Source organism: Notamacropus eugenii, chromosome 3, assembly GCF_028372415.1.
Source record: "Notamacropus eugenii isolate mMacEug1 chromosome 3, mMacEug1.pri_v2, whole genome shotgun sequence".
Taxonomy (NCBI): domain Eukaryota; kingdom Metazoa; phylum Chordata; class Mammalia; order Diprotodontia; family Macropodidae; genus Notamacropus; species Notamacropus eugenii.
The window spans coordinates 158,148,061-158,292,239 of record NC_092874.1 but is presented as its reverse complement, the minus strand read 5'-3'; the positions used below and the strand labels follow the sequence as shown (position 1 = coordinate 158,292,239).

General features: G+C 36.3%; 1 long non-coding RNA gene across 1 annotated transcript; it reads left to right on the top strand.

Moving 5' to 3' along the window:
- Nucleotides 1-79,672: 79,672 nt before the first annotated feature.
- LOC140531289 (uncharacterized) lies at nt 79,673-143,587 on the top strand. The gene is made up of 3 exons (XR_011976315.1): nt 79,673-79,818; nt 139,201-139,255; nt 143,521-143,587. It is a non-coding gene; the product is annotated as an uncharacterized lncRNA (long non-coding RNA).
- Nucleotides 143,588-144,179: the final 592 nt, after the last annotated feature.

The following is a 144,179-nucleotide window of genomic DNA, read 5'->3' as shown; positions in this document are numbered from 1 at the left end:
TATGCAGTCAAAAAGGTCCAGGTGAAGTGAGAGGGATTAAATTCATTGTGGACCAATTCAGATCAATTGTTCAAATTCTTTTAGCAGTGATTAGGAACTTAGGGCAGCTAGATGACACAGTGGATAGAGCACCTGATCTGGAGTCAGGAAGACAGTCTTCCTGAGTTCACATCTGGCCTTAGATACTTAGTAGCTGTGTGACCCTGGAAAAGTAATTGAACCCTGTTTGTCTCAGTTTGCCCATCAATAATAAAATGATCTGGAGAGGGAAATGGGAAATCACTCCAGTATTTTTGCCAAGAAAGTCCCAAATGTGGTTGCAAAGAGTCAGATACAACTGAAGTGACTGAATGACAATAATAGGGAACTGAACTTTGAAGCAGAATCAGAAAAGCTGGAAGGTAGGGCCTAGATTGGAACTTAGCCCAGGCTGAAAAAAAGAATCAAAAGATTTAAGTAACAAGGTAAGAACTATACTGATATGGTTGGATGTTGATTTAAAATTAGGTAAAGAATGAATTGAAATTACTATAACGTTGTACTGAGCAAAAACTAACAACAAAACAGACCTAGGAACTGAAGATCATAACACAGGGCTATTGACAGGTTCTGGAGGCCTAAACATACATCCCCTTCTCTCTAATGGTGCAATAACTCTAATGTAGACCCCCATCATCTCACAACTGGACTGTCACAAAAGCCAACGGGTTGGTCTCTCTGCCTAAAATCTCACCACATGCCAATCAGTTCTCCACTTAACTGTCAAACTGATCTTGAAGTGCAAGTCTGACCATATCACTCCTCTATATTACTTACCTCAGTGGTTCCCAATTCTTTGCAAGATCAAATATAAACCTTCAGTTCATCTTTTAAAGGCCTTCATAATCTGGGTCTTTCTTGTCTTTCCATTCTTCTCTTGTCCCGATGTATTCTGACTCAATGACACTAGCCTCTTTGCCGTTCTTTTCATATGGCATTCCATTTCCTAACAGTGTTTTCACCAGCAATTCCCTATGCCTGGAACTCTTAGCTTCCCTGATTTCCTTCAAGTATCACTGAAAGTTCCACGTTCTGCAGGAAGACCTTCTTAACCATAATGTCTGCCTCCCAAGACTAATTCCTTTTTGCCTTGTGCATGTCTTTTTATTGTTAGACTGTTAGCTCCTTTGGACTATTTTTGTCTTTTTTTTTCATCCCCAGTGCTTAGCACAATTCCCAGCAACATAGAGTAGATACTAAATATGTTAGTTAACTCAGTAAGAAGTGAAGTTAGTAGAATAAGAAATTGTGCCTACAGTCATGTGATAAGAGAATAACTTTCTGCCATTTACTTAAGGTGAGCAGATCACATAACTTGCTAGAGTCTGAAAAATAAAGCTGAGACATTAATTATGGCCCCTGTGTTAACTGACTACTTCCTGCTCTCTGTCTTCAGATTTACAGCTTGGGATATCAGCAATAGCTGAAGTGTTTACCTGCTAGTATCCTGTTTTACCTGATACAGATCTTCCCCCTCTGCCATCTGTTCTTTGGCCTGTAAATCATCTCCTTCCGTTATGTACTCTTTTAAATTCCATTGTATCTAACCTACTTATGGAACCCAAACCTATATAAGGTTGTTGAAACTGTTGTGTAGGACTCATTAGTCTTTTATATAATAAGTCTATATTCTGAGCATAATATACATACACGTATATATATTTTATATATTTCTGCATTGTTGATTATATAATTAGTAGCAGTATCTATCAACAAATCCTCAATTTTTGTCACAGTTAAGATCTTGGAAGAATATTTACAATTCTTGTTGAAAGTTATTCATGTTGAATTCAGGATGGATAGAACTAGCAATATGAAAACCAATAGGTTTTTTTATTTTCCTAAGAGGACTAGTGGATATAATTTTGTGATGGAGAAATTTAGTGAACAGTTTGTTTCGTACCCTTCCCTGATATTATAAATTATCATATCCCCTAAATTTCTGCTCTTATTCTGGAATCCTTGCTAGTAAGTCTTCTTTTACCTAGGAAAAGACTCTTCTTTATTTACAAACTCTCTGAAAATAAAAGCAAATGATTAGACTAATTTTTTCCCAAAAGACTTCTTTAGACAAAACTGAGGTAGTGAAAAGAGATACTATCCTTGAAAAAGGAGACGTCTGTTCTTTCCATCTTTTAGTTTTCATTCCCCCAAATCATGCAAGACATATGTTAATTCATTCAAAATATACTTATTGAGTCCTTACTATGTATCTATGACTATGGGTTGTAAGCTATTACCTGAGACATTAACATCCAGCCCCTTCATTCAGTGACTTGGAGGTTAGGGAAGGAAACTGTGGAGGCAAAAGTTGAGGGAGCAAGTATGATGATTAGGAATAAGTACACATGCCAAGTGAAAGGCATTAAAGAAGAGATGAAGGAAGAAAGAAGATGAGGAAATAGTGGAGAACCAAGAGACAGTCAGTTATATGTAGAAGGCTGTCAGTTACCATGAAGACAAGTTGTTGAGTGATCACATGACTCTATGAGTGGTTCCTTTTGATGGTTGCTCACCATACCAATTTTCAGATGTTATAGGAGATACCCTGTTAGAATTCAGGAACTCAACACTGTTCTTTAATATCAAATTTTGAGGATAAACCAAGACCATTTGAATTAACTTGTCTTTTTTAGTGTAGCTTTTTATCACCATAGTAAATCATCATATTATATTACATTACCTCATAGGACACATTCATAGAAAAAGTAGAAAAAACTCAGATGTTGCTTATGAATGTAAAAATAAAATTCTTAGGATTCCTATGATTTCTGAGTCTTTTACTAGAAGGAGAAAAAAACTTTAGATAGTTTCTCTTTCTCCAGAATTATCATGTTATCTGATATCAGCCTAATTTAGTATATTTTTTATCAATAAATTTTAAACCTCTGTATATAAAAATGAACATTTTAATCAGAATTGAGTTAGGAATTAAATTTTCTAAACTTAAATTCATTAATACACCAAATTTCCATAGCCAAAAGTGCCATCATTTTCAAGTTACTTCACTTACACAAAGTTTAAATAAACAGCTTGACAATTCCAAAGAGAGTTCCACAATTTCCCCTTGCATTATCAATCTGTTTGGAAGGATCTGGATTTTAAAATGTGTATATTTTTTTACAGTCATTCTCCAAATTCATCTTGACTCTCATGAATTTCTCCTAGAGAAACTATGATTTCATTTCTAATCTCAAAGAGGTATGATATCATTGTAAGATAATCTAAGATGGAAATAGGTCTTTAAAAGATTGTGTCCTTTATTATTTGCAATTCATTATATTGTCTGTCTTGCACATCTGGCCTTATATTTTTAAGTCTAGAAATTTGCTTTTTTTTTATTGCAACCCCACCCTATAATGCAAGATATCAAGCTGTGGTCTCTAAAGTACAATGAAATCTTCAGAATAGTATTTCTGGCTTTCATAGAATTGTTATGTGAAATAGTTTGCTACATTAAGAATTTTATTTATTTTTAAGGTAATGAGGCCAAATGATCTAGGCACAAAATAAACACAGGATTGAAGTCATGTTGTTTCATGTTTACTTGATTATGTTACTAAATACACAGATGTGATCTTATCTGTGATTTCTGTCAAGATTTCAAATTCCCATTGCGGTGTGTAAAACTGAAGTCCTTTGGCAAGAAAAATGGAGCATATCCTTTTTTATTAAAGCAATGTGCTTGGATGCAAATTTAGTTGACTTCCATATAAACACTTTGCTCTTCTTTTCACTGAAAAACAAAGGAAAATTCACAGTATTTCTCATCTAGGTCTTTTTATCTTTTCATTTTTTTGTCATATTTATTTTGACTTTAATGTTTTTGTCAATTTATTATATATTTCCTTTAACTATTGATGACCCTAGAGATGGTGTGCTGTAGTGTTAGCCAGCCTACAGTGAAAAAGATGGAGGTTAAAGTCCAACCTTGATACACACAATTCTGTAGTTTGTTCACCATGTACACGTCAGCTAACTTCTTAGCATTATACCTTTCCCTCCCAAATTCATTAATATAGGAAGTTACAATGAGTTGCCAATACGCATTAGATGAAGGTATTTATGCACTGGGAAGGGGTAAAGGAATAAACATTTAAGTGCTTACTTTTGTGCCAAGTACTGTGCTATGAGCTTTACAAATATTATCTCACTTGATAATAGTTATAACTAGGAATTAGTTATCTCAGAGTAATCAGTCGGTCAATCAACTAGCATTTATTATATGTCAGGCGTTGTGCTAAGCACTGGGGATACAAAAACAGGCCAAAGAACAAACACTCTCTGCTGTTAAGGAGCTCACAGTCTAATGAGGGAGACACAGTCAAACATCTACATATAAACAAGATGAATATGAGATAAATAAAAGATAGTGTCAGAGAAGGTACTAAGATTAAGGAGGAGTAAGAAAGGCTTCCTACAGAAGGTGAGAGCTTAGGTGACATTTGAAGGAAGTCAGAGAATCCAGGAGGCAGAGATGAAGAGGGTGAAAGTACCCAGAGAGGGGGTAGTATGTGAAATGCCTCACTTGATTATCTCACTTAGGCCTGTCCTCATTCAGCATCTCTTTTTCCGCTTATATATTCTTTCCTATACTTTCATTGTTTATTGAGGTATATTACATTTCCCTTATAAACCTTAGAGTGTTCTATACATTAGCTAGTAGCTAAGCTGGTATCAGTTCATCCTACAATGTCAATATATGCTGATTAACATTTGTCAGTATTACTAGTATACCTTACTATTTGCTGAGTTATTAGTATTTTTAAGAAGAGACCATAAAACCTTCAATCAAAGGAAAAATTCTATTTTCACTGGATGAGGCAGTAGGGGACAATGGCTAGCAGGTCTTTCATCAAAATCTGCGCACATGCTTCTATAACTCTTGCACCAAGGTCCATCTCTTTCCTTATTGGTGGAGACAATTGCCTTCATTTGAATAAGGGGCAGAGTGGAGTGTGTGAGAGGCAAAAGCATGCCAAACTTCACCACTCCTGTTTAGTATTCTCCAAGAAAGAGTTCCCTTTTGAGTCTCTTTTGGGACACTCCCAAAGCCAGTCTGCCTTGGGGACTCTTCAAGCAAGAATATCCATTCAGGATATTCAAGCTTTGAGTCTTCAAGCATAGAGTTGTCTTTTGATGTCATCTTTGAGAAAGAAGATAGAAGAGGCCAAGCCCATTTCAGGTTGCTGAAGAGAAAGTTTTGGGGAAGGTATGAGAGGATCTGGCAGTCTGCATCCTTTCCCAGATTGATGCTCTAGAGACCTCAAAGAGTTTTCCCTTGTATAAGATCAAGGACGCTGTCTCTTAGCTGAGCTCTCTCTCTCCCAATGGGAGAATTCCTTTACTCTGTATGGTCCGGTGTGTTTGCATGTTTGTGTGTGTTTGTGTGTGTGTATTCTATCTATCTATTTATAGAGAGATATAATACATGCAACTTTATGATTTTTGTTTTGCTATGATTTGAATAAGTAGATTTTTGTTTTTGTTTTGTTTTTTCTATTCTTTATTTGTATTCATTGTGAAATTGGTATTAGGTGGGGAAGGAATCATCTTGAATATAGAGCTTGGGGTCTCCTTTCCCTGACAAAGCAATCAGAAGTTAGATGAATTTATCATATTCCTTAGATAAATAAAATTTAAAGGAATAAATTGAAATACTTCCTTTTAAAATAATATTTTATTTTTCCTCAATCATATGTAAAAACAACTTTAATATTCATTAAAAAAACTTTTGAATTCCAAATTCTATCCTTTCCTCCCCTCCTTCCCCTCTCTCTGAGATGCTAAGCAATCTGATACATGTTATACATGTGAAATCATGTAAAATATTTCCATATTAGATATTTTGTGTAAAAAAAGTGCAACAAGAAAAAAGAAACAAAGTATTATGTTTGGGTCTATGTTCAGATGCCACCCATTCTTTCTCATTTTTCATCATGAGTCCTTTGGGATCGTCTTGAGTTATTGTATTGCTGAGACTAGTTAAGTCATTCACAGTAACTCATCATACAATATTGCTGTTACTGTGTACAATGTTCTCCTGGTTTTGCTCACTTCTCTCTGAATCAGTTCATGTCAGTCTTTCCAGGTTTTTCTGAAATCATCTTGCTCATCATTTCTTACAGCACAATAATATTCCATTACAGTAATATGCCACAACATAATCAGCCATTCCCCAATTGATGAGCATCCTCTTAATTTCCAATTCTTAGCCACCATAAAAAGAGATGCTATAAATATTTTTTTGTACAAATAGATCTTTTCCCTTAAAAAATCCCTTTGGGATTATTTCAAAGATAACACAAGGAGGCACAGGAGTTTTTTGGACTCCAGCCTCTAACAGGTTCACTCTTGATCTGGTCAGACAGGAAGAACAGGAAGACCACTCCGGAGGGGTTAATAATCTTACTTCATTCTAATCTAGTCTTCTCAAAGAGTTGCTAATAATGGGAACACCAACTTCTACAGCATTCCCTAATCATCCTTCTTGTAGGGGCCAACAAGAAGGGAGGGGACAACTACCTCTACACCTCAGTGGGGTCAATTGAGATAAGCACAACTTATACATTCCCCTAAACCCCCTCAAACCTTGATGGGGGCCAGTCAAGGCACCTAAAGATTCCATTATGGGTTCCTCATGAATTCCCCACTCACTGGTCAGGGCCCACTTGCTTTATCAGGCAACTGACAAAGAAGGCATCTTGCCAACATTAAGCTCACAGGTTAACTTTAGCAATATCATCATTCTATGCAAGCGTAATAAGTATCACATTATGTCACCCCTTATCTCACAGCACAGCCTCAGTAGGACTATCTATCACTATGATTCTAGGAATTACTATCTAGGATCCTTGGGCTATTCTGGGAGTTATTATCTAATACCTAGAAACTAGACATTACTATTGCCGTAGTATTGTCATAGATCCTGAGAAACTAAACTAAAAAGAACAGAATCCTCCTTACATATGGGGATACAGACCTATTAGTGGTCTTGTTGAATCCAAGTGTATAGTTGGGCATAGTTCCAAATTGCTCTCCTGAGTGTTTAGCAGATAGACATACTTCTAGCCCAGTACCACCACCCCATTTCTCATAGAGAACAGAGAGATGGCCTCCAGTCTCGATCTCCTGATTCCCTCCTGACAGGAATGGAAGTTTCCCTTGTTGAAGTGGGAGGAGGAAGAAGAGACTGGAGATGTCTATTCTGCATGTCATTCTGCTATACATGTGGGATATACTCATTCCTTATGCTTGAAACACACACACACACACACACACACACACACACATACACACACAAGAGCAATTATGCTTTCTTCTAATAAAACATAGAGAATATCTGTTTCTGAAAATCTGTGAAAGATTCTCTAGACCAATGGGCCAATATCTCACAGGATTTCAGCTCTGTTAGGCTTTTTTTATACTTCTGACCATAGAGTACTTCATACTTAAGGGCTTAGGTATGAATCTCTTACTAAGTTCTGTCACTTACTAGCTGCAGGATGTTAAATAAGTCATTTAATCTCTATGAGCCTCAGTTTCCTCAGCTATAAAATAAAGAAAACAACATTTGTACCAATGACCCCTGGTAGTTTTGAGGTCCAAATGAGCTAATGCATGTGAAACCCTTCATAAACTGTATTAGCTGACATTTCTGGAGCTTTTTATTATTGTCATGAAAAAAATTAATCTTCTTTTTTAAAATAAAATTACTAGATTGGTAGTCTGATAAATTATATAGAAAGTGACTCTATCTCATTAAAGCAGTTGAGATGTTCTTTCATGATATCCTTGTGAACAATGTAGAAAAAATGTAGACTGGGTTATATTTCAGTTAGACTAATTTAGAACTTTGATTAACGAGACCAGAATCAATCTTCTATCTCTACCAATGTGCAGCAAGGTGAGGTTTTTGTTCACATTTGGAGAAGCACTTGGCTTTATGATTTCACTGACAATACAGGTGGCAGACATAAAATTCTATGCATGGTACAAACTGGTATATTGTGGAAAGAAAAGGATTCTGAAAGTCTATCAAAATCATTAGCCCAAGCTAGCACTGTGAAATAAAAAGGGGATAAATGCAAAACTTTGCCTGCATTTACCTTGAGAAGTATATTTTATAGAGTGCTAGCTTAAAAGTATTTTTTTCAAGGTTAGGGAAACAGATAGGGATTTTGGTTTGACTATATACTCAATATGAGCCCAAAGTGTGGTATGACTGCTTTAAAAACTCATGGTGCATTTCAGGAAATAAAGTATTCAGGATAGCCCAACTATATCACACCGATCAGACTACATCTGGAGCAATTTTCTTTTTAGTTCTGATTGCCACCATTGAAGAGGAACATTGACAAATTGCAATGCATGTCCCCAGAACAATCTATAAGAAAACGTTTAAGAGGCACTGAGGCAATAAGAGATATTTAGCTAGAAAAAGGGAATCAGAGGAACACAATGGAAAGAGATGTGGAGGTGGAGTCAGGGGACTTCAGTTCTAATCCTGACCTGACTATTTACTAATTGTGAAACCCTAATTATGAAACTAATTGTGAAACTTATTCTCTGAGTCTCAGTTTCTTCATCCACAAAATGGGACCTTTAGATGAGATGATTTCTATGGTTCTATATGGTTCTATGAATTCAAATAATCTAACAATTGTGACAACAGTTATCTTGGTATTTGAAGCATAAAAACATAGAAGAGGGGTTAGATTTTTTGGTGAGGCTGCAAATCACATAATTAGTAGCAATTAATTGAATTTACCAAGAAGTAATATAATGCAATATAATAATATAGCTATATTACGATATAATAATACACTATATAATATAGTAAACTACTATATAGTAGTATAGTAATGTGATATAGTTCTATATGTTTAACAACTTGGTATAGTGAAAAAGGACTGGCCCAAATCCCACTCTTCCCCTCTACTAAGTGAGTGATCTTAGGTAAATTACTTAACCCATTTGGACTCATTTAAAAAAAAAGAAAGGTCTGGATTAGAAGACCTCTAAGGTGTTTTATTACTTTAAATCAATAGTTTCCTTCGAAGCTCGGTTGAAAAACTATCTTTTACATTTAGTCTTTCCTGATCTACCTAGGGACTAGCAAACCCTCCCTGTTGGGATTGGAAGCTCAATTCCGTGTGGACGGTCTCGGGCAGGTAAAAGTGGGACTTCTAAATCTTAGAGTCTTACGAGGCCCTCCATGAACAGCGGGGGTTCGAGAAGGTCAGACTGAGCTAGCTCGGCTAGCTCGGGTATTTCCGCCTCTCCCCGGAGATACGTGATGGGTGGAGTCTCCCTGCCCTCGAGGTCGTCCCGGATCTGGGCACACTATTGTTATCTAACAGCACGGTATTGAGATGCAAACTGTGTGGCTGAAGGTTAAGTAGGATTGAGGAAGCCTGAAAGCTCGCTCTTAGCACGTGTGGAGCCAAAGAGGACAGTAGGGCTCCGCTTCTTTTCTTTCCTCTCTCCCCTCCCCCTCTATCCCCGCTTGTACTTCTACTTCCAATCCCTTAAGATCCTAGCCTCCTTAAGAAATCTCCCCCTCTTCCTCCTAAGGAAGACTTCCCTGCACTTGTAACCTGGACCCTGAAATAAAGCTCAACCCCTGTTCGACTCTGGAACGTCCTTTCTCTCATACGTGCATCCGGCGTGGCCAGCCGAAGACCTCGGAGGTGAGGTAGGAAAGACTCGGGTAGCCCAATACAGGCCTCTAGGCTTGGCAGTTGGCGCCCGAACAGGGACTGGGAGCGTAGATAATCCTGGGTGCTTTTGGGGTATACCCGGAAGGGGCTGTGAAAGAAGCGAGTCCCGAATCCTAGATTCGGAAGGAGAGAAAGTGGAGAGAAGCTTCCCAAACCCCTGGGAAAAGGGCAGGGATGAGGAATCAATTGCCAGTAATAAAGCCAGAGGAACAGGAGGTCTGGGCTGAGACACTTCACAGGGAAGGCAGGGAGGCGGGGGTCACAATAGAGTTAAACGACCTCCGAGAATTTTGTAAGGAAGGGCCGGAGAGGCCAGGGCAGGATTGGAATAAGAGTGGAAGCGGAGAGAGGGGAGGGGAGGACCCAGGCAAGCAGAAAGTTAAGTGGAAAGTTAAGGAGCGTAAAGAAAAAATAGACTCGGAGCTCCATCTAGCGGATGGAAAAGGCGAGGCAGGGGAGAATACGCTGTGCCTTCCCTCCGCGCCTCCTTATAACCTGTTCCATTGGTCAGACAATTCAGGGCCACAGTCCAGTTTGGAAAAAGGAATAAGAAAGGCTATAGAGAATGGAGAAGATGTAGGGACATTTCCTGTGCTAGAAATAGCGGACCCCAGTGTCCCCGGTGGCGTTCGAAGGAGCCACATACCCATAGAGTGGAAGAGAGTGGCGACTCTTAAAGAGGCTTGTACCAAGCACGGCCCTAATTCACCCTTTGTCATAGCCATGCTTGAGACTCTCAGTGGTCAGTTCGTTCTGACTCCTAATGACTGGAAGAGCTTAGCTAGAGCCTGCCTTACCCCTGGGCAGAATGTGATTTGGATATCAGAATTTTCTCAGAGGGTAAAGAGCACTACCGGTGGGCTAGGGGCTCAGGCCCCCCAGGCTTATCAGCGATTTACAGGAACAGGGCAGTTTGAAGCTACAGGAAACCAATTACAGTACTCAGCCTCCGATTATGTCTTGATTGCCAGAATGGCTATTAGCTGCCTCGGGATGAGGCTATCAAATTTTTAGTAAGGGCCATTGCTGTTGTACTGGAGTCCCCACCCTTGAATTGGAAGTCAGACACCCCGATTTGGGTGGAGCAATGGCCCCTGACTCCAGAAAAACTCCAGGCACTACAAATACTGGTTAAGGAGCAATCAGCACCCTGGAATGCTCCTGTGTTTGTTATAAAGAAAAAATCTGGGAAATTCAGGCTCCTTACAGATGTTAATCAAGCATTTGTGAGCACCTGGCAGCAGCTATACCAAAATAAACAGCCACTATGCATTCTTATCAATTTTACCTTAAAGGCGATCCTCGCTAAACAAAGAAGGGGAGATAGAGATCGCCTAATACAATCAGAGCCAAGATTAAGAGGCCTAATACAATCAGAGCTTGATACAGCTGTCTCAAAAGGCTCACATACTACTCCAGCTATGAGACATTTTAAGATACTAATAGGGGGTCGAGGGTATGTTTGTGTCTCCATAGGAAAAGGTCATGCGTGGATTCCCATTAGAAGGATCCGTAAGTGGGAACCGAGGTCGGAGACGGCGGAGACCCCGGAGAGCCCGGAGACCCTGGAGAAGGATCATACACCACCTGAGCCTACTGCTGACAGCTTTAACCTTGCTGCCCAGAGAGGAAGCAGCACTCATCCCAACATTGCTGCCCATTCCATCTAGGCATCTTTTCCAGCGGCTGAAGGAGGACTTTGATATCACAAACCCAGGACATTGGAGGGGGAAGGGGTGACCAACTTTTCACCTGAATACCACAGACTTGGCCATTCAGGCTTGGCCGTTGAGATCCATTTGCATGACTGAGGGAGTGGTGATGTAAGGTGCCTACACCAGCTGCTCCTCTTAAAATATGCTTTGGGATTAGTTGATTGCACTTCCCCTGTTGTAACTCAGCCATTTAGTTTCATCTTTGTTTTATTTGATGCCTCCCTTTGTCAGTTGTGCTAGCTGCAGATTTCTGTGTGAATGAAGTCTTGTTGTAAGGTACTCATATGCTAAAGGCCTTCCTAATCCACTCAGCCTCCAGCCACTGTTTGCTCTAGAGCCAGGTGCGCTCCGCGCATAACAAAGAAGGGGACCTCCCCTTCCAAAATTATTTTGTATTTTTAAAAATAAATTTAAATGTATATGTATTTATAACAAATTAATTTCTAATTTAAATGGTAAATACATAAATTAACTACAAAGAACATATGAAGGAAGATAGGAACTGATAAATTGCAGAATGTATAGAATGATTTTACATATACACACACACATATTTGTGTCTAATGGTAGCCATTTCTAGGGTGGGGGGAAGAAAAAAAGGGAAAAATTACATGATGATTTTATTATATATTTAAAAAGCATAGGAAGTTGTGCATAATAGATTTGCAGTTTGATAGGCAACTATCTTTTTTTAAAGTACTATGTTAGGGAAATGCTTGTTTTATTTCATAAATTAAAAATAAAATAGATTTAAAAAATAGATTTTGATAGAATTCCATTTGTCACGTTTCCTTTCATATAATGCCAGCTCTTTGAGGAGAGGAAGAGTTTCATTTTTGTCTTTGGGTCCCCCCACACACCCCATGCAGTACAGTGCCTGCCATATTCGCAGTTCATCTCACTTAGCAGAAATAGTCACCACTCCTATGACAATCGCTGTAATTCTGAGCCTGGCTTGGTCCAATTCCTTTTCTCCTGTGACTTGAAGGCAAGCTCAGTCAGTCCAGTGTAGCCTCACTGGTGATGCTAACGAGTGAGAAGTCAGTGTATAGATGGGAAAACCTCACAGAAAGGAACATGTTCTTCTGATAGAAGGGAATTTTGACCCTCATCTCCACTCTGTGGACCTAAGAAATCTTTGCCTTTGATTACCACCCTCTGGTCCTTCAGCTGTCTCCTGCCATCCCTGCCTTAGAAGTTGTCCTTTCATTCTTTTCTGTGACTACATTACTGATGTTGAGTTTCTTGAAGCCCTGCTGGATGTAACAAGCTTTTACTGAAATGTGGAGAGATGAGAATGACATATTGCCACAGGACCAACGCCTGTTGCTCTATAATGTTACATGCTCACATCAAGAACTTCCAGATTGCCCCATACCCTCCTCTTGGGTCTATAGCATCTGGGATGTGTACGGAATATGGTGGCCATCATTGCCTCTTGTTCAGCAAGAGGGACAACAGCTACATCTATTTCTTTATCCTCTCTCCTTCCTCCCTATACATGTCTTCACATTCAACAAAGTTTATGTGGTATTAATAATGTTAACTCAACCATTTGTCCCTGCCCAAAGATAGTCTCACCGTTCTCCGTCCCCTGAATTGCAAGGCCCATAGCAGAAACAATTTGAGTCATGGCTCTGCCTCTAGAGAGGAATGGGTGGGGGTAGAGCTATGACTGGCAGAGTATTAGTGCCAATGGTGCCATGCCAAGTCATATTTGTAAGGTGGGATCTTTTCATCTGAACTCATATGTATTAATGTAGTTTCCTTTTTAACTTTTTCTCCCCATTTTCAAACCTTCTAACTTCCCTATTTTTCAGTTAGATAGAGGTTAATAGGAACAGTTAATGAGTTAACAATTTGCAATTTTCATAGCGCTTCACTGAAAAAATGTGTGATGCCAATAACCTCAGCCTTCTTGTTCTCTCTCCCCTCTTCTCTCTCTCTCTCTCTCTCTCTCTCTCTCTCTCTCTCTCCCTCCCTCCCTCTCCCTCTCCCTCTCTCTCTTTCTCTCCTTCTTTCTCCCTGTCTCTCTGTCTCTGCTTCTGTCTCTGTCTCCCCCCCTTCACTGTTTGTCACTTGATCTTTTGGGCTTATTTTCCTTTTGCTCTCCCTCTCTCTGTTTCTTGCTCTCTCTTAATATTTATTTTTTCCTCTTCTCCCCTTCCCCTTGTCTAATACCGCTTTCTCGTTCTTGTTCCATTTAGGAGTAGTAACAAGAACTAAAAAATCTGTACTTCAGTGCTTCCTTTTCTGCAAGAGATCTGAGAATTCTTGATAAATGCTGTACTTGCCCACCAAGTCCAGCCCAAGAGGCTTTGGGTGCACGAATGAATAAAACAATAATAGTGTTGCACTCACATGATCTGGGTTTCCAATCCATCACAGGAAAAGTTTTGCCACAGCCCTCCGCTGAATTTCAGAGTTTATGTTTTTCCTTCCTTATCCAAACCAGAGTCCTATTAAAATGACTAAGAAAGAAAGGGTCAATTGAAGCTTTTTAATCTGTTTGAAGGTAATTAACTGTGTTGATGCAAAACAAAACACAACAACATCAACAACAACCAAAAAAAGCCCCTTTATTCCTTGATTTGTAGAGTAAATTTATTTCTCTCAGAAGACTGAGCTCTGGGTTGGGTAGGGTAAAAGGCTTAGTTAAGTACTTAATAAATGTTTTTTGATGGAGGAGTCAGAAATAGAACAAGCTGGTCAATTTTTGTCTTTGTTCATTTGGTAATGATCTCATAGAGTTTGGTAATATACATGCATGTTCTTGACGCTCTGGTTTTGGGTCCATTCGCTTTGCCCTCCCTACAATCTTTTCCATGTGGAAATTACTAGGGACTAAGAACTATGCCAGGTAAATGACCAATATCTTCCACTCCCATTTTCATCATTACTCCCACCAGTGCTACCTATTATTCACTGAACATGGCATTAGAAGCCAATATGCAAACACTCTCAAGAGTTAGGAACAATCTGTAAGGGTGGTGAACCTGTGGCCTCAAGGCCACATGTGGCCCTCTAGGTCCTCAAGTGGAGTCCTTTGACTGAATCCAAACTTCACAGAACTAATCTCTTTAATAAAAGGATTTGTTCTGTAAACTCGGACTCAGTCAAAAGACCCCACCCATGGACCTAGAAGACCACATGTGGCCTCAAAGCCACAGATTCCCCACCCCTGGATCTTCCTTCATAAACTGCCTTAGGACTTACTCTTCCCATTTTTCATATATGGAACATCACTAAAAAAGACAAACTAAATCATCAGAGGAACCATAACAATGTCAAAAGACATCCTTCCAATAGCCCTGGAATCTACTGGAATAGAAGCTCATATCAATTAATATTCTCATTACTTGTATATACTAATCATACTTTTCTACCTGTACTGTTGTTATTTACAAGAGCAAACATTTATATATTAATTTAAAATTTACAAAGCACTTTACACATAGGATCTCCTCTATAACTATTCTCTGCATGCAAGCAATAACTCCTCTACATACTGGCCCAAATTCTCAAGGACTGCTTTACTAGCTAACTTTTCCCCCTAGGATCAAGGAACTAGAGCTGGAACACACCTAGGAAGCCATATAAGCTAGTTCTCTCATTTTTCAGATGATTGAACTGAGGGATAAGGAAACTAAATTATTTGCATAAATTCAAATCTTTAATAAGCATCAGAGCCAATATTTGAACCTCAGTTTCTCTGACTCAAGAATCAGCACTCTTTCCATTATTCCATACTGGCTTCTTAATCATCAGTTTACTCCTTACTAGATTTTGATAGCATCTCTTATGTGACAGAGTCCCTATCCTGGTTGAAGCTATCTTCTGTCAGCTTTATCACTCCTTCCTATTGAGTTAAGTTCTTTCCTCTCTTCCTTGGCTGCTATTTTTAACATGAGAATTCAGCTTCAAGTCTTTTGTCCTTGTTTCTTCAAGTTGTCTTGGTTTGAGTATGGTTGACAAAACAGCAACCCAGCACTGTTTCCATGACTTCTTTCAGCCTTGTTTTTTCCTTGGTATGCATCTTATCCACTGTCCAATATCCTGCTCAAGGCTAGGCTGTAGTCTCTTCCCTCTCACTATATCGTTTGGTCATTTTTCAGTTATGTCTGTCTCTTTGTGGCCCCATTTGGAGTTTTCTTGGCAAAGACAGTGGAGTGGTTTGCCATTTCCTTCTCAGTTCATTTTACAAATGAGGAAAATGAGGCAACCAGGGTTCCATGACTTGCCTAGGGTCACACAGCTAGGAAGTGTGTGCCAGATTTGAACTCAGGGAGATAAGTCTTCTAACTCCAAGTCCAACACTACATCTACTGTGCCACTTAGCTCCCCTAACATTTGTATTTATTATTCTGTTTCAGTGGTGTCTGATTCAGCGTTTTGTTTTGTTTTGCAGCAAACATACTGGAGAGTTTTGTCATTTCCTTCTCCAGCTCATTTTACAGAAGAGGAAACTGAGGCAAAGAGGGTGAAGTGACTTGCCCAGGGTATAGCTAGCAAACGTCTGAGGCTGGATTTGAACTCGTTAAGATGAGTCTTCCTGATTCTAAGCCTGTGCTCTACCCTTTACACCACCTAACTGCTCATCCCTCTCACTATACAGTGTTCCTTATTGTCTCCCACTCCTTGCCCTCTTTTCCTACTTTCTCTCTTTCTCCTTTCTCTAGTCTTATCTCTCTTTTCCTCCCCTTTTCCTTCTCCCCTTCTCTTCCCATTCTTCCTCTAATTCTCCCCACTTCTATCACTCCTTTCCTTCTCCTAGTCTCCCTTACCTTTTCTGCTCCCTCTCTCTTACTGTTTATTTTCCTTCCCTCTTTTCCCTCTTACCTCTGAGTTTTACTCTTTCTCTTAACTCTTTAAGTACAAGGGAATTGTGAAGGATATTTGGACACAAATCATCAGAGCCTTATCTAAGGGGGAGTGAAAATACATAGGTCTTCCTGGGAGACTAGGGTTGAGCTATCAGACCTAAGCAAAAACTGATGACCTGGCTAGCACCCAATTACTGAGCCCAAGGGATTAGGGACACTAACATCAATCCATCTTGGCCATCACCACTTCTGCCTCAAGCATAGAGGTCAGTCCCCAAAGACCTATGATGCTAGATACCAGTAAGAGTGACCATGGATTCCAGACAAGCAAAATGCCCACATACCTTGCCAGTTCAGCTTCTCTTAGATCTATGTTCCCTCCTCACAGCTGTTCTCTTTTCAGATCCTATCAGCTGTTAGAGTCAAACCAGTGACTGGATAGGACAAACATATGTGTGTGGATATACATGGACTGTGCATGGATGCTTGTAATCTGTCTAAGATTTTCAGTCTTCTACAGTTACTTTTAAGTTGGGCCCGCTGGAGAATAGGTTGGGAAATGTATCCTCACTTGTCCTGAGGGTAGATTTTAAAAATTTGTCCGGTGTTAGTTGTTCCTATGAATCATCATCCTACATCCTCTTTTCTCACTCTTATATTTCTGTGATCATGTCATATTACTCATCCCTTCATGTTTTAAAGAAATTATTATTTTTGTAATGCAGTCCTTTGCTTGTCTCTCCTTTCAAATTCTAAGTGAAAAATAAGATGGTGTCAATGATAAAGAGAATTTGGATTAGCCACCACAACAACCCCACTCCCCAACAAAAATAGCTTTCTTCATATAATTGAAGGCAACTGAGTGGCTCAGAGGGTAGGGTGCTGAATCTGGATTTCAAATAAGGCCATATATGTTTACTAGCAGTGAGACCCTGGACAAGTCACTTAATTTTTCTTTTTCCTTAGTTTCACTGTCTGTTAAAACAGGAATAACGAATACTCAGTTTTGCTATATTGTGTTTCAAAAACACAGTTTTCTTCCAATGCAATTAACATATATCAGGAAATATTTTGATTATAATACAAATTTCTAGTTAATATTTTGCACTATTTCTTCCCCCAGAAACAGCAAGAGAACTAAGAAAATCATATTGGCCTCACAATAACTCACAAGCTGCATCTCTTTTCAGAGTAAACATCCACAAGCAAGCTTCAAGTCATCATCAAGGTAAAGTGCCAAATTTACTGTTCATCTTCTGCTGCAGTAGAAGTTGTGGACGGAGAAGGCCTAGGCTACCCCCCTCCTCCCTCTTCCCCAGTGTCTTCCTGGCCAGAGGCCTGGAGAGTGCAACTTGTTCTTGCAGCCAGGGACACTATTGTATTTATTGTCGTTTGTTTTGTATTTCTTAACCGTCTAACATACAAGATTTTTTTACAAATTAGGTTCCATTTTTTTTATTTGTGACTCAGGAAGTTTTTAGCATTATCCTCCTAATCAATTTTCCCCATAAGTTCTGTGGTTTTTATGATGTAATTTTGCATTCTTAGTGCTTCTGGGGGATGCCTACGCTGAATTATGGCAGAACCGTCTGTACCTACCTCCTAATTTGATTGTGAAGATAAAAAGTGATGATATTTTTTAAATGGTAAATCAGTGCTAGTTATTTGTCTAGGTTTTAAATTATATTAATATAATTATATACAAAATTAAATTTATGGAGCAGATGGATTATATACAAGAGAATTATCTTCATGTAATAAATAAAGGCAGAACAATCCATGGGAAAGAGTTTTGAGATTTATTTGAGAAATTTAGGACATGGATATTTTCTCAATCCTATATCTCACTTGGCAGTCAGAAATATGGCTTTATATATTCTCTTCTCAATACCAAATAATGAAAACAACTCAGTGAAAATAAATCCAAACTGATTGACCTGGTAAATTACATTATTTTTCACTGAAACAGCTAAATGATTCAATCAAAATAATGAGTTTGAAAATTCATATAATCTAATTTTGCTAAGGGAGAAAAATGTCATGGCCCATTAGGTACTAGCCATCATCCAAAGGACAAGGCTAATGGATCATGTGGGGGCTAACTATTTTAGCAAATTTTAGCTGCATAATTAAAAAATGTAAGCTTTTCATTTTGAAATAAGTTGGAAATTTACCTTTACCACCGCTTTCCAAAGCATGGTTATACCTTTGAAAGCACATTAAATAAAATTATGATAATAGCAGTCATTATTACTATAGTAATAATCTCTAGAACATGAAATACATTAAACATAATATTATAATAGCAGAGGAATATTTGTCACCAGACCATTTCTATCTGAACTCCATTGATCAAGATGAGAACAGACAATAAAAACAACTTTGAATCAGGAAATTTTAAACTACCAGCCTGGTTTGAACTGCTGACTTTATTTTATTTTTACTTTTTTGCAAGACATTAAATTAAATGCAGATTTTTAGACTTTTAGGTTCAGACTTCTTATAGTTAAGATTCCCTCTCTGGCTGGGATGAGGAGAATTATTGGGTCATGATTTGTATCTCCCTTGAGTTTGTTAGTTCATTGTCTCACTACGTGAATGTGCTATCCATAAGCATTATTGAGAGCACCTGCTGTCTTCTATGGAACTGAGGGATGAAATGAAAACATTTGAATATACTGTACATTGTTTTCTGCTGAGTTCACAGAAAGCTGTGCTGGAGACTGCCAGACATACTTTGTTATGAGCACTGCTGCCAAGCAACAACCCCACCTTCTCTCCTGGGGGTCAAATCCTGAGATGTTAACTTGAGTTTTAACTATTCCTTAATCCAGGTCTATAATATGACTGAAGATAGAAAATGGTCACAAATATTGTCACCATTATGAATATGTCATTTCTTCCTTTCTATGCTCATATTATAGGCCTGTAAGAAAACTCAAGATCACTTAGCTCAACAGTGAGAAGCAATTAAACTAAACCAATGTCCTTCACATTTTAAAAGTTAATGTGTAACTCGGAAGTTTTTGAATATTATACTTCCACTTTTATTTTTTTATTACTGATGCCCTCTGTGGTTTCACATCCCAGACATTTCCCAACATCTATCTCCTCTCCATGGAACCGCACCTTGTCACAAAGCAAAACAATTATACAAAACTAACACTAATTAAGCCAAACAACAGAAGCAGATTTCCTAAGATGATATACATTATCAAGAGACCACAGTGCCCTACCTTTCTAAAAAGAGATTAGGTTCCATGGTTTAATTCCAATTGGAAATGACTATTTTAATATCCTTTCAATGTCCACCCCACAGTCAACACCACAAGGTTGTGAGATTTACATTACAGATGATATGTACTAAGTAGCATTCACTCCATTGAATGTACCATTGTGCCTGTTAAACAAAATTAAAGATCTCTTCCTTTACAAGTTTTTATCTCTATTAGAACTACAGGGATAGGGACTGAATCTGTGATTATACACAAACACACACTCACACACATGTATGTATGTATGTACATGGTTGTGTATATAATCTAGTATCTTTCCTTTCCTTGGTTACCTCCAGACTTACACTTTTTATTGCCCACTTTCTTGTGCCCTCAGCACTGCCTTTCCCTTTATCATTGTAGTAATTCAGCTCAGGTTTGGTTTCTTCCCTAACTTTCTTTTATGGAAATATATATATCCATTGCATAATTTATTTTTCTCTCACTCAGAATGGTACTACATTAATTTCTTATAATAAATTTTAACACTACTATTGTAGGTTAATATCTTGTCTAAATAGTTTTCTTTTTGCAAGATCTTTAGGAACTAGACTGGGCTGGCCATGAAAGGTCAGGATCAGCAGTCCAGCTAAGCAGGAAGGATCTGGGAAAATTACAGTTCTAAGCAGGCCAAGGTCAGGAAGATCAGCTAGGGAAGGGAGGACCCAGCAGATGGGATGGATTTAGCCTGGGAGGTCTGGAAGGCAATGGGGATAGCAGTAAGTGAATGAATTTAATAACTCAAATCTTAGGCTCTCTGCCCTATATATGTACTCTCCACTGGGTGTGTGTAGCCTGGGATCACAGGTGCTGATCCAAGCCAGAAGAATAGGTCAGAAGCCTACAGTGGCTTGGAGGAGAGGAGAAAGCACTAACTAGACAAAACAGTTTTAAGATATACTTTCTTCTTGATAGGATGCCAGGTCTCTCTCAGAGCTATTTTTGCACCTAGAATAAAAGTAAAGATTGGGGAAGAGGCTGTTGGGAAGGAAGAAAGGAAGGAAGGAAGGAAGGAAGGAAGGAAGGAAGGAAGGAAGGAAGGAAGGAAGGAAGGAAGGAAGGAAGAAAGAAAGAAAGAAAGAAAGAAAGAAAGAAAGAAAGAAAGAAAGAAAGAAAGAAAGAAAGAAAGAAAGAAAGAAAGGAAGAAAGAAAGAAAGAAAAAGAAACAAGGAAGAGAATTTTGATTTCATCAGGATGGGTCAGAAAACTCAACACTTGAAGTCTAATCACCATGAATATCAACTTATCTATGATATTCACCACTTTCTCAGCAACCTCAGTTGCTTCAAATCTCTGATTGGAAGGCTTGAGTGAGGAGCAGAAAACTGATCCCAAAGGCTTCCTTTACAGAGGGTTCAGAATACTTCAACTCAGTCTTCATTTTCCAATAGCTGCTCTGCTTAGTTTTTACTTCATCTACCTTTGGTGTATAACTCCTCTAGTAACTTCTGCCCATTTACCCCTTTCCCTTTAGCTTCCTTTTCTAGATTTTCTTTCCCAAATAGACTGTAAGCTCCCTGAGGGTGGAGATGGTTTTTCTATTTCTTCTTTATATTATTTGATACAGTTCCTGGCATGTAGTAGGTACTGAATAAATGTTTATTGATCAAAAGGTTATATAGCTAGGAATGATCACAGTCATGTAGCTAGGAATTATCAGTGATGGAATTTTAAAGCCATGGAAACTTTTTGAACAGAAGAATGATTTGGCATTTTTTTAAAGTCTATTAAGGAAAAGAAAGCAAGCAACACCAAAAATAAATACTAACCTTTTGCAATTTTGCCTAAAATTGTCCCTGACAATAAGAAGCTTTGATTCTAATATTTTCAAAAGAGGTATTGTTAAAATTCATCTATTTTTTCCATATTTCATATTTTTCTAAGTGAGTTATCAGAATATAATAATACCATGGTTCCCACAGTGGAGATGAGGAAAACAACTGTTGTGTTCATTTCTGTGAGTCCTGAGATAAACTTCATCTGGAGTAAAGTGTTGTCAAGTTTTTGACTGCCAAACAAGCTCCATATAATGAGAGCATCTTGTATACATTTCACCATAAGCAGAGGATCAAGGATAAAAGACCAACAGCAGGTTTACTGAAATAATGTATCATCCTTGAGGGTATGGATTGTTTCATTCATTTTTTACATAACACCTGGAATATAGATACTTAATATATGTTTCTTCATTGACTGATTAAAGATATTTTTCTCAATTCTCCCAGTTGTTAGTCCTCATCACTCCTAGCCAACACCACCGTCCTCACCTTATTTTGCATACAATATGTCTCTAAAGTCTTAGTGCACTTAAAAAAAAAATTGAAAGAATTGACTTAAATGTGTTCATGTTGTTTCAGGTTAGTCTAGTGTAAATTCCTTGGGAGAAGGGACTGTCTCCAATTTGTCTTTGAGTCTCCAGCAACTAGCACAGTGCCTGGCATACAACAGTGCTTAATAGATGCTTGTTTACAGAATGATCATCACTACTAATAATATGGTAAGAAGACAGATGAGTTTTGAACATGCAGCATTTGCACTGGATTTTTATCTAATTAGAGGCTCTCAGATATGTCTCATAAGGGGATATAGAAGAGATAAGAGAGTAAACAAATAATGATCATGATGACTTCAGTATGTAGCAAGAAATCTAAATTATTTAAATTGCATGTTTGTTATGTTGCATAGAAAACAATTGATATTGTCTGTAATTATTTTATAGTAGCTTTGCAGCTGCTTAAGTATATAATTTCTCATACAAAAGTAGACTTGGAAAGATATAAGATGATGAATTTACTTAGAGTCCAATAAGAGGAATTTGTATATTGTTTTCTATGTTTTTCTATGTTAACTTTTAAAACTATTCAGAGATGGAGAGCAGCATTTGCTCTTTCTCATTGGTGTAGCTAAGGCATAGAAACTTGCAAACTCTATCTTCACACATCTTGTTTCATACCTAAACGATTTCTTTTTAGATTATATTTCCCAGGCCAAGAAACTCCCTTTTTTTCTTAAAATACTCCCTTTTTCATGTCTAGTTAGGAAGAAGTATTTCATAAAAAGCGTTTTGGAACTCAGAATGGTGAGTTGGTTATATGCTATTTGGAAGAAATATGTAAAGAAAGTCACAGAAGTGTGAAACTTAGAGCTGAATAAGATTTATTCCTTCCAAATTCCCCACATTTATAATATAAAGCATCTCAGACTCAAAAGTAAGATTCTGCTAGGTAGTTTATATATTGACTTCTCTAGATGATGAGGAGGATGAGAACGAAGATGAGGATGAGGATGATAATAGTGTATTTATATAGCATTCTAGGTTTGCAAAATCTTTGTAAATATTAATTCAATTTTACCTTCAAAATACTGAGAAGATGGTTTTATTACAATCCATGTATTATAGTTAAGGAAACTGAGAATAAAGCAGAATCCCTCTAAGGCACTTATGTTCCAGTTGATGGGATACGACAAATATAAAAATAATTATGTTATAAATTGCAATATCATTAGTTAAGGGTCATAGAATGATAGAACTGGAAGGAATATGAAGAGTCTCCTATTTTAACCCTCCCATTATAAAGCCAGAAAAGAGACATTATTTGCTTGTTCAAGGAAAGTGGCAAATTCAGCATTCAAACTCAGGTCTTCTAACTCATCATCCAACGTTCCTTCTCATACACCACAGTTGCTAACATGAAATAAATGCCAATCTATAGATAAGACGATCAAGAAAGGCTTGGTGGAGGAGATAATACTTACACTAGGCCTTAAAGGAAAGAACACTTTTTTTAATCTTTTTGAAATAGTTTATTATTTTTAAACAAAATCATAACATCTCTTTAAACAATTTCTTTTTATTCACTTCATCCTGCATCAGATCTTCAAGGTCTCCCTATTTTTCTCTGAAATTGTCCATTTCACCATTTCTTATGACACAATAATATTCCATTACATCTACATGTGTCACAATTCCTTTAGACATTCCCAATAAGAGAATACCTTTTAGCTTCCAATTTTTAACTATAAAGTTTTGGGTGTATGAAAAGACATAAATATAATTCTCTCTCTCTCTCTCTCTCTCTCTCTCTCTCTCTCTCTCTCTCTCTCTCTGTCTTTTTCTCTCTCTTTTTTCTCTAATTTCTTTGGGCTATAAGGCTAACAGTTATAAGACTAGGTCAAAAGGTATATAGAATTTGGTTGCTTTCTGGCAGTAGTTCCAAAACACTTTCCAGAAACCACTGAATAAGTTGGAGAAGACTGTGTAAGGAAAGTGCATAAAGGAATGGTAACAGGACAAGATTAGATAATAGTAAATAATTGGATTTGACCATAAGAAGATAGAGATATGTAGGAACCAGATTGTGGAGAGCCTTAAAGCTCTAGGTGTGCAAGTAAGGAGTTACTGAAGGTTTTTGACCAGAAAAGGGATCTGTGCATTAAGAGACAAGTTTAGGGCTTAGAACAGATGATAGACTGAGGGAGAGACTAGAACCAGATAAATAAGTTTGGAGGCTATGAAAATCACTAAAGTAAGAAGTAAATAAAACTAAAATTGGTGATAGCAGTGAGAGTAGAATGGGAGGTAATTGATAGGAGAAATATTATCACTGATGTTTCTAATCGACTCTTCTACTATGATGACCTGCTTAATGTTGATTGTTATATCTCCCAAGCTGGGGATGTAAAAGCACTTGGCTTTGTCTTCCTCTTCCCTTTCCTCTCCACTGTAAATATGGGAAGAATGTCCTGAGCAACAACAGAGAACATAAGAAGGATGCTTAGCTCCAAAAGTTACTTAATGTCTTCTTCAGCAGCTCATTAGAAACTGGGAGGACAATGATGACAGCTCCCACCTGTAGCCTAGTCATCCCGAAATAGAGCAAAGTCCTGAAATGCCACTGAATGATTACAGTCTTGGCTCTAGAATCTGCTCCTTGAAGACATGAAGAGCTTTGCATCTTGTCTACTGACTCAGAAAGTCAATTTTCTGTCAGCGTACCCAGAAGTATTTAGGCTCTGGGAAGTGATTGCTACTAACCAAATGTACAAGAGACTTGATTAATAAACCTGAATGGCAGTCTATTAATTTACAATGAGTCATATAACTCCAAAGGAAAATCTAATCAAAAAGACCAATTAATAATCAAAGGTTGTTTGATATCAGTGGAGTACATATAACATTCTCTCTCTGTATGGTAATGGAGAAATATTGAAAAGTTCTCAATGTTTCTCTCTCTCTGTCTCTGTCTTTTTATGTCTCTTTCCAATTGTATTTATATATTTGGGCAAATTGTTTATTATTTTTTGTCCACTGTACATAGAAGCAACAAAAATGTTTTCTATTGTTCTTACCCTTATACATAATTGAGTCTTCTCCAACTTAGTCTCTTTGCACATTGATTTGTACAAAACCATCTCAGGATCAAAGAAATGTTTCCAGTCTTCTCATCATGTGTAAGAAAGAGAATCAATGGAGGTTTTTCTACTTTTATTCCCTTATCTTTCATACCTGATGTTCTCCATAGAATCTAGTTTTACAGTTTTATCTGACCATTTTAATACTTATTTTTATACTATATAGTTCTCTTGATCAGATTTACAAGTCTCAGAACAAATTCTTCCTACAGCTTGGGAAATAGAACATATTCCTAGGCAGAAGCCAAACAGTCTAATATCTTAGTCCTTGGTGGAGAGTCAAATCCTTCTCTACATAGCCAGTTGTTCATTTTCCACATCCTCATTTATCTGCCAAAATGACAGTCTTCAATTACATGAAGATCTAACAATATTACCTCTGTTCCTAAGTCCTTCCAGCAAGTCCCTATCCAGGACTTCAAAGTCACTTAAAATACTTTCCAAGTTTTTTCTACATATTTCATTCATTCTCACATGAATCAAAATGAGTATGTTTTATTGACCTGGATACTCCTCAACGAGCCTAGTCTTGTATGTATCTGATGCTATTGCTGAATTATCGATCGATTAATAAGTTAATTAAATGTATGTCATAGTAATTCCCCTCCTCATAATACCTGCAATAAAAATCTGCTCCAAATTTCAGGAGCAATCCAAGAAACAAGAAATTAACAAGCAACAAATGAATCTATTAAAAAAAACTACATGGAGATTATTTGGACAGGATGTCTTTTAACATGAAACTTTGTTGTGGGCTTTTCCCCAAGTACATTGAGGAAGAGGAAAATCTACTTTTTCAATTTCATATTTTTTCCCTAAAAGGTCAGTTATTATGTAAATATCAGAAAGCTATGTTTTCCTTATTCAAAATTTATGACCAAAATTAGCTTGCTTGATTCAATACACGAAGTTTATTGAAAATGAACATTTTTCATGGGAGAACAGACTCTCTTTTGGTCTTAATGATAATTTCAGAGTTTTTGCATCCTTTCTTTTTTCCCTATAACAAATTTATGAAAAGAATTCTTTCTTATCTTCTTTCATTGCTCTTATCAGTCTAAAAGAGGGTCATTCAAGAATACCAAAACCTCCAAGAAATAGTGAAAAGTTTAGGAAGAGTAGAATGAAGTAGATGCTGTTCAACATTGAAATTTGTTTGATTCTATTACTTTCCATATTCTTGATTATGAAAATTGGGGTAGTTTTCTCCTAGAGGTAAAGACAATGGCCTAGCAATCTTATTTCCTAATGTTCATATTTTATCATGTGCATATCACAGTAGAGATCAAATCATTGTAAAATATACAGAGAAGCTACTATTACAGAATATAACCCTTTGCATCTTTATGTGTGGAAGTGTTTTTTTAGGATTTCTTCCCTCAAATCTAAACCTAAATTGTGGCCAGACTCACTTGCAGAGATGTCTCACTGCCAGAATTTATTTTATCTGCATTAGCAAGATGAAATTTTCCACTACACAATAATAATTTATTGCTTAGTTCACTTCCCACCGGATTATTAGAGCATAAGAATATAAACATTTAACAATTATGCTAATTATATTTTGTTAGTCTTGTATTTCCAGGATGCCCATGCCCCTAATTCTTCTATAAATGAACGGATAGACTCAACTATTATGCTTTTGATATTTCCGTGCAGAGGGAGAACCAACGGCTACTGATCATTTTTTTTAATGCATTAGCTGAATTTGTTTTATTGTATTATCCCTGAATCACTGCATTAATGTTATACTGGCATAGAATCTGCAAGGGAAGTCTGTCTTTTAATAAAATACTGAACAACTAAACACATATAGGGAACTCTTACCGCATTTTAAAAACTAACTTATAAATTGGTTGCTTAGAACTTGAAAGGATCTTCCCATGAAATAATATTTTACACAAAAAGCCAGCCCACAGGAGCCTACTTAACCTGTGATGTATCTGAACTACACAACCATTATCCATAGTATAAAACCCAACCACTCTGAAAGTATACTCAGAATTCCAACTTAGAACAAGAGTAATACATCTTCCACCCTTTTTTCATCCTCCAATGTAGCCATAAGCTTACTAACTAGGTGAAATTGGGTAAATCATTTAACTTCCATTTGTCTCAGTTTCCTCAACTTTAAAATGGGGAAACTAACACCACCTGCCTCCCAGAACTGTTATTGTGAGTCAGATGAGATGATGTCTGTAAAATGCTTAGCATAATGCCTTATATATAGTAGGCACTATATACATGTTACCTATCTTCATTATCATCATCATCATCAGTGAAGTCAGAGATTTCCCCTTTTGCGTATAATCTATCTTCCAGACAATGGGAGCCAGAATACTCCCATCTCCAAACTAAATCTCCTAGCTTCTATACTAGGGGTGGGCATGGAAGAAGACTCCAGAGAGCAAGGTAGCTTGTTAGATTAAATTTCCCATGCATACTTACTGTATGTCTTTCCATCCAAGGGACTGAGTTTAGCATTATGGGTTCATGTCTCTACTTTGTCATTTACTAGCTGTTAGACCTGGAATAAATCCTTTCTGTCCCTAAGTGTTTCTTCATCTGAAAAACAAAGATAATCCTTGAGTTATGGGGGGAAACACTTTATAATCTTTCTAAAGCCTTATAAATGCTTTCCCCCCCCCCCCACAATTCTTTTTTTTTTTAACTCCAGACATGATTTCATAGGTATAGGGAGCTCCCAGTGAGGAATTTCCCAATGCAGTTAATCACCTTCTCTGAAACTTGTAGTCTTAGATAGTTGCCTGGGGTACTGAAATGTTAAGTGACTTGCCTAGGCACACAGCCAATTTATGTCATAGGTGCAACATGAACTCCTGTATTCCACATTCCCAGGCTAACTCTTTATCCATTATGCCATGCCATCTCTCATTATTTGTTTCAATGTCATGAACATTTCTATAATCACTAACTGTTCTCTGATTTTCTGACACTCATCTACTTTGACCACCACTTACTATTCGCTTATATCCTCCTCTTCAAGGATTAGAGAGGAGGCATAATGTTATAGATGAGTATTTCATTTGAGGTCAGTAAAAATGGAATTTGAATCCTACCTCAGGCACTTCACAGCATGAATAGTGGGCAAAGTACTTATCCTCTTTGAAACTTGGTCTTCTTTTCTATAAAATAGGGATAATAGAGCACCAGGTTAACAGAGATGCTGTGAACCTCAAATGAAATAATGAAAAAAGTTTGCAAACTGTAAAGGATTATAGAAATGTCAACTCTTGACAGTGGTAATAGGTGGATTGTGATCTGCATCACTGAGCAGCAAATCAGTGAGTTCCATCCTTTGCCATTTTGTTCTGATAGGTATGTATTTTGGAACTGGTATCACCACAAAAAGTGTTAAGAATCCAGTGGAGAGCTAGTCTAGTCCAGAAGACCAGTTGTGAACAGAAATGATCCTGCAGTAGCTTGCTCCATGGTTGTGATGGTATTTCATAACCAGAAAGCAAAAAGGAAAAGGAAGCAGGTTTCCTGTACTAGAAGACAGTTAGACAATGTAGTCAATAGAGTGCTGACCTTGAACTTAAGAAATCCTAAATTCAAATCCTGCCTCAAACATTTACTAACTGCGTGACCAGAGGCATGTCATTTAATCTCTCTTGGTACCATTTTTCTCATCTAGAATGTGAGGATAATATTAGCACCTTCCTCCTGTTGTGAGGTTAAAATTTATATACATACACATGCACATATATTTATATATATACATATGTACATATATGTGTACACATATATATGTATATACATGCAGGCATATTTTCACATAAGTACATTAACATATATACATATACCTCATGTATACACATATGTATATATACATACTTGTTCACATCTATTGTTGTTATTTGTTCTTTTTCAAAGAGGACCAGTGACATCACAGGGTGTTGCCTTGACTTGCCTATGAATTGGATTTAAGTGAGGCAGAGTTGCACAGTCACCAGCCTCACTCTCTCTTCCAGAGCTATCAAAGTTCGATGGCAAGACAAAAGTCAAGTTGACTGGTGATAGCCCAAATACTGTCAATGACCTTAGTATCTTCTATGTCTGACTAAGCTCTAAGTTCTCCACAGAACCTGCTTCAGTCACCTTCATGGCCATTGGACCAAATCGTTCTCATCTGCCCATTCGCTTGGCATGAATGTATGTGCACGTATATATATGTTCTCTGGTCCAATGACCTTTAGTCCAAAAATGACATGATCCTCAGACCAAAAACCCTAAATGGGTTTTAGACTCATTTACCCATTTCTGGTCAATAAGTGATGGCTTATTCATTGACTTCATTTCACAGGATCAAAAAAAAAGTTTTTTTTTTCTTTAGAAATAATAAAATGACAGAAGATGAAAGAACATAATGACTATTTCATGTCCAGAATGAAAATCATATACAAAGATGCCTAAAGTTAACCTTGAAAATGTCCCTGCGTGTGAGAAAGGCAAGTGCTTTCTGTAAGATTTTTGAGAACCATTAAATGGAATGTCTTAACTTGCCCAGGTACCAGCCCCAAAGAGAGTGAAAAAAACAATCTTGTCCATACAGCTGTCAGGAAAAGGAGTAGCCCTCAGAGTCAAAATATATACACTTTGGGAGATGTTTCATCTAATAACCACAGCTCACAATTACATAGTACTTCCCCCACTTCAACTATGCAAGATAGGTAATATAAATCTTGGTATAAATCTTAATCACACTTTACAGATGAAGAAGCTGACTCTAAAACATTAAACCATGTCCAAGATTATATTGTCATTAAGTGGTAGAGAAGAGACACAAACAACAGCTCCAGAAAGAAATTTCATTTCACTACTGGTATGCCAGTTAACCCCAGTGTTCCACAGTCTCTGTCTAATAAGTCTGAACAGTATTTGTTAATTAGACAACTGGCACAGTGAGTGGAGCACTGCATCTGGTGTCAGACCACTTATAAGCTGTGTGACTCTAGGCAAGTTATTTAACCCTGCTTGCCTCAGCTTCCTCATCTGTAAGATGATTTGGAGAAGAAAATGGAAAGCCACTCCAGTATGCTTGCAAAGAAAACCCCAAATGGTGTCACAAAGAGCCAGAAATGACTGAAACGACTCAACAATTCATTGATTATATTGGGAAAAGTTTCCTTCTCACCTCTGGCATTGAAGAACCTAAATAATACCAATGAAAAGGGCTGATCAAATTTAGCTTTGTAATCACTCATCTGGAGCTATAAGAAACCATGGAGTCTAATCCCCTTGTTTTACAGACAAAAAAGTTGAGGGTTAGTGAGAATAAGTGGCTTGCCCGATGTCACATAGGTAATGAGTGTCAAATTCAGGATACAGATCTTCTGACTCATGAATCAGTGCTCTGTCCACCACAATCCAAAAGAATCTGTTTTTTAACAATGCTGCTTTGTTTCTCCATGCACCGCCCTTTCCTTCTTTCCTTTCTTTCTCTCTCTCTCTCTCTCTCTCTCTCTCTCTCTCTCTCTCTCTCTCTCTCTCTCTCTCTCTCTCTCTCTCAAACACACACACATACCCCAAGACCTAAAAATAGACCTGTTTCCAGTCTATCTCACCTCAAATCCATCCTTTATAACTTCATATAGCTGACAAATTTATCCTCTAAAGATTCAAGTGTGCTCAAATTGTTTCCTACTCAAAATCTATCAGTGGTTTTCTAATGCCTCCTGAATTAAGTTCAATTATTTTAGCCCACCTATTAAGACCACCTACAATCAGGGTACAATTTTCCTTTCTAGCTTTATTTCACATTATTTCTCTTCACACACTTGATAAGTACAACTTTTCATTTCCCAGACAACTAGAACTATCAGCCTTTCCAAAGTCCCATCCTTTGGTTCCCACTGTGATGAACTGCCCTCCCTCATATCCCTGTATGCATATACATATCTATATATGTATCTATAGCATGTCCCTTCCTTACTTCTACCTTCTATCATCCTTCACTTTCTTTAAGATTCAGTTTAAGCACTACCTTCTCCCAGAAACTTTTCTTCATCCTCTCCTCTCCCTCAGCTTAAAATGTTCTCTTTCTCCCCTTCTTCTCCCTTCTCCCTATTTTTCTCAAAATTTCTTTGTCTGAATCTTTCCTTTTATCATATTACATTCTACCTTCTGTTGTACATATTTGTGTATACGTATTTTATCTTCCCAGTAGATTATAAGCTCTTTGAAGATGGAAACTGTCATTGTTCATTTTATTCCAGGCACTTAGCAGGATGCCATTTAAAGATATTTGTGGGATACCTGCTGGCTTCTTTGCATGTTTTTGTTTTTAGACTACAATCTCCTTGAGGTAAAGATCAACATTGATTTTTACATGTCATGTGTAACAACCCCTGGCAAAGAGTTAGTCAGGCTGCAGTATTCCCTGGGATTTGTAGTTCACAATTTGGGAAGAGAAGAAACTAATGTGAAGGCAGCCTGAAGGTGAGAAGTGAATGAAAAGAGAAGGGAGACTCTTTTTCATCCCCAGGCAGAAGTCCTTAAGCCTTCAGCATCTCTGATTCCCTTTCTGAAGTCCATGAAAGATGCCTTTATTGAAATGGACAAGATGGGAGGTGCTTGTGTTATATCTTGGGCTCTGTCCTGAAAGAAATAAGCCAGAGGAAAGGGTAGACCCGACACTGCCCAGCTTTGATTCTATTTGTATTTTTCTTAAACCTATTCTGCCAAAAATGCATAAGCAAGATTTAATATGATTTTTTACGAACATCTGTAGTCAAATCTGTCCTTTTATTCCAGGTGCCCCATGTTTGTGGCATGATGGTGCAATGGGAGCCAGAAAGGATGGAGGGATCTTTCCCTGGGAAAAACTGGGAGCTCAAATCCCAACCCATTGTTAGACAGCTGTGCTGTCTAACTGGGGACATTTCATATAAATGAGGGCCCATTTTATAAATCCATTTCATATCATGAGTTAACATGACATGTCAATTAGAGGTAATTTGAAATAGTGGATAAAGAGCTCCCCTCCAAGCAGGAAGTCATGGGTTCCAATCCCACTTCTGACACTGACTAGTTGTGCAATCTTGGGCAAATCACATAACCGCCCAAAACTGTATCTGGACAACTCTCTAAAACCCTAGGGTAGAGAATAGGTTTTCTGCCTTAGAACAGAGAGTTTTGTCACCCAAGTCTTCACAATAATAATGAAATCACAGCTCCATTTCTATCCCTAACTATTACATGGACAGTACCTCAGCTATGACAGGGATATTACCTGACGTATAGTGGAAGAAACACTGAATTTAAGGTTTGAAACCTTCAGGTTAATTCCTAGATCTTTCACTTCTAAGTCATGTGATTGTTGGTAGATCATGTAACTTCTCTGAAACTGCATTTTTGCATCCATAAAATGGGGTTGACCCTTCTGCTACCTAGCTCACAACTTTTTAGCACTTTGTCGCCATCAAAGTATTATATACATTCGAGCTACGAATGACATTGTACACGTAGACACTTAACTTGATGCTAAAGATGAATTGTTCTTTGTTGGATTGAAAAGTCAGTCACTAATCGGGAATCTGATCAGCTTGGAGGTCAATCTCATTTAAACATTCAATAGTGTGTGGAAAGACCTCATTTGAAGTCATTTAAGAAAGTTTTGTATTGAATATTTTTGCATTAAAGGTATTAATTATGAAATCTAAGGAGAATGCATAATACATAAGACAAAAGAGGGCATCAGTACAATAAATCTCACCTTCCTCACCCTCCCTGCTCCCACAACCCAATTTTCTCCTGTAAGATCATCTATGAACAAAACAGACGATACTGCTCCCTAGACTTCTTTCAGATTGTTGGAGAGCCCCACCTCTTTAAATGCCTCAATTATCTCTATTGTTAGTACAACATTGTCTTTAAAGAGATAATTTCAGCATCAAACACATCCTTGGAAGACCAATGTGCCCTGAAGATTTAATTCATTTTGGTGAATGTAGCAATTAAAAGCAAGACAGATCTTCTAGCCTTCATTTAGCTTTCATTTAAAAAAAGAATATGAAAAAAATAACAAATCTTGGACCTGAATCTTTATATCTTTCTGAATACGGTTACGGCTCTATGAAATTGGTGTTGTCAAATACTTCTTAAATGAGACACTTTTGCATGCCATAACAAAGGAGGTGGTACAATTAATTTTAATTGTATTTTCTGGAACTGGGATATGAGGTGTGGTTGCTTAGAACTCAGGGGCTGTGTTTTATAGAATCATTTAAAATATAAAGATTTAATTTTAGATAAATATAGTGTAACTGTTCTCTTTAAGTATTACCTTTCCTACTATCCAATGTCACGATGGAGGAAAAACTCAAGCATGTGATTAGGCCTGATATTTTAAACTGTTGTGTAGAGTTCATTTGTGTGTTCATTTAATTTCACATGTTCATTTCACATAGCTGTGAAATATGTGCATATGCATGTGTGTATAGCATGAAATTGCATATATACATATGTATGTTCACATTATACACACATGCACATACATCTTTGTGGGAACTCTTTTCATTTTTTTTCACTTCCTTGGCCCAGATTGTAGTGTAGCATTGGAATTCCTTAAAGGCTTTTGATGCAAACTCATATTACCAGTGCTGTTTTTTATTGCTTTATTCAGCTGGCCTCTTTGAGGAGTAGGGTGACTGACAACTGTGAACACAATGTTTAGCAGGAGGAGGGGTCACCTATGAGAAGATGCAAGGGGTGTTCATTTAAGATTTCTCTTCTCTCTTAAGCCATCCTGAAAAACCTGGATATTTTATTGACTCTCTGAACACATATTACTCATCATCCCAGGCCGGTCACATATTGTTCTCTTTTACCTTTGTTTCATTTTGAAGGTTATCTTCGTATACTGCAAAAGATGGACCTCATTTCTAAATGAAGCAATGTGGATCAGATCCAAACGACCTTGGCTGTACAAATTGACTATGGAAGTTCTCTCCTTGGATCTTACAAAAGTTCTGTATTTGTGACTTCAATGTAATTCATGGGGTTTTAATTCTTGGATGTTAAAAGCATTCCCACTTAAAACAAGGGGAAAACTTTAAATTGAATTGAGCCCAATGTTGGGTAAAATTTTCTGTATGACTTGGGAAATGTACTGTCAGATTTTTTAGTATAGTTTTAATTTTGTTGGTGACTTCTTTATTCTCTTAGAGTCTTTGGCCTCGAGGCAAAATGTGACTTTTATGGTTCTTGGGTGCAGCCTTTTGACTGAGTTTTACAAAATTAATCCTTTTATTAAGGAAATTTGTTCTGTGAAGTTTGGATTCAGTCAAAGGGCTGCACTCGAGCACCTAGAGGACCACATGTGGCCTCAAGGCTGCAGGTTACCCATCCCTGTCTTAGACCAAAGCAAAAGGAATAATTTTATCTTTCTAAATGGACTAATTAATTTGGGGGGGAAAAGCTATGGTGATAACCATGTTCCTTATGTTATAGACCTTATGGCATCTCCTTTGTTCAAAGATCAATGAGGCATTGTGGTATCAGAGAAAGAGGAGTCAGACGACCTGGATACAAATCTTGGCGCTATATCTTACTATATGTGGGACTTTGATCAAATTTTTTGGCCTTTCTGGCCTCAGACTCCTCATTTGTACAATAAAGAGTCTGGATTAGTTGGCCTATAAAGACTCTTTGAATTGTAAATCTGTGGACATGCCACTGGTTCCAAGCAGAACTAGTACGTCCATTAAGACAGTTTATTGAAAGGTGCCATTAGAAATAGTCTCTGTGAGTCTCTGTGTGTGTTTGTGTGTGCATGTATGTGCATATCAGAGAAGTTTCCATCCAAAGCCACATATAGAGAAATTCCTGGTTTACTTTTTATAGACAAAAAACCACTTACTTCTTGCAGTTAATACTTTATCTTCCTAAGTAAAGGTGTCAAAGGGAACTAAGAATTTCAGTCTGGGATGCTGATCTGAAAAGGACTAGAATGAAGAATATGGATGTTCAATCTAGAGAAAGTTTAATTAACAGGTTTAAAAGCATGTCTCCATTTTACTGTAGGTACGGATGGAGGGACATAGACTGCGCCTATAGTAACATTGTTATAGGTATGATAAGAGAATTTCTGGCTTAACTTCCTTACCACTATTTAAGTTGAACAGGTCATGTAATTAGCAAGAGCCTTCAAAATACATCGGAGACCCCAACTTTAGCTCCAGTGTTAATGGTTAGTTTGAAAATTCCAGTTATATCTCCAATGTTTACTGACTAATATCCTGTTTTACCTGATACAGATCTTCCTCTCCTTCCATCTGTCCTTTGATGTGTCAATCATTACCTTCCCCTTCTGCTTTCTATAAAGTTCCCTTGTGCCCATCCTGCCCATGTAACTAAAGCCTACCTATGCTTGCTGAAACTGGTACTCAGGGCTCACTGATTTTTTGTGTACAATGAATCTACATTCTGAGCACATATTAACCATTTTTTTCTGTATCTCTGGATTACAAATGTTAACGATTGGCCATTATACCTATCAATGGATCTTTGGAAAATCTCTGTCATATATAGAATTCCCGTTTGGGAAAATTCCTTTTTACTAAAGTGTATTGACAACCTCTCTGCAAGTTATAATCTAAGGCAATTGCCTATAGCAGTGAAAGATACAATGACTTGCCCAGAGTCATACACTCAAGCTGAAGCCAGTTTGAACTTTTTCTTAAGAGCTGGTTGTTAAATTTTAAGTTTGGGCATTTATACCTTGGATATTGGCAAATACTATTAATCAGGGCTTAATTTGTTGTTTTGTTAATTGTCTAGTCTTAAGAAAGTAATGGGGAGAATATTAATAATGCAAATTAAACTTAAAATGTATCATGAGTACATTTTCCTTCCAGGGAGCCTATTGTTCAATATTTACCAGTACACCACTGTGTCTTTGGATCCATTCATTCAATCTGAGGCAACAAAGTGGTGCAGTGGATAAAGTGCTAGGTCTGGAATACAGAAGACCTGAATTCAAGTCCTGACTCAAGATACGTACTAGCTATGTGACCACAGATCTGTTAGCTTCAGTTTCTTTACTCATAAAATGTAGATAATAACACATATCTCAAAAAGTTGTTGTGATGCTCAAATAAGTTATTACTTGTATAGTGCTTAGCACAAGATCTGGCACTAGTATGTGCTATATGTATATTTATTGTTCTTATTATCTGTTAATGACTACTCTTGAGGTCTAGTCATTCAGTCTGAGGTAGCTGAGTGGGCCTGGAATATGGAAGCCCTGAGGTCAAATCCTAAGCTCCATGACCCTGAGCAAATCTACTACTTTTATTTGTCTCAATTTCTTCAACAGTAAAGTAGGGATACTGATATCACCAACCTCCTGGGTTGTTAAGAAGATTAAATGAGTTAAAGCTTTAAGTTGATAGAAGGAAATGCCATTTGAATCCAAGTTAAATATATAATAGGAATAAAAATGTATAAAAGTATCCATGAGGTTGTTTTATACAGTCCAACAAAGAGACTTTTCCTTTCTGAATCTAAAACAAAGACATATCATTTTTGAAAGAAGTCTTAATGGAGATCTGAGTCACATTGTCTGAATGTACAAAAATTATTATAGGATGAATTCTATTGCCTTTTGAAAGCTATAATGCAGACAAGACAAATAGCCAGGAATCCATCCCAGACTTAAGCTTCTGTTTGCTCCTTCAAATGGCTCAAACAGTGTCTTTATGTTTTTAAAAATCTAAAGTCTTTCAATGGTAATATGCATCATTTTTTGTTGTTAACAGGAACTTGGAAACATGCTACCTAGAAAATTGACATAAATATTACAGTTAAAAATTGAAATTTTGGGAAGTAAAATTGACATAAAAAGAGAGTAGTTTAGTTATTAAATATGTCAATTGAAGAAACAAGATTTAAAAATATAAGATATTTTACAAGTGCAGTCATTAACATGTTGTTTCTATCCTGGGGGAACCTTTTTAAAAATGAATTTAATACCATGGGCCTACATCATAATATAAGTTTAAGGAGCCCTTTTGAAGAATTTCAGCTTTTCTTGGCACATTTTCAATTTGAGAAAATTGAACATTATAATTTTGTGTGATTTTTTTTTTAATGGACCATCAAGAAACACAATAGGTTGCTGCCCAAGAAACTCCTCAACTAAACTTAGCCACTATAAACTTAGCCAACAGTAGGAGCTTCTATTCAATCATCACATCCACTTGGTATTTATTGCCACATGATAAGTGAAATTCCATCAACTATCATTTTTCTTCTGATAAACGATTATAGAAATATTCTGCCAGTTAGAATTGCTATACTCTAAAAGCCAAAGAATCCATTAACAGACAAATTGGGTGTACTGAATTCCTATGTGCTTATCTTTTTGAAGTGTTTCCAAAGCTGGTAAATGAGTCAATATTATACGATTCTACTTCAAATTCTCCATACATAATTTAGTAAAGGTAAATTTCATCGTATCTGTCGTTCAAAACCCAAACAAAAGTCAATCCGGCTGAATTTGGTGTTGCTCTAAAAGGTCATAAGCAAAACTGAGTTCAGATTGAAAACCTAGAGGAAGATTTCTGCCAAGAAACATAAGATCTGGAAGAGAATTCAGCATTCCTCAATTTGTTATGATGGGGAGAATATTAGCACAGGGAGTTCAAGAAAAAGGAAAGGGCCTATGGCAATGAAACAGGTTATGGAAAATACCACCCAATTAGTGGAAGAAAAGCAGCGTCATACTGGCTACCTCCTAAGTACAGTTTCTATCTTCCACCAAGAAATTCAGGCAATAGTAACTGTGTTGGATTGTACTGATTTCAATTTATTTTGAATGGATAATATCCAGAATGCTGGTTGAAGTAGATAATTCCTTTTTACTGTCACCACCCATTTCATATTAAAAGAACGTTAAAATTTCAAGGGATATTGGGTCCAATTATCTGTCATAAGAACCAATCACAAAACATAAATGAAAGAAAAATTAAAAACCTTTCTTAGAATATGTCATATAGGAAATGGTATTAGACATATGGTCATTTGTTTTATATGTCTATACATCTGTCACTAGGGTGGCTTCTAATGGAAGACTGAATTAGTGAATAGTGATAAAGATGAAAAAAGTATAAATAACAGAACTGATGGCAATTTTGACACTATTTTATTAAATTTGTATGCACTTAAAAGTATATATCACAGAAGTTTATGGATTGTTTTATAATCTTTTTATTCTCCTTGTGTATTGATATACTTGTTATTTTGTGTTTGTTGAATTAATAATGATTTTTTAAGAAGAAAAAATGGGCATTGCTCCAGGAATCAGAAGTTTTAAGTTCTTATCTCCATTTCAAGATTTACTTCTTTTTTCATAACCACAATTGGGTGCTCTCAAAAATTGTGTCTTTAATCCTTTTGACTTCTTTCTATGCCCTTCACACTAAGAAAATTTATTGATTTTCAAAGAAAGAAATGGAATGGAATTCAAGTTTAATTCTTGGGGAAATATTGAATCTTTTATTAAAGAGCTGAATGTCTAGAATGTAGAATGCATTTAGAAAAAGGAAATGGTAATCAAGAAGAGCTTGCATTGCATCAGGAAGAAAAGGTCATGCTGATTATGTACTTTTTTGGACATATATTAAACTAGTAGATTAATGGGATAGAGGTGAAATAGATATTAGCAAAGTATTTGATGAAACTGCTCATTCTTTGCTTATTTGGGGCAAATGGGAATATGTGAGCTAGATAAACAGGATTTGAAGAATTTATACCCAGGGAAATAAGAGAAATTCAAACAATTACTAAGAATTGACTATGCACATTGTATGTGCCATTCACTGTGGATACAATTATGCAGGACACAATCTATAGCCAATCTAATACGGAAGACAATAAGAATGGAAATAATTATATGTTGTATAAATATAAAGAGAATAAATAGAAATAAATACAAGAAAGTTTAGGAGGGAGGACATGCTGTCAAAGGGATCAGGATGGGGAAGGTGGCAATTGAGAAGTATCTGGCAGGAATTTATAAGCCCTGTGTGGTGGAGGTGATAAGGGAATACATTCTAGGAATGAGGGAAAACTAGTGTAAAGTCTTGGAGATGCTCCATGAAATGCTATGCATGAGGAACAAGGAAAAACCAATTTTGGCTGTGTTATGGGTCATAATGTACAATGAGGATGAAAGATAGATTGGGGCCAAGTTGGTGAGCATTTTCATAGCTGAACAGAAGAATTTTTATTTTATTTGAGAAGAAAGAGGAAGTCACTGGAATTTATGAACTAAGGGAATTACATGGTCATATTCCCACTTATGGAAAGTGACTTTGGTAGCCCTACAGAAGATGAACTGGAGAAATTTGAGGCAAGGAGACCAATTAGGGGACAGTTACTATAATCTAAACATGAGATGATGAGAGCATAAAGTGGTAACTGTATGAATAAAAGCAAGGGGTTGAATTCAAGAAATGTCATGTACATAGAAATATTAGGGTTTTGGCAACTGCTTGGATATGTAAGGTGAGGGAAAATGAGGAGTTAGGGATAATATTATAAACCTAGGAAACTAGAAGAATGGCTTTGCCTTCCATGTAAATGTGGAAGTTTGGAAGAGGGGTGGGTTGGAGGGACAGATGCATTTTCTTTGGAATATGTATAGCTTGAAGTGTCTTTAAGACATCCTGTTTGTCATACTCAATAAACGGGTGATAAATGTATAGTCTTATGCTTTGTTTCAGAAAATCAACTTCACGAGTCCAAAATGGGGAGGCATGTTAGATAGCAGATTGTCTGACAAAGACCCAGATATGTCAGTGAGCTTCAAATTCAAAGTCAACAATGCAATATGGCAACCTAAACAACTCATGCCATCTTGAGTTGCATTGGCAGGCATTACTTTCTTTAATAAGGTCATTGTCCTGCTCTCCAATGCCCTGGTCACAACATATCTCTCATATTAGGATTAGTTCTGGTCATTGCATTTGAGGAAGGGCACCACAGTTTAGGGAAAGACCTTAATAATTTGGACAATATTCAAAAGGGGTAGCCAGGATGATGAGGTGTCTAAATTAGAATGAATACAAAGATTGTGGAACACCCTAGAGAAAAAAAAAAAGACTCGAGGGAACTAGATAACTGTTTTCAAGCTTTGGGTGGGTTGTCAGAGGGAAGAGAATGCAAACTTACTCCTTCTAGTTCCAAATGATAAAAATGGGAGCAATGGGTCAAAAATTACAAAGAAGCAAATTTAGACTTGTAAGCAAAAAAATAGCCTAATAGTTACAGCTATTCAAAGTTGTGTTTGTCTGTCTGTCTTGGGAAGTAATGGGTTCACCCTTCTTCAAGATCTTCAGGAAGTGACTGGATGGTAATTTTTAAAGTATATTATATTGGAGGTTCTTTTTCTGTCATGGTTGGATTGAATGACCATTGGAAAACCACTCTTCCAATCCCCGATTCTGAAATTCTGTGGCTTTGTGAGCTAGTGCAAGAAACATTGAATATTAAGGAGAAAGAAAGGATAATTAATGGGGCTAGATCCCAGAAGAAGATGAAGGAAGTGAGGTGAAAAGTTAGCTTTGGAAGATAATTCTTTTTCCAAGACAGCAAGAAAGAAAGTGAGTAAAGAAGCAGAGAGAATTTCATGTGGAAAGGTAGGGAGTTAAGAAAACTGCTCTCATATGTCCTCAGTTTGAATAAAGCAGGAGTTGAGGTCATTTTATGAGCTTGAGTGGTTGTGAGCTTGAAGAGAATGGAAAAGGTTTGGAATAGCTATTGTGGGAAATCTGATAGGAGGGGAAAAGGAATCAAGGTTTCTGAGACATTATTGACTCCTAGCAGCAGAGTACAAAGAGTTCAGAGAATTAGACTGATGGTAAAATAATTCATTATTCCTACAGACCTAGTTATAATAAAATGCAATTACACTACTTTCCAAGGAAAAAATGCCTGTGTTTAGTCATTAACATTTTATACAGCAACAGTTACAGACTTAGAAGAACTATTTTTAACATTTGTGGATCCAGTACAGCTGTCATGAGGCTTTTGGTTTTTTAGAAGTGAACGTCCAAAGTACATTTGCCAGATTGGATGCTTTTTTACCTCTAGAAAAGAGTGGGAGGGGGATATTTCTCCCCATATTTGTGATTTTATCAGTGTAGGAAACTCCTAGATTACCATTTCAGGTCAGCACCTTATGTATAACTTAAAAAGACTCAGAGAGCTCCCTCAGTCATCTTGAGATTAAGTGATCTGCCCCTCAGTCATACAACTAGTGTGTGGTCAAGGCTGGTCTCTTCCTCAATTCTTTTTGATTCAAGGGCCTCCACTTCATTCACATGTATAAATTCAAATGGACACAGAAGTGACTTAAGAAAGGAAAGCTCTTCCATTTCGAAATCACTTCATGACCTTAGAACGGTTATCAAACAGTGGAGTTACCCTTCCCTAAACAGCTTAATATGTTTGTAGCTCATGGAGGACCTCTTTAAAGTCTAATAGAAATAAGCCTAGATTTCCTGTTTCCGTCACAAGGTTGGGCCTTACAATGACAGATCAAAGCTCTTAGTCCTTCCTGGAGATCAGCAAAAAATGGGAAGTCACTCATCATCATCCTTACAGCAGCTGTCATTAGGTTCATGCTGCAGATTGAAAGGCAACAGCAGCTGGGGATGGAGAAAAGCAGAAACAAATACAAAAACCATGTGATCAGAAGTGTTTTTTTCCTCATCTTCTTTGGCTGTCATGGAGCTATTGCTGTCCATGTACATGTACAGATTTCTGCACCACAAATTGGCCAAAAATTTTCCTGATTTCAATGATCACTGAATAATTGGTATTTGATAGAACATGAACTTATAGTAAGGAAGTGAACCCTTCTCTGATGTGGGAGAAGGATGTTAATGATTACTCATGGTGATCTAAAACTCTAAATTTTACAAAGGATTTTGCAAGACAAAAGCCCTATGAGATTCATAGTATAAATATTAACTCTACTTAAATAGTAAGGAAATAGAATTAATGAGGTTATGTAATCACAAATTTATAAATTGTTGGGAGCTAGGAACTCCTTGCTAGGTCTAGTGACTCCAAGGTAGTGATTTTATCTGACAGACTACTGATGAAATATAATTTCAGTTTCATTTCCTACATCTGTAAAATGGAATCACAGGACCAAGGATCAAATCTTTCTTTTTCCACTTTGCTATATGACCTTTGGTGAATCATTTAACTTTGTTGGGCCTCAGCTTCTCCATCTTTACAATGAGGGAATAGACTGGATAACTTCTAAGACCAGATTCTTCTCTAAATCTGTGATACCATGATCCTGAATGACATATGGTTTTATTGTGTGGATCAAAAGAAAAAATGCAAACAAAACACTTTGTAAGCCTTAAAGCACTCTTGAAGGGCAGGTAGGTATGTAGTGGATGGAGCACCAGTGCAGGAGTCAGGAGGACCTGAGTTCAAATCTCACCTCAGACCCTTGGCATTCACTAGCTGTGTGACCTTGGGCAAGTCACTTAACCCCAATTGCCTCTTCCTGGGTCATCTCCAGTCATCCTGATGAATATCTGGTCACTGGATTCAGATGGCTATGGAGGAGAGGTGAAACTGGTGACCTGCACAGCCTTCCCTCACCCAAAACAAAGTGAAATGTAAGTTATGTCATCATTTCTCTAATGGCATGGTCTTCTTCGGCAATGAAGGACAAACACACACAAGTTGGTTATCACATTACTACTAGTTTCTTTCACTCTGAACAAGTGGACACCTAAGTTGTCTTCAGCAATGACTTTCTTCTGTCCATAACTTGCACCTGAATAGAATAGGGTTTAATTAAACAGGATGAACCTTTTCACATAGATTGTTCCTTTTTCTTTCTCAATCAAAAGAACATGAGAGAATAAATGTCCATATCTTATCTTTGTTTTGGATTTTTAATGGAGATTAAGGAAATGAAATGCAGAGCCACAGAGGGAATAAAGGGTTAGCCTTGAGATCAGTAAGAGTAGTGTTCAAGTCCTGCCTGCCCCTTACATATGCTAACTGTGCAACGACAAACAAATCACTGAAAGCAATAGCCTCTCAGAGCCCCAAAGCAACTTCCTAAAAATGTAAATTACAGAGAAATTGTAGAGGGAGTTTGCCCAGTTAAAGTCCCCCTTCCCCCTCACTCCAGTTCTGCACTAAAGAAATCACAGGTCTGGACAGGAAAAAAAAAAGCCCTCTGAAATGTCTATCAACCTACTATATTATATAATAAATAAATTTATTTCAAACCTCTCAAATTCCTCAAGGTCTAGAGGGGGAAAAATAGCCATTTTGACCTCGGACATGACCCTGGGCATCACAAGAACTTAACAGCTTACTTCCCATAGTTATTATCCCCAAGGAAGACTCAGCTCATATACAGCTTGTTTCTAAAGTGCCTCATGAATATTGTCTTCTTTTCAGAACTCTTCTGTGCAAAGTTCTCCTAGCTTATAGCCTAATCAAGGTAAAATGTTCAAGTAATTTTTAAGACCTTAAATTCAGTAGCTATGCAGGTCAGGATCTTCTGAATTACATCAGATGAAAGACTGGAAAATATTAGCACCATATTTCTTTATAATACCAAGTGGATCAAAGAATGCAGCTCTTATTAGGAAGGTTGAATAATTGTTGCCATTTTTTAGTATTTCAAGTTAGACAAATTCTAAACACATTTTGCAAAGTATGTTTTCCCTTAAGTCCATATGTGTTTTAAGGGAAATTTAATCTGTATCTTTGAATCATTTATAGTTAACTCATGAAGATCCTGTTTTATAAGAACAGTTTGATGTTCAAAATATAGTTGAGTATCCTATTTATTAAAATCAGAAAAACAAGATTTACCAAAAGATTGAAGTTCATTTGTAACTCAGTCTACTCCATTTCACCATTAATAATGCTAAATATGGTCTTTTCTAGGTTGTGACAAGAGGGAAAAGGGCAGTGTCAGATGGGCTATAAGAGTATGAGGAACCCAAGGTGATGCAGCCCAGCGTGGAATACTGAGTCAATGAAAAATGACAGGAATTTTGTTCTCTTCCAGAAAAAGCAGCAAAGGGTCAAAATGGGGACCTCCTATTGTACATTAATCTGAGCCAGATCTATAGATGTAAGAATCCTGCCCACCAGGGAAGATCTAAAACATCCCCCCCCTCAAAAAATGAAAAGCCTCCTGTACTCCAACCTCATCTTCCATAAGCAGCCATATTTGATACTACCTGCTTCCCAAAGTTGATTTAAAACAGCAAGGTGTTGCAATGGATAGGGATGCTGAGCATGTAGTCAGGAAGAATCATTTTTCTGAGTTCAAATCTGTCTTCAGACATTTAATAGCTATATGACTCTGGGCACTTCACTTAACTCTGTTGGCCTCAATTCCTTCATCTGTAAAATGAGCTGGAAAAGCAAATGGCAAACCACTCCAGTATCTTTGTCAAGAAAACCCCATAAGGGGTCATGGATGGTTGGACACAACTAATCAACAATGACAAAAACAAAATTTGATTTACCACTTCCCAATTCTACACATTCGCAGAGGCCATCATTCCCCTTTATCTGGAACATGCTTTCTTCTCATCTCTGCCTTTCATGATCCTATACTTCCTACAAAACTCAGCTTGAGCACTACCTTCTTGAACAAAATCACCCCCGGTTATCCTCTAGCTTAAAATGTGTTCCCTCTCTTCAGGTTGTTCTGGAGGAATTCATCTGTGTCTCTTTTCTTTTTCCCCCATCACATCTTGATTTTATTCCATTTATTTTGCGTACATATGACCATAAATTTTATAGTGGAAGGGACCTTAGAAGTTATCTAGTACAAAATGCTGTTTTACAGAGCAGGAAACAAGCCTAGTGATGCAAAGTGATTTCTCCAAGGTCTTTTAGGCAACAAGTGGCATAAATAGAATTTAAATTCTGATGTCAAGAAGCAAGAAACTATTATATTTTTCTCTGAATTAGGTTTCTCTCCTTTTTCTTTTCTCTCTTACTGTAAAATGTAAGTTCTTTGAAGGCAAAGAGCTTTTTTACATTAATGTCTCCAGAAATTAGCACAGTAGTATAAAGATTAATGTTTGCCAATTTTTTTTAAAAAAAGAAACATCAGATTCTGAAATTGAGTGTGTGTCCTGAGTCTGATTTTTTGTCCTTCTTTGAAAAAAAAAATTCATTGGAAGGGGCAGAGTCAAGATGGAGGAGTAGAAAGATGCATGTACTATAGGTCTTCCCCCATAGCCCATAAAATACTGGTAAAAAATGACTTTCAGCACATTCTAGAGAAGTGGAAGCCTCAGAACATCAGAGTGAAAGAGATTTCCAGCCAAAGGTAACCTAGAAGGCCAACAGGAAAGGTCTATCCCACAGGACAGTGAGCAGAACAGAGTACAGCACTGGCCGCAAGGCACTGGGAGGAACAGGACCAGCACAGGCCTGCAGGAAAGAATCCCCAGTAGGGAGGGTCTCAGATCCCTCAACCCACAAACTCCAAAGAAAGCTTCAAAGGTCAATGACAGGGCTTTCCCACCTGGGCAAGAGGGGAACAGGGTACCCCCCCCCCCCCCAGCACAGGCTCCAGGAAGCAGTGGACACAGCAGCAGGGTGGCAGTGCTACAAGGAAGTGGCAGAGTCGGGAGGCAGCTTCCATTGTGGGAGCAGCTCAGCATAAAGCCTCTAGGGGAATTGAGCAGCTGATCTGAATTTCAGCCCTGAGCATGGTCCTGGGATGAGGGAGAGCACTAGGACCCTCCTCTTGACAAAGGATTCAGAAGTCAAGTAACTGGCTGGGAAAATGCCCCAAAAAAGGGGAAAAAAAAATAAGACCATAGAAGGTTCCTTTTTCAGTGAACAGTTATTTCCTTCCATCCTTCAGATGAGGAAGAACAATGCATATTGTCAGAGAAAGTCAAGGTTTCTGCATCCAATACCTCCAAAATGAATATGCAATGGGCTCAGACCATGGAAGAGCTTGAAAAGTGAGTCAACAGCTTGCTAAAGAAGACCTAAAATATGCTGAAGAAAATAACACCTTCAAAAATAGTCTAAATCGATTGGAAAAAGAGGTCCAAAAAGTCAATGAGGAGAAGAAAGCTTTAAAAAACAGAATTAGCTAAATGGAAAAGGAGATCTAAATGTTCACTGAAGAAAATAGTTCTTTAAAAATGAGAGTGGAGCAGATGGGAGCTAATGGCTATATGATAAACCAAGAAATTGCAAAAGAATGAAAAAGTAGGAGATAATGTGAAATATCTCATTAAAAAAACAACTGACCTGGAAAATAGATCCAGGAGAGACAATTTAAAAATTATGAGACTATCTAAAAGCCATGATCAAAAAAAGAACCTAGACATTATCTTTCACGAAATTATCAAGGAAAACTGCCCTGATATTCTAGAACCAAAGGGTAAAATAAATACTGAAAGAATCCAGTGATCACCTCCTAAAACAGAACTGAAAAGAGAAACTCCTAGAAATATTGTGGCCAAATTTCAGAGTTCCAAGGTCAAAGAGAAAATATTGCAAGCAGTTAGAAAGAAACAACTTGAGTATTGTGGAAATACAATCAGGATCTGGCAGCTTCTATATTAAGGGATTGAAGGGCTTGGAATAGGATATTCCAGAAGTGAAAGGAACTGGGATTAAAACCAAGGATCACCTACCCAGCAAAACTGAGTATAATATTTCAAGGGGAAAAATGACCATTCAATGACAAAGAGAACTTTCAAGTATTCTTGATGAAAAAATCAGAACTGAAGAGAAAATTTGACTTTCAAACACAAGAATCAAGAGAAGTATGAAAAGGTAAACAGGAAAGAAAAATCATAAAGGACTTTCTCAAGCTGAACTGCTTACATTCCTACTTTCCTATTACTTTCCTATGGAAAGATTATATTTGTAACTCTTGAGACTTTTCTCAATATTTAGATAGGTGGAGGAATTATATACAATATATCTATTTGTCCTGCAGAGCTATAGCTCCAGCTTTGAACATGAGTGAAGATGGAGTAAAGCTGCCTGACTCTTAGTGGGGCATAGAAATCAAGCTTTGATGCATGTGACTGTCAACAAAAGCAATTTTAATTTAATTTCTTTAATGTTTCAGTTCAATAAATACCTTAAAGAAAGTAAAAAAAAAAGAAAAAGAAAAAAATTCATTGCTCTAAGAGTTTAATTTTTAAGGAAATGCAAAAAGGGGGAAAGAGAATATAGGGACAAGTACTCTCGATACAGACAGTAAAATATATCTAGCATAGTGAGACTGAAATACTGCTTAAACCAACTGGTGCTGGGTACAAAAGAGACTGGAGTGCCCATTTCATATTTCTCCCATTAACAGGGCTCTTTTGCTCTGGACCCACACATACAGCCTAGATTTAATCCTGGAAGGGTGAGAAACTAAACTCTTCTGGGTGAAAATTCTTCCATAATTCTTTCAGTCACAGACTGATCTGAATGGAAGTTTGCAAATAAACAAATGAATGAATAACTAAATACATAAATGAAATCTTTCCAGATGTTCCATACTATATAGGCAAGAGAATGCTTGTAAATGTTTAACAACTAGCTCTCCAAAAACAAAAATGTACAGGCAATATACTTTTTTGTTTTTTTCTTTTTTCTATTATTTTATTTGTTTTCCGTGTTCTACAATCAATTCCATACATCTTAGATTTTTTCCCTCCCTCCCCACTTCCTCCCCCCTACCTCCGCACCCCCCCTACCCCGAGACAGCATACAATTTCATATAGGTTCTACACATACATTCCCATTAAATACATTTTGACCTTAGTCATGTTGCATAGAAGAATGATAATGAATGGGAGAGATCATGAAACAAAACATAATACAAAATAAAATGGTCTGCTTCATTCTGTGACAGAATTTCATAGTTCTTTCTCTGGATGTAGAAGGCATTTTGTCTTAAGAGACCACTGGGAATTTTTAAAGTCCTTGCATTGCAATGAAGCACGAAGATTACCAGAAAAATTCCTCACACACTGTGGTTGTAGCTGTGTACAAAATTCTCCTGGCTCTGCTTCTTTCACTCAGAATCAGTTCATATAAGTCTTTCCAGGCCTCTCTGGAGTCTTCCTGTTCATCATTTCTTATAGCAAAATAGTATTCTATTACATTCATATACTACAATTTATTCAGCCATTCCCCATTTGATGGGCATCCCCTTCATTTCCAGTTTGTGGACACCACAAAGAGAGTTGTTATAAATATTTTTGTACATGTGGGACCCTTTCCCACTTTCATGATCTCTTGGGGATACAGTCCTAGAAGCAATATTGCTGAGTCAAAGGATATGCAAATTTTTGTACCCCTTTGAGCATAGTTCCAAATTCCTCTCCAGAATGGCTGTATCAGCTCACAGCTTCACCGACGATGAATTAGTGTTCCAATTCTCCCACGTCTTCTCCAACATTTATCATCTTTCTGTTTTGTCATGTTAACCAATCTGATAGGTGTGATGTGGTATGTCAGAGCTGTTTTGATTTGCATCTCTCTAATCAAGTGATTTATAGCATTTTTTCTTATGACTATACATAGCTTTAATTTCTTCCTCTGAAAACTGCCTGTTCATATTTTTTGACCATTTATCAATTGGGGAATGACTTGGATTCTTGTACATTTGACTCAGTTCTCTATATATTTTAGAAATGAGGCCTTTATCACAAACACTAGTTGCAAAAATTCTTGCCCAGTTTTCTGCTTCCCTCCTAATCTTGGTTGCATTTGGTTTGGTTGTGCAAAAACTTTTCAATTTAATGTAACCAAAATTATCCATTTTGCACTTCATAATGTTTCCTATCTCTTGTTTAGTCAAAAATTCTTCCATTCTCCATAAATCTGATAAATACATTATTCCTTACTCCACTAATTTGTTTATCAATCTTTATACCTAGATCATGTACCCATTTGGACTTTATTCTTGTGTATGGTGTCAGGCATTGGTCTGTGCCTAGTTTCTGCCACATTTTTTAGCCAGTTTTCTGCAATTTTTGACAAACAGTGAGTTCTTATCCCAGAAACTGGGGTCCTTGGGTATGTGAAACAGTAGATTGCTATATTCATTGACTACTGTGTCTTGAGTACCTAACCTATTCCACTGGTTTACCCCTCTGTTTCTTACCCAGTAGCAAGTGGTTTTGATAATTGCTGCTTTATAATACAACTTGAGATCTGGTAGGGCTAGGCTACCTTCCCTAGAATTTCTATTCATTGTTTCCCTTTGACATTGTGGACCTTTTGCTCTTCCAAATGAATTTTGATATAACTTTTTCTAGCTCTAGAAAAAAATTATCTGAAAGTTTGATTGGTATAGCATTGAATAAGTAAATTAATTTAAGTAGAATTGTCATTTTTTGTTATATTGGCTCAGCCTACCCATGAGCAACTGATGTTTTTCCACTTACTTAGATCTGTTTTGTAATTGTGTTCATATAGTCCCTAGGTTTGTTTTGGCAGGTACACTCTCAAATATTTTATAGTGCCTACCCTAACTTTAAATGGGATTTCTCTTTATCTCTCTTGCTGTTGAGCTCTGTTAGTATTATGTAGAAATGGAGAAGATTTGTGTGAGTTCATTTTGTAACCTGCAACTTAGCCAAAGTTGTTTATTGTTTCAAGTAGTTTTTTACTTGATTATCTGGAATTCTCTAAGAATATCATCATATCTGCAAAGAGTGATAACTTAGTTTCTACTTTGCCTATTCTAATTTCTTCAATTTCCTTTTCTTCTCTTATTGCTACAGCTAATATTTCTAGTACCATATTGAATAATAGTGGTGATATTGGACATCCTTGTTTCACCCCTGATCTTATTGGAAATACATCTAGCTTATCCCCATTGCATATAACGCTTGATGAAGATTTTAGGTAGATACTGCTTATTATTTTATGGACAGTTCCATTGATTCCTATGCTCTCCAGCGTTATCAATTGGAATGGGTATTGTATTTTGTCAAAAGCTTTTTCTGCTTCTATTGAGATAATCATGTCCTTTTTGTTAGTTTTGTTATTGATATGATCAATAATGCTAATAGTTTTTCTAATATTGAACCAGCCCTGCATTCCTGGTATAAATTCTACCTGATCAAAATGTATTATTCTTGTGATAAGTTGTTGTATTTGCTAAAATATTATTTATAATTTTTGCATCTCTATTCATTAGAGAAATTGGTCTATACTTTTCTTTCTCTGTTTTGGCTCTTCCTAGTTTAGGTATCAAAACCATATTTGTATCATAAAAAGAATTTGGGAGGACTCCTTCCCCAACTTTCCCAAATAGTCTATATAATATTATAGTTAACTATTCTTTAAATGTTTGATAGAATTCAACTGTAAATCTATCTGGCCTTGGAGATTTTTTCCTAGGGAGTTCATTGATAGCTTGTTCAATTTTTTTTGAGATGGATTTATTTGAGTATTCAACTTCCTCTTCTGTTAATCTGGACAATTTATATATTTTTTTTGATAATCATCCATCTCATTTAGATTGTTGAATTTATGGGCATACAGTTGGGCAAAGTAATTTCTAATTATTGTTTTAATTTCCTCCTCATTGGACATTAGTTCACCCTTTTCATTTGTGATATTGGTAATTTGCTTTTCTTCTTTTCTTTCTTTTAATCAAATTGACCAAAGGTTTATCAATCTTATTGGTTTTTTTCATAAAACCAACCATCAGTTTTATTTATTAGTTCAATAGTTTTCTTAATTTCTTAATTTCAATTTTATTAATCTCTCCTTTGGTTTTCAGTATTTCTAAGTTGGTATCTACTTGGGGATTTTCAATTTGTTCCTTTTCTAGATTTTTTAGCTGCAGAGGCAATATACTTTTAAGTTGAATATACATTTTTAACATTTTCTCCATCACTTTCTTAAGTCTAGACAATCAATGAAACAGTACATCAATCCCTGATTTTTAGCATTTGCAAAGTTCTGAGATGCCAATGCTAACACAGAAAATTTAACAATTGCCTTTCTAGAGTCAATTGTAGCAGGTTCCAGCAAACCTCTGTGACATGGAGCAGAGCAAAATTTCTGAAGGGAGTCCTGAACACAAAGGTAAATCCCATAGGACATCCAAACAAAATTTTCTCTAGCATCTGGTACCAGAGAGAGAACAAAATTTCCCAAAATGTTCCCTATGAAGGTAGAGGGCCCCCCAATTCTAGTTCCTAGTTCAGCCAAACACAAAAATCAGAGGAGTCCTAAACACGTGTGACATTCTCAAAAAAGGACTAATCACTCAGGACAAAGTGGAACTAGCCTCTCAAAAACCAGACTAATTCTCCATATCTAGCATAAAGAAATCCTCAGCTAAGTCCACAGGGCAAGAGCACTAGCCTGTCGCTACCTAGTGCCCAGACATTTAGTTTGTAAATTGAGTTCAATTTTGAGCAGGCAGCCTCTTGTGAGAGGGAGCTCCCCTTTTTCATATTCACTGGCTCATTGAAAAACTCCTACCCCATTATGTAGGGGAAAGTTGATTATAGCTTAAGTTATGGCTCACATCCAGGGCCTTCAAACGGAGAGATAATAAAAAGGTACTTTACAAACATGAATAGGTAGGAGAGAGACAGTTAATCCTTGTCAAAAAAGATGTTAAAAATGCTCAGATAATCAGGGCGTACATGAACAGAATTAGTAGTATTGAGTGACTCACCTTACAACTATGACTGTAATTAACTAGGAGGTTAATATTTAAGTCTCATTGGAATATTAGGTAGATTTACAAAACTACTAATTAATTATATTCTACTTTAGTACTATATTGTCTAGTCATTCCAATCATGTATCTGCTGGTAACTGAAGTCAGATTTGAGCCAATCTCTTTGTCACTAGTCATTCTTTCTGTTGTGGAAGCTTACACGGCTGTCACTTACTGCTATTCAGAGGACACATCTGATACTGGACATGAAAGCTTCACAAGACCTTCAGATTTCAAAAAATTAGTGATTTGACACCAGTTCTAGAAACATCCACTATGGGATAATCGTTCTCTTAAAACTGGGAAAGAGCAAACAGGTGTGCATGTGTGCATGTACACACAAACCAGAAAGCAAGACATAAACTCAAAGTCTTACAAAACCTCAGTGGCTGACAGCAATGATTCTGCCTCCACCTGACTCTTTGAACTCAAAAGAAAATAGTCCATAGTCCGCATGGTTTAACTTGGGAAAGGAAGAGAGAAAAATAGAGGAGTGAGTCACTTAATTTATACATCTGCTGAATTCTGATCAAATAGAGAACTCTTTATGTTAGAGAAGTAAGCCTTTTAGCAATGAGGAACATCTGGCTAAATGTTCCACTGTCCTCTCTTCAATCTCAAGTTTAAACATGCTCACCTGGAATCAGGGAATATCAACTAGGAATGATCCATGGGGAATAGGAGAATACCCTCCCCCCACACACATACACACACATATTAACCTATAACTTAGTTATAGAGTTACTTGAGTATCAGAGACTTGTCAATCTTTGATTATTCAGATTTCAGAGAAACAATTTAAACTCAGTTCTTCCTATCATGAATAAATATTATCCACTATTACATGCTGCCCCTGTTGTTTACTCTGAATTAGAATAAAATGCTCAACTCACTGTATACATGATAGCACTTGTTTACATATGCTAAGCCATCTCTATTCATCCTGATCTACCTCTGGTCACTGGACCCAGGAGGCTCTGGAGGGGAAAGTAAGTCTGGTGACTTTGCACCATTCTCCCTTAGTCAAATGCAATTCAATTGTAAGTCATGTCATCATCTCCCTGATGACATGGTCCTGTTTGAGAACAAAGGACAAACCACAACCTCTTTACATATGTATCTTTTGCAGGTAGAGTTCATAAAACATTGACCTCATTAAAACAAGTGGAATCTTTTTAAAATAAATTTATTTTTCGAAATAATCCTAGAGTAAGTCATTTTTCCAAGGAAAAAATCCATTTCCAATTATAGGGACAACTAATTAGAGTAGTGGATATATTGCTAATCCTGGAGAAAAGAAGACCTGAGTTCAATCCTTGCCTCATTTACTTGCTGCCTATGTGACCTTGGGCTATTCATTTTATCTCTGTCTGACAGTTCCCTCATCTATAAATGAGGCAAATAATAGCACCTATGTTCCACAGCTGTTATGAGAATAAAATGCACTAACAAAAAAAAAAGGCTTTTTCAGATGTTAAAACTCGATGCAAATGGTAGTTATTATTATTGTCCATTTATAAAATAATGTTATTTCTACATTTCATTTCTCTTTTTCTTTTTTTCCCCTATTTTTCTGAAATGTATTTCCCTTTGGAGGACTATTCAAAGTGAAGTATACCTGTAGTGGACTTTGCCTTCTAGTAAAATCATTTCATGAAAAAATAAATAAACCATAGTAAAATACTTGCATGAGTTTTTTCAAAGGGTATTCAATTTAAGTATAATTTATTTCTATGTTTTATTAAGAAAATCTGTTTGCCTAAAATAATCACTACCATATAATTTTAAAATAGTAAACTATCGTTTACTTGACTTTTGGGGGAAATCACCTTAGCTAAAAATTAAAGCAAATGGATAAATAGCTAGCAAAAATTACAAGAGTTATGATCTTACATCCCAGAGTCTGTATCTGATTCTCATTACACAGTATATGTACACTTACAATCCACCTTCGCTCTTAGCTTTCTTGATTTTGAGTTTAGATCTTGGCATCCATGAGAGGACTGTTTAAACCAATCTGGTTCTTGGAAGCAATGAGGAAATGACAACATTCAGCATGTAGAGTAATCAATGTAGACTTTATGGTCTTGCATAATTCCTTGAAAGGTGTTGAGCAAAGGAGTTCATGGGGCTCAGGAGTTGAAAAAACAGAGATTTATCAATTTTACTGCTTGAGGTAAATGAGGTATCTGGTGTTTGTTCTCTAGAAATGGTGTTATTAACATGGATCACAATTCTAGTATGGCCCATAATCCTTAGGTGCCTGGTGAAAATTTCTTTCAGAATAAAGTATTAGAAACTCAAGAGTTGGTATTGCAATGTAGGACAATGAACATATTCAAGTTTTTATGGTTAGTTACCTAAGAATGTTTTCTCTTTGCTTTAAGAGAATAGTCTATTCTTCTTGTGTCTGAGGGAAATGTCACTCTTTCTGAACCACTCCTCTAAAGTTAACATTACATTTTATTTTAATAATGTTTAAATGTGATGAACTTCTGATGAATGATGGTATTGAGTGATTGTGGTTAGGGATGGTGAGTTAGCTCAGCAGGAGTAAGGAGAGACAATAAAGATTTTTCTTTTAAAAGCCAGCATTATTACCTTATGAGGGAAAGTCAGCTAAGCAGCTAAGCTTTTCCATCTGCCTGTATTATAAACTGAATGTCCTAGTTAACATGATAAACTTCAGGTACCATAATTAGAGTTCATTACATCGCATATAAAACAAGAAGGTAAACAATGGATCTTTTTTAGCTTTGGGACTAGAACCTCAACATTTGGCAAACCATGGAGTGGGGAGGAGACAACTTTGCATAATAATATACCTATTAAATTTACCATTGGCCCAGGAGAAAATGAAGTTGGTAACTAAAGTTTGGTCAGATTATTTTAAAGTACAAATGATGTTTAGACTACTGAATAGTTGCAGTGAACCCTTACCTTTTAACTAGGAAAAAAAGGAAGTGCATCATTAAACGATCTGTGGGGTAATGCCATGTTTCACTATTTCCATTGTTCATTTTCAATTACATGTTTATTTCAGGAAACTGATTAACGTCCTCTGAATGCCACCTCAAATTACAGCCTTAAAAATCATTATTCGTTTACAAAAATAAACAGTACCTGTTCCCCCAGATTTTTTAAAAATATTTTCTGGCTTAAATTTGTCCCCCTATGAGAACCACAGACTATGTGGATCCCTATGCTCCATATTGGGAATGATAGTTAATTTTTATTGGTCACAATCAATCATATATTTCTATCATAGAGATCACTATTATATGACAAGGAATAGAATGTTTCTTATAAGAAAAACTGATTTGTGGAAGTCTGATATGAGTAAATATGAAAGAAAATCAAATAGATATTGAGGACAGAAAACATTTCTTTACTTTGCTATGGTTTCTAAGTCATATATACTGGTTTAAGGATGGTGTTATGTTACTGGTTTTTAAGACACTTTGTAGTCAAGGACCTCTGTGCTATAAAGATGAAAAAAAAAATAAGACAAGTAGAACCACAAAATCTCTTAGGCTGCCATAATGGAATTCCTTTCTCCAGATACGGTTAAATTCTAAAACTAGGGTGAGGTCCAAACTACACTAATCATCATTGATTTGGCTATATTGTATTGCCAATAATAATGATCTAGTATCAACCAGCTAGAAGCCCCATGCAGTGACATATTCCCAGAATATTCTTTCCAGGAAAGCTTCTCCCTGGGGTATTTAGTGTGATTAAAATTGATTAAAAAGGATTAGTCCCAGGTTCCACCATATCTAGAGAATTTCTAGGGAGCAGAATCTCAGAAGTGCCGAGGTGTGAGGAAGGGAGCAGAGCTGCCTTAGAGTTCTGTTCTGCTAAATGGGGTGGCAGCACTGCACAGCTTAGTTCTCCATCATCACCCAGGCACCATCTCATCTTTTTAAAGATTTTTTACTTCTCGTCATTCTGTAATTCTAACTCTTCCAATGCAACTCTTTTAGAAAACAACAACAAAAAAAATTTTCATCTTTGGAAATCTTTAGGGCACAGGGATTCATCTCCTTTTTCCACCAATGAAAACAGTAATAGAAAGTGTAAATGTGTGTGTGTAGCTGTTTTTAATAAATGTTAATTATTCACCTTTAGCTCTGTTAGTTCTTAAAGTCATAGAAGGAACTATTGGAAGTCACCCAGTGCTATCTTCTAATAATATATGAATCTCTTCTCTGGCATCCTTAATTCCACTAGTCTCTGAATAACTCCAACAACAAAGAGCTCCATTCCTTGCACATCAGCCCATAGTATTATTGGTCAACTCTAGTTGAAAAATTCTTCTTTATATCAAAACAAAATCTGTTTGCTGCCTCATTTCCCCCTATTTTTTTATATACTTTTCTTAGTTAGACCCTCTACACACAGAGTAAGGAGACTTCTTGTACAACATGAGCAAGATTTCAACTGTTCGAATTCAATCCAATAAACATTTTGTGAGCACCTACTATGCTAGCTTCTTGGGACACTGTCATCAATTCTTTTCTCCAAACAAAGCTTCTTCAATTGTTTCTCTTATGGGATGGCTTCACCATTTTTCTTTATCCTAGTCTTTCTCTGCACACATGTTTTGTTGACAATATCTTTCTTACAATTTGGTTTTAAAGCAATATAAAAATGCCCAAATGGTCTAGTTAGGTGCAAATGCAATGGAACCATTACTTCCCCATTATTTGGGCTGTAGGATCTTTTTATTTCAGCCTCAAGCTCTGTTCATATTTTTAATAGATTTACTATATTATTTGCCATGATATCATATAATTTCCAGTATAAACTATGAAACAAAGAATTATTCAAAAGGACTCTTAGTTCAGCCCCCTTCTCCTTCTAGATATAAGGATAAAGAGTGTAAAGGGGCAGAGAGGCACAAAACTCAAACAGGTTTGGTTTTGTTTTAAAATTTTACATTGTTCTGGTTTCATCAAGGTCCAGAACAATGCAGAAATTCCTAAGTGAAATTCATAATGGCTCAAGTGTTCAGCTTAACTATACAAAGGAAAAGATCCAAGTGGATGAATATTGTCTTTTGCCCAGACTAGGACATAGAGTTGGATGAAAAAGCTATAAATCAGGTCCATCAGTACATACATTTTGAACAGATACTGAAGATGGGCAGGGACTGAACCTGGAAATGAAGATGAGGAGCAGAACAGGCTGGATTACCTTTGGGAAATTTTCCATTGCTTTTAATTAGTATAAGCTTCTCCTTGAAACAAAGACCTGTCTTTCATTTATAAATATCATTCTTGTAACACTGAAGGGCTGGTAGTCATGGCATACCACTGTCTCCAAAGAATTAAGTTTGAGGTCACCCAAAGGGGAATGGAGAGATATACGGTAGCCATGAATAGGCTACAACATATTACCAATGAAAAACTGCCCAAGAAAAGTAACATAAAGGAATTCATGACAAAAAAGGAGGTAGGTTGGTTATTTAGTGAAAACAAGGGACAAGTGATAAATAGACTTCATGTTCCATTGATAGCCATGAAATATCAAACTAAATGAACATATCCCAACATTTCAGGCAGATATCCTTTGGAATATTTGTAGGAGAATATAGAAAAGAGTTTTTAAAAAGTGAGAAAGCATAGGATAAATTTTAACTGATACTTTTGGACAAAGTAGATATATCAATGAAATATAAAAGCATTACAAATTAATTCAACAAAAATTTCCAGTATTTTTCACATGAATTGTTTCAGAGACAGTTTACCCTCTATTCTCTCTCCTAGCTCCCCTTTATTTATTATCTTTGCCCATTAAAATTAAAAATTAAAATTAAAAAACCTTTCTCGAAGACAGGGAATATCTTTTTGCTTGTTTTTTTGTATACTCAAGGCTTAGCATTCTATCTGGCACATATAACTTAATAAATTCTCTCTCTCTCTCCCTCTGTCTCTCTGTCTCTCTGTCTCTGTCTCTCTCTCTCTCTCTCTCTCTCTCTCTGTCTCTCTGTCTCTGTCTCTGTCTCTCTGTCTCTCTGTCTCTGTCTCTCTGTCTCTCTGTCTCTCTGTCTCTCTGTCTCTCTGTCTCTCTCTCTCTCTCTCTCTCTCTCTCTCTCTCTCCCCCTATTCAGCAAGCTCTTTAACCTACCTGTAAATCTTTATATTCATCTTGTTATTATTTTCTTGTTATCTGCATTAGGTGCAGCTAAGTGGCACAGTGGATAGAGTGACAGCCCTGAAGTCAGGACTCATAGTCCTGAGTTCAAATCTGACCTCAGATACTAACTGTGTGACCCTGGGCAAGTCTGTTAACCCTCTTTGCCTCAGTTTCTTCCACTATAAAATGAGGTGGAGTAGATAATGGCAAACCACTTCAGTATTCTTTGCCAAGAAAACCCCAAATTGGGTCACAAAAAGTCAGACACAACTGAAACAACTAAAAACAGTAAAAATATCACCTTATTGTTTTCATGCTAATATTCTAGCCTCTCATTCTCATCTTTTTCTTGATTCAATCATTCCCTCATGTTTGTGTTAGATGAAAATTTGTAAAGCATTCCTTCTATGCCTTCATTCATGTTTTGATATAACAGAGCCAAAAACAGAGGCATGTAGAAACTGAACTCTGGATTGACATAAAATCATTTATTTTCATTGTTCATTTGTTTTAGTTATGTTTGACTCTTTGTGCCCCCATTTAGGGTTTTCTTGGCAAAGACACTGAAGTGGCTTGCCATTTCCTTCTCCAGCTTATTTTGCAGATGAGGAAACTGGGGCAAACAGGATCAATGGATTTGCCCAGGGTCACATGACTAGCATCTGAGGCCATATTTGAACTCATGGAAATGACTCCAGGCCCAGCGCTTTATCTACTGCACATTAACAAGCATTTTATGAGATGTTATTCAACTAAACTATTCCACATGAAAAATTTGTTTATTTTGAACTCATTCATTCAGATTCTTAGCAAAAATTTGTAGAGGAAAAACAATCTGATTATGTCTAAAATTTCTGAAAGGCTTGAAAAAAGTCATGTGTTTATGATAATAATAATATTCATATGCCCACAGAATAAGCTTCCTTATTGTAAAGTTTATTGTAGACCTCAATTTAACTAGGAAAGCAGATTTCCCCTCCTATCTCATTGCTGTTAGGTGATATTCTCTAAAGCACAACTGAGAAGTCAGCTTTACCCTGGAGATTTAATTGATGTCTACTCCTACTTTGATTCTATTTGTGAAAATTATCTTTGTGTTCAACTTTTCTTCTTCTGTCTGCATCTTTCCTTTACTTTTTTTTTAATTTGACTTTTGCTATCTCATCTGAGCTGGAAATGCAGTAGCTACTCATTATGAGTATGAAATCTACTCTGTTTTTCCAAGGTGGGCTGGTTTGCTCATTTAGCAGCAGAATGAACTTCTATTCCTACCGCATTAGAGGCAGACTTAGTGTGGACACCTGAGACCTACTGCAGTTCAGAACTTTCAAATGGAAGGCATTCATAAGGCCCAGCCTTCCCCAGCAGCTGGGATTACAAACATATGCCACCACACCTTAATCCATTGTTCATTGCTGTTATTGTCATTTCTTTAGTCATGTCTGACTCTTCATGACTCCATTTTGGGTTTTCTTGGTAAAGATAATGGAATGGCTTGTCATTTCCTTCTCTAGCTCATTTTACAGATAAAGAAATTGAGGCAAACCCCGTTAAGTACTTGCTCAGGTTCACACAGCTAGTAACTGTCTGAGGCCAGATTTAAACTCAGAAAGATAAGTGTCCTTGACTCCAGGCCTGGAACTTTATCTACTATACCACCTAGTTGCCCATTATTCTTAATGTAGTCATATAACAATGTTTCATCCAGGAAGACCTAGTTCATTGCTGCCTCGATTGCCAACTAGCTCTGTGATCTAGGGCAAACATTTCTTCTTTCATTGCTCTAACCAGCTCTCTAAGACTAAAAATGTCAGAAAAGGTGACATCCTGCTTTGATAGAAGGAGTTTACAAATCAGAAGTTACCTATTCTAAAAAAAAAAAAAAAAATGGCTTCAGTCCTAATCAGATTACTACTACAGTTTACCCTCTGTCACATTCATTTATGGTCATGTTGTAAGTAGCCTCCATATTGCATTATAAGCTCTTGAAAAGTAGTAAGTTGTCCTTTTTTACCATAAGGTCAACAAAATATTTATTAACTATATATGATATACAAAGCATTATGCTACATACTAGATACTGTGGACACAAAGCTAGAGATAAAATTCCACATCAAGTGTTTTGTGCAAAACTGATTCATTTCTTATTTCCTCTTTTTTTCTTGGTCCACTTTCTAGGTGGGCTAATAAGCAGATAGTCAAATAAAACCAGATACACATAAATTTGATAATCAGTCCCTGTACAACTGAAATTAAATTATATTAAAAAGTAACAAAAAAGTACTTTCATATTAGTTTCTAATAGGAACCAAGCCAGGACAAAAACAAAATAAAAACTCTGACTTTTGAAAAAATTCCATTTCAAAATTTTAGGTCCAAAAGCTTTAAATTAAATACAACAAAAGTTATGACCTTCAGACAATTACCCAAACCATTGAATCTCTGAGGGTTAACTAATAGCTTCCAAAAACAGTATATCATGCCCACTCGTAAATTCCAAATTCAGTACTAAAGCTGCCCACACTAAGGCAGGTCGTTTGATATAATCCCTCCCTGCAGCTCAACCCCCTTCTTCAAATATCCTCATTCAGTACTTTATTCATAAATTCTGAGATCCTGAAACCAAGGTAAAAATGCCTCTTTCAGATTTGATAATGATTACATTGGCTAGATATCTTCTGTCTTTCTCACTCAGGAAAATGTTTTATTTTATTTTTGTCAGGTCAGAGAGAGCAAATAATGGAACTGTGAGATTCTAAGATGTTTGCTCTTTCCCAGATGGGTTTCTGAAGTATTTTAATATCTTAAAATCTTAGTCTTCATTTTCAATAGGGATGAGAGGAGTTAGTGATACTAGAATGGAACAAAGAATTTGGGCATTAGATTGCCAAATTTTCTCCTTTATTTTCATTCACATAGGGAATCAGGTTGTTTTTTTTTTTTTAATGAACTGAAGTACTTCTTTTATTTACCTACATTAATAGCCGTTTCAAGTTCATATTTACTACTTTTATTAATATTATGACTTGGGTCTAATGAATGTTGATAAATCAAGAGCTTAGAATAAAGCATTTTCTATTGCATTGTATTGTATTGTATTTCATTTTTTATTGTAGTATAAGCACAACTAAAATGTTACAATAATTTGAAGTCATTGCAGTAAATTGAACTCCTCCAAATGTTTATTTTTAGTAAGGGATCTTGTACATTTTAACTTTATTCCTTTAATAACTTTATTTTTCCTGAACAAATGAAATATTGAAATACCATTTTTGCTATTGTCTATGATAATATTTTATCTTGAATGTTAAATTTGGCCTGTTGTTCTATTGTGTCCAATTCCTCATGACCCATTTCTTGGCAAATATACTAGAATAGCTTGCCATTGTCTTCTCCAGATCATTTTACAGATAAGGAAACTGAGGTAAACAGGGTTAAGTGACTTGCTCGGGGTCACAGAGTGAATGTCTGAGGCCAGATTGGAACTCAGGAAGATGAATCCTAACTTTAGGCCCAGTTCTGTCCACTGTGCCACCTAGCTGCCCTTTAAATTTGGCCTAGATTAATCTAGTTATATAACTGGAGATGGTCTAGAAGGCATAAAAAAAAGTCCAGAACTTAGTAAGGCAGCTACTTGTGTTTGGTCCATAAAGCAAACTAAATACTTGGAAATACCTAGAAAAATGCATTGTTCACTTTTTTAATTTAAATTCATTCATTTGTATTGTTCACTTTTCACATAGACTGTCACAGAGTATTTACATGGATCTATTCATGTATTTCATACAACCCATAAAAAAAAAAACCACAGAAAACCAGTCTTAGAAAACTGCCTTCCACTTTTTTCTTGACCTCAGAAGAGAGGTAGAAATGAGGGCAAAGAATGCTTAGACTCAGAAAGTTTTTAAACCATTTACAAACATGAACTACAATATTGGTACTACAAGCATAATAGCCTTGTCCAAAATGACCAAAAAGTCAATAAACCATTAGGGGAAATGATTGACTATTGACACAGGATCATAGGGAGGTAGGGAAAGGAATGCCAATTGGGGAACGCTAGTTGAGAAGTTTCACTAGAAGGCAGATTTCAAGAAAGGAAGACTAAATGGAGTAGGAATAGAGTGAAAGCAAAACTTCAAGGCTCTCTTTCAACAAGATATATCACCCACAAATGTAATATTTAAGTCTAATCCCTGATACCTAGGCTCCCTAAGGCATACCCTGGCTGTGTGTCTTTCTAGACATATGTTAAAAGGGTAGATATAAGGATGGAGGTATATTTGTTATGTGAGCTTTTGATTATAAATAATGAAAGATATCTAAAATAAAGAGACTTTTCCCACAAAAGTTATTTGCCATTATCATAAAGGTTATAGAGCTAAGTTTGATAATAATAGCACCCAATATTTGTACAGTGCTCTAAGGGGTGCAAAGTGCTTCACAAATCTCATCTCACTGCGTCCTCACACCAACCCTCAGTGATCCAGACTATTGTTATCCCAATTTTACAGAGGAAGAAATTAAGGCAGATAGATTTAAAGTAGTTTGCCCAGGTTCACAAAGCTAACAGGCTTTGGGGGAAGGATTTCAATTCAGGTTTCCAAGTTCAGCTGTGCCACCTAACTGCCTGCCTAATTATCAGAATCCTGGATCTAGAGTCAGAAAGACCTGAGTTCAAATCTAGTGTCTGGCACTTAACAGAAATGTGATCTTAAGCAAGTGAGACAACCTCTATATGCTTCAGGGGTCTCCCTAGGACTTACCTTCAAAGTGAAACATGTGTTGCTGAATTGCTTAATGAATCCCCCACACTGACAAATCATAGATTCTTTGTGTATGCTGGGAATTATGGGAAAATCATACATGAAATGCCAGTATTTTTTAATTACATCCTGCCTCTGATATATAATTAATGTGTGACTTTAGACAAGTCACTTCACCTCTTGGTGCTCGAGGTGCTACTTTAAGATTATACATTGAAGAGAAAATGTTTATTTTTAGTAAAGTATCTGGAACATTCTAATTTTTATTAGGGATTCTTACTTGTAGTAAGGGATCTGACACATTAGTAGAAGGAATTTCCTCATATGGGAGTTCCCTCTTGCACTGAAATCCTAAGTTCAGTCTCCATCCATATCTAATACTTATTACCAATGATGAAATGTTCATAAAAAGTTACATAAACACTTCACCAAAGAGAACAGTGGAATGAAAGAGGTATTCATATAGTGAAAGTGAGTGCTAACATCTGAGTGTTCAAAATCCTGATGGAAGAACCTTTACTGTAGTAAGGTAAAGGAGAGAAGGTGGATTCTCTGGAGAGGTTTTATAGGAGGATTCAGACAGACAAGCTGTGGACAGATTGTGGTCTCCATCTGCACTAAAACCACTCCAATAGTGAAGCCATCGAGGTATGCCAACAGTTAGCAATATTTGATTTAGTGTTTAAGCTATCTGGAACATTTGAAACACTCAACGACTCTGGAGCAGCTTTCAGTAAGTACCTGCCCTTGGAAGATACTATAATCACTAAGAAACAATCTGATCTTACTATTTTCCTTGTCTTCCCTCAGAGAATGCAAGAGTAAGAAGTAGATGTTGCACATATCTAGTGAAAAGAAAAGTACTGGACTTGCAATACACTTCAAGATTTGGACAGGGGTTAGGAGACCTCTTAGAATCATTGCTGCTTCTAGAGAATCACAGTAGTATGACTTTGAGTAAGATAAATTCTAATTTTTTGTTTTAATTTACAGAGGCTTAGAGAAGTTCCCGAAATGAGGAATTTCATTCCTAAAATGGTCTGATTAGTAAAAAGAGGGACATTATTTAATGTATATCTCACAGAAACCTGAATAAGATTTTGGCAAAAAAAAAAAAATGCAATGGTACATCATTTGGGGAAGAGTTGTTTAACTAATTAAGTAGTTATAACTCTTTTCCTTTTAATATATGTGCTTTAAAAAGGTATTCTCCAACCTTCTTCTTGCAGAATGCCACAGAGGTCATAGTTGTAAATGAGAGAGCTCCTTTACTTTAAAATGTGTTTCTTTGTATATTTCACCCAGAGAAAACAAATGAATATTCATATCACACTTGGCTAAGTTTTTCTGTTTAAAATATCACTTTTTTGTACTTGGTAAAACCATTTATATTAATAATTATATATAACACATTTTTTGACAGGCCATGGTTTTCCTCTAGTGAATTTTATTAATTTTGAATAAAAAGCATTGTTAAGTTTTTGCCAAGCCAAACTGCGTGATTTGGATACATTTTCTCTTGCCCTTATCTAGGACTAAGAGGAGAGGGTGATGGCAAGTGGTCCCCTCCTTGGAAAGAGAGATTATGTAGATGACCAGTATTATCAGGGTGAGGAATTTTCAGAGATTTGGGGAACTGAAGTGAAACAATTGCTCAATTTATATCAGGAGGAGCTAATAGGAGCTTAGTGATCAACCTTCACTTGACTCCCACTTTTCATCTTAAGCTATGGACGCCCCCATATTTCTCCTCCCTTTTATTAGGAATATCAAAGGAAAAATCTTTACACTTGCTAGTTTCATTTCTTCACCCTCCATTCACTTTCCAAATTGTTGTAGTTGAGCTTTTAACCTCATCTTTCCAATAAAACCGACCTTTCAAAGGTTACCAGTGACCTCTTAGCATAATTCAATGGCCTTTTCTCAATATTCAACCTTCATTATCTCTGCCTCTTCCTGTATCCTCACCTCCTTCTTGGTTTCAGTGATACTGCTCTTTCCTGTGTAATGGCTTTTTGATATGGACCTCTTCATGTAGGGAGAAGTTTTCAGAGCCGGTTACATAGGTTCCTGGGAGATGGAGTTTGAAGGAAATGGAACTGACTTCTTTCTACAATGGAAGAGCCTCAGGGGCTCTCAATGAAACTGAGATCAGAGAGAGGACAGAAAATTTTAACTGAGTGGCAGTGGGATGGTGATGGTGGATACAAAATGGAGGGAGAGAGGTACTTATCCTGAAGGGGATAAATGATAAATAAGACTGTTTTCCATCACAGCTTTCTGGAACCTTTATCTACCAGAGCTGATGGCACAGCTATGACCAGAGCAAGAGAAACATTCAGTCACTGGTGAACAAATTCCCTCTGGCCAACATACCAAGCAGTCAAAAGAATATCATATCCCAGTTCATTTTATTTTCTTAAAAGTTTTTTTTTATTAAATATCAAAGTGACCCCATTTGTGGTAAGAAATTGATCCTAATTGCTGTTGAGCTATATATTTACACTGAGAACAGGTATGCTATAACAGAAAGGAATAGTGTTTGGTATTGTTATAAAAATAGACAGAAAGGACCAAAGTTTGAGCCTTTAGTCAAAAATTGCCAAGTTTTCATTTTGCTTGAGGTGGAGTCAAATTGAGAAATATTTTTAAGGTTTTGATTATGAATAATTTGTGAAAAACTTCCCAAAAGACAATTATTGGATCCAGGTTTTTTTTTTCCTTAGAATTAAAATGAAATCAGAGTGCTATTTCGGTATCTAGGACAAGATTGAATTGTCTGGTCACATTTCATAATTTAGTCCTTCCCTCCTTCATCCTTGCATACTCAGAGAATGCTCTCTGCAAGTGTGGTGACTAGATGTAATTGACTAGAAAATAGCAACTCCACATTATGAAGAACCATTAAATAATCATCAATGTCCATTTTCCAAAGATGCAAGTCAGAAAAGGGAATAGTCCTTCACATTCTATCCCCAACCCTATACTCAAATAGCCAAAAAAGATGTTCCTAGATTTCTACCCTACATTTCAATCTCATTTGTTTGTTCATCTCTTTTCTCCCAAGTATGGGCATCATCCAAGATTATTCTGGGTCCCCTTCTCTCTACATGCTCTCTCCCTTGATAATCTCCTTTATTTCTATATAATCAGTTATCATCTCCACTCACATGATTCATACAGCTATATATCCATCTCTAATCCTCCTCCAGAATTCTCTCATCGTGCATCAGAATCTAATTGCTAGAAATCTCCAAGTAAATAACCCATCAGCATCTCCAATTGAACATGTCCCAAAATGTTCCACTGTCTTCTCCCTTAAACTTAGTCACCCTCTAAGTTTCCCTCCATCTTCTGATGTCACAACTATCCTTTCAGTCACCTCAGTTCATCATCTCAAACTATTCCTGATTATTTCCTCTCCTTCATACACTCACATATACAAACATTTCCCAAGAGCTGTTCATTCTATTTCCACATTATCTCTTGTCTTTATCCCCTTTTCTCTGTTCACACAGAGTACCATAGTGTGCACCTTAATCATCTCTTATTTGAAATATTATAATATTTTGCTTGTTAATTTTCCTGCTTTCAGTCCCTCACATTTAACATCTATCCTCCATACATATTCCAAAATATTTTTGTAAGACATTGGCCTGAATATATCATTCCTGTGCTCAATAATTTTAATGTCTTCCTTTTTTACTTCTAGTATGAAATTTCAACCTCTCCCCACTACAAATGAAGCTCAAACATATCTTTTTAGACTTACTTCAAAGTATTCTCATACACATATTCTACATTTCAGCCAAGTTGAACTCATTTCCTAAGCCTTACATTCCAACTTCTAAACCTCCAAGTCTCTCACAGGCCATTCCTATTGCTCACAGGGTCCTTTTTCTAACTCAAATACATTTTAAAGTTGGGAAAATAGATGCTCTTTTTAAATGCCCAAGGTCTTACAGCTATTTAATTGTGTCAGAGAGACAAGAACCCAAACTGGATTGACAGCCTAGTACTTTTTTCCACAATAACATAAAGCTTATGCATAAAATCTAAATAACAATAAAAGAAATACAAAGGATCATATAGAAGAGTAATGGAGGAGATGTTACTGGCTACCATATGATTAAACCTTCACCAGAATGGTGAAAGTCCTTGAGTTTGTGTGATGCTAGATGCTCTTTTGTCAGATAAGTTGTAAAGGGAGATATTTTCAGGTATGAGTGGGACTAAGTACTATTTGTTAAGATGTATCAATGGAAAAAAATTAGTAATTACTTGTAACATTTTATCAGAATAATCAAAAAATTTTGATCTTTCATTTTTTAAAATTATATTAATAAAATATTGTCTTAAATATTGCCATCACAAATCAACAAATAGTTTTCAGTGAATGCTTTCTTCTTTTGATCTCTTTACTACCTTCTAGCTAAACGAGTTCTGTGCATAACTGGCAAATGGGTGCTGACAAGTGACATAGTAATCCAGGAAAGGGAGAGATAACAGAATAATAAAATGCCAGAGAAGTTTACGAGGAGAAAGAGATACTGGTTAGCAAGAGAAAGAAATACCTAATAGGTGATTTTTTTTGAAGATAGAATTTAGATAGAATTTTAAGTTTGCAAGGCACTTTACAAATATCTCATTTTGCTTTCACCACAACCCTGGGAGGTAGAGGTTATTGTTATTGCCCTTTTACAGATGAGGAAATTGGGGTTGAAAAAACTTAAGTCATCTGCCTAGGGTCACAAAGTTAGTGTCTGACATGAGATTTGAACTCAGCTCTTTCTGGATGCAAGTTAAGCGCTTTATTCACTGTACCACCTAGCAAAAAGTTTATTAAATCACTTAAAAAAGAATATGTGATGAGGCAAGATAAGACCCAAGAAAGCATAGCCAGGATTCCAACATGCAAACAAGTAACTTAATAATGACACGATTCTCAAAGGCTCTGTTATTAATGGGTCACTTCTCTCTATACCAGCCAATAGAGACAGGATGTAATGAGTATTTCTGTCATGGATAGAAATCTAATTCTATTACCCCTCTTACGGTTCAGTTTACATTTTAAGTAGTTTATAAGATACTATACTGTAACCACAGTTTCATTAAAAAATATTCTAATGTACTTAAAACATATAGGGATTTGGAGCTCATGTGCACTCACAGATTTAAAAATTTAATTACAATGAATACATTTTATGTTATATATTTATAAAAACATTTTAGATGTAAGAGTGAATAACAATTTTATAAAAATTTGTGCTCGGAATGTAAAAAATACTGAGAAAATGCCTTACACTAAAAACATGCCAGATTTCCTATAACCAGAAAGAATATTTGAAAGGTCTCTTCCAAAGGAAAATGCATCTTCAATGAATAAAACAGAGATATTGCTCATCTCACTCACTTCCTTTCCTATATGTCAAAAGTTACTATAGCCATAAACCTGATTCAAAGGTTTGGTTTTCACATAACCATATATCTGGGGCACTGCTATCAAGCTAATACATAGGATAAGAATATAATATAGTTTTGACCTTTTTCTCTTTCAAATCTAAAAAAAATCACCATATAAATGTAAAATCAGATGACTGATTTACAGCGTTTTAAAATCATTTCAAAAAGCCTTTTTAAAAATACTTTGACTCCCTTTGCAATTTACAATCATCTATCTATGTATTAAGGTTTCTAAGAAGAATGAAAATGAAACCACTTATACAAAGGTTACCCTTTCTGAGTCCCAAGCATCTGCAACATCTCAGTCTCTGGAAACTTGCTTCACTGAAGCTTCCACTAGTCCTCTGGCCACTGTACCACACTACTCCTTACCTCTGCCCTAGCTGGAAAACTAGAGAGCAACATCCGAGGTCTCCCATGGACCTAATAGAGAATTCCTATGTAATGTGATCTGTATTTTCCTTCCTCCCTGTATGCTTAAGTGACTATATATTTTCTCTATTTTATACTAGCCAAATAGCTTCTGTCACCAAAATTCAGAGTAAAACAACAACAAAACTGCCATTCTTTTCCATTTCCAATTCTAATCTTTATTGTGAAATTAAGGAAATATTCAACTGACATTCTGCCCTTGAGTTTCCCTATTTAAAGGATTCCACAAATATTTCCCCAAATGTACTCTTCATTGCATTTCTAAATTATATTTGCTAATTATGCAATGCTGCTAAATCACCCAAGGTCCAGTCTTTCAAATCATTTGAGATTCTGAAGGATTCCAAGAGATTCTAAATGTCAAATTCCAGATCTTACTTTCATTTTCAGTTATGAGCACAAATCATTCAAGAAGGATTTTGGGAAGTTCATCTTATTTCCTGGTAGAGGAAAGAAGCATAAGAACAGAGTTTCCAAGATAGATGATAAAGAGGGAGACCATACATTTGCATTTGGTTAAAGAAATGAAGAAAATAGCATTTTTCATCTAGTTCAAGAGACAGGCCAACCTCTTTTTATTAAGAAAGTTCAGAAGAAAAGAGTCAAATACAATTATACATAGTGGATAATTAAACTCAATGCAGTCTTACAAATAAAGGAAAATGCACTCCAGGAGATTCACACATCTATCCACTGGGATGTGAGAAGAAAAAAATAAACCCATTGGCACAGAGGAGGGCAACTGAGCTGTTTAGAATGCTTGGAGTTGCTGCCTGTCTCTGCAGCTCTCCTTCTCTGTGGTGTACCTAAGGGGAGGGAAAGGATGAAGAATGGGGGAGTGGGAGTATATGGAGCTGTACTTTTTTCCAAGAAATCAGGTAGGAAGGCAATCATTTCTCATCTTGCCCCAGGCTCTTCCCCTTTCTGGCTCCCATTTTAGACTGTGCTGGGAGGGCCGACCATAGGGTTTCTCTCCAGGAAATCATTCTGGGACTAGCCCTTGTCATCACTGTCCAGCAGTAAAAAATACCTCATATATCCCTGGCCTGGGCTATGGACGTAGTCCATAGCATTAATAGTCCCAATGTGCATTGGGGTCAGGCAGATTACCTGAATTAGAGTCTATTCCTTGTTCTTAGTGGGAGATGGTAGAAATGGGTATTTACTGGGCATTTCTCTCTACCCTTACATAGGACAGAGAATGGGCACAGTGGATATACTGTCCAGTTGTCCAAGGAGCCAGGCAGCCTCTTTCCCTAAGAGTAGAACCCTTCCATGGTCTTATTAGGGTAGAGAGGGAGGCTATGTACTTCCTATATATGCATCATCATTCATAATCTGGAATTGTAATGACAATGCACAGTTCCTGACTCCTGGGAGCAGGGACTCTTCTATGGTCTCATACTTTGAGTGTGTGTGTGTGTCTGTGTGTGAGTGTGTATTTGTATTTTCTGGGGGAAAATAAGTCACACCTCGCTCTGTGCTTGGGAGAGTCATGCTAAGGGAGTTAATTCCTTATTGCAACAGGATAGGCAAACTATGCTTCTTCAAAGTGGGGACCATTCCAAGTTCTCACCCTCAGGGGAGGATGGATAGGATATATGTTCCAAAACTAAGGACAGCCTAGAGGGGTAAATCACAAGGAATTCTGTGCCTTCCATGGTCCTAGGCAGTTATGTTGGCCCAAGAGTAGGAAAGCATTTCCAGAGAATTCTACATCCCTGCTGCCCTCCAAGCAAGTCTCTTCTCTTCCCTGCCCTTAAGAAAATATGGGAGATTAGGCCCCAAAGAAGCTTGAACAAGGAGAGCCTGAGCATAGCAGACATACCCCTGAGTGGCAGGAGCAGGAGTTGGAGCAGGAGCAGGAGCTGGAAGCTGCAACAGCTACTAAGCAGGGAGAGATGCCTGTTGCTGCCAGTGGACTCAGAGCCCAAGAAGCCAAATACAGAACTCTTTCTCTGCTTCCAGGAATCCCACAAACCTATCAAATAACATGATAGCGAATGAAGAAGGTCATCCACCACCAGGAAAACAAAGCCTAGCCACTCATCTTGCCAATTCACCTTCCTCTGCCCCTTTCTTTCTCCCAGGAAGAGTCACCCTCTTGACTTGTTTCATGATCTCCAGAGACCACACTCTCAATATGTCAGTTTTTACCAATAGAATCTTATAACCAAATGTTTTTGGAGTTTTGGAGATTACTATTATGAATAATTCAGTTTGACATTTAAAAAATCCACTTATGACTAGTCTTTGCAACTTTGATTTCTTTTCTATCTTCTTTTTTTAAAATATAGATTGAATTTTTTTTTGTTTCAGTACAAGCCACATTTCCCCCTATATTCCTATTCTTCCTACCTCTAGAAAGCCATACCTTATGACAAATATGGAAAAAAGATATTAAAAATATAGAAATAACAATAAGATTAATTATTTTTTTTAATTTTCATTTTTAAACTGTATTTTTCTAAAAAAGAAATAACAAATAAAGGAGAAAAATCAGCAAAACTAGTCAATAAATTGTTCCATACCTTTATGGAACTTTAACCTCAATGGAGTTAGGGGAAATATCTTGCTATATATATTTTGGGGGCCTAGTTTCATCATAATTTCACAATATTCAGTTTAAATTATTACATTGTTCTTGTTCTTTCCATTTACAAAAAATAGTTATAGTCAGTTTAGACGTACATATTTCCCATGCTCTACTCCTTCACTTTGTGTCATCAGTTCATATATCTTTCCATGCTTCTCTGTATTCATTATGTTTACATCATAATACTCAATTCCATTAGCTACCACAATCACCATTTCCCAACAGATGGGCATTCACTTGTTTCTGATGTTCCGAAAGCACAAAAAGCCTTGCTATAAATATTTGGGTACACATGGAATCTTTCTTTTGTCAGTTATCTCCTTGGGATATTAGTTCACCAATGAAATTCCTGTGTTATACTCAATTTACACGTTATTTTCCATCTTTATGGTTACTTGAACTGAATTATGGGTTATGACATATGCAAAAAATGTCCAATTAAGTAACATGAATTACATTATAAATCTAAGTGCCAAACAAACTAAGGAATTTGTAATGAAAATGTAAAAAAGCTTCTGAAACACTAGGCTTTTTTCTACCCATCCCTCACCCACAAAATAAGTCAGACACTTATACTGTATATTATAGAGTTTTGTTATTCAGCCCACCAAAGTTTAGATTTGGGTAAAAATAGCAGAACCAGGAAGCCCTGATTATAATATAATCTCACCTGTACAATGTGATCCTTCCAGTGCACTTCAAGTTTGACATTTTAAATAGGCTACGGAAGAGTACCATAAAAGTAATCTGTTAAGAATAACCTTCTTTAAAAACAAAACAACAATAACACAGAAACTAGAAAAATTCGGCACATTTTCGGATGCTTAATTTTTTTTCAACTCAAATAATTTTCAAATGAGCTGGGTATTAGTGGAGTCATGGAGCCTTCATTGATAGTTGATTATATCCAATTGTATAAAAGTTAGCATTTATGTAGCCTTTTAAAGATTTGCAAAGCCCTTTATATATCTAATTTGATCCTCACAATACCTCTGTAAAGTAAATGCAATTATCTCCATTTTACAGAGAAGGAAACTGAGACAGAGAAAGGTTACTGATTCCAAATCCAGCACTCTCTCTCTGATACCTGATAGGTGTATCTGTACATTTTCATGTGGAAATAGGCTATTTATAAATATTTCTTACCTTCAGAATAATAAATTTTTTCCACAGCATGTATGAATTATCAGAACTATTTTCCCAACATGTAAATATCCCCCAAAGAAATAAAGACATAGATCTTATCTGTCAAATGAGATAATATGCTCTAAATGAATATGTATTTCTTTTCCTTCGCCATCTATTATTTTTCTGAAGGATGAGGATTGTTTCTTGGTTCATCAAGGCAACACCCCTAGTTTTGTTGTGTTTTTTAACGAAAGATTCATTTCTGTCTTTGACTTTGAAATCCAGAGTGACTTAAGAAGAAATTAGCTCATATGTTTCTGATTCATCTGCTTTTAAGAAAGCTTTTAAATACACATTTTTAAAACTCTTATTTAGTTTAAGAAAATAAAGTTGCTTATTGCTGAGGGCAAATGAACTTGAGCACCCAGAATTCTTTGATTCATTTCCAAACTGAGAACTCTTGAAAACTGAGGTGCTTCCAATTTGGCAGAAAACATTCTCCCATCCTTACATTTCAATTTAGAGACTTTCAGTGGAAAGATTTTTAGATTGAGTCAAATTTCAGCAAAACAGTGAATTTGTCCTACCTTTATAAATGTAGATTTTGAGATGCTATTAGAGTTTGGGTCATTAAAGAAAATATTCCCCAAAGAATATCAGTATACAAATCAAAACTTGTTTTGCTCATCTAAGTAGAATATTTATTCAAATTCATTCTATTCAATTTGGATCAACAAAAATGTTCCCACTGGTTTCAGGTGGCAGAGAGATGCCAGGGAACTCTGGAAAATAATGAGAAACAATGGAGTAGTGAGTCCCTCAGTTTGAAACAGGAGGGAGGTTTGATATGAAGTTCCAGAATGCCTTTGTTTCTACAGATTTGGAAATTATAAATTCATAGATAATGTTAGAATGGTTGGAGACCTTAAAATTTTCCATGCCAAACCCTTAATTTTACATATCAGGAAACCAAAGTCAAGACTCGATCCTTCATGCTTTCCTCCCCTTATATCCATTGGAAGGAAGGGGAGGCAGAGCTTAGAGAATTACCACATGTGTTCAAAGATATAGACAAGTTGAAATTTAAAGGTATTACTACTGTTATGGGCAAATGATCCATAAATAGTGCCTAATATTCTCAGTACAGATATAGCTTACTTCATACAATCCAGTCCAATTTATTAAACACCTATGACATGCCAGGCATTATGCCTTAGCACTTAGGATACAATTTAAGGAAAGAAGGAAGGAAGGAAGGAAGGAAGGAAGGAAGGAAGGAAGGAAGGAAGGAAGGAAGGAAGGAAGGAAGGAAGGAAGAAGAGAAAAAAAATAGAAGAAGCAGTTCCTGTCCTTGACAAGCTTATAATTTCATTGGGAAAGAACACACAATAGGAAGATAGAAAGTTGGAGGAAAGAGACACAGGAGTAACTGGCATGGGAGCATATGGTTCTATGGAGCTGAAATCAGGTAGGGCAACCAATGTAAGGTAGAATGACCTGAGAGTCCAGTTTCTGCCATCTGTGCATTAAGGTATTAAGAAAAGTTTGATAATCTGCTCTCTAGTTCTTCAAACAGAAGGGAGGGGAGATTGAGGGAGACAGTCAGTCAAAACTTGAATTAGCAGCATAGCAGTGAGTTTGGAAGTGATGAGTTTAATGTTAGAGAGGTATCTTATAAACAACGCAGGGCATCAGATACGAGATGGAGTAATTATAATAATACAATTAATGGACTTTGAAAGATTGAGAATAGAGTGATTGATTTGGTTATATAAGAAGCAACAGAGGGAAGGTTTAAACCAAATCTTCTGATCACAAATATCGTGCTCCTGTTAGTACCAGTGAGTTTTTGCCAATTAAGATATTTCATCTATATTATAAAGGTATCTTTGTCATTTAGTCACCTGTGACTAGGCAAGGCACTGTAGACATCAAGTTCCATCTGGAAAGTGAAGAAGACGACTACTAAGGTCCCTTCCAATTCTAAAATCCTGTCATAATAAATAAACATAATAAATCCTGTGATACTACCACTACTACTACCACTACTACTGCTACTGCTACTACTACTGCTACTACTACTACTTCTACTACTACTACCTACTACTACTACTACTACTACTACTACTACTACTACTACTACTACTACTGCTACTACTTATCTTAAAATCTCTAGGTCAAAGTTTCTCCATATATTTAGTCTAGAAACTTCATAAAGTAGACTACCAGAGGTGGACTATAATTCCTGTGATACTAAAAGTTACATTTGACTGGTATATCCTGTGAGAACTCTGGATCATCTTCACATCAAGATGAGGGAGAGGATTTGAGTGCTCTGTATGTTCAATTACTGAAAGATAAAGATGGGGAGATAGTGATGTTCATGGATATAATTATCTCTCTATCTTTATCTCTATAAATCAGAATTCCTTAAAGCAGAATACAGTAGGTACTGAAGAAATCTTCTTGTCTGAATAGTTGACTCCATGTAGCATATTTTTAAACCTCTATAATCCTTTATTTCTTAATAAGTGTCTTCTGCATCTTAAAGTTATTGTGGTTATCCTGGGGTTGTGGGATCTAGCAGAGCATGAGTCATGATGCATGTGAGGAAAAAAGAAAAGTGGGGGATTAGGGAATGATGAAATTTACAAAGGTTAAGAGTGGAAAGGCAATCAATCCAAATACAGCTAGAGGTCAAAGACTCTTGACCTAGGTTCTGGCTTACTCTTGCATCCAGAATACTGTTACCATTGTCTTGCTCTACTTGGCTTTTGGGATTCTAGACCATGTGCTGTACAGGCAATCAAGACCAACTTGCCTTTCCTACTTCTTTTTTCACTTACTTCTCCTCACACCACTAAAATGTTTTTTTTTTTTTTTTGCTTTTCCATGATCTACAAACAACAAGAATGACCAAGAAACAAAAAAGAGTCATGAAGTTTGAATTCTTGTCAATCAAGTCATTTTATGTAAAATATAAGTACATGCTTTTAAAAAGAAGGCTGTGGTCATGAAGGCAAAACTTCTTGTGCTATTATAGATTTCTCAAAGCATCGCCATTACCAGTTGGTGAATTTAACATTTAAGCTAAAAATCAAATGATTCTCTGCCTATTTTTTCTATCTTTACAAATCTTTAAGATTCATAGCTGGGACTCTTTGAACTATGCTTCTAGGTCTAATCCCTACATCACTCTCTAAGATCAGTGCTAGCCCTAGGCAGAGGCCGAAACTGACCAAGCCAGAACCTCTATCTCTGTCAGACCCTGTGCAGCTCTGAGTAAGTTGACATTTATATTGATTTGCATATTGCATTCGGTCTTCCTCATCTCATGAGATAGGTATTACATGTATTATTATCATCCCCTTTGCTACTGTATGGCCTCTTAGGGCAGTAGCTCACCAAGTAAGCATCAAGCCTTCTTGGATCCAGGTACTGTAATTCCTAGTAGTTGAGCTCCTTTTTTCAGCTTACAATTCTTCATTGATTGTGATTTAGTTACCAAGCAGAGGAGCTTCATGTCTCCTCCCCCTTGTTCCTCCAGCGTTTAAGATCTGCCTGGTATGCCATCATGATTAATTTATTTATTTTGGGGACAAGACCTATGATTTCATTGGTAAAAGGGATGTTCTAAGAAAGAGACTTCACAAATGCAGGTCCAGACCTGTGCAGCTATTATAGTTTTACAGAGCTGAGTGAGGGCACTGAGAGGTTAAGTGAATTTTACTAGTCATGCACCTAGTATGTCAGAGGAGAACTAGGGATTGTATGAAGGTCTTTCTCATCCCAAAGCTGGTGTTCTATTCACTCTATCATGCTGCCGTTCCTCATGAGAGTCCTCTAATTGTCCCTAGGTTTCATGTCTGCTTTTTATTCCCCAGTCCCCTAGAGTCTGGGTGACCAACATTCACTTTAAAGCTCCTGCCGCAGACCTCTGCTTATCACCTCACTTACTTCTGCTGGACGAGAAAGTAGGTGGTGCAGTAGATATAGTGCTGGACCTGGAATCAGAAAGACCTAGGCTCAAATCTGTCCTCAGACACTTACTATCTGGGCAAGTCATTCAACTCTAGGTCCTCAGTTTCCTCATCTGTGAAATGAACTGGAAAAGGAAATAGCAAAACACTCCAGTATCTTTGCCAAGAAAACCCCAAAAGAGTCATAAAGAGTTGGACATGACTGAAAATGACTAAACAACCATCTCTTTTGTGATAGGTAACCTTGATGTTGAGAACTATTTAAAAATTAATCATATTCTTTCTCTCCTTTCCCCCTTGGATAGGTTTGTCTAAAAGTCCTTTTCCTCTCTTTTATAAGTCCACATACCAACCACCAGAAAAATAGGACTGTCTGCGCTTCCATTATTAATACTCCCAACCTCTACCCTAACCTGAAAGTTGGCTGGACTCCAACTCTTATAGTCTGACCTTGAGTTGTGACATGGCCTCCTTAAATTGTAGACATATTATTCAATGCTTTTTCCCCCTCTGACATCCCCACTGAACCCTAGAGTCTATGTTACATCTGCCACATTTAAGCCAGTTCTATCCACAGACACAAACTAGGTTAACTAGCTTAACTAAATTAATTTCTTTTCCTGACTTTACTAGTTAAATATAAAAAAAATTGAGGCAAAAAAAGATGCTTGACTGTTTTATTTTTTTAATCAATCAAGTCAGCTTAAATAGTTAAACAAGCTTTTTATGTATAAAGATAGCTTTAAATACCAAAGACAGTCATTTGTTCATATTTTAAAAGGGTTCTTTTAACCACAAAGAATGTGAATGCTTACATTCAGTGTCTTGCAACTATACTTCTAGACAATATTCTAAGTCCTGAGGTTTGATTAGAAACATAAGGCTACTGTAAGTTAACATAGTGAATATTTTCTCTGCTGGAATATGAAGGGAGTGGTTCTAGTCACCGCTAGGTCAGCCAAAAGCTAAAGGGAAGAGAAAAAAAAGTGGAGAAAAGAGTATTAACTCATATTATGCCATATTTATGAAACACATAGTGATATTTCTTCTAGGTAGAAAAGATAAAATCTGGTAATAATTTATAGAGTTCCTTTACCAAGAATTTTTCTGAATGCAGAATAACACCGACCTTATAATTAGTTTGTATTCATTTTATATAAATTTATTAACATAATTATCCAACTTTTTCCATGAAATGAAATTTGGCTTATTCAACTGGTAAAGTAAAGCAGCTGAGTTGAAAGACCTCTAAGGTCTCTTTCAGATATAAAATTCTAAGCACTTATAATTTGTCAAAAAATATTGTAGTGTCTGAATTGTGATAACTACAAAAGTAACAAAAAATAAGTCATGAGAGTATTATTTTTAAAAATGATGCTTCATATAATGTAAACATTCAGCAGAGCAGCCAACAGGCCAGATAGGCTTCCAGTCCTTAATGTCATCACCACCAAACAGCACACATATTTATGCCAAACTGCAGAAACAATATTGATCATTGGTTTATTCTTTGATTCAAAGGATAGTCTGATTGAAAAGGAAGTAAAGGCCAGGAGCAGAATGACACGTATCAAAATTAAATAAACAAACAAAAAGCAACCCGCCTGTGAGTAAGCACCATAAACTATATATTCAGGTACAGAGCCCTTGAATCAGAATTACAAGGACCTGGGTTGAAATTTGACCTTTGATATTTAGTGTCACTGTGAATCTGAGCTAGTTGCTTCACCCAAATTTATGTGCCTTCAACAAACCTGTAGATTTAATTAACTAAATTACCGATAGATTTTGATTTGATCCATTAAGGGGGTTCCCATATTAAGGGAGGGAGTAAGAAATTAAGCATTTGTATAATGCCTACTGTCTAGTAGGCACTGTACTAAGCATTTTTTTTTACAGATATGATCTCATTTGATCATTACAACTGGACAGCAAAGGTGTTATTATTATTATAAATCATTATCATTATTCCCCTTTTACTGTTGAGGAAACTGAGGGAAATAGAGGTTGTGAATTGCCTGAGATCGCATAACTAGTATCTGAAGTCACATTTTAACTAAGGTTTTGTTGAATGTGGGCCCTGTGCTTTGTCTGCTGCACCACCAGCTAGATGCTTCTGGTGAAAATATTTCCATTTAATATATTATACTTATGGTTCAGGACAGTGGTTAGTATTTCCAGCCACTCTAACACTACTACTATTACCACATTTTTCATGTGCCCACACCTTTTAGGAAGATCATCTAATGCATACTTCAGAGAGACTTTGACAAGGCCACTGGATCCATGGTTAAAGTAGATTAACACTTGGTAGACAATTCAGACATTGCCCTTTCTTAACTTGAAAAAATAATGGCTATTTGCCATTTCTATAGCACTTTAAGGATTGCAAAGTGCTTCACATACGTTATTTCATTTGGTCATCACAACAAACTTGTGAGACTGATGATATGTATGTGTGTCTATAAGTATGTATGTATATATGTATATGTTGGTATCAAGTAAGAGAGAGAGTGTGAGTCCTAAATACCAGAATGAGTATTCTAAAAGAGTTTCAAATTACCGAAATCCCAATTTGTAGAAATAAATGTAGTTCAGAAAACCTTTCTAATCAAAACATGTACTTGAGGGTTATTGAAATGGCAATGTGTAATGTGTCCAGCCTACTTATGCTTCTCCAGAAAGACCGTCCTGAATTGGGATTTGTTGGATGCAGAACATCACAGACAGATAGGTCTGCTAGCACTCAAGACTCTACTTTTTTGCAAATATAGCTTTAACCAGTCTAGAAACCATGCCCATTCTGACAACAAGAAAGCATCACAGAAAGGTTTCAGAGAGATACTACTTACTCGACTAATTTTTCTGGGCACATTTTATGATATTACCCACTTTTCAGTTTTCATTTGTTTTGGTAACTCCTATCAAGTGATCTTGTGACGACCCCACAGCTAGACAGGATTTGAGTTTTCCACTCAGAAACATGGAGACATTTGTTCATCTCAAAGTTTCAACTTGATATATTGTTTGGAGATTTTTTTCTTGTAGTTTATTATTTTTTAAAAGCACTGGAAAGGACACATGGTTTAACTGATCTGTTTTCTCCTGGCAATATGATTCACTTTGTTTTTAAGTCCAAGCATAATCTAGCCACTGGGAACTTACTGCAAAATGGTCCCTTTTATTATGCCTGTAAAAGCCCAGGTATAATACATTATGCACCAAATTGCTACTACTCCATCTGTAAATCAGGAACGGCATTGGTATGCGAGACCTCAAGACTTCTTTTTTATGTTGCCTCTTCCCATGGTCCAGTCAATATTCCCTCCCCTTTACTTAATTTACTGCTGCATTATGAATCATTGACTTGGTTACATTTATACTACTCCCTTTTAGCTTTTTTTCAGCCCAAATCAGCATGATCACTTCTATTAACACAGCTGCCACATAGGATTAAGAAACATTGTCAAGGACAACTTGTTTAATATATGGCCCCGTGGAAGATCCAGAAGGAGGACTGCTAGAGCTTTACAATCGAAATCCTGTGTGTTCTCTTCAGTTGTCAAAGGTATTTTCTTGTTGGACCTTTTAACTACTATGCCGTATGTAAAATTATCTTGGCGATACCTGCAGCGTTCTTCCATAGGTCATTCCATTTCTGAGGGAACTTTGGAAATTTTCACAAAAGAAACAGAGGTAAAAGAGTTTGTGAGACACCAGGAAGCTGGAGTGTCACAATTATCTAAAAGAAGTAAAACTGACAGGGAAATCATATTGAACTGAGTGTACATTGGAACAGGTAATACTATTTCCAAATTCCCAACAGATATTAATCTTTGGAATTCAGGAATGAGAAGATATAATTCCTGGGTATTCTCAGGAATTCCTGAAATCATAAAGTATTCCGGTGCATTTCATAATCTTATTTATATTTTCAAATTGTAATGAAACACTATAAAATAGTGAATCACTTTTCTGGATTAGGATTATGCTAAAAGTTTCAGAAGCTTTCAGCAAAAAAAAAGGGTATAATAATAAATACATGACATATTAATATTATGAACCAATATGTTGACAATTTAAGATAGTGAGTTGACTGATCTTTATCATTCTTCAAATGCTTCTAAAATTCTTCATATAGTTTTATGTATATTTAAATTTTTGTTTAATAAATAAGAAATATTAAGTTTAGTGGTATTTACAAAGGACAACAGGCCATGGTGAATATTCATCCAGCAAAGTGCCAGCAAACAATATCAGGGAGTATTCAAATTATGTAACTTTCAGATCTCCTAGCAAGGCTATTACATAGAATCATTTCTTGAAACTGCCAATTTAAGGACTAATTTTGCTTCCAAAACTTGCTATTTCTTGTAACACCACTCATAGGATTTGTATAAGTATATTATGCATGTAAACTTCATAATATTTCTGATCTTTGCAAGAATGATTTACCTTTAGCAGCAGACAAGTCCATGAATACACACACTTAGAATATGGCAACAGTTTAAAGTAAAACTTTTTCTTTCCTATGTGCTCTCATTCCAGTTCCCAAAATACACATACACACGCACACTTACATGCACACACATATACATATACACACATATGTGCATGTATGTATGTCTATGTATGTATATTTATATACACGCCCACAATATAAACCATTTACAATTTCTGCCAAAAGCATATAAACTAATGAACTAACTACATGGACTGAAACTTCTTGTTGAATTGAATGTCATGATCTGGGCAATAGCAATTTTTCATTCACTTTGTGTTATGTGAATGGGTCGACTTTTCTCTTTGGAGTGACCATGTATCTCACTAAGTAGTGTTATTAGAGTTGGTACAAAGAGCATGTCATCTCCAAAGAGAAACATTTAAAGAGGTTTACTTAAGCTTACTTAAACATCTTACTTAAGCTTACTTAAATACCTAAAGAAGCTTATAATTACTTAATAATTACTTTATAATCATGTTACATTCTAGTTTTAAAAATAGAATCACGGGAAGTACCTTATCTCATTTTAAGATTTCAATCAAAAAGGGCCATAAAAATAGTCAGTTCCAATTCTGTCCTTTTATGGATGAGTTGAATGATTTTCCTAGTAACATAAAGCTATGTATGGTAGAGCCAAGACTCATACTCTGTCTTCAGATCAGTTTAATGATAACAATAACAACATTTGCTCGGTGCTTTGAACTTTGCAAGGCATTTCATGGATTTAATCCCATTTTGTTCTTGTAGTAATTCTGGGAGAAAGGTGTTATTGCTATCCTCTTTATTACACCCATGGAAACTGAGACAAGGGTTAAGTGACTGGCCCAGAGTCACATAGCTAATAAGTGTCTGAGGTCATATTTGAACTCAAGGGTTCTTGACTCTAGGTCCAGTACTCTAACCACTACACTAAGTAGCTATCTTTATTTGAAAAATAGTAATGAAACATTTTGTATTTACACTAGAGACAGCATGTTTGCTTGTTAATTATTACATACTACAATTTAATTAGATTCGCTACCCTCTTGCAATAACTCTATAGTCCAGATATTGGAAATCACTGACATAAAAACCACTGGGCTTAAAGTTGAGTTATTTGCAGTCTGATTCTGACACTAGTTTTTTGACTCTGGTCAAATCATGTAACCACAGATTTGTGCGTATGTTCATCCTTCATTGCCAAAGAAGACCATGCCATCACAGAAATGATGACATGACTTGCACTTGACTTTTGAGTGAGGGAGGGCTGTGCAGGTCACCAGCCTCACTTCTCCTCCAGGGTCATCTCAATCCAGTGACCAAATATTCATCAGGATGACCCAGGATGGGGCAATTTGGGTTAAGTGGCTTGCCCAACATCACACTGCTAGTGAGTGCCAAGTGTCTGAGGTGAGATTTGAACTCAGGTCCTCCTGACTCCTGCACTGGTGCTCTATCCACTGCACCACCTACCTGTCCCCTAACCATAGGTTTAAACTGTAAGGGAACTTGGACATCAGAAATACAACCTGTCTTTACAATTGAGACCTGTCAGAGATCACATAGGTACAAAATAGAAGAGCTGGAAATTTTAATCCAAGCCCCTTAATTTCAAATCTGGCATTCTTTCCTCTACAACATACCTCTCTGGGATTCAGTTTACTTGTGTGTGAAAAGAATATATTAATATTGTAACTTATAGATGTGTTTTGAGGAAAATACTAAAAACCTTAAACAAATGTTGGTTATTATCATTACACAAAACTATTGGTTATAGTTTCTAAAGAGCTTGCAGTTATTAAAATGTTTTCATCTATCCTTGAGATGCAGTTTTCAAGAACTGTGGCCTATTGATTAGAGATCTGGTTTTGCATTCAGGAAGACTTGGGTAAATGTTCTCCTTCTAACATATGTTGTTATTTCTAAATTATTTTTCAGTAGTGTCCAACTCATTGTGACCCCATTTGGGGTTTTCTTGGCAGAGATACTAGAGTAATTTGCCTTCCTTCTTCAGCTCATTTTACAGATGAGGAAACTGAGGCCAGCAAGGTTCAATGACTTGCTATCACACAGTTATTAAGTGCCCCTTTCTAACATTTAATGGCTGTGAATATCTAAGCAAGCTAAGACTTACACTGTTCCACACAAATCTCTAAGTCTGTAATCTGTAGAGTAACAGATGCTACTCTGCCTTAGGCATAGGAATTAACTCCTCAGGCATTTTAAAGACCAATAAAATTTAGTTTCAGTAATCCTCCCCTACCCCCCTAAAATCTATTCTTTCCTTTTTGGAAATGTGATAAATCTATCATTTTCTTATGTCGTTTGTTTCTTTGACTTGACAGACATCTTTATAATGCATTGGGGAACCCAAAGCATTATTTCAATTAGAAATGCCCATCAAATACTTTTTACCAGATAATGGGACAAAAAATATATAGTTTGAAGTTTTTATACCCAGAGTAATCTGGATTTTTTTGAATTTTCCACTGTACTTTAAATATGATGAAAAAGCCACCATATTTGTTTTCCCACTACTGACCAATGCCATATTTATAGGGCTACATTCAGACCAGAACTTGGATTGAAGTATCCTTTGCCAGATGCCAGTATCTTAACACTATACCAGTAGTAAACCAGACTTTGGATCTGTTCATTAAATTGACTTTGATTAAATGTGCTGATCAAATCCAATCTTTGTTCACTTGCCTTGCCCCATATGGGCCTGGCATTTGTACGTGAAGCCATGCATTAGCTGCATAGAAAGAAGTACAGGCTTGACAATTTAATCAATTCGTTTGACAGCGTAAAGCTTGATAATTTAAACAATTTTTAAAGAATTAAATTTTCCGATTTGACTGCCAACCTGCTTTAAGAGAGATGAGCCCTGAAAATTAGGACTCTGGTTCTTTCCTGGTGTGATCACAGGTCACCATCCTCCACATCCAATCTTGATGTCAGTGAGGAGAGTTGGGGCATCATGCAAACAAACAATTGACAATGAAGAGCTGCCAGGTCCCAACAAGATTGTATCTGGCAAAACTCTTCTCATCTCTATTCCTGGAGGGGCTGAGAAGAAATCTGTCAAAATAAATTCTGCCAGTGTAGAGGAATTGTGGCTCTGCCAAGTGATCTCCCCAAACACTTGGTTCATGTTAGGTCACTGTGGTTTGAATTCATGCCTACTCTTAAACCTCACAGAGTAAATAACTGCCTACCTGGTCCAAGAGGGCAGCTTCTAAGACTCAGAAAATGGGGAATATAAACCTTTTTTTTTTCCTGAACTCATCCAATTATCAGTATTTTAAGTATATTAAATATTAGATGAGTTACTGTGGTTTCTCTCTAGGTAAAAATTCTAATTTTAAATAAATGTTAGAATAAAATTATGCAATTGTATCACAGATAGAATTTTAAATCTGTTAGAATCTAATTAATTATCTAATTAGATCTATTAGAATCTAATACATGTCCATTTTTTTTTAAATAGAGAATTGGACTTACACCAACCAAATTACCTTGGCAAAAAAACATCAATTACACGGAGAAAAAAATGCTAATGTCACCTTCAAGGCTGACTTTAGTCTTATCTCAGTGCTGTGAAACAGCTTTATGCTGTATGTATTTTCTAAATTTTTTGAACACTAGCTGTTTTCATAATGATTTGATATTGTACAAGGAAACATTTGAAGGAAGACCTAAATATATTTAATAATAATACAGTGTTTGTAATGGTTAGCAGCTATATTAAGATATTCATTCGTTTTTCCCCACAACTGTTCATTGTGTCTACAAAGTGCAGGTTTGGGGCAGAGTCAGAAAGAAAGAGGTGAGTAAAGTGACAGATGCCAGAAAGTGTTGGGAGTGTCCAGGGAACAATAAGTAGTCCAGTTAGTCTGGAGCATAGGTCTTGCAAAGACAATTAGAGTAACAGAAGCTTATAACAGTGGGGAAGCATCAAGTTTTTTATTCTTTTTCTTACCAGGCTAAGAAATTTGGACTTTGTTTAGTAAGCAAAAGAGAATAAGTGAAGGACCTTGAGTAGGAAGCAATATAAAAAGTTTCTACATAAGAAAGATTAATCTACAGCAGTGCAAAGAAATGACTGGAAAGTGGGAGGTAGAAGATAAGCATAGACAGGATTATTTATGAAGATGATAGATTTAAAGCTAAAAGGGACCTTGGAGGCCATCTACTCTAATTCCCTCATTTTACAGATGAGGAGCCCAGGGAGTTTAAGTGATTCTCCTAAGGTCACAAAGCTTGTAAACAGAGCCAGGAGTGGAATCTAAGTGCCTAGACTCCCCATCCAGCACACTTCCCATTGTACCACACTGGCTATTGGGTGAATCTAGGCAGGTGGTACTGAGGACGCGTCATGGGATTGGGAGGAAGAGCGATTGACTGATTACATGTAAACAATAAAAGCAAAGAAAATAATTAAAGATAACGTAACTGCTTTGAGCATGAATGACTCTGGGGAACCACTGACAAAAAAGAAGTTAGAAAGGGAAATCAGTTTTGACAGAGAGTATCCTTTTATTTTGGACGGTCAATTTAAGTTCGAGATGCTGCTATGACAACCCTCTCACAACTGCTATATCTCTTTCTATTGTTTCTTTCTACCTAGAATCATATTCTTGCCCACCTAAAAGACTCTTTGTCTTTGGGTGTCATTGTTCTTTGCAATATGTTGTATCATCATTAACTGCCTATAAACAACAATCGAAACAACAAAAATAAATATTTATTGCTGTTCGTTCATTTCAGTTGTTTGACTCTATGACTCCATTTAGGATTTACTTGGCAAATATATTGTAGTGGTTTGCCATTTCCTTCTCATTTTGTAGAGGAAGAAACTGAAACAAACAGAGTTAAGTGACTTGTCTAGGATCACATGGCTAGTAAGTTTCTGAGGCCAGATATGAACTTAAGTCTTCCTGACTCCAGGTCAGGTTCTCCATCTACTGTGCCACCAAGCTGCCTAAACAGATATTAAACTCTTAAAAAGTATGAATCCCAAGTACATGAGTCTTGGCCTAGAGTCCTTCATTTGGATATTGTCTGCACAGAGATAACAAATAAAATTATAGGAACAAATGAGAATGAATAGTAAAACCAGATGTATTTAGAGGAAAGGGCTAACGAGAAAATAAAAGGCAGAGATAATATAGAGATTCTCTATATTGTTGTATAGAGAGACTGTCACTTTGGATCCTAATCATTCAAAGGGATATCCATCCTGATTATCAGAATGTATATTAGTCATTGATCACTAATGAGAATTACATGCATTGGAGAAACATAAACATACAGTGGAGTCTAATGGAGTGGGTACTACAAAACACTGGAACTGCTTTGCCCTGGTAATTAGAATTGTCAGTTGGTGAGAATGTATTTGCCATCTGTCCCCTTAAATGAACTAATTGGCAATAGAAACTAGAGAATTCTTGGTGGCTTTCAGCATTATAATTCTATCCCAGCTGTGATCTCCAAAAGCCTATTTTTTTCTAGGTTTCCTGATGTTAATTCAAAGCATACCTGTTAGGTTTATTGTATTGTATTAACTAACAGAATATTCTCATTGTGGGGCAAAGTAGGTAGACAGGTTCATCCATAACTTAGCAGAAGATGTGCCAGTAGCAGATGGACGGGTGGGGCAGGTGTTGCTGGTTGATTAAGGAAAAAAAAAATGGCATGGAATTTATTATTTTAGAATGTTAGAATAGTTGTGGCAATTTCAGGAGAAGTTTATACATGTGCTCAGCTATGAACTGATATGTATATAGCAGCGATCTAAGCCAGGATTTTAATAATAAAGTGATTTGTAAACATTCTAAAAACGTAATTGACTTGGTTTATGCGTTTGCATGTTGCTATTAAGACTTTCTTAAACAACAAAATTAATTTTTCAGAAAGGCTTCAAGATAGTGCTCTGCAAGTCACTGGACGAAACTGAGGATTTTTAGCCTAGAGAAGAACAAAAGAGGTTGAGAGATGATAGCTGTGTTCAGGACTCTGAGGGATTGTCACAGGAAAGAATTAGATCTGATCTTTTTTCAAACCAGGAGGCAGTAAAAGAAGCAATGTATAAAGGTTGTCAAAGGGTACTTTTAGGTTTGGTGTAAGGAAAAACTTCTAATTATTAGAGCTATTCTATAATGTAATGGACTGTCAAGAAATAATGGATTCTTCACTGGAATATTTAACAATTGGCATAAAAAATCACTGATAGTAAATAATCACTTTTATAATATTGTTCATTGATTCCTATGAAGATGCTTCATTTTTGACACATTCCCTTTAAAGGGTCTCCTAATGTGTCATTTTCCATGGCATTTTAATGTTTTCTAAAATTGTTTTCTCTGCCTCCATAGTATATGTTTTTTAATAACCTTTCACCAAAGCCAAGACCATATGTAGCCACTGAACCAAATCACTCAATAATTATAGTCATTTCAATTTTTTACTTACCTTTGCAGGAATCATTTGGTTAAGTGGTGATCTCAACTACTATTAAAATGATTGAAGCAACTCTATGATCAAGTCTTTTGAACTAGTTCAATTTAATTCAAATGTTCTTAACTTGGGGTTTGTTTTTCTTGATATTTTGATGAACACATTTCGATATAATTGCTTTTCTTTGCAATCCTATGTATTTTATGATTTTAAAAGTATTATTCTGAGCTAAAGTCAATAGACTTCACTAGATTGACAGAAAGGGTTCCATCACACACACACACACACACACACACACACACACTCACAGGTCTTATAATTAAGAATCCCTGATCTAATTCAATTAACTTCTTTTAAAGGTAAACAATATCAAAGATATCTTCAGGAAACATAGTAAAGTGATGATTTATTAGTTATCAAGTTAAATTTGTCTATACAACAAGCATTTATTAAGTAACTCCTATGTGCCTAATGCTATGCTAGATGGTAGGAATACAAAATAAAAACAAAATATTTCCTGCCCTCAGGAAGCTTACTTTCTATAATTCACTATAAAGGCATGTTGTTATTATTTGGAAAAAAAATGCTTATTTAAAAAACAAATTTTCCACTCATCTGTATATTTCACCTTGAAATAGAAATTGACAATGTTTGAGAGGGCTAAATGAACTGGATGTTTTTACTCAATTTTCTACTTTGTGAGGCAGTTGAAATATTTTAAGTGTGACAAATCTATAAGAAACTCGCCATGACCTGAACATTGCTATCAATTCCAGCAAACCTGTAGGATCTTATCTGACATAAAGCCACATTCTTGTTATTGCCTAATACCTTTTTCCCACTTTCCTGCCTGATTCATTGTCACCAAATCATCTCACTTTTAATTTATTCCAGTAAACATTTTCTTTTGTGTCTATTACATTCTATTCACTGGAACAGGTAGTAGAACAGAGAAAATTTAAAGCAGTCCTTGCCACCATCGAGCTTAAACTCTACTTGGTCGAGGGGGAAATGACATATAACAAACATAAGTAAATAAATAATATATTAAAAGTCTATGCAAAATAGTGTGTAGGGGCAGTGATGATAATGGCTGGGTGCAAAACATATCAAAAAGTACTTCATGTAAGAGTTGGCATTTTGGACTCAGCATTTGAGACAAGTAGGGATTCCAAAAAAGAGAAAGTAAGGAAGGCAGGCATTCCAGGAATGGGGATCAGCCTGTGCAAAAGTAAGGAAGTGGAAGATGGAATTCTAGGCATGGAGAATAACAAGAGGTCCAATCTGATTAGCATATAGAATATGTAAGAGGAAGAAGCATAGCATATCTGGAAAGATAAAGTTGTGAAAGGTTTTATGTGTCAAGTACAAGAGTTTATATATAATCTTAGAGGCAATAGGGAGCCTCTCCGCTTTTGGAGCAGGAATATGACCTTGTCAGAGCTATGCTTCAGGAATACTGATTTGGCTACTTGCTACTACTGACAGTCGGACCCCTGATGAGTCACGCAATCTGCACAACTGAGTGAATGGGACAGGAATGAATGGGGCCAGCTCACCCAACAATACTCAGCTGGTTTCACAGTTGATAACTTTTAAAAAAACTACTTAATTCTGTTTTGTTCTCTGGCATGTAGAAATGAGTTTTAATGAATATCGTTGCATTTATATGATCTCACCTAGGATACTCTTGATAAATTAAGATAATTGCTGTAATATGCTAAGAGATGCAATCTCATCGTAGACAGGGATGTCGGAAAACTACCTCATGAGAGGTAGACCTCATAGAACATTAAGATAACATGCTTTTGATCTAGAACGTACCTTACAGATCATGTAGCCTCACCCCCTTATTTTTAAATGAATAAACTGAAGTTGTGACTTGCCTAAATTCCAAGTAAAAGAGAACGCAGAGGGATATATTCCAAGACATACTTTCCTTTCCATGATGCCTTGGCAGGCTATTCCATCCCTCTCATCCCTTTTTTCCCTTCTAGCATAGTTGCGCTATAGTCTCTGGTGAGCCTTCTCAGCTAGTAAAGTAAACCACATTTTCCTCCCTCTCATTAAACCACGTCTTTATCATATCCATCAATCAAAGGTATATGAGCCCTGAGAGTTAAAACTTCCCAGAAAAACCCAGGTCCTGGCCTTGGTCCACTTTCAATAGTCCTACACCTGAGACATTTTTTCCTGTTCTTCCTCCTCAGCCTCTGCTGTCAGATATTATTTTAAAAAGAAAAAAAGTTCTATTCTTAAATATAATCTTTTAAAACTGATAATTCTTTTTTTTCAAAGAGTAATAGCTTTATAATTTTATTTTTCATTTTTAACACAGTTTATAACAGATAAAACAATTCAAACTTTTGGCCAGGTGATACTTCTTTTTAAAGTATTTACAATATGGACCACAAAAGAATTTTTTTAAACATTAACCAACTGAGACACAAATAATATTTATGTATGCTAACTTCACAAGCTCTTCACCTAATTGTCTCCATAGTATTACTAAGATTTAAAGGACCCTAACTTGTTGTTGGTCTAAAATCCTAAACTTAATGGCTTAATTTTAGACTTAACCTCGGATATTCCCCTACCAATAATCTATAATTTAATAGCTCTGGTATTAAGCTTACAAACCTTTTGACTATAGGAAATCTCCCCAACTTCATGTCGATTCCAGGCGGGATTAGATTATCCACTTGCATTCAGTCAGGCTTAAAGTCTGCCAGGCATCAGTGGGGAAAATGAGTCAGGGGAATCCTACCTTTAGCCCAGGCTGAACAGCCACTCTCCCATCCTTCCCCTGAGATTACCTTCTTCAGTTCATACTAGCATCTCACAGGCTTACTGGTATCATGGATTGGAGGCTCAGACCACCTTTCTTGCCATCTATACCTGGAGTCAGAAGAACAAAAACTGATAATTCTTTCCAGATAATTTGTTCATTTGGATTATGTTCTCCTCCAGTGAAGTCCTACTTCCATAACTCATTATGCCACAGAAATATCCAGGTTTCTGAAACACAATGCCCAGATCCAAGACTATAACAAGTTCTACTAAGGTAGAAAGGGATAAAATAAGTTCCCAGTGATACATATTTTTTAAACCTGAAGACCAACCTAAATTCTGAAAGGCTTTCCCCCGTAATGTTGGCCACCAGGTGGTGAAGATTTTCTTCAGAGAACTTAAAAAGACATTCTACCATGGATAGTGTAGGAGTATAGGTAAAAGTGGTAGAAATAATATATTTTTCAAAGTGGACAAAAAAATTATAGAGACTTGTAGTTTCAGTTTTATTGGATGAGCCATTTAGCCAGGTCAGACATTTAGGAAAATGTAGAAATGTTCATGTGATCCTTAACAAAAGAGGAAATACATATAACTAGGGCCATTTGTCCTAATCCACATTATGGGCAATGTTTCTTACTCATTTCAATTAACTTAATTAATATTTATCCAGGGCCCAGACGGTGCCTGGCACTGTTCTAAGTGCCAGGCACTCCCACCCTCACTGCCTTTTGGCCATCTGCTGCTCATCTGAATGGTAGGCAAGCAGCCACTCCACAGAGAAGAAGCAGTATGTGTACATGCATGCAGACAGGCTGCCTTGCACCCCTTCAGCTGTCTCATTATTGTTTCCCATGGGAGTCAGGCTCCCATGGGATGCTTACTCCTGGATGCAAAACTCAGAGTCCATTTCTCCTTACTCAGCAATCTGATGAATCCTGGAAATGTCACAAGAGTTTAGATTAATTTAAGCATACAGTGGTCTTTTAAAAGACTTAACATAACCATGAGAGTCATATTAAATATTGCTTATTTCAATCTATTCATTTATTGCATGCTAAGAGAAAGCTTTTATACAAAGTTCAATAGATAGAGTCATGCACTGTGATTTCACTGGCAGAGGAAACTGTTGGTTAAGAGAACTCCCTCTACCTCTTCTGTAAAACTTACAGTCTCAGACAGTGATCTAGAACAAGACCTAGAACTAGAATTTAGACTAGATTGAGAACATGGACAGGTTAAGTGATATACCCAGAATCACATATCCAATTCCATATACGTAAGAAGTGGAATTTGAACCCATATTTTCATGACTTTAAGGCCATTTCTCTATTCCATGACACCATGCTGGTTCTCATGTTCTTTTAGCTTTATCAATTTACTAGTCACATTATGGATATTTAAACCCTGAAATCAGGTGCATTAAACTCATATGAAAATACTAATGCTTCAGCATGGCATTTAGAGCTCTTTATAATGCAATGTCAGCCAACTTTTCTGGACTTGTTTTGTTTTTCCCCTTCACACATTCTGTTTGCAAAGCTGAACTGTCTTACCGAGTTTCCCATGCATAATGTTCTGTCTGCTGCAACTATGCTTTTCCAGAGGCTAATCCCAATGCATAGAATACAGTTCCTTCTGACACCTGACTCTAGAAAGTCTCAGCTTCCTTTAAGGCCAAATTCAGGCACCAACTCCTGTAGGCAGCATTACCAAACTCCTCTTCAAATTTTCATCTCTCTAGTTCACTATATATATGTATTATCCCTCCCCATTCACCCTCCCCACCATCACCATAAACACATACAGTAGGATTAAGCAACTTGACATCAGGTATTACTTGGTATTTTACTTCTGAATCCCCAGAGTCATACAAAGAGTAAGTGCTTGCCAAGTGCTAGCTCAATTGAATCAGGAAATACAATTCAATAGAGAAAAGCAAAAAGGCGTTATTAAATAAAAAGTATTAGTGTGAGTAAAAAGGAATTTTAAATTAGTTTTTCAGACCGATTATAATGGAAACATTTTTATTATTTGTCATTTATGGTAATGATTTAATAATTATTAAAAATATTACTCAAGCAAAAATGTTACTCTACATTTTTTCAAGAGAAATCTATCCATTTATCTATTTATCTATCCATCTATCTATCAATATCTATATACATGCACATATGTGCATGTGCGTTCAATTAATCCATCCTGAATGAACTTGGAATCAAGTCAATCTCTTCTAAAAGTGATCTGAAGATTACTGGAGATTGGCTAGAAAACAATTTTAGACAGATGAAAATTTTCAGAACCATAAATGATGTGCATTATTTCTTTTAATAGCAGAAGTAAAATATTAATTTTCCTAAAGGTATAATTTGTGATCAGGATTTGATGTGAAGAGAACCGTTAGGAAAAAAATGTTGTTAGGGCTATCACATGATAATAAATAATCTAAACAGGAAATATGTTACTGTGTATATCTCACTAACTAGCTTGAAACATTTCCTCAGGGCGAAATATTCTGACTTTTAAATAGAATGCTCATAATTTTTTAAACAAAATTCTCATTGGTGATGCTTATACAAACACACAGTAAAGTGAAGTAACCCTAGGTTATTTGAATGCATACAAAAAAAACTTGTAACCTTTTGTTTCAATAGTTGGCCAATTTAGACAAAAATGCATTGTTTGGTTTGAGTTAACCAAATAATCATTTTCATGACCCACTTCACTTTGCGTTAAAGAAAAGCAGATATGGAAAATACAATTAAAGATCTGGGTACATCCAGGTTTTCTTTCTTTATCTTACAGTGTCACTTCAACTTAAACAGAATAAAGCCCCTCTCAGAAATGTTCTCATTTTAAAAGAATGGCTTTTAATCGTATTTTGAAATGACCAGCTTAAGGCTTCCAGGATGTCATTTCTTTTTACTTTAGTGCTTTTTCAGAGTTATACTTTTACTTGTTTAAATATTCCCTCCATCAACACATGATGTCATATATATATACATATGTATATATATATGACATCACATATCGATAAAGGGAATGAATACACACATATATACATATAGATATATGTGTATATATACACTACGTATATATGTGTGTGTGTATACGTGTGTGTGTGTTTATTTATCTATTTATTTTGATTCTTGTCTATGGACCATGACTACTCTGTGAGCTTTAAAAATGGCAGGATTTCTATGCAGTTTACAGTCAGGTCTAATACCTCTTTCTCTTTCATTCTCTATATTGTGAAGCACTATGTCTTGTTTATTCTTATTTTAAAACATCTCACAAACCTGCCTTTCTCTCTATTCTGATGATCATTGCCCTAATGAAGACCTTGCTTGATTATGGAAATCAGAGCTATAACCAGAAATTGTTGGATCTAGGACAATTGCCAAAAACCATACCCTAATTTATGCCACTTTAGAATGGTGATTGAGGATAGAGGTTCAGAAGAGGAAATTATTTTATAGATCAGTTTGAATATAAGTACTCTTAATGAACAATCTTTATCCAATGGCCAAGAAGTTGATATACTAGTGGATGTCCTAAACCACATCTATATTGACATTTTCATTTTAAATGAAACAAGAAGATATAAAGGAGTTGACTTTAGATACAAATATAGTTTACATGTTTTGCTCAAAGTGGGAAATACAAGATTTGCCAAAGTTGATTTCACTATGTATCCAAAGGCAACAAGCATCGTTATATTGGATACACCATCATCTCACCTTGCAGCACTAAAAATGCTCACAAACAAACAGACCATCATGAAGATAATTATGTCTTATGCATCAATATAAAGTAGAGAATTTCTATGAAGAACTTGCAAGAACCTTTTAACAAACTTAGTGTATACCTTGAAGATCTATAACTTCTGTGTAAAAATAAGCACTGGTATAAGAGTGAAAACTATATCTGAAATTGTAATTCAGAATCAAGAAATGTAAGAGGTCAGACGAGATTGTTGTTATTTTTAGACTTGGGTTCTGATTAGTGGGAATAATGAATCCTATGAGGTGGTTGCACATACTCAAATTCATACTGTTCAAAGTTATAATCATGTGAAATGTGGTAATGGGTTGCAGCCCAATGGAAAGATAGCGTGCAGATAATGTAACCACACCAGGCTTTTCATTATTCTCACTAATCAGGAACTAACTATACTACACAAAATCTCATGCTTATTAATTATTATTTTTTTATAGTAAAAAAGTCAGAAGGCATTGGATATAGCTGTTAGGCATTATGATTTTTTAATCCCTCTGCTTCTCTGGATCTAAATCTACTTGCATCCCTGCCTCTTTCTCTCTTATTTAATGAAGAAACTACTAGGGGTTCAACACTGTTAGGGTACACAATATGTGATAGCCCTGATAACATTGGTTCCAGATACTTTAAGTACTTGCTAGGGAAAGCATTAAGATCCAGTTTGTATTCCATTTTGTGGTCAGCCAGGTGGGTTGGAGACATCTACCTCCACACTATCCTCATTCTCACCAAGTCCCCCAAAACAAATTTGTTTTCAGTGAGAAAATTCAACACTTTAGGACCTGCAATGAAAGTGACCTACAAACTTCTTGGAACCACTAACAAGCCACAAATTGTTGGAGACACGTACTCATACATACTTACAAAAATGTACACTGATTCATACTCTCTCAGCTTCAGTGATGGTACACCATTCCTAGTTCTCTGTCTGCCCATTGGTATTGGCCTTACATAACTACTTGTTCCAAAAACAATACTTTCAATCCATATTACATTAATCCACACCTCGATTATCAATTTTTTAGCCATCCTGAATTCATCAATACCTAGCATTAGAAGAATGTTCCAAATCTCTGTATTCCAGAGGATAATTCCTACTTACAGAACTAGAAAGCCTCTTTGGCTTAGACAAATGATCTTCTTCCTATGGCATTGAAAATCATTAAATAACATTATGACAAAAGAAACTGATTTTTTATCATAATGATGGGAATTGACTAGTGGAAAGACATGGCAGTTACAAGCAGTGATGGCTTAGGACATAAATTATTTTGTAAAACATTAGAGAGGACAATAATTTAAAAAGCTTATCAGTATGATCCCACAAAACAGAGAAAAGGAAAAAGGAAGACAAACTTTTACAGAGTTTGTTATTAATTTTGGCAAAGCCAGATCATCCAAAGGTCACTTGCACATAAAACTGGAAAGGCCACAAGTAGACATAAAATGAATTAGACCTGTCAGCATTTCTACAATGATCTAGTTTTATCCATAATGACAGAGCTTGCATTCAGACTAGCATCACTACACACTAAGCTATTTGAAGAAGTAGAAATGACATGTAAGAAGGTGAAGTTTACACACACACACACACACACACACACACACACACACACATACACATGCAAAGCCTGTTCTAGAGCAATAAAATTATAAAGAAGACTATGAATCAATTTTTAAGATATCTGAATGTGGGAAGTATTCAAGATCAGAGAGAATAGGAATGATAGTAGATGTAACATCAAAAGAAGATATATGAGAAGATATCAGCAATTATTTATACCTATAATTACCTTCTCATATCTACAAGATCTCTATGACAATGCTCTGTGGCATATATACATCGAGGTTATCTTTGATGTGAACTTGGAAAGCAAAGGCTTTCGTGGATGATTTTCTATAGTAGATAACATCTTCACAGTCACGCAACTGACAGATAATACCAAGATCTGACTTCCCTATTATATGTTCATTTCCTAAAAGCATTTAGTTCTGTGGAACAAAATTCAGTCTTACAGGGTCTTCTCAAACAAGACATTTCTTCTACATATATTTAAAATTATTTTTTAAAAATTCTATGGCATACACGACTTCCCCCTTATACAAATCCCACCCTTCAGAAGACACATTAGTTTTACATATTTTGCATATTTGCTTATCTGTTAATGCAATTTCCCCCTTTTTATTTTCCCCACTTTTGTAGTGCAGAAACTGTTTTGTTTTGTTTTTTTCCCATCTCTGTTTCTAGGACTTAGCACGGTGGTTGGCTTGGAGAAATTGCTTATTGAATTGAACTGAGAAAACCTTAGTCAGTGATCTACTGAGTATTAACATTAATTGAAACCTCAACATGGGGGCCATATGATCACTACACTAATTGCACAGAGACAATACACTACAATGCCTCTAAAGAAATCTATAATTATTGAAAAGGGATAAAAAAAGTCATCCTGCCAAAATTTTAGTTTGCAAATGGAGAAAGAGCCCACTGACTGAGTTCAACAGTCTACTGCGGATGTGTATTACAGACAGACAATAACATCAACCCATATTTGAATAAGAGGATGATTCCAAATTGGATGCCATTTGTGAAGTGTTTTGAGCCCTTTAAATGATTGCAAGGTTGTGATGTGAAAAAGTCCATCTTTTTAGCAACAGTATTCTCCCAGGGATGCTATGTTGCTGTAAATCATAAAATATCTACATTGGCTCCATATTGACCACAGGATCAGCTATAAACTTTTCTTTTTGACTTTGAAAACCTTTACAGCTTGACCCCATCTATCTTTCTATCCTCATTAGATAGTAATCCTCTTCATGTACTCAACAATCCAGCCAAAATGACCTTATATCTATTTCTTACACATGACATTCCATCTCATTTCTCTGTGTTTTTATACTGGCTGCTCCCTGTGCCAGAGAAGAAGGTACTCCCTCTCTACCATTGCTTCAAAAAATACCTTTCTTCTTTCTAGGCAAAGCTCAAGAATCGCCTTCATAAAGCCTTATGTACTTCCCTTTGACTACTAGTGCCCTCCCTCCTGAATAACCATTATTTGACTACTTTGGGTTGAGGAAGGAAATGACAAACCAACTCTAGTATTTTTCCCCAGAAAAACCCAAATGGAGCCATGAAGAGTTATACATGACTAAAATGCACGAACAACAAAAATTATTCTAGAAATATGTATGGATTTTGTGTTATTTCTCTGATGAATAAAAAATTAATAGTCAATACTTCAGTGACTGTGAATATTGTCACAACAGCTACCCTATGTAGTAAGTACTGTTATTATTCATATTTTAAAGATGAAGAAACTGAAGTAATGCAACTAATAAGTGCCTAAGGCCAAATTTAATTTAGGTCTTCCTGAAGAGGAGGGACAGTTATATTTTGTTTCTTTATCCCAGCATCTAGGATAGTGTCTGCCAAGCATGTAATAAGTGCTTTCTGATTAACTGGTTGACTACAACAATCTCAGAAAAAATCAAATAAAAGGTGATTTAAATGGCACTTAAAAGAGGTAGTATGATTTAAGTATATTATGCCAATGCCATATTACCAATGGTTACTTGTACTTGGATACAACATGGTAGAGTGGACAGAGAGCTGTCCTTAAAGCCAGGAAGAACTGAGCACAACTCTTGCTTCTGGCACATGTAGTCTGAGTCACAACCTTTCAATGCTCTCAGCATCTCTCTAAGATGATAATTTATAGCGAGGAGGTCAATCTGCAGTACTAGAGAGAATTTCCTCAGTTAGGAGTTCCCCATCTCAATGAAATCACAGTTCTTACCTACTTGCACTTAAGAAGATTCGTAAGAGACATCGTCTTGAATATGAATGAATAGGACAGGACGTAGGTCAGCCATATATTGAGTAAGGAAAGATGGAAAGATAGATGATTGGCCTAAGTACTAGACTTGTATCTTTAGTATTTTAAAAAGACAAGGTGAGGTTACTCAGAGTTCTGGATTGACTTTCTATGAAGAATTCATAGAAAGAAACAAAGGGGAATGATACAGGATAAAAAGGGGAAAAATGTGGAAATTTTATAGTCAGCCTTTGTGGATAGAGGACCCACAGCAATGGGGTAGGTAGGTGACCAAGTAGACAGAACATTGGGCCTGGAGTCAGGGAGATCTGAGTTTAAATCACATCTCAGACCCTTCCTCACTGTGTGAGCCTGTGTTACCAGTGTTTGTCTCAGTTTCTTCATCTGTAAAATGGCAAATTGCTCCAGTATCTTTGCCAAGAAAACCCTAAACAGGGTGATGAAGGGTAAAATGCAACAGAAATGACCAAACAACAACAACCCACATCATGAAATCATGATCATGAAATATCAGATCTAAAATTCTTTTCCTGAATTTCAAAGCCCTCAAGTATCTGATCCCACTCTGCATATCTAATCTCTTTACCCACTTCTCCCAGTATCTATCTTCTGCTATCGTCAGACAAGTCTCCTCTCCATCACATAATGCTCATTCCCACCTTTTCCTCTGTTCCTTTTGTTTCCCCTCACTGGTTAGTGCAACAACTCTGGCTCTGGGTTAAAATTCCACCTCTGCCCTTACTGCCTGTGTGACTGTGAGCACATCACTTAATCTTCTGGGGCTTCATCGTCTTCATCTGCAAAATGAGAAGACTGAACTAAATGATCCCTGAAGTCCCTCCCAGCTCTAGCTCAATGGTCCCATGATCCTCCTATTTTCTTTATACTTTTCCAAACCTTCTATATCCATAAAGGCCTCATTCACACATTATCTACTTCACCGAATCTCCTTTGAATACTCATAACTATTGGTATTTGGGGGAGCTGGACTAAAGAACAGGTGAGGTCATGAGACCAGAGTTTGTGGTTCCCAGTTCTTCCTTCCCAGTTCCAAAATCCCCTTACTAGAATGTGAAACCATGTCCATCTTTCTCCAGACGACTTTTCCAGCATTTTTATGTATTATCCAACTTTGTTTGCTCCATGGTCTAATCAAAATGGTCATCTTGTTGTTCCTGATACACAACACTGTTTCCCATCTCCATGCTTTTCCGAACTGTTGCCCATTCCTTGGATTGTGCCTGTTGCATAACTACCTCTTCAAAACTCAGCTTAAAAACAATTTTTGATTTGAGATCTTGGTTTTCTTCCAAAAAATTACTTTGCTTTTATGTACTTCATTTGTATATGTATTTTTATATATATCTATAAATGAATGTCTCCCCTCTGATAGAAAGTTGCTTGAAGAGGACTGTTTCACTTTGGTCTTTGAATACCCAGAATCTCTTAGCACACAGTAGGTACTTAACCATTTTTTTATTGATTAACTGACACTAGAAAAAACTTGAAATGTGATATCTGCTCCTTCCCCTAAAAAATATAATTTTGTTTGGGAGCCTGAAGTTATCTTTCTACTCTCCTTCCCTCCTGCTCATGGACACGTTCAATGGACAAAAGTCTCCTAAGTAATTGTCAATCAATAAGTCATCAATCAATCAACCTTGCCTTGGTGTTAGCAGTTGATATCCTTATAAAAATTCCTCAATTACAAGAGGAGAATACTTACCTTTTGGAGTTGACCTTCTGCATCTTTTGAAACAATAGTTATAGATTTCCTGCCAGTGATCTTTCCCTTCTTCTGTAAAACTTACCCCAAACTGAACTCATGTTCTTTCGCCTAAAACTCTCCCCTCTTCCCCATTCAAGGAATCACTTGCCAAATATTGTCATTTTTACCTTCCGCACATCTCTTGTTAATGCCTCCTTTCTCTCCTCTGACACCCTCCCACACCCCCAATACGGGCTTTAAGTACCTCATACCTGGACTATTACAATGGCTTGATGATTTCTCTCTCTGTCTCGTCTCTCCTCATTCCAATCCATCCTCCAGTCAAATAGATCTTAAACTGTAGATTTGAACATATCGTCATCATCATCACTGCCATCACTCCACCACTCTACCAGCCACTCCAGTGGCTCCCTATTTCCCCCAGGGTCAAATATAAAATTCTCTGTTTAGTTTTTAAAGACCTTCACAGCCTGGTCCCCTCCTTTGTTTCCAGACTTCTTATATTTACTTTTTGCCATTCATTCTGTCTTGTGGTTTCTCATACAAGGAACATCTCTGCACTCTGCATACTGGCTGTGTCCTATGCCTGAAATGCTCTCCCTCCTCATCTCTGCATCCTAACTTCCTAGGTTTCCGTCAAGTCTCAGCCAAAGAACCAAGTTCTATGAGAAGCATTTCCTAGTTCACCTTGATCTTAGAGCCTTGCCTCTGAGACTGTCCCAATTTATTCTGCACGTATTTTTGTATATGTTTGTACATAGTTGTTTGCATGTTGTCTGTCCATTGAATTGTGAGGTTTTTTAGTGGAGGGACTGTTTATTTCATTTGTTTCATTTTGTTTTGGCTTTCTTTGTATCCCTAGACTTAGCACAGTTCCTAGAACATAGTAAGTGCTTAATAATTGTTTGTTGACTGACTGGCATGGTACCTGTTTGCCCAAAAAAGGATCCCCTGAGTAACGTTACCCTACCAGTAGTACTGGTCTTATCACGCCAACAAAGCTTCTATTTGTTCTTTGGAGCAAGAATTGATTTTTAATACAAGGGCCTTCTCTTCTCAAATGCTAAAACAATATTAACATAAATATTATAGCTACCTCAGAACTTCTGAATGGGTCATGAAATTGACAATTACATCTGTGCTCCCAGACTGAATATAACTTACAAATAACACCCATTATTCTGTCAATACTTTCCCTCTCAGTTCACCTTGTTCTCCTGACAAGTGAATCAAAGCTGTTTTCTATAGCACCATTTCATAAGCATGCTAACTAACTTCCATATGCTAACACCAACTTGATCTTCATGTCCAATCATCCAGTTTTCCTCTTCACCTCCAATTCCAGTTAAATGCTTTCAGATACGCTATCTCCTAGTTGCTATGATGTTATGCCATGAATTTTAGGCTCAGCTTAAAAACCCAGTTGAGCTCTCACTCTCAAACCACCCCCTCCAATTATCCTAGAATTTTTTCTTTTGATTTATCCATTGAAAATCAATATGCCTAATTCACATCTTCTTCCTCAAAATTGAACACTGCATTCACTGGCCTCCCCCATTTCAGATGCCTGCAACACTTAAGAGAATTTCATATATAATTTATCATTTCATTCATATGCACTAGTCTCATCTTTCCAATTACTCTTTGGGGCCTTTTAGGTCAGAGGAAATGCCGTATCCCTGTATATTCCCAGCAGGACCTGTCACCAAGCCAAACACAATATCACTCAATAAATTCTTGATTGTTCATTGGATCATAGATCTTGAACTGGAAGGAATTAAGAGTCATTTAGTTCAATCTTTTCATTTTATATGAGAGTAGACTGGGGCTCAGAAATGTAGCTTTACTTCCCTAAGACCACACAGATAATATAATTGGCAAAGCCAGGATGGAAATTCAGATCTTGTTATTCCAGATTCAGCCCTCTTTCAATGGTGCAGAGAGTAATTGTTGTTTTTTTAAATCCAATCATTTCAGAAATGTCCAAATTTTCACCTAAGCTATAGATTGCACCAAGACATCACTAGGAAGATAACAGAGCAAAGCCATACAAAGGAAGGATGTCTAGACCTGTGCCCCAGGGGGTCAATTTAGAAAGGGAAAGGTGCCAAATTTAGAGAGAGATGACAACATTTGTCAGCAAGCAGAAATTGCAGGGCTTAGCACCTAGTTAAAAAGACTAATGAGTTAACATAGGAAGCTACCAGAAAGTTGTCTAGTTCCTTCTTCTTTGCTTTCCCTCACTTCCCCTACAACCTCCCACAACAGCCTCCTATCAGAGGCCTTCTGTCGTTGTCCCAGGATCTCTGAATCTCTGCCATGACCTGCTGACCCATAGCCTCATCTTCTGTCAAAACTGAAAAAGCTCTTTTTTGTGTGTGTCTTCTGAGGGCATGATTGATTTGTAGTACCTTCCTTAAATTAACAAGGACAAAAAATCCTACCTAGCATATGACTGTAGAGAACAATGCCAACTGAAAGGAGAGGTTTGAGTAACAACCAGAGCTTTAATTATTCTCTGTAGCTTTACTCCCTCTTCCCCTCCTTCAGTTCCATAGTAAAACCCTATGATTTGTGACCTAGGTAGCAAAAAACCCTTTTAGAAATAAATCTCTTCTGTAATGCAAGAGTGGAAGCAAGTTTGCATGACTGCACATGTATGACCTATATCAAAATGCTTGCTGTCTCAGGGAGGGGGGCAGTGAGAGGAGGAAGAAAATTTGGAGCTCAAAACTTTTAAAAACTGAATGTTAAAAAATATCTTTATGAGTAATTGGGAAAAACAAAATATCATTTAAAAAAAGAAAAAAAAAAGAATGGAAACATGAAAATCTGTGTCACCATATTGTCTGACTTTATTTTAACCATAAGAAGTCATGGAAAGTTAGAGGCTTGTAGAACGACAGGGGTCCAAACTTCTCATTTTACAAATGAGGAGCAAAGGACCCAGAGAGGTGAAGGGTGTCATTCAAAATTGCCCACTTAGTTAGTGGTAATTGCCCTGTTAGAACAATTTACTAATTGAGTAAAAATAATGTTCTTCCACCTTGAAAGAACTAGCATGAAACTAAGATAATATGTTCAGGGAGAAAAGCATTTGACATACTCAGAAAAATAATGTTATAAGTATTATGAGAATCAGTGGGGAAAAAAATGAACCAAATTGTATTTTTCTCAAAATTCACAAAAAGCCTGGACTCCTTTCCTTAGTATTTTCCAGTTTTGCATACTTTGTATATCCTATTTCATTTGCCTACTTAATCCAAAAATGAAAAAAATTAAATTAATAAATCATAATATTAAAGAGGAAGATTGGAATGTTTGCATTTCATCTGAAGGCATTAAACAATGCAATTCATACACAAAAGGAGTGGGGGAATCACCCAAAACCTTTAAACATATTCAAATATTATTTTTAAGATATTTGATTCAAAGCCTTAGAAAAGTAGGGGTATGGTTTTCAAAATATCCTTTATTTTGTGGTGAAATGAATTTCTGTAACTAATTCACAAATAAAATAGGAAATTGTAAAAGGCATTTCCTCAATAAATGAAAATCTCAGCTATTTTACTTGTGTTTTATTGTTTCTCCAAATAACAAGTACGTAGTTTCTCTCCATTCCAATCCCCCTTCCCTCAATCAAACAACACAAAGAAAGGCTAAAATCTCTGTAACAGATAAGTGTAGTCAAACAAAACAAATTGCTACAATGGCCATGTCCAAAAATGTATGTCTCATTCTATTTTTTGTCTCCTCTTTTTTTTCCTCTCAAAAGTGAGGGTGGCAAGTTGCATCTTCAGACCTCTGGAATCAAGGTTTTTCATTGCATTACTAAGTATTCTTAAGACTGTAAAGATTTTTTTTATTTATAGTGTTGTCATTGTCTAGTTTTTCTCACTTTACATCACTTCATAGTGGTCTTCCCCATTCCCTCTGAAAATGCTTATTTTGCATTTCTTATGGAACAATAATATTTCATTAGATTTATATGTTATAATTTATTTAACCATTCTCCAAGGTTAGAACCCACTTAGTTTCCAGTATTTTGCTACTATGAAAATATGTATAATAAATATTTGGGGTAGTATGTTTAATAGTGGCATTGCCAGTTCAAAGTTTAGTAACTATTTAGTGGCATCCAAGTGAGCGCTTGTTTTAGGTGAATTTAATGGTAACCATTCTTAAACAAAAGAAAATTGTCTTTTCATGGCTATGGCACCACCCCTTCTGTATTCCTTTTTATTTAGGATTAAATGTTTTTGAAAGAATATAGCTAATATGATAGGAGCGATATCGTAACTCCTCCTTCCATCAAGGTTAAACTAATTTTTCCTTAAAAAGGCTATCCTTGAGTCTTAATTTGCTCAAAGATTTAAAGGTTCAGGCTATTGATATCACTTATGGATTACCTGAGTATAATGCTATTAGGAGAAACTCCAGGGACTCTCCAGGTTGATTGGTGGATCATAATAGATTACTGAGAATGGAACCATCACTTAACCGAATCAACTCAAAGTGTCCTCATTGACTAGACCCTAATGCATATTCTTCTGTTAAGCTAAATGCATTTCTTTCTTCTTAACTGTTGAATGGCCTGTGTGTGTTCCCTTTGTTCCAATATGGAACTTAAAATACCAAGGGCCTATATTGAGTCTTGCCCAGCCCAGAATAGGGAATTTAGAAACTCTCTAGAGCTGTATGAGTTCTCTGTGGTGCTTTATTGTCATCCTATTTGCTAGTGGAACAAACTTAAAAACATTTGGCATGAAGATATCTCAGGGTCAAATCTTCTCCCCAGATTTACAGAGTGAACCCAGTCAGTTGGGCAGCTCTGATAGTAAGGCAAAATGGTTTCTTAATTATATCCTGCCATAATATTATAAGAGAGTTCCCCAAAGAGTAGAAGGTAAAGAAGAGTCCCCGTCTTCTAGTGCAGCCAGAATTCAAGTGATAGGATCAGACTGTTTTCCCCAAGCCAACCAGGAAGTTGGCTTTTTTGATAAGGACTCTGAGAGTCATGCTAGAAAGACTAAAGCTTTGGGTGAATCAGAGCACAGACTGTTGGACAAGGATACTTGTAAGCATCCTGCATAAGTATTCTTCCTCTTTCCCTCCCTTTCCATAAATTTTGGCATCCTTATGCTTAGAGTTATTCACTTAGGTTCCAAGACCTAGATTAATAAAAGTGGTGAAACTTTCATGTCTTCAGGATCATCTTCAGAGACTGTCTACGTGCCTTTCAAACTCACACCACTTCAGCATTTCAGAGTGGAGAAAAATATAAACAATTAATGTGGAATGATGAAAGAAGGAAAGAGAAAATGAGAGAGGAAGTAAGGGAGGATAGAGAGAAAGAAAGGAAGAAAAAAGGAATGGAGGGAGGAAAGAAGGGAGAGAAGCAGGAAGAAAGGAATGGAGGGAGGAAGAGGCAAAGAAAGGAAAGAAAGAGAGGGGAGAGAAGGGGAAAGGGGAGGAAGGAAAGAATGAAGCCTAGAGGAAATGATAGAGTGAAGAAAGAGAGGAAAGAAGAGAGTGAAAAGAAGGAAGAAAGTAGCAGTCATTCAGGTATCTAAAGTTCAATGCTACTCTAACTCAAAGAAGTAATTTAGGTTCATTAAACATGTTTGTGGAGAAAGATGCAACCTCCATCCTTTAGAAGATACTATGGTTCAAGGTATCAGCCAAAGGGTAGAGATAGATAGGGAGATAAATAAATAGGTTGATAGGTACATAGATAATAGATAATAGACAGACAGACAGATAAATAGATAGATGGATGATGGATAGGGAGAGAGAGAGAGAGAGAGAGAGAGAGAGAGAGAGAGAGAGAGAGAGAGAGAGAGAATAAACATTTTTAAGGCCTTACTATGTGCTAAGAATAGTGCTAAGGGGTGGGAAAACAGATAAAAGCAAATAAGCAAACAATCTCTGACTTCATTGAGCTAACTTTATAAAAGAGAAAGACAGCACATAAAAAAAAATACAGAAATGGAGGAAGGTACAAACAGGAGGCAGGGTATGGAAATGGACTAGAAAGTAGCATGAAGATATGGGAAAAGACCATGAAGACATGATAAGATGAAAGCTCTTCTCTTCGAGCTGTGTGGCCTAGGAGCAGAGTCCAAAGTTGAGGTTATGGGGAAGATGAGAATTATGGACAGAATGTAGTCAGTCAAGTCATGGATGAACAGAACACAAGTGATCAGGATGACCTGATAAGTATACCCAGAATTTTATGGAAACTGAATCCAAGGGGCTGTGCAGGAAATGAGAGGAAATTCTAACAGCCATTTGCAGAAGCACTTGTATGGGGAGGATCTGGTTCAGTCCTATCCCCTTGGATAAAGTTGGGAAGCAATGGCTAGCAAGCCCAGCAACCTTGGGAGGGAAAAAAGAAATAGAAACAAGAAACAATCTGCCTTCCCCTACAAACAACAAGCACTAAAGGCAAAAACAGCTAGCAGAGAGACAAGAAACCAGAGAAGCAAGAGAGGTAACCTGGTAAGGGAGAAATGAAGAGTCAGGTGGAGAAGTCTGGAACCTTGAGTTAACATTTTTAGCCAGAAGTTGAAAGCAAGACATTTCTATGTGTTATAGAGGATAAACAGGTTCTAGGGTGGGATTGCAAAGAGTTCTCAACTCTCTGTGACTTTTGCCTTTGAAAAGGTAAAGTAATATGGAGCATAAGCAACATACACCCCAAAAGGTTCAATGTGATTCATCTGATAATATTTTTAGGTTCAAAAATTAACTTTTTCAGCCAAATCATTTGGTCCTTTTCTACTAAATTCTAGTGATATACAGATGTATGGGATCAATTTGCCATAACCTGACAAGGCATAGGAAATAGTGACTTTTGATTGAGCAAGAAAGAAAAGCATTTCCTGTAGAACTTTCATATGGGCTATCTGTGCCCAATCTGTGGTAGAGCATTCTGAGTTCATATTGATCTGATCAGCCACAGTCGGACACACTATAACTTCACTTTTATCATGGTGATGTCATTTTGCTCCTCTTTGAAACACACAACAACCAACCAACAAAGGATCCTTGTGTGGACAGGGTCTAGAAAAGCTGACTGAAGAAACAGAAATTGTTAAAAAAAAATTCAAATCATTTTGTTTTTCAATATTTCATTCTGAAGAATTGTAATACAGGTAAAACCAGATTTCAAGTCTGAGATGTTTTTTGCATGCTGCTTCTTGGGCATGCTTCTGGATTAGTAGAGAAAATAATGAGTTAACCTTGAAGAGAAAGTTGGTGAGAACCCTGGAGAGGAGATGAATTCTTCGTTCCTGTTTTGGTAGAGGACACTTGTGGTTCCAGACTCTCTTCAGGACAGATTCCATAGTGGTGAAGGAGAAAGTCTATTTTACATAAATGTGGGCACAACCATTGTTTAAGAAGTCCCTGATTTCTAGCTTATCTCCCTAGAGATCTCATGGAATTTACTCTTGGGTAAGAATAAAGTTTCTGTCCTAATTGAGATTTTAACTTACCCTAAAGAGCTCATTAACTAGTTTATTTTCCGTTATAGTCTAATCTGTAGTTTCTTTGATTTTTGTTTACTATCAGTTTGGTTAAAAGGATTTATGTGTTATTCATTATTTGTGATGGTTTTGTATATAGAATTTAGTAGGAAAGGATCAAGTGATTTGGTTAAAAAAGCTGATTTTTGAACCTAAAAATATTACCCTTGACCAACAATACTGGGAGACAAAAAAATAAATAAAATTCTAGTTTAAGACTCTTTCTTTTTGAGAACAGAGCAGCCAGACTCATAACACTTTATTCTATTCCTGTCTGGGCAAGAACCAAAGTCTCCCTTGGAGAGAGATAGGCCAGATTCCAGAGATATTTGTCAATACTTCCCCTCAAGTCACCTGTCTATATATTTGAAGTACCCACATGTTTTTACACATCCTACCTATGCAGAACACACCCTACACATAGATTATGAATCCAGTGTAATCCCCCTAGAGACCAGCTGCTCAGGACCTGGCTTCTGATCTTAGGGAATATATCAATCAGGGCAAAGCCCAGTCTTAGGTGGCAAGCAGGGGAAACCATGGCAGTAAAATATCAGGAGGAATAGTACTGAACGTTTCTGACAAGAAAGTCAACAGCAATGGGCAAAATGGAACACCTGCCAAGGGTAAATGTCATCGGTAGCTGAATAACACAGTATTAAGGTTAGAACAAGGGAAACCGGAATAAAAGAAGGCCAAATCACAAAAGTGGTCGAGCAATAAGAGAAAGGAGAATAAGGCAAAGAGCACTGAAGCACTGGACCCCAGTGTAGGACAGTGCAGCTAGAAGCTGCCCCATGTTAGTGCCCCTTAAAAGAAAGAACTATATAGGATATGATCTGCACAGCTCATTTGAGAAGGTTGGCCCTCCAGAAAGAGAGGGTATCTCAACTTCTTAATGAATCTTGAGTGTCCTATCAAGTCTTACTAGGTTTTTCAAGACCCTACAAGGGTTCCTGTAGACCTCAAGATCCACCATTAAGTACATAGGCATGGACTTAAATGTATATGCAATTCTCTGATTTAGAGTTCTAGTTTTATGTGTGTATGTGTTTTAAATAATAACTATTGAGACATTTATAATATTTTCAAGTCTACAATACACATTTCTCACAACAATCTTGAGGAGTGAATGTATTAATACGTTCATTTTACAGATGAGAAAACTATTAACTTCAAAGGTAAACTGCCCTTTCCAGAATCTCAGAGATGAGAAGTATCTGAGACCTTATACCATTTGATTTCAAGTTTGTCACTCTTTGTACTAGGCCAGTTTGTTTCTAATGAAAGTACAGTTCCTTTTATTCCCTATATCAGAACTATTATTGGGAAACCCCCATTTATACTGTAAAAAAAAATTGTAATTGACATGAATTTAATTTTTAAAAAGTTTACACAATTTGAGCTAGTTCTTATATTAAGAATAGATGAATCTTTAAACCTAAGGACACAGGCTCATGAACTTCCTTACCTTCCTCTTGGAAGCATCCTCAGGCCCTCAGGTCCAACTATCCAGTAATGGTTGGTGTCACAAGAAAGATAAGGAAAAAGTTAAATCACTTTTTTTTAATTGTTAGGATGACAAAAGACTTAAGGATGATCTTTTTGAATGTGTATTTATTATCTTTTTCTTTTCACAACATATGAAATTTTAAATATTCTCATTCTTAGAAAGTGAGAAGACTCTATAGAATTACTCTTTCTCAGTGTAAGAGCATTCATTTGAAAGGTTAATTTGAGCAATGTTGCTTATTCATGATTTCTTCCCTGTTTTCAATGAGCAAATGTCCACAACAGAATCAACTGGTACCAACAATTCCAGTATGCATGTGTTAGTTTTTTTCCCCCCCTAGGTAAAGACACTCATTTTCAAGACATCATATTATTGGATCTAATCAAATCTATTTAGAAGTTTTAATTTAGCGTTCTGCTATATTTATTTACTATTGTTTACAAAAGCCTCAGTAGTTTAGAACAGATGCTTTCACTATATTTTATTGATTACTTGGCTATCTTTCACAGTTTCTCTTCACTAGTCAGTAGTGCTTTTAGAGATTTGTATTTGTGTTGGCTCATAATCCAGTAAAGAATCAGCCCATGAAGCAAGGCATAGCCACAATCAATTCCCCACCCACTGAAGGAATTTTTAATATAATAGTGTTAAAGTGCTTAGTACTTGACTCTGTCATCAGATCCACATTGTGGATATTTGAAATTGGAAAAGTTTTGAAAGGATATCAGGAGCCAGTAAGCATTACTGTCAGTCAGGGGTAGTCACACAGCCTCTAGGAAATGCAATATCATTAGTATATCTTCCATATTACAGCATATTCTCTTCCATTTTTTCCAAAAGTCACAAATGGACACACAAAGAGCGATTCTAATTTCACCCTGTGTGTTCGTATACACTGGCATGGCAGTGTATGTAGAGAAAGGAGCAGGAAAGGAGGATGCCAAAAATAATGAACAAAAATCCATTTAGGATATTCTTTCTATCATTTCTGTCTCCCCCAACCTATCCCCACTCCAACTCAGAAGAAAGAAGCATTCCCCAATCTTCTCACAGAGAAGGGGAATATCAGAAATAGCAAAGGACTGTAGGACATACATCCATGAGTACAAAAATTTCCTCCCCCAATTTTGCCAGTGGCAAGATAAATGCATTTTGCATTCTTTACTACTTGGCTAGCATAAGGCTGGAGTGATGCATGTCATGGATGACTAGTTCTTTCCAAAGATAACTGGGAAGAAGGTAGTTCTGGCCAAATAAAGATCGTTTTGGTTTCTGAATAACCATACTGCTCAAATTAATCCTTCAAATCTAATACCCCTTAAAAAGAGTTTGACCCTATGGAGATGTCTCTTTCCGAGAAGGAGAATATTTACTGCCTTTCTGGGTCTTCATTGCCAGTTCCATTTGTTTTGGAGCCAGAGTCTTGGCTAAGGAACAATAGACTACATGTACCCAAGGACATTTCTCAAGGCTCATATTTATTTTGTCTATACATTTGGAGCAGAACACTAGTAAGAATGGCCCATCAGTTAGCATACTAATCTGTGTCATTTAATTGTCTGTACTAGAAAATTTCATATGCTTTCATGACTGGCTATTGAATGTCAGACTACTGGCTCTAAATGTGGAATTCTTAACATGCTTATATTTCATGATCACCTCTGACAGTCTAGTGAAACCTATGGATCCATTCTCAGAATCATGTTCCATGGTCTGGGACCTCCTGAAATCTATCCACCAATTGCTTAGTTCGTGGATACCAGGTTGAGACCCTTTGCTCTGAATAAAAAATTAAAGCAAGTCTCAAGGGTTAACTTGAAAACAGGCACTCCTCTAAAGAGATGGATTTCCCAAAAGAATATGTTTAAATCAGAATTTTAAAGTAATACATGCTGATATTGAAAGGTGATGAGTATCCTAACCTGGAATAGTGGTCAGAGGACTGGTCTTAGGGTCAGAAAGGTCCGAATTCAATTCACTGTGCTCATATATACATTAGCTGTGGACTCTTGTTCAATCAGCCTCTCAAAGCCCCAAGTCTGTAAGTTACAGAGAACATTCATATTGGCATTAATTGGCAATTTCTACACTGTGAGTTTCTTGTGTACTCTTATGGAGTCTCTCATGCTCTCTTCCAAAACAAAAAGGGAAATTTAGACTTTGTTTCTAAGACAAAGGTCTTGTATTTAGCAGGGAACATGATAGGAAATATGTCACTTGGAGGTTGTTTGGGAAAGAAGACATTTTGATGGGTGAAGGAATCAGGAAAACCTTCATGCAGATGACAGTGTTTGAGCTGCATCACAAAGAAAGTAAAAGAGTATATGATGCGCTTTCCACCTTCACTCAACTCAACTCTCATCTGTTGTTCTAACATATGTTCTAACATCTTGTTGTTCCAAACTGTGGTATGGTCCAGAATATCAAGAGAATTAATGAAAAAAAATGCTGGGAAGGTGGCCTAACAATGCCAGATCTCAAATTGTATCATAAGGCAGCAATGAGAAATAGAGGGATAGATCAGTGGAGAAGGTTAGGTACTCAAGACACAGTAGTCAATAAATATAGCAGTCTACAATTTGATGAACCCAAGGACTCCACCTTCTGGGACAAGAACTTATTGTATGACAAAAATTGTTGGGAAAACTGGATAATAAATAGTGTGGCAGAAACTGGGCATAGACCAATACCCGACACCCACCCTACACAAGAGTAAAGTCTGAATGGGTACATGATCTAGGTATAAAAGTTGATACAATAAACAAATTAGGGGAGCAAGGGATAGTGTATCTGTCAGATATATAGAGAATGGAGAAATTTATGACCAAACAAGAGATAGAGAACATTATGAAGTGCAAAATGGATAATTTTGATTACATTAAATTAAAAAACTTTTACGCAAACAAACCCAATGCAACCAAGATTAGGGGGAAAGGAGAAAACTGGGAAAGAATTTTTACAACTAGTGTCTATGATAAAGGCCTCATTTCTAAAATATATAGAGAACTGAGTCAAATGTACAAGAATACAAGTCATTCCCTAATTGATAGCCAAAGAATATGAACAGGAAGTTTTCAGAAGAAATTAAAACTTTCTATAGTCATAAGAAAAAATTCTCTAAATCACTATTGATTAGAGAGATGCAAATCAAAACAGCTCTGAGATACCACATCACACTTATCAGATTGGTTAGCATGACAAAACAGGAAGATGATAAATGTTGGAGGAGATATGAGAGAGATGAAACACTAATTCATTGTTGGTGGAGCTGTGAACTGATCCAACCATTCTGAAGAACAATTTGGAACTGCCCTTTGGCCCAGCAATATCACTTCTTGGACTGTATCCCAAAGAGATCATAAAAATGAGAAAAGATCCCACATGTACAAAAATATTTATAGTAACTCTCTTTGTTGTGGTCAAGAACTGGAAATCCAGGAAATGTCTATCAATTGGGGAATGGCTGAACCAGTTGCGGCATATGAATGTAATGGAATACTATTGTACTATAAGAAATGGTGAACAGGAGGACTTCAAAAAAGCCTGGAAAGACTTAAATGAACTGATGCTGAGTGATAGGAGCAGAACCAGAAGAATGTTGTACATAGTAACAACTACAGCGTATGAGGCCTGTTTCTGATAGACTAGGCCCTTCTCAGAAATGCAGGGACATAAAATATTCTCAAAGGACTCGAGACAAAAGGCCATCCACATCCAGAGATAAAACTATGGAATCGGAACACAGAATGAAGCAAACTATTTTCTCTTGTGTTTTGTTTTGTTTTGGTTTTTCTGATGGTTTCTCTCATTTGTTTTAATTCTTCTATGCAACATGACTAATGTGAAAAATGTATTTAATAAGAATGTATGTGTAGAACCCATATAAGATTGCATGCCATCTCAGAGAGGAAAGGAGAAGGAGGGGGAGAAAATTTAAGACTTATGGAAGTGATTGTTGAAAATTGAAAACAAACAAATTAATTAAATTTTTTTTAAAAAGAAGCTGTAGCATGCCAAGCAGCCACACCTCAAAAATGTGTTGGCAGATGGGCTAATTCAGGTTGAGGGTAACCATTGGTTTTCAAACCCATGGGTGAGTTAGGGGTATGTCTACCGCAACCATGTGAAAACTTGCCCGGCAGAATGGGTAGATGAGAACAATTTATTCCAGTGACCATGAAGGCAGCTGAAGTAGGCACTGAGGAGCACTTAGAGACTGGTCAGACATCAGAGACGTCAGCGTTATCCACTGCATCCTGGGTCATCCCCAGGCCTCCTGACTCATTTTGCTACTGAACTTTGATGATTCTGGAAGAAAGAATAAGGCTGAAAACTTTGTGCAACCCTGCCTCACTTAAATCCAACTCAGTCCTCTTCAAAAACAAAGGACAAACAACAAGGAAGGAAGGAAGGAAGGAAGGAAGGAAGGAAGGAAGGAAGGAAGGAAGGAAGGAAGGAAGGAAGGAAGGAAGGGAGAGAGGGAGGAAGGGAGTCTGTAAAGCTGGGGTTGTCTTTGCAATGGCAAAGAGATAAGAAATTGAGTGTCATGTGTGAGGAACAGAGAGATGGCCAGTTTGGCTGGATTGCAATGTGGAGGGGTAGGAGGGACAGGGGAACAATGCCCAATGAGGATAAAAGGGTAGGTTGGAGTCAGGTTATATATTTCTTTAAAAGCAAATCAGAGAAGTTCATATTTGGTTCTAAAGGAAAAAGAAACCCCTGCAGTTGTGTAGGGCAATCATGTGGTTGGTTACTTTGTGTTGCATAGTGTAGGATGGACTGGTGTGGGGAGAAATTTAAGGAAGGGAGGCCAGTTTGGAGGCCTCTGCAAAATGGGGGCAAGAGAGGACAAAAGTTTGAACTTGGAGTGTTGTGAATGGAAAGAATGAGCTAGATGCAAGAGAAGCTGTAGAACTTGAAGGTATGACAGATAATGAAGATAAAACAGCAAGATTTGATGATAGGTTGGATGTGTGGCGTGAGGGAGAGTGAGAAGTTCAAGATGATGACATTATGCATATGACATAATGGAAGGATTTTGTTACATGAACCTCATTATGAGTCTAATTTTATTCTTCATGACTTCATTTGGGATTTTCTTGGCAAAGATGGTGGAGTGGCTTGCCATTCCCTTCTCCAGCTCATTTTATAGATGAGGAAACTAATGCAAACAGAGAGATAACACAAAGTAAACGCAAGATGTGCAAATCTGGGATATCCACCCCAAATATTCACAAGGACTATCTGTGCCCACCCTGTGATAGAGCATTCCAAGCTCTTATTGGTCTGATCAGCCACAGTTGGACACTCTGTACTTCACAATGGTGATTTTGTTTTGGTCCTCTTTGAAGACGAAGGACAACAATCAACCAACTAAGTGTATGAGGCCAGATTTGAACTTAGATTTTCCTGACTTCAGGCCTGCACTCTATGCGTTAAAGTACTTATAGTGGTATCTTAAACAAAAATAGAAAAATTTTAAAGAGAGGAGGGTTTAGGAGAAATATGAGTTGAGTTTTAGAAATGTTAAATTTAAGATGTCTCCAGGAAATCCATTTTGAAAAATTCTATAGGAAATGTAGTAATTTGGGACTGGAACTCTGAGAGGAGACACTGGGGCCGAATATACACATTTAGGAGTCATCTACATAAAGACTATAATTAAAATCATGGGACGAGATGAGGTTTTTCATTGGAGAATAGAGAAGATAAAGAAACCCCAAGGTAAAACCTCCAAGAATACCCACAGTTAAGAGTCATGATATAAATGATAAACCAGGGGAGTAAAATGAGGAGTAGTCAGACTGGTAAGAAGTGAATGAAAAGAAAGTATTGTCATGGAAATACGGAAAGAAGAAAGAACTCCAAAGAGAAAATGTATATATAACAGGGTTGGGTCAAGAAAGGTTTTGTTGTTCAGTCATTTTTTAATCTTATCTGAATCTTTAAGACCTCACTTGGTGTTGTCTTGGCAGAGGTACTGGAGTGGTTTACCATGTTCTTCTCCAGCAAATTTTACAGATAAGGAAACTAAGCCAAACAGGGTTGAATGATTTATCCAGGATCACAGAGCTAGTGTATGAGGCCTAGTCTGGTATACTTAAGGGACATAATATCATAATATTTTCCATGAATTAGTTAAATTCACCAACCTGGTAGTCCTGGTTACAAAATCAAAACTATCATCAGGACATCAGAGCCTTGCCTTTATCTTGGCTCTTTCTCTTCTTTATCTTCTATCATTCTTTTTCTTTCCTTTTTGTCTTTTGTTAAAATACATTAGAATATAAAGGGAAAAAAAGGTTCAGGAGGTAGTTCCCAGGAGCCTGTCAACTGAAGAATTACAAAGAAATTCCTAGGTAATATCCTTACAACTTACTGCTAGAGTGTCAAAGGTTGATCATGTGGATTGCCTCAACCTATGAAATTATTTTTACATCAGTTGTCTGATTTTATGAAAAGTTTCTTAAATTGTAACAAACTGTAGGCCACTCAGAGATTCAGAATCTTATGTAGGACTTTGCAGTGCCTATAAAATCAAGATTCATATGGAAAGGGCAGATTATCAGAGAACAGTTAAGGATGCCTTTATAGGCAGAAGGAACCCACAGTGTCTCTAAAAGTATAAGCAGACAGTGGAGTATCCTTAATTTTGTGGTGGAAAATGAAAGTTTACTGGATGAAAGCCCGACTTGCTGGATAATTCCTTGCTACACTACCTAAGTATTACCCTTAAGAATATTAATGTTAAATGATGAAATTGGTAGCATAACAATCTTACCAATAAGAACTCAACTTCCATCTGCTTTGTCTACAGAACCATGACACAGAAAACATCTATTTCTCAGGTATTGTTTATTCATTTTGCAAGTTAGTAGTAACGTTACATTTCTACAAACATAATTTTTGAACGACCAGTTTCTTTATTCAGATATTCTCTCAGTCAGAGAAGACAAAAGGTTATTTTCCCCAAGCCTTGGATTTAGGGGATTATATTACAAGAAAAAAATATTTCCAGGTAGTAAAGGAATTCAGAAAATTTTTAGAAAGATAGCATTTGGTCACCAAGTGATTTTGACTGCTAAATGACTTGGCAAAGTTGAACATTAACTAAATGTTTAAACAAATTGTCCTGTTGGCCTTAGAGAATTTTTCTTTGAAGGAAGTTGTATTACATGTGAGGTTTACCCTGCTCTCCAAACTCATGGGATTTTTTCATCAAACTACGTTGAAATGAATGCAGAGGTTTAAAACTGAGCTTTTTAAAGCTGGGAGATTCAAAAGCTAAGGATTCTATGAGGAATAGGAAACTGCAATATGATGAGGAGAGCCACATGTAACACACAGGAAAATAAAATTACTTCAACCAACAACTAGAATGGAAGTAGCCTTTCTCGCAGAGACCATTCGTATTTTCCATGTGAAATTTTTGGTCAGGTGTGAGTGAAAAGAAGAAAGTAACTAGTTAAGTGTAATATTTATGTTAAGTTTGAAGGATGCATTCCTAATAGAGGAACTAAATTGAAAGAGAGAGAGAGAAAGAGAGAGAGAGAGAGAGAGAGAGAGAGAGAGAGAGAGAGAGAGAGAACTATATTTGGAAAACATCAGTCAACCAATAAAGATTAAGACTTGAAAATCTCTTTAAATAGAAAGAACTAAAACAGTGCAATGTTTTCTATAAAACAAAATGTGTTCATGGTTCATGAAATGAAACTGTTTTTCTAGAAGAAATCACATCATAAACGAATGTGCACATCCTTGAAAACCAACCAACCAACAAACAAACAAACAAAAACTGCTCAGGATCCATAAAGACTTTTTATCCAAATTATGACTATTTAATATACAACAGCTGATTTTTTTTTAATCTGAAAGCATGCTCATAGGTTTTGCTAGTTGCTTTTGGTTAAAAATTTAATTTGCTTGTTTATTTTTTTTTCTTATTTATCATGCCTAGAATTGTAATAAAACCCAGGCCTTGGATCTGGCAACAACATCCAAAGCAAGACAAAAAAACTGATATTATAAGGAAAAATCCTGGCATTCAGATTTAAATGGCTTCTGGAAAGATGTGGTGCTTGTTGTTTCTCTTTTAATGGAGATACATTCAGATGGTGATTATATATCATTGAAGACTTTTGGGTTAAAAATTAGTGGAAAATAGTTTTATTATGATTCCTAGTAGAAGTAGTAGTAATAGAAAGAAGAGGAAGAGGAAGAGGAAAAGAAGGAGGAGGACAAGGAGAAGAAAAGAGGAAGAAGAAAGGTGATGATGATAATGACAATGATGACAGCATGGCACAGTGGAGAGCAAGCTGGTTGGAATGAGGAAGAATGGGGGTTGAGCACACATACTAACTGCATGACCATGGGCAAGTCATTTAATTTTTCAGTACTTTTAGGCAATACACATACATATATACACATATACATGCACACATACACATATATATGTATACATACATATATACATGTGTGTATGTGTGTATAGAACCATAGGTTATAAGTGACTTGCCCAATGTATATCAGTGAAGGTAATTTCCACATAAAGTATTTCTCACACTAATCAAATCACTGGGAAAGAAAGAAAAGGAAGGAAGCAAGAAAAGAATGAAAAGACAGAAAAAATAGGAAAAATAATTATTAACATTTAAATATTTTATTTAGTACAAAGAACATAACAAGAGTGATTAATGATAAGAGTTTGACATAACAGTTCCATTAATAACAACTCCACTGAAAAATCATTTTTTAATATTAATATACTATTCTGTATCAAATTGTACTTCTATTTTGGTTTTCTAGTTTCAAGAATTTTATCATTTAGTTTTTACTTATATTAAATACCTCTATTGGAAGGCTTTATTCAGTCAAATATAAGAGTAAAGATGAACCTTACATTATATAATATATATGTTTCTGAAAAGTCATTCATACATTGTAAATCTGGGGACATCTAGGTCACATAGCTAACAAGAAGGAGGACTAGATATTTTCTTTGATCCTTCTGTTTCTCAAACTTCTCCAATAAGAAATTATGTGCCAGAGATAAAACGATGTCAGCTGCCTCCCCAGTCTAGGGAAAAAAATCAAATTAGGTAAAAAAATATGATGAATCAACAGCAGAGAAGTCCAATATTCCTTAATCCTTAATGAGTCTCCCCTACTACAGGCAAAATCCCAGCATTAATAAGACACTGGAACAGGCAGAGAAAAAAATGGCAGAGTAGAAGCAGTAACTCAGCTGAAATCTAACATTTCCTCCAAAAACTTTAAAATAATGCCTCAAATTAAATTCTAGAGTGGTAGAGGCAGCAAAAGTTTAGGCTGAGACTTTTTTCCACTCTAAGACAACTTAGAGGTATGTAACACCAGGGTGGGACTTGCCTGGGATTCTCTAGTTAGCAAAACTGGTGGTGGGCTTTGGAGGTGACTATGACAATGGAAACAGCAGTTTTGGGAGTTCTCAGCCCAGTAATGGTAACAGTGCCATACAACTATTCTGAAAATGATTATAGGAGACTTTTGCTGGCACTGAGTGCATGACCTAGTGCTTTTTGGTTACTTTTGCCTTTACATAATTCTGAGTTGCAGTCCCAGGACAGAGAGGAATTTTTATGGTTGGTCAGAAGGGAGCAGGGACCCTGGTCACAGTTCCAAGGAAGAGAGGAGCACTACTACTTGGAACTGTAGGAGAACAGGGAACCTGGTGATGGTTCCAGGGCCAAGAGGAGAATTAATATTGGTGGCTGCAGGGGAACAGGGACCCTTCCTGTGTAAAGACCAGAGAGCAGACCAGGAGAGCAGTGACCACACCTCTCCCTAGATTGCACTACATCGGAAGCACCAAAAACTTGCAGACACCTAGATAGATAGATAGATAGATAGATAGATAGATAGATAGATAGATAGATAGATAGATAGATAGATAGGTAAATAGATAGATAGACAGATAGACAAACATACCTATATAAAAACAGAGAGATATATAGTTAATGATCATAACTGTGAATGTGAATAGGATGAACTCACCCATAAAATGGAAGAATATAGCAGAATGGATTAGAAACCAAAATATAACAATATGTTATTTACAAGAGAAACACATAAAACAGAAAAAAATATACACACAGAGTTAAAATAAGGGACTAGTGCTGAAGCTGTTATGTTTCAGCTGAAGTAAAAAAGGTGGAGATAGCATCATGATCTTAGGCAAAGCAAAAGCAAAAATATAATAAGACAATTAGGAAAACTACATTTTGCCAAAAGGTAGATGATAAAATAATATAAAACATTTTCTCTGATAAAGCCCTCATTTATCAAATAGGTAGGGAACTGAGTCACATTTACAAAAATAAGAGCAGTTTCCCAACTGATAAATGGTCAAAGATTTCAATAGGCAGTTTTGAGAAGGAGAAATCAAAGCTAACTATAATTAAAGGGGAAAAATGTTCTAAATCACTAATAATTAGAGAAATACAAATTAAACCATCTCTGACATACTACCATCAGATTGGCTAAAATGACAGAATAAGAAAATGACCAATGCTGGAGGAGTTACAGAAAAATTTGGATACCAATACACTGTAGGTTGAGTTGTGAACTGGTCCAACTATTGTGAAGGGTAATTTGGAACAATGCCCAAAGACGTACAAAACTGTGTATACCCCTTGACCCATCAATGCTTCTACTAAGTCTATATGTCAAAAAGATTGAAGAAAAAGGGAAAGTACCTTCATGTACAAAAATATTTATAGCAACTATTTTTGTGGTAGTGAAGAATTGGAAATTGAGGGGATACCCATCAATTGGAGAATGGTTGAACATGTTATATGTTATATAAGTGTGATGGAATATTATTATACTATAAGAAATGATGAGGGAGATGGTTTCAGAAAACCTGGAAAGATCTATTTAGCTGGCACAACGTGAAGTGAACAGATCCAGGGGAATATTGTACACAGAAGCAGCAATATTATAATGATTATAAACTGTGAAAGACTTAGCTACTCTGATCATGACGTTAATCCAGGAGTCATGTATATAAAATCATATTCCTTGTCTTCTCTGTGGGTGAAGTAGGAGCTCAAGGGAAGGAGTGCATTTAGAATTTTTTTTTAAATGTTAAAAAATTTAAAAAGTATTAAATATAAGGCACAGGACTAAGAGTCAGAAAAATTTGGGTTAAAATCCTGCTTCAGACCCACTCTAGTTAGCTGTATGACCTTGGACAAATCTTTTAACTTCTCTGTGTTTCAGATTCCTTATCTGTAAAACGAGGTTAGATTTAATGACTCAGTTGTCAGCTACTTTTCAGATTTGTCTGACTTTTTGTGACCCTATTGGGGGTTTTCTTGACAAAGTACTGAAGTGGTTGACCATTTCCTTCTCCAGCTCATTTTATATATGAGAAACTGAGGCAAATAGAGTTAAGTTGTGCAGCGTCACATAGCTAGTAAGTGTCTGAGGCCATTTTGGAACTTAGAAAGTTGAGTCTTCCTGACTCCAGGCCCAGCACTCTTGCCGCTGTGCCACCTGCCATTTTGTGTTCTCTTGCACATTCATATCTATGATCCTAATATGGAGAAGCATGACATGGCTAATATGAAGTAAGCAGAACCAGTAAAATAATATATGTAATGATTACAACATTAATAAAAAAGAGCAATAAAAAATTGAAACTATATTCTGTAAAATTACGATTGAGTTTTACCTCAGAAGAAAGAGATATGAGGAAATACTTTCCACTCTCTACTTTGCAGAGTAGAAAACTAAGGGAGTGAAAAACTGCATACAATATTATACTTTATGATTTGTGAATTAGTTTTGCTTATTTTCTCCCCTTTACCTTTCCTCTCTGGATGGGACAAGAGGGGTCAATTAAGATATGCACGGAACATAAAAAACAAAATTTTATTTTAAAACCAAAAAAAGTTGCTTTTGACACTACAAGTATAGCAACAATGATAAAAAATTCATTACTGTAATTCAACCTTTCAATTAATGGAGGTATTCCTGTGCTAAATAGGGCTGTTGTAAAGATAGGACAAATCCTTGTGCTACATTTAATTCCTGGGGCAGACTGTATGATGGACCTCAATTCAATTCAAGAAAAAAACACTTATTAAAGGCTTACTACTGTATATGTAAAGCAGCTATGAATACCAAAATGAAAAACCACATACCCTCTACCCTCCAGGAGTGAATGATGGCTTAGTTTAAAGAGAACCACATTTCTTTCATCCCTCTAAGAATGATGATTCTTTGGTCATTCCTGTCTGTAGTGTGGTCCTTCCTACAAAACCTCAATGGATGCATAATCTCATTGAAATCAGTATTGCTATCAATAATGCAGGCCATAACTCATTCATGTCTTCTCGTATTTTGAAAGCCTTGTCCTTGTCCTCTCATAAATCCTCCTCAGGAGGTCCCAACAAGATGTTTATGGAATTTCCTCTTGGTGTTCAATATTTTGTGAGTAATGGAGGAACAACGAGGGTTTTATCCCTCCCCTTAGTATTTGATCAGCTCTTCCCCTTTTCTAATCAGCCATTTCCTTGAGATATTTGAACTGATATGGAATTATGAAGTGGGATGGGCACATTCAGTTCTCTGGCTACTCACCAGAAAAGCTCACAGTAGCAGAGGGAAGTGACCTGCAGTCACACTTTAATGAGACAAAGGCAGTACAATGACAAGTGGCTAAAGGGGTACAGAGGCAGATGGCATGTGGATGGGGAAATGGGAGGGTGAAGGAGTCAGATGATGTGGGGAAGAAAATGGAGGGAAGGAAAAACAGAGAGTCACTCATGTATCCATGACTAAGAGTTGGGAGCACTAGGCAACACGGACCCAGGAGATGGAAGAGTATTCACAGGGCAGGAATTTGAGGTTTAATTTTTACAGGATTTTGGGGGAAATAAACTTACTTCTATCTGTGCCACTTTGACACAGGACTCACTAATTAACTCTGGAACTAATATTCATTAATACATTTCACTTAAAAGTTGTTGTTAAAACTTTAAAGTTAATGTGTTCACATCATCTCAAAATTACCAGCACCTTTTGGTGTTCAGATGCCTGGAACTTGTCTGAGATTTACATATCATAAGATCAAAAATCTGTTACTAGGATGTGATTTGTCACTAACATGTGATACAATTTGTAAATTATGCTGCTTTGACCTTTGGGACAGTTTGTACTTGACTTCCTGGTTCTTCTTTGCAATCTTACTTCCTGCTATTGCCACATTATACTGGCTACTTATAAACTTATTATACTGATTGGAAGTTGGGAGGATGGTCAGAGGGACCAGAACAAGATACAATTTTAACATAATATTCGTTATAACTCTTCCTGGATATCATTAAAAATATGCTCAACCCTACGAGTACCCACCATGGGTCTCTCCATTGCCCTTTTGGTCATTTTCAACTTTAATTTCTTCTTTATTGTGACATTTTAAAGTGTGCAATCTTAACAGGAGAACACCTCTGTTTCAGGGTGGGGAAAAGATGGCTTTTTACATTGAAGAGCACCTTTGAACATTCAAGCTATTGTGCAATTTCCAAAACACCTCCAATTAATTTTCTTCTATTTTGGACCCAATTCATTTTCCATCTACAGAGTCTTCTCAGATATCAGGACTAATAAACAAATGCAGTAGACTGGTCATCTAACTGTAATAATACGGTCTGGACAATTAGTATTTTTTTTATCCATTTAGTTTTTCATATATGGATTGTTTGATAAATTTCTAAAACAATGCAATAAAAACAATATGTCTACACCCCACAGGAACATATAGAACCACAAAATGTAAAAAGACCTAAAGGAAGACTTCTAGAGATCTGGATATATTCTCTGGGAATTAGGAAGTGGATTTATGGACAGATATGGACAAGAATTATACAGGATAAAAATGAATGGTCTACGCCAACACTTTTGAAACATCTCAGAAATCTAAAAGATGTATGAGATACTTAGCACTTTCTGTTACCATTTCTAAAATTCTACCACTGATGGACCTCAAGAAACATCTGGTCAAAACTCTAAGTTTGCAATAAAGGAAACTGAAGCCTAGGAGGCTGAGTATATGTATTTCAATGGAATGTATATATCAGCGTACTGTGACGATTTTGTGTGTGTGTATGTATGTATGTGTGTGTGTGTGAATATGTGTGTTTTTAAACCCTGGTCTTTCAATTCCAGAATTAGTGCTCTTTACATTACACTATACTTCAGAAGTAGAAGTGAGTGACCATTTTGTAATATTCCCCTTCCGTACCCTCCCCCATCAATTTTTTGGATTGCCAAGATCAAGCTATTCATTACATAGTGGTCATCCTATAACTGATAAATGTCTCCATACTTAACCAGGATGGTTCATAGAGGACAGGCTTAATGCGTGCCTGATACCATACTTGGAACCTTTCCAGCACAGTAGAATCTGTCAGAATCTTCACTTGCTTAGCAAAGTTTTCTAGAATCCATGATTCCCTACATTGAAGTATAAAAGTAGTAATTTCTGAATGAATAGCCATTAGCTATTAAGCTATAGTGTTTGCAGTGGGCAGGAAGAAATTGAAATACTTGGTTACAGTCATCAGCAAGATGAAACATTTTATTTCTCCCCAAAGACAATCAGAAGATTGGAGTTCAAATTGGTTCTTGTTTTTTTGTACTTACACAATCTTACTCATTTACCTGTTTTGAGCCTCATTTTTATCATGTATAAAATTAGAAGTTTGGACTAGATATCTCAAGATTCCCTTCCAACACCCAACATACCCCAAAATACATATCGCAGAAGATTTTGTGGTAGCAAAGAACTGGAAACTAAATGGACAATACTTGATGGTGGAATGGTTAAACAAACTATGTTACACTAATGTAATGAAATATTCCAGTGCTGTAGGAAATGATGAAGATGGTGAATATAGAGAAGCATGAAAAATTTACATGAACCGGTACAAAGAGAAAATAAGTGGTGCAAAATGACAATATAGCCCCAAAGAAGAGATATGAAAAGACATCTCTTCCAAGTCCTTTGCAGAGGTTGATGTGAAGAGTCCTCAGATATGGAATACTGCACACATTGCTAGATTTTTTTTCAAAGATTGATGACTTTTTAAATTTTTTTCCTTTTTAAAAATACCTTGTTACAAAGAATGACTCTCTAGGAGGGGAAAAGAAAAGGAATAGGGGGAAATCTAGGCTATGTAAAAATAAAACTTACCTATTTTTAAATGATCAATTGTTCTATGATCCTACAAATGAAAGTTGCTACAAGTTCATTCTTATAGATCTATAGACAAAAACAATGATAATATGTTTTTCCCCAGGGTGTTTGAATTGTTCGTGGGAATAATGGATCGTACACTTTAGATATGGAAGGAATCTTAAAAGCATCTAGTCCTACCCCTTCATTTTCTAAACAAGGATTCTGAGGACCTGAGATGTGAATGACTTGCTTTAAATCAAGAAATGGTAGAAATTGGACATTGAAGCTTTTTATTCTGAATTTAGTAAATACTAAATAAAATGTATATTTCCATATATATAGTAAAACTAAAAAAGAGGCTCTTAACCAGAGCAATCAACATCTATTATGAACGGCTGGCTTTTCTTTCAAAATAAGCAATTGAACATGTAACTTTCAAAGTTATCCAGAATGATGATGATTCTTTCTGACTTTTTTCTGTAAAAAAAAAAAAAAAAAACCAACAGAAACCAACCACTTCAATGACACTTCTTTCTTTTTTTTTCCTTTTTTCCTGCAAGTCATAATTTAGTAGTTAGCACTCTAAATTTCAGGTCTCTGCCTAACACCCATGAGTAGATAGATGTAGTAGTGGAGAAACTGAACCATATCCATATATAGGTTTTCCCCATAAATCAAACCAGATGCCATAAAATGTAGTTAAAACTAGATGAAAGAGTGACTGACAAGTTGTCCTTAACTTTTAAAAGATGAATTGGAATGTTATAACAAAAGGTATTAAAATATATCTTGGGACATTGGACTGTCTCATCTTGCCTCATTATGGTTAAGAAGATGTATCACTGTAAAGCACAAATGCCAATATCTATTGCAGAAAATAATGAAATAGAAAAATTTTACAAAAACATTTTTGGAATTAAATCAATATTAAACTTGATAGTGACTTCAATTCAAAAGCTGGCACGGGAAAGGGCAAGAAAAACATGATATGGAATAAATAAATGAAAGAAGTCCAAGGGTTATGAGGAAACTGTAGAAGCCAAAGACTTATGATGGCTCACATCTCAATATCATGAAATTTTCTTCAAGAAGGAAGTTAGAAAGAGATAGATATAATAAGCATTGAAAATTACAAAAAAAATATATAATTGGCAGTAACAATAAAGAATAAGCCTTTACTTATGTGGGAACCATGTTAAAATAAGCTGCATCAGTTCAATTAAATCATCTTCTATTTCAAATGAAGATAAATCATTATCAAATTAGCAAAAAAGCATGGTGACGATAAGAAGACACCATGTGTATTTTGAGTGGTTCCAACTCAATGTATTTGAATAAGCATTTCAACTTTGAAAAATTTTCATGTGAAAAAGAAAATTAAAAAAATTGACTATAACCATTTCTTAGAAAACTTTAACTAATACAAAATAATGAGGCCAAAAGTGCCTTACAAATCACATCAGGAAGGTTTCATCCAGATATGATAACTAAGGGCAATATTAAACTTTGGAAATGAACTTATACAGGACCTGAAATGAGAACCAAAAGAGCATTTGCTCAAGGAAATCATAAGAAGTACAACAAATAAATGTAAAATGTAACAGTTCTAATGGTGTTTGTACGGCAATCTGCTGACATCAGTGACAGGAGCACAACCACAACATTGAGATGTCTGGACCTCAACATATTGCATGCCTTGTGATATGATTGCAACAGCACTTAAAAATATGATTACAGGAAGAACAGTTAGACTTGACCAAATATATTCCAAAGATATTTCTGTTAAGGTAGCATGATCTTAAGGGTATTTAAATGCAGTAATATCACTGTGGAATTATCTTTGCTGATCTCCATACACACTGGAAGGTAACGTTCTAACAAATTAGCTGACTATTTTTCCTCTATTCATTCCTGCGTTATCACCCTTAGGAGTTGGGGATAGTATTTTATTCCTGTCCTTGTTCCTCCATCTAGTGAGTGGCTATTGATTACCAATTATCCACACAGAGTTAATTACCTTTCACTTAGTGGTATTTAACAAGTAAATAAATAAATGCCATGGTGCAGTGGATAGAGCTCTGGACCTGGAGTCAGGAACACCTGAATTCAAATCTGCTCTCAGACATTTGCTAGCTACGTGACTCCCAAGCAAGTCATTTAATCCCTGTTTGCCTCAGTTTCCTCATCTGTAAAGTGAGCTGGAGAAGGAAATGGTAAACCACTCCAGTATCTTTGCCAAGAAAAACCCATGAGAGGCCATGAAGAGTTGGACAAGAGTAATTGAAACAGCAACTAAACAAGTATAAAGACTTGGTACAAAACCAGTTGCTCCAACACTATGAGAAAGAAGAGAAAAACATACTTAGTCTAGTCCAGTGGTGGGGAACCTGCAGCCTCCAGACCACATGTGGCCCTCTAAATTCTCAAGTAGGGTCCTTTGACTGAACCCAAACTTCACAGAACAAATCCTCTTACTGAAAGGATTTGTTCTGTAAAATTTGGACTCAGTGTATAGGTCACACCCAAGGACATGGAAGACATGGTCTCAAGACCGCAGGTTCCCTACCTCTGGGTAGGGGAATGTGGCTCAAGTTTAGGAAGCACACGTGGCAAACAGGTAATTTACAGTTCATTGTTTATGGAAACTCTTTTCCTCTTTTGAAGAAATCTTAAGAAGGTTCCCTTTGGTGTAGCTCTCTGCTGGATTCTGAACATCAGTGCTATAGTTGACTGTCCTCAATGTGGTTAGTTTGTCTCCAGTATGTTTCTTAGCTCCTAATGCAGATGAATTTGTCATCCAGGTACAGTGCTACTGACACTGATGGATGATCCAAATCTCTGAATCTTTCAAATTTCACAAGGTCATTCTTTGTTTAGTTTAAAAAAAAGGGGGGGGAGGTAGACCACAAGATTCTCTCCTGGGCTTTGATGGAGGTGCTCCACTAGTATATGCTTTCTGAGTGCCAGCTGACTACCCCTAGATTTTCCTGCTATGAAATTGCTGGCAAAAGCTGGTTATAGCTTCTTGTTTTAATGAAGTCCCTCAAGACATGACTCTCCAACCAATTGCAAGACTTTTTGGCTATCACCTGTTGGCCATTTAATTCATCCCTAGTTTTCACCTCACGTCTTAACTATTAGTCTGTTATAGCTATAGACAATAGCAGACTAGTAGTTTTCTACAAGAAATCTTTCTCAGCACCTCTTAATTCTACTGTCTTCCATCTCTTAATTATTTCTTCATTTATCACATATATGTGTGTGTATATGTGTATATACAGTATATGTGTGTGTATGTATATAGCTATCTCTATCTATCTATCTATCTATCTATCTATCTATCTATCTATCTGTCTGTCTGTCTTTCCATCTATTTGTTTGCTTGTTGTTTCCCCTATTAGATTGTGCTCCTTGAAGGCTAGGACTATCTTTTGCTACTTCTAGATCCTCAGTACTTAGCACAATGCTTGGAATATAGTGAGTACCTAACAAATGTTTATTGATCGATTGACTGACTGATGGATTGACTGATTAAGTAGAGATAACAAGGAAAAGTTTTATTTTGACCCTTAGTTTGACCTCTTTGGTTGAGTGTTAGATTTTATAACTCACTCAAAGTGATATTCCGTTAAAGGTAGCAGGGGTAGAATATTTGGTTAGTTACATTAATTGGAGTTGAAGCACGTTGGGCACCATCTCAACAAAAGATGGATTCCAGACATTGAAAAATGAGGAAGATTCCAAAAGAATGGGAAACATCAGATATTTATGTCATCTTTTAGAAAATATGGCAATCTGAGAAGATTTTAGCAAACTGTCTTACGTTCATTTTTTCATCTTTACCAAATGTTTATGAGAATAGTCTATGGATTCATTGAGGGTATCTATTATGGAAATATGAGAAGTGTATAGGCAATTTTTTCCAGTCATACTGTTGTCTTCAGAATATCATTTTTGCCAATTTTTTTTTTGCAATTGCCTACATTTATTTTCAGTAAAATATAAATGCCTGCTCTGATTATCATTTGTTGATTACATAAAAACTTTTGTCTCAGTGAACAAAATGGTAGCCTCAAAGATTTTCTCCATAAAAAGTATTTACCATTTATACATTAAGATAATGAAAGATTTTGTGACATGTAATCACAGAAATACATTTCTTAAATGATCTGATGAATATCAACATCAGATGAGGCACAAGAAGGAAGACATATGTTCAGCAAAGGTATTTTCCAGTTTCACTAAATACGTCCTGCACAAAATCCAACTTGATGAGAAATTCCCTGCTGACATGGATTCTACAGATATTCCTATTTCCCTATGACATTATGCTAATTGCACTGAGTCCCAGCATACCACAAAACCTCACAAAGAGATAAATAATCATTCAGCAGAACTCAGCTTACCTGTCTAGGCAATACAAAAAAAAATGGATAAAGAATTGCTTATATTATGATATGCAGTTGGATGAGATCTTGATTGCTACTCTGTCAGTATATACATATGTTGCTCAGGCATGTCAGATAGAAAATAAATTGTGTGCAAAATTATACAGGAAGAAGATATCAAGCTGGATCACATTTGAGAAGATGCAATATTTTCAGTGTTCTCAAGAAGCTCTAACCCATAAAACCCCATTATTTTAAAATTAATGTTCTTCTAGAGGTTCTATATAGACATAAATCATGAAATAACTGACCTCAGGAATATCACAATTACATATGACCCAAAGGAAAATGGAAAGATAAGTGGTGAGTATTTGTAGCCTGAAACACAATGCAAATGATGCTGGGAATAAATGGTGGCACAGAAAAATAAAGATATGTATGACTGGAAAAGAAAATGAGCTGCTCAGATCATAAGGCTGAAGGCTAATACAACAGCTTAAACTTTCCACTACCATTCATAAATATTAAGCAAATCAGAAGACTTTTAGTGCATTAGCCTCTGAGGAGCAGTTACAAAAAGATATGGCAAGAATTACACAAATAAAAGGGAATGGGTATGTGAACGTTTCCATTGGTAGAGGAAGTAGCCTTATTAATGAGATCAAATAACTGCTAAGCTATTGAATTATTAATGGTAAATAGATCATGAATCTATGGACTAGAAAAGACTTTTACACAGTCATGCCATTTATTTCTGTGACTTTCAGTAGGTTTTTTAAATCTCATAAGATGCATAATTCTGCTGTGTGAAGTTTCAGGAAAAAAAGAAATTGGAAAAGAATATACAAATGATTACTAAACTAAATTATTTCACTATCTCTTCCTATTCACTGTTTTCTGATATAAAATTCAGCATAATTAGTCAAAATAATAACTTTTGGGCATAATTATAATTTATGAGTTTTCCTTAAAAACAAATTCATACAGATGTTGTGTTTTGTGTGTTGTATGTGTGTGATCCATAGTAGGGTCTTTCAAATACATTTATTATCTGTCACAGTGATATAGTTAAAGAATTCCATCAATATTGTTAGAATATAGATTGTTTTCACTCTGTTGGTGGGAAAACAAATGCACAGAGAAATAAAAAGAATTCTCCAATTCATATTTTTAATCTCTGGTGGAATCAAAATTAAAACTTAATGTATTCTGCACATTTTAAAAAGTTTTGCTGATATCAAATATGTCATTTTACTAATTTAATCAAGTTGGAAAAATAAAATCATACATCATTATTTTCTTTTTTTTTTTTTTTTTTTTCATTTTTTTTTTTTATTTAGCTCTTAACATTCATTTTCACAAAATTTTGGGTTTCAAATTTTTCCCCTTTTCTCCCCTCCCCCTCCAAACGCCAAGCATTCTAATTGCCCCTATGACCAATCTGCTCTCTCTTCTATCATCCCTCTCTGCCCTTGTCTCTGTCTTCTCTTTTGTCCTGTAGGGCCAGATAGCTTTCTATACCCCTTTACCTGTATTTCTTATTTCCTAGTGGTAAGAACATTACAGCTGGTCCTAACACTTTGAGTTCCAACTTCTTTAGCTCCCTCCCTCTCCACCCCTCCCCTTTGGAAGGCAAGCAATTCAATATAGGCCAAATCTGTGTAGTTTTGTAAATGACTTCCATAATAGTTGTGTTGTATAGGACTAACTATATTTCCCTCTATCCTATCCTGTCCCCCATTACTTCTATTCTCTTTTGATCCTATCCCTCCCCATGAGTGTTGACCTCAAATTGCACTCTCCTCCCCATGCCCTCCCTTCTATCATCCCCCCCCACTCTGCTTATCCCCTTATCCTCCACTTTCCTGTATTGTAAGATAGGTTTTCATACCAAAATGAGTAGGCATTTTATTCTTTCCTTTAGTGGAATGTGATGAGAGTAGACTTCATGTTTTTCTCTCACCTCCCCTCTTTATCCCTCCACTAATGAGTCTTTTGCTTGCCTCTTTTATGAGAGATAATTTGCCCCATTCAATTCTCCCTTTCTCCTCCCAATATCTTTCTCTCTCACTGCTTGATTTCATTTTTTTTTAAGATATGATCCCATCCTCTTCAATTCACTCTGTGCACTCTGTCTCTATGTGTGTGTGCGTGTGTGCATGTGTGTGTGTGTAATCCCACCCAGTATCCAGATACTGAAATGTTTCAAGAGTTACAAATATTGTCTTTCCATGTAGGAATGTAAACAGTTCAACTTTAGTAAGTCCCTTATGACTTCTCTTTGCTGTTCACCTTTTCATGGTTCTCTTCATTCTTGTGTTAGAAAGTCAAATTTTCTTTTCAGCTCTGGTCTTTTCATCAAGAATGCTTGAAAATCCTCTATTTCATTGAAAGACCAATTTTTCCCCTGAAGTATTATACTCAGTTTTGCTGGGTAGGTGATTCTTGGTTTTAGTCCTAGTTCCTTTGACTTCTGGAATATCCTATTCCATGCCCTTCGATCCCTTAATGTAGAAGCTGCTAGATCTTGTGTTATCCTGATTGTATTTCCACAATACTTGAATTGTTTCTTTCTAGCTGCTTGCAATATTTTCTCTTTCACCTGGGAGTTCTGGAATTTGGCCACAATGTTCCTAGGAGTTTCTCTTTTTGGATCTCTTTCAGGCGGTGTTCTGTGGATTCCTTGAATATTTATTTTGCCCTCTGGTTCTAGAATCTCAGGGCAGTTTTCATTGATAATTTCATGAAAGATGATGTCTAGGCTCTTTTTCTGATCATGGCTTTCAGGTAGGCCCACAATTTTTAAATTGTCTCTCCTGGCTCTATTTTCCAGGTCAGTTGTTTTTCCAATGAGATATTTCACATTATCTTCCATTTTTTCATTCTTTTGGTTTTGTTTTGTGATTTCTTGGTTTCTCATAAAGTCATTAGCCTCCATCTGTTCCATTCTAATTTTGAAAGAACTATTTTCTTCAGTGAGCTTTTGAATCTCCTTTTCCATTTGGCTAATTCTGCTTTTGAAAGCATTCTTCTCCTCATTGGCTTTTTGAACCTCTTTTGCCAATTGAGTTAGGCTAGTTTTCAAGGTGTTATTTTCTTCAACATTTTTTTGGGTCTCCTTTAGCAGGGAGCTGATTTGCTGTTCATGCTTTGACTTCAAGTCTCTCATTTCTCTTCCCAGCTTTTCCTCCACCTCTCTAACTTGATTTTCAAAATTCTTTTTGAGCTCTTCCATGGCCTGAGCCCATTGAGTGGGCTGGGACACAGAAGCCTTGATTTCTGTGTCTTTGCCTGATGGTAAGCATTGCTCTTCCTCATCAGAAAGGAAGGGAGGAAATGCCTGTTCACCAAGAAAGTAACCTTCTATAGTCTTATTTCTTTTCCCTTTTCTGGGCATTTTCCCAGCCAGTGACTTGACCTCTGAATATTTTCCTCACACCCACCTCACCTCCTGATCCTCCCAGCCAGTGTTTGGGGTCTGAGATTCAAATGCTGCTTCCAGCCTCAGGGCTTTGGGCGGGGGCAGGGCTGCTATTCAGTGTGAGATTAAATTCAGATGCTCAGGTGAGGGCAGGGCTGCCTCTCAGGCTCAGTTCCCTCAGGGAGTTTATGCACAGACCTTCAACAATGGATCCAGGCTCCTGCCTGCTAGGAGAGCCCTGGTCTGCTGCTGCCCCTCAGCTTCTGTCTCCCGAGGGGGCCCGAGCCATGGGGGCACCCCACTCCCCCCTCGACCCACCAAAGGGACTCTCTCACAGACCCCTGTCACCTGTGGGTGGAGGTACTTGTGCGGCCGCTGGAGATCCCGTCCCTGAAGCCCGCTCGGATCTGTTCCTCTCGGTGCCGCGGCCACGGCAGGGCTGTACTCAGCTCCCAGTCCCGGCACCCAGTCCGCAGCACGAAGGACCTTTTACGAGAGGTTTGCAGGTCTCTCCGGAACAGAAATCTCCCTCGCTCCAATGTTCTGTGGCCTCTGGGTGCAGAATTCGCCGTGAGTTACTTCTTTGTAGTTGTTCTATGGGTTGTGGGTTCGGAGCTATGTGTATGTGCGTCTTTCTACTACGCCATCTTGGCTCCGCCCCCACATCATTATTTTCAAGAAGGAATATTCTGGCAGATGTTTAACAACTAGCACATCCCTACCCCCCACCCCAGCCTGCACAAACACATACATACACACACACACACACACACACACCCCAAACATTTTAGATTAATTTTCATTAACATTTTCCCATTATTTTCTCAAGTCTAGAGAGTAAAAAACAATTTGTAGAATTTCCCAAATTAAAATATGCAAATGTTCACACTGAAATTTTAATGATCATCTCTCAAGAGCCCATACTAGGTGATTCCGCACACCCTTATTTTCAAGAATAAATTCTTAATAATCTTCTACTCTGCAGACTTTCCACATTGAAAGAGATTTTGCTATTACAAATGCCATCATTTTAAAGTCCCTTTAAAAGTTTCTAAAGGAAGCACCAATGTATTCTGAGAAAAAAGATGGAAAGAATTAAGACTGCAGGAAAAACAATGACAACTCTATTTGCTAATCTGTCAACATCTGCCCAGGTAAATTGTTACCATCAAAATGGCTTGTATAGAGATTCCTAGAAATCTGAGTATCAACTTATCTGATAAAAAAGCAATGTACAAAGTGACCTTTCTACTTTTTTAAAATCCTTTCAAGTTCACAAATTTTAATAACTGTATTTGTGAATCAAATGATGAGGGAACTGAAAAGTTATTTAATGATTATTTTCATGTTTAATAAAATGGCAAATCTAGTGGGAAATAAAACAATGTAAATCTTACTGCACAGTCAAAGTGCAAATAGATAAGAAATTTCCAGAAAGTCAGTATTATTAAAGAATACAGATGGTTGACAGCATATATGTATGTATGCATGTATATATATTGCATACTTATAATATATATAAATCAGAAAATAAGCCAAATAGATTGTTTTCTAACTACTGCAGCATAGTAGAAAAGGTATAAAGAATTCTATATGATATATATACTATATTCTAGTTTCTAAATCCTTTTATTTCTTGATTTACAATGTGAAGTTGAACTTGTGGGGAAATATTTGAGACTGTCCTCCCATAGTTATCCAATTAGGTAGCAGATACTGTTCTGCCATTGTGACAGTGGCTATATATATATCTCAGATTTTCTAGGAAAGTCTAAATTTCAAATATTTCACCTTTTTTGTCAATAAGCAATCAAAATGCTTGTAACATTTCATGCTCCAACATTTTGGCAGAGAGTAACTAAATGGGTTGCCAGTCACCATTCCAAAAATACAATTAAGTATATCAAGAACATGTTATTTTATCATTGAAGATGAAGATATTATTTTATCATGGAAGATGCCAAACTACCAATATAAAGGTGATAACTAATCTCAAAGTATTAAAGATTTTTCTGCAGCTCAAAGGTTAGTGACTTGCTCATGGTCATACAGCTAGTAAGTATCATAAGTCAGGATTTGAATACAGGTTTCCTTCTCCAAAAGCAACTCTCCTTCCACCCCACCATGTTCCTTTCTCATATAGTTACGAAAAAAGTATACAGGCAAAAAATGGATAATCAAAGGTTGAAGAAGGATTATGATTCCTCAGAAAAATGTATGGTTATAATTATGTATTATTTAATTCAAATAAACATACATTTAGTTAACCCCAACAAGCAGAGACAGGTAATGGGAAGAAAATGGAGGATACAGTAGAAGAGAGCTCTAGCAACTACATCTATGCTAATGGCATGTATAATTAATGAAAGAGCAGAAGCACAGTGGGATTAAGTGATTTACCAAAAATTGGATAAGTAGTCAGTGGAGGAAGTGAGGCATCCACTGATCCCTTGTCTCTGATGCACAAGCTATTGTTTGAAAAGCTTCAAAAAACTGTATTAATCACATATTCAAGTCTACTGGGAATTGTAGGCAAAATGCTTAATCTGGTAGAGAGGATAATTTAATTTGGTTCTTTTGACTTTCTTGCTTAATGCCCAGCATGCATCTAACCAACCATGAAAAAAAAGTTAATGCAAATAAATGAAATGAAGTTGACCCTACAAGGAAATGGATAGTTTGCTTTAAGCTTAATTTCATCTAGTTCTCCTGCTTCTACGCTGTTTCTTAACTTTGTATGCATCATTTGTGAAATTCAGAATGGGATGGTAGAAAGGATGATGGCTTTGGATTAAAGAGCTCTAGACCTTGTTCTGCTCATTTATTGTATAACCTGGAGTGAGTTATTTGACTTGTTGGAGGTTCAAGTTTCATCATCTGTGCAATGAGAGAGCTAGATGTTGTCCAAAGAACTTTTCTTCTATAAAATTCTGAGATGCAATGAAGAAGCATGGAAAGATATATGTAAAATGATGCAAAATGAAGAATTCAGAGTGAAGAAAATAATGTGACTACAATGTAAGTAGAATCTAAGTAGATTCTACTAATCTAAGTAGAAAGAATCTAAGTAGAAAGAATAACTACATATGAATGTTGCAAAATTATAAGGAAGCTAGGCCCCAAAGAGGTCATAAGAGCAGAAACTGTCCCTACACCTTTGCAGAGGTCAGGGTTCACAAATAAGGATCTAACATCAGATTGCATCTAACATCAGATTTTTTTCAATATTGGAATTGATTTTGCTGGATTTTTTCTCTCCTTTCTTCCTCTTTTTCTTTTGAAAAAAGTCTTTGCTATGAGGGAATGTTCTCTGGGGAGAAACAAGCAATGAGCACAAAGGGAAATCTAGATTATATGAAAATGAAATGTCAATAAAGTATTTAAAAATTAAAACTACTCTAGGATCCTATGAACTCATAATGTATGCTTCTGTACGCAGCTGAGAGATATTAAACATGAAAAGAGAGAGATAAATGTGATACTCTCAATTGATCAATCCAACATTTATTAGGTACCTACTATGTCCCAGGAGCTATGCTAAATGTTGGGAATATACTTATAAAAGCAAGGCAATAGAGTAGAGCTATCTACCAAATCTATAGTATTTCAAAAAAAAAATCATTATAGAATTACAGAGTTTTCACATTCTTCCCACTAATTTGCACTCACAGCAAACTGACTTTATTGAGAAAATAATGCCTCCTTGGCTATTCTTTTCAATCCTGGTTGCTTCTCTTTTTCTTAGGCCCTCTAACACACTGTGACCAGAGAAAGAGCTGCTTAAACTCTCTCCTGGTAATATCATCAGTCTTCATGGGTTTAATGATCATCTCTATATAAATGGCTCCCAGATCTAAGTATCCAGGTACTTTCTCTCTCCTAAATTTCAGTTCCATATCACTAATAGCCCATTAGGTATTTCTCACCAGATGTACCATAAGCATTTAAAATTCAACATGTTCAAAATAAAATTTAAAAAATTAAAAAAATAGAACTCTTCTATTCTTCCTTGTTTTGCTGAGAGCTCCAGTACCTTTTTTGTCACCCATCTTTATAACCCCTGAATCATCCTAAACAACTCGCATCCATTCAACTGTTAAATCATATAAATTTTAAATCTTGTAAAATTCATCCATCAAATGTGTGGTCTTCATTCCATTATGGCCACCATCCTATTTCAGGCACTCATCACCACTTTCCTACTCTATTGAAATAACCTCCTAATTGATCTCTCTACCTCAAGTCTCTGGACTATCTGATCCACAATCCACACAACAGACAAAGTGCCTTCCCCAAACCATAGGTCTCATCTCTTCTGCTTAAGAAGTTCCAGTACTCCTTTTTGTGTAGAATCGAGTCTACATTTCTCTGTTTGAAATGTAAAGCCCTTCGTATGGCTCCACCCTACCTTTCTAGATTTACTCTGGATTATTTCCCTCACACAACCTAGAGTTTAATCAAAGAGTCTCCTTGCTTTCTGCTACGTATGACATTCCATCATGTGCTTCCATTCCTTTGGACCAGTTGTGCCCCTTTTCTAGAATAATACATTCCCTCATTACTTCTGTTTCCCAGGATCCTTAGGTGATATATACAATGTGTACAATGTTTATATGTATATATATGTATGCATATATAAATATATATGTAATGTTTGTATAAATGCAAATTAGGAAGAAGTAGACAAAAAATACATTCAATAATTCAAAGAAGACAAAACCATGAAAGGGCTTAACAATGAAGTCCATGACCTCACATGTCTACTGGATCAAAATCAAGATGAACTAGAGTTTCTAATGTTAGCATTCTTTGGAAACCATTACTAAAATATGAGTCAGAAAGAACAGAGAAGGTATTTTACTCTATTGGATGAGTGCTCTTCTTAAAATGACATGCTTATGTGAGGAAATTGGGAAACAGGAGTTGGGAATCCATGTCCAATCTCTCTTTGGTTCACCAAGTAGACATGCTGTTGTTGAGCTATTTCTGTAGAGTCAAGTTCTCCATGAGCCTGTTTGCAATTTTATTGACTCATTTTACAGATGAGAAAACTGAGGCAAATACTTTTAAGTGACTTGCCCAAAGTCACTTAGCTAATAAGTATCTGAAGACAGATTTGAACACAGGTCCTCCTGACTCCAGGGCCACTCCAGCCACTGAATTACTAAGTTACCATATACATATCTACATACATACAAACATACACGTATCCATGCATACATGCATACATACATACATACACACACATAAAATGTAGACAGTTGTCAGTTGTTCCAAGGATACTTCTGCAACACCAGGGAAAGATGAAATATCCTCCAAACTTCTGGTGTTTGTGATACCTTTCTCTGTCCTCCTCACAAGGGACTCTTTTGCAAAAGGGTTGGGAAACTGGAATGCTTTCCCCTTATTTGTCCACTTGCTGAGATCTTTTCCTTTGTAAAAATTTTCGTTCTTAACTATCTCAATATTGTACAGATTAAGCTTAGAATGTTCCCAAGTTTCCTCACCCTATCTGAATTTTCTTCGTGTGTAAGGTCACTCCAGTTCATCTGATGGTTCATAAAGTCCTTGCCAGACTTAGGTGGATGACTTTGATATGATTATTGCAAACTGCCTTTTTTACAGTTATCTGTCACTGAAGGTTCTGAAACAAGCTTGGTTTTTAGTTATTTATTTTTGATTTATAATGTTTCCCCCTTTTTTTCCTTTGAGACCATCTACCCATTGCTTTAATCTGAAATTAGCAGATTGCTGCAAACACATGAAGTATAAACATTACTTGACTCTTAGCTGATGTCTCTTGGAAACTCATGTATAAATCCAATTTCTAGCACTTTTCCCTATTCCTTTCTTTTTTCATTCATTTTATTATTAATTAGATTTCAGGCTCAGATTATTGACTCCTATTTTGGTTTTAGTAAAACTTCACCTAAATTGTGTGAACTGCTTTTTTTCTTTCTTACTGGAGATATCTATTTACAATCAGTTCTGCTATGACATACTTTGGAAAATGACAATTTGTTCTAACATGACTAACATATTAGGGAACACTGAGCATGATTTGAAATGTAAAGTTTGCTTCTGTGAGATTTCTTCCCCAAAAAACAGTAAGAGAACTTGGAAAAATTGTACCACCTCAGAGAAATTCACAAACTGCAACCCTTCTAAAATCTACTTTCACAAGCAAACTGCAGGTCATTGTCAGTATAAAGTACCATAGTTATTATATATAATTCTGAAATAGTGAGAGCTATGAATGGACAAGGGCTGGTCCAAACCTACCCTTCTCCTTTCTACAAAGGCATCCAGGGCAGAATTTGAACCTGCTTGGGGCACACGTTTATATCAGCCCTGAGGTGGAGAGCTTGAGAGGAATAACTGTAGTATTTGCATGGATCTTAATCATTTAAAATGTATAAAATTGTGCTAGCATTTTCATTAGGTTTCTGCCTTTTTTGTCAGTTACTGATCAAGTTTGTGATCATTATGTCACAACCTCATTTTTCTCATAAACTGATTTTTATTGCATGACTTGGCATGCTCTGTGCTTTTTTGGGAATGCATAGATTGAGAAATAACTGTAAACCTCACAAAATATTATAGAGGTGGGGAAAACAAAAACCTGAAGATATATGGTGATAAACAAATATTTCCACTGGAGAATTCTTCTCCATAAGGAAAAATCAATGGGCTCTCCTTAGTCTCACCCTTCTTTTTCCCCTCCCAAACATTTCCATCAACAAATCCACTTGGTCTAGACTCCTAGCTTACTACAAGATAGGTTAACACTTGGAACTGACTAAAAGATAAAGTAGGATCCACTTGTAAAGCTCATTGTTAAACAGATAATGGCTATATCAGCAAAGCTATGTACTCTGCTGGGCATGGCATAAATAAATAAAGGAATAAATGAATGAATGAATGAATAAATATTTATCTATAGATAAATGAAATCCTTAAATTCTGACCCTGACTTTGTCCCCTAGTGAAGGATTTTAAATCTTCTTCCGCATTCATGCTATTTATAAAGTGCATTAATTACTAACAATTTCATTTAATGCTTTATGAAAACTCTGAGGTCTAAAAATATTTTGTGGTTTTATCCATATTTATGGCAAGATTGTCCTTTAAATGCACCTTATTAATTTTGAACAGATGAGTAAGTGAATAGTCACGCTCATGAGCTCATTAGCATCTCTCTATATCTGAGCTTAGCCCAATGTCAGCCAGAAGGGCGTTGAAAATACTGAAAATTACTCCCTAATTCCTCTCTTTTCACTGAAGAAAACTCCAACAAATTTTTCTCATGAAAGGCAGCTATCAGAATCAAGTAAGGGTCCTGCTCCTTTATTTCTCAAATCAAATGTCAGCTTGTACAAACATTGAAAGTTAAAATTAAATTATACAGTCCTTCTAACAAACAGAACCACAGAAAAGAATTAGTTACTTCCTCATCTTTGCTATTGTTAGCCCATTTATATATTTGTGATTCTATCTTTTTTTCTTTTGTAACAAGAAATAAGTGGGCTTCCTTTTCTCAGAAAATATTAAACAATTTGAACAAAATTTCAATGTTTGTTAATATGAGAAGCTAATTTTAAAAACAATGGATGATTGATTCCTCCTGAGGTTAATAATAATAATAATAGCAGGCATTTATAATAGTACTTCAAAGTTTGAAAATCACTTTATTATTTATTTTAATTTTATTTATACATAATATATATTATTTATATTAATTCACCTTATTCTTACAATGACCGTTTAAGTTGGGTGCTGTTATTATCATTATTTTACAGATGAGAAAACTAAGACATATGGATACCAAGAGACTTACCAAAGGTCACACTGCAAGTAAGTGGAAGGGAGATTTAAATACAACTCTTCCCAACCCCAACTCCTATGTCTGTCTGTTTTATGTACTACCTAGCTGTCTCTCAATAGTCTGACCAATCTGAAATTCATCATAAAGGTGTTTAAGTTACATTTTCTAAAGAACTTTTACCAACCATAGAAAGTCCTCCAAATCACTAATAATAAGAGAAATGGAAATCAAAACAACTTTCACACCTAGAAAATAGACAAAGATGATAACAGATGGAAATAGTCAAAGTCAGAGTGGCACACTATTACACTTTTGGAACTGTGAATTGTTCCAGCCATTATGGAAAACAATTTGAAATTATGCTAAAAAAAAGTGACAAATATTTTCAGTCCTCTAGAACTAGATATCCCACTGCTAGCCATATATTCCTAGGTAGTAAAGAGTAGAAAGATGAGAGACAGAGAGAGGGAGAGAGAGAACATCTATTCAGATGTCTTTCTTTTTGTAATAAAGAACGAGAAAAAAAATGCCTGTCAATGGAGGAATGACTAAATAGATGTTGAATTTAAATAAATGAAATATGACTGCACTTTTAAGAACAGTAATATGACAATGAATATGAAAAAAATGTTTAAAAATGTGATGATCTTTTTTCAATGCTAATGATTCTCAATCTACCTGCTGCATTTGACACAGTAACTAAAAGCTACATCTTGTGTAGTCTCTCTGCTGATTGGAGTTTTCCTTTTTGCCTTTTACCAATCTATCAGTTCCTTTGAAAGTTTTTCATTTGTAGAACTGTCATGATGTTCTTGATCCTTTCTGAGAATGAAGGACCAACATCACCACCACCACCACCAACCACAACTGTAACCTACAGCACACTCCCTTACTGTGGGTAAGATTATGCCCTAGACTAGAGCTTCTTTGTCTTTCCTTCTATATTCTCTTTCTTAGTAAACAACATCTCTCAAGGATTTAATTATTGCTTTTTTCTGCAACTCCTAGATCTATAGATTCTTCCCCAGCTTCTTCTCTGAGCTTCAGTCCTATATTTCTATTGGACATTTCAAACTTAATGTCCTGAAGACATCTTAAGTTTAACAAGTCTAAATTGGGGTCCTCCTAAACCCTTCTCTCTTCCAGACTTCCCTATTTCCATAAAAGCACCACCATCCTTGCAGGATTTTAGATGCTTAAGCTCAACATTATTTTGGACTCCTTTCCCTCCCTCATCCCACATATCCATTAAGTTGACAGATTTTGCTGTTTCTACCTTCATATCATCTCTTGTATCTATGATTTCTACTCACACAAGTACCACCTCGTTACCTCTTGCCAGATTATTGCAACAGCCTCCTAATTAATCTGCCTGTTTCAAATCTCACCACACCTGTCCATCCTATGTATGCACTCCTGTCAAAGTCATTTAAGCGCAGACATAAACATGTGATTTCCCTACTATAACAACTCCTGTTGGCCATTGAGTTGTTTTTCAGTCATGTCCAACTCTTTGTGACCCCATTTGGGGTTTTCTTGGCAAAGATGCTGCAGTAGTTTGCCATTTCTTTAGCCCAGCTCATTTTGCAGATGAGAAAACTGAGACAAAGAGGGTTAAATGACTTGCTCAGAGTGACACAGCTAGTAAGTGTCTAAGGCCAGATGTGAACTAAGGAAGACTCAAGGCTTCAGGCCCTTCCCTCTACCTACTGTGTCACCTAGCTGCCCGATGGCAATAAGAACATTAGTGGCTTCTTATTGGCTCTAGGATAAAATATAAATTTCTTTTTTTAGATTTTTAAAGCCCTACAAAATATAACTTCAACCTAGCTTTCCAACCACACTGAATTTTTCTCTACCATCCTGCACTCTGTTATCCGGACTAACATTATCCTCACTTATATTCCATCTCCCATTGGCCAACCCACATACCTGGAATTACATTTTCTCAGTTAGTAAACATGTATTTAGAGGCTATGTGCTAGACATTGTTAAGCCCTGAAGATACAAAATGAAGCAAAAGTCAGTCTCTGCCTTCAAGGAGCTCACAACCTAATGGGGGAGGTAATACACAAATAAATTGTATGTGTGTGCGTATACATATATGTATGTTTGTGTATGTGTGTGCATGTATATATGTGTGTGTAATAGGGTAAAAAGGATAAATAACAGAGGGAAAGTAATAACATTAAGAAAGAATGGGAAAGGTTTCCAGAAAAAGATGAGATTTTAGCTGGGACTTAAAGGAAGCCAAGGTGGTCAGTAGGCAGAGTAGGGAGGGGGAACATTTCAGGAATGGCTGGAACCAAGAGATGAAGTATCTTGAGTGTGGAACAAGAGGGAGGTCAGTGTCACTGAATCTAAGAATACATATCTGAGTGAAGTGTGAAAAAAATGGAAAGGTAGAGGGGGGGGTAGGTTTATGAATTCCAGGCAGAGTTTCTTGTATTTGAACCTCGAGTTGATAGCGAGAAAATCTAAAGGGGGATTAATTGGAGTTAGGGGGTAGACAATGATTTCTAATTCTCGTTTTTGTTGTTTACGGAAAACAGACTTTGAATTTTATTGTAATTTTTTTTTGTTTCACATTTTGACTAACCAGATTTAATAACATAATAGAAGACGCTGACAGATGAGTGGTTAAGATGTTTGTTGAATGAATAATATTGAGCCCTCCAAAATATAACTATTATGTGAGATAAAGGTCTGATTGAGCATGGTTAGCCTATGTGGTGGGTGTTAGTCCTATTTCTAGACTAAAATTAGATACATAAACAGTTTTATGCATTTGAAAGGCTGTTGTGTGAAAGAAAAATTAATCTTTTGCTTCCTGAAGGCAAACCAAACACAATTGGTGGAAGTAACAAAGAAGCAAAATTAGGCTTGATTGAATGAACATTTTTCTTATATTTAGAGGTGCTAAAAATCTGCCTTTCAAGGTGGTGGGTTCTCCTTCAATGAAAGTCTTCAATAAAAAAAAAAAAACAAAAAAGCTTGATGAGCACTTGATAAGTACATTCCAGAAAAGATTCTTTCATTTTCCCTTACAGTGTAGGATTTGTGGGGACTAGCTGCCTTCTTTTAACTCTGAAATTCTGTAATTCTCTGAAAACAAACAGGAAATATTTACACACACACACATACATATACGTATACACATATACAAATACTTCACTAAAAATGGTGACTAAGAAGACAATTTATAAAGTCATCCTTGTCTGCAGTTCACTAGGTCCAAATAACAATATAAAAAATGATAGATTGTGCACTGTGGTAAAATGAAGTACGTAGAACCAGGGAAACATTGTCCACAGTATCAGCAGCATCCTGTGACAATCAACTGTAATGACTCAGGTCTTCTCAGCAACTCAATGTTCCAAGACAAGTACAAAGGACTCAAGAAGGAAAATGCTATCCACATCGAAATAAAGAACTAATGGACTCAGAATACAAATAGAAATATACTTTGTATCACTTTATTCTTTTTTCATGGTTTTATTTCTTCTTGATCTATTTCTTTCACAACTGTGACAAATATGGAATTATTTGTCTTACATAATAGTACATATATAAACCATATGAAACTACTATTTGCAGAAGATGGGAGAGGAGGAAGAGAGGGACTAAAATTAGGAATTCAAAATTGTGTAAATTGTGTAAAAATAAATGCTAAAAGAATTTCTTAATTGGGGGAAAATAAAATACTACTAAAATAAAAAAGTAAGAAAAAATGTTAGATAGTGGCATTATTTATACGCGTAGTGCTTGGCAGCACCAAGGTTTACCCCAGAGAGATATTCTGACATTTTGTATGACTCTTAGGTTGTGTGGCCCTTTTCTGACCAAAGTAGCTGTTCTTACTTATACTTTTGGCCTTTCTTTAGGGAAAGGTACAATTTGATATGCATGATTTTTTTTTAAGTGGAGTATTCATAAACTAGATTTACCAGAAGCTGGAAAAGCAGGTGGTGGCTAACCACAAAATTATTTCCACACATGTGAAACTCTAAACTGTTAAAATGTTTAGTGTGTCAACATAAGGAATATAATTTCTCACTTCAGACCAAAAAAAAAAAAAGTTGTACAAGATTTCTTTGTCATTAAGTTCAAAAACATTCTTTTCCCCCCAGATGTACTATAAAACTCTACTATAAAGGGATAACAAAAAAAAAAAAAAAAAGTTAACAGATGGTAATGGGGACATAAGTAGTACCCTTTGAGAAACAGGATCATTGAATGTTTATACAAGATTTGCTTCTGATTTTCTATGTTTTACTGTTTTCTATATTTCCAGTGCTATAAAATGAGAAATCTAATAGAAACTGGAGAATGATCACTCTACAAAAAGGATTATCACAAAGTGAGTAGAGCTTGTATTTACTAAAGTATGCTGTTTTACTATGCTTTGTTTTCTGTTGTTGCTAAGTAAAGAAGATGTATTGGAAAGCATCAAATATTCCACTGGGGATAGTAGCAAGAGTAAGGGATAACTGATGGACAGCACAATTGGTCCACTGGTATTTGCATATTGTCTAGAAATCTAAAAGATATCCCTATCATGGGGTATATATCCTGTGGAGAATTTATAGGAGAACATGAATAATCTGTAGAGTATGAGCCATTAAAGTTTTAAAGTATTTGACATTTATAACACTTGCAAGTTTTATAAAATGTAAATTTAATATTTATAACATATGTAAGTACATTATTGTATTTAAAAGTGAAAGAGAATATCCCCAAATCATAATCTCTTTTTTTGATTTCTTTTGTTATTTAGTTAATTATTTGTGCCAGACCCTATTTGAGATTTTCTTGGCAAAGATCCTGGAGTGATTTGCCATTTCCTTCCACCAATCGTTTTACAGATGAGGAAACGGAAAAACAGGGTTAAGTGACTTGCCCAGGGTCACATAGGTAGTAAGCATATGAGGCTGGATTTGAACTAAGATTTTC